Raw genomic sequence first — 118,998 nt, forward strand, 5'->3', positions numbered from 1 at the left:
GTCCTGTGGATCTATGGGGCAGAGTGGGGAACTACAGGGTGCTGTGGGTCTATGGGGCAGAGTGGAGGAGCTCTAGGGTGCTGTGGGTCAACACTGTGGGGCTATGGGCCAGAGTGGAAGAGGTATGAGTTACTGTGGGGCACTGGTGTGCATCTATGGGGGAGAGTGGAAGAGCTATGGGGTGCTGTGGGTCTATGGGGCAGAGTAGAGGAGCTATGAGGTGCTGTGAATCTATGGGGCAGAGTGGAAGAACTACAGGGTGTGGGTCAGTGTGTAGGTCACTCACCTGCAGGGGGTTCAGCCTCTTGTGGGGTGTTTCACCCCACAACAGCCCCATTGACCCCACACCCCTGTGACCCCCCACAACCGCCCCATAGACCCTTGTGACTCCCCCCATAGTGGGCAGTGGAGGCGTGGCCGGCTGGAGAGGGGGGCGTGGCCAGGGTGGAGCAGATGGGGGCGTGGCCCGGTGGGAGCAGATGGGGGGCGTGGCCCGGCGGGAGCAGATGGGGGGCGTGGCCAGGCTGCCTTCAGTGTTCTCTGAGCAGGAGCTGCAGTTGTAAAAAAAAAAAACCAAACAAACAAACAACAAAAAAAAGACGTTATTTGCTTCAAAATCCTGGGAAATAGCCCCAACCCCGCCCTGCTTAAATATTAACTAGGTGAGCAAATTGATTGCAAAAAAAAAATAGATCTTAAAAGCTTCTTGGAGCACAAATTATCCTAAAAACAGCCAAAAAATATCAAAAACCCACCCAAATATGGTCCCTCCCAGCTTTATATAATAGAATAAGATATATATTAATGTATTAGATATATTATATAGTAATTATATATTACTATATCAATACAGATATTAATATTAATGAATATTAACATATCATAAATGTTGTTATAATACATTATACATCACATTATTATATTATGTTATTATATATTAATTAATTAATAATAGTAATTGATGGTTAGTATATAATACAAGATACATTTTTATTATTCATCATATTATTATATAATTTATATTATATTGTTAATACACTAATATGTTAATTTTATAGATCTATATTTTTTAAATCCATATATTACCATATTAAATAATATAGTAATACTTAAATAATACAATTTAAAGAATTAAGCGGGTTTAGGGACGCGGCGACCAATCAGCGCCTTCCTCCCCTGGGAGACAGCCGCGCGGGGCTGAGCCAATGGGAGGCTTTCCCGCCAGACGGCACTGGCCAATCAGCGGGCGTCTCCTCACCCCGCTCAGGGTGAGGGGGGAGACAAAATGGCGGCGGGTTAAAAAAGCCGAGTTTGTTCCCGCTTAAATATTAATTTAGTAAATTATCGATAAATAGATTTTAAAAGCACCAGATCTGGGACCCCGAACTTTAGATATGTTCGGTAAAGTGAATTCAGCCCCCAAATCGCCTCAAAAAGCAACAAAATGCCCCTCCCGACTTTAAATACAATAAACATTTAAATTATTTCAACAATTAAGCGGCTTTAGGAGCCTCACAACCGCCCAAAAAGCTAAAAAAAACCCTAAAAACCTCAATTAAAAAAAAACCTCATAAAGCCCCGTTTAAATATAATAATTTAAATTAATAAGCAGTTAAAATAAAAAGCCGAATTTGGACTCGTAATCCTGGGAAACAGCCCCAAATCTCCCCCTGCGCTTTAAATATTAATCTATTGAATAAATTCGTTATCAGTAAATAGATTCTAAAAGCTTTAAAGCCCCAAATCTGCCCCTCGAGCTTTAGAAGCGTTAAATAAACCTTTAAAAAGCCGATTTAGACCCAAACAGCCCCAAAACGGCTCCTCGCAGCTTTAAATAATTAAAACAATTCAGCGGCTCCAGGAGCCTCGAACTGCCCGAACCCGGTGAAATAAAACCGCAAAAACCATTGAAGTGCAAGAGCCCAAATAAATCGGCTGGTTGGTAAAAACCCCAATTCGGCTCCAAACCCAGGAAACCCGAATCCCCGGGTTGAACTGCTCCATAAACCGGTTCAAATGAACAGTTTAAAAAGCTTTAAAGTCACAAATCAGCCCCAAAGTGGGATCCGCAACTTTAAATACGTTTAAAATGCGATTTCGACCCAAATGGCCCCTCCCGACTTTAAATACAATCATTTCGACATTAACTTTAATAAATCGAACAATTAAATTTTAGGAGCCTCAAACCCGCCCAAAATGTTCCAAATAAAACCTCAAATAAACTTTTTGAACATATTAAAAAAAATAACATTAAAAAAAAAACCCCTAATCTGGACTCAAACTCCTGGGAAAAAGCCCCAAACCTCCTCCCGAGCTTTAAACATTAATTCTCCTGATAAAATGACAATAAAGAGATTTTAAAGGTGCTTTTTAGCACAAATTGGCACCCAAAACCCCCCTAAAATATGTAAAAAAAACTTCTAGAAGCCGAACTAGACCCAAACCTCCCCGGACTCCCGAGAAAAGCCCCAAACCGGCTCCTCCCGCTTTGAACACAACGATTCGAACAGTTAAAGCGGCTGCGGGAGCCTCAGCCCCCCCCCCCCAACAGCCACAAACCCGCGGCTTTTAAACCCCCAGTTTCGATCAAAGCCCCAAATACACCCAAGCCCGCCGGGCACTCGTCACCCCGCCGAGCCCCAATTAACTCCCGCACGATAATTAACGCCCTGACCCGCACGTTAATCGGTTCCAGCCGCCGCTCCCGCTGCTCTCGGTCCCTCGGGTTCCGCGTGGGGGGGCGGATCAGCCGGTTCGGCAGCCCCGAGAAGCGCGCGCAGCCGCCGCCGCCACGTCCTTTATCACCTCGCTGTCCCGCCCGGTCCCGCCCTCCGCCCGCCCTCCGGCCAATGGACGAGACGCCCGCCTCAGCCGCGCTGGCCAATCAGCGCCTCGTTACTGTGGGAGAACGTCGGCGGGAAGACGGCGACCAATCAGCGCCTTTTTTACCTCAGAGGCACTAGCGAATCAGCGCCTGGCACGGGCTGGGCGAACCTCGGCGGGAAGGCAGTGACCAATCAGCGCCTTTCTCCCCTCAGCGATACGATCACCAATCAGCACTTTTCTCCCACCCCCTCGGAGAAGCCCGCGCGGGGATGAGCCAATGGGCGGCTTTCGCGCCGGGCGCCGGCAGCCAATCAGCGAGCGCCCCCTCCTACCTCACTATAAAATAGCGACGGCGAAAAGGAGGGGGGAGACAAGATGGCGGAAGAGGCAGAAAGCGGTGGCTCGTCCGGCGGCGGCGATTGAGGCGGGGGGGGGAGTCGGGGCTGGGCGGAAAAGCGGCAGCTCCTGAGACAGCAGCGGCAGCAGCAACGGCGATCGGGGGATGTGGGGGGGCGAAAAGCGGCGGCTCCTCCGGCCGCAGCAGCAACGGCGATCGGGGGATGTGGGGGGGGAAAAGCGGCGGCTCCTCCGGCCGCAGCAGCAACGGCGATCGGGGGATGTGGGGGGGGAAAAGCGGCGGCTCCTCCGGCCGCAGCGGCAACGGCGATCGGGGGATGTGGGGGGGAAAAGCGGCGGCTCCTCCTGCCGCAGCAGCAACGGCGATCGGGGGATGTGGGGGGGGAAAAGCGGCGGCTCCTCCGGCCGCAGCAGCAACGGCGATCGGGGGATGTGGGGGGGGCGAAAAGCGGCGGCTCCTCCGGCCGCAGCGGCAACGGCGATCGGGGGATGTGGGGGGGGAAAAGCGGCGGCTCCTCCGGCCGCAGCAGCAACGGCGATCGGGGGATGTGGGGGAGGAAAAGCGGCGGCTCCTCCGGCCGCAGCCAGGACGTGGCTTCACCGGCACCGGGGCCGCGCGCTGTGGGGCTGCGGGGCGGGTGTGTGGCCGGGGGCTCCGGCGGTCCCGCAGCGGCGGCCGCGGGGCGGGATGAGGCGGCTGTGGCGGTACCTGTGGGGCACTTGTGGGGCTGCTATAGGGGCTCTTCAGAGGCGTGTCTGGAGCACTTAGGGGCAGGTACAGGGCTGCTATAGCGGTACCTGTGGGGCTGCTATGGGGTTACTTATGGGGCACAGGATGGGGAGACAGCTGGGGGTGGCACCGCATGCAGGGGGTGGGGTCAGTGCGGAGGGGCGGGGACTATGAGAGGACGCGCCCACGGGGAGTCCCGCCTGGGGAAGGGGGTGGAGCCTCCGTGTGTCACGCCCTGTGGGAGGAGCCCGGGGGTGGAGCCTGTGCAGGCATCACCCCTTGGACAGCCCACTCGGGGGTGGGGTCAGCAGGGGATGTGCCCCCCAAGGGGGCGTGGCTTAGCAAGGGAGGAGCTTTGGAGGGGGTGGAGGCTTTACAGGACATGCTCTGAGGGGACGTGGCTTAGGGGAGGTGGTTGGGAGGAGTTGAGGGCGGGGCCTCAGAGTTGGGGGTGTGACCTCTCGAGGACACGCCCCTACAGGAGAAGCCCAGACTGGATATCACAGTGAAAAATTAAAATTAACTGTTGTTAATCAGATGTAGTTTGCTGTCTTTTTATTTTGACTCTACTTAGAGGCAATTCATACCTGTGATGTTTTCACACACCTCCCAAAAAAGCTGTGGTTAAATATAGACAGTCATGACTCACTGTTTTCTAATTTTATTTTGCATCTAAATCTTTTAATGTTATGTTGGGAATCATTACTACCTGGGAGGTTTTTTAATACCTCCATTTATAAACAGCCGGGGGCCATGTTGGGGTATTTTTAATTAAGGAAACTGCTGTTTCAACCCGCAAGTGAAAACAAACCACACGTACGAGGCTGGACACGGTCAAACAAACCCCGGCTGGTTCAGCAGCCGCTGCCAGCGCGTCCATTCACCGCCTGCCCAGCCCGACGGACCTGCTGGACACACGTGTCCTGGTGAACTTGTACCAGCGCTGCATTCTGGGGAGAAATACATCCTGTAAGAATCCTGCTCTAAAACACTGCAGATCAACAATAGTTGTAAGTCACAGAGACTCCTCGTTTTCTCTCTGACTCTCACAACAGTAATAAATAAATCCCAAAGGACAGAAAACACCAGGATAGGCTGGAAACAACAAAAAACCCCACATGGCAGAAACAGTACCAAGCACCGTAAGTAACACTTCAGCATCTCAAATGAAAATAAATGATAAAACCCTTCGGGAGAGGTCTAAAGAAAGACAAACGAGTCCACAGAGAGCAATACTAAAGCCCTCCTCCCGAGAGGACCATGTGGGGGACAGAGGCACTTGGAAGGGACGTGGTTTGACGAGGCCACTTGCCACACACATTGATTCTGGTGCCTGGAAGGACAATGGAGGGGACACAAGGGGACAGGGGGCACACGAACGGTACAGAGGGATGTGGGGAGCTGATGGGGGTGCCTGCGATGGCTCCAGGGCACGCTGCCCAAGGGAGAGGTGCTACAGCAACTGGAGGCCACGTGAAGGGCTCTGGGTCAGAAGAAAGGCAAACAGAGGCCTCCGGGCTGCAAAATACACAAACAGGTCCCCAGGCAACAAGAACACGGGGGGCGGCTACAAGGAAGGTAAATGGGGGCTCTCAGGTAACCAAAAGACAAGCTCAGCTGTCCTGAGAGGAGCAGGTGGAAATCAGAGGAGTTCTAAAGGGAGCAGAGGGGCAAACAGAGCGGTCTTGAGAGCGTACAAGAGGGAAAAATGAGGCCTCTGGGATGTACCAAAAGCAAATGGGGAAATTTTGAGGGGAAGAGAGAAAAAGAGGGGAATTTAATGAAGCAAAAGGTCAAACGGGCACCTTGATGCCACCAAAGAGCCTGCGGGCACGCAAAGGCAGGCGGGGCAATAACAGAGGAACTGGAAGGAAACGGGTTTCTGAGGGAACAAGGTGGCGAGTAAGCCTGTGAGAGGCCCAGAGGCAAATGGATGTGTCCTGAGGAGAGCAAATCAAAAGGTTCTTACCTCTGAGAAGTTCTCCTTGACTTTTGTTCCACCAGCAGCCGTCCTGTGGTCTCGGCACAGCCTGGGGATCCCTGACCTGCACCACCACAACCTTTAACAGGACATCCGGCAGTTCTAGAACCTGAATGACAAACAGCAACTATTTCTCCAGGACAGCTTTGATGTAGGATTGTTTTATTTTGTTTTCCCTGCAGAGCACAGGGAGAAATTTCTCCTCCGCACAGTACCACTAAACACCCCACCCATGATCCTTCAGGCATTTTGGGGCTGTAACCCCCCCATCCCTCACTGGCCTGCTCCTCCAGTACCATCAGCACACCCCCCAGTAACATCATCATCACCCCCCCAAAGCCCCCCTTTTTTCCTCTCCAAAAAAAGGTAGAAAAGGGAAATAGCCTCCACGAGCAGCTCCTTGCTCTCATAATGCCATTTACATATGTACATACTACAACTCCTCAAAACAGGGGGCAGTGCCCCAAACAGTCGCAGCCCCCATCCCACAGGCCGGCAGCTGCCCCATGGCACGGTGGGGAGGGAAGATGTTGCCACGTCTCCCGCTTGGGCTCTGCTCTCCCACATTCTGTTCCCCACCTGGGCTGCGGGATCTCCTGAGCATCAGGTGTTCATAGCTTCCCTATGAATAACAAAAATTCGAAATTAGAGTTCAGCATCTTAAGAAAATAGCGCAGAAAGAAGCAGAGGAATTAGTCAGAATAAGGGATCGCCCAGCGGCAGCGCTTGCTGGCCGTGCGCTGCAGTACCCGAGTTTCGCCACACGACGGCAGCACCGAGGCGCGCCGCGGCACCGCATTGGGGCGGCCGCCTGCAGTACCGCGCTTTGCCCACAGGACGGCAGCACTGAGACCCGGCGCGGCAGCCCCGGGCGAGCAGGCGGGCCGCGTTCCGCGGGAATCCCGCAAAAAAACCCAAACCAAACCAAAAAAAACCAACAGAGAGCCGCGGCAGAAAAGCGCCCCTGTCACAGGGACGGACGCAAGTCCCGAAAACGAACACCGCCGCCCGCCAGCCCGGTGCCGGAAGGCTAACGCGCCCCGCTTGCTCTGCTGGCCGACGGCACCCGGAGGCAGCGCCTCTGAGTCCCGACCCCAGCTGTCCCCGGCCCGCGGCAGCATGCAAGCACGCGATCGGCCCGCTCTGCACTTGAATTGCCATTCCCTCCGCCCATCGCCTCCCCGCCCGAAGCGCAAAGCCACGTGCCTATTGGGCGCGAGGTCTTGCGCTGTCTTTTTGTGCGTGCGTTTTCTTTTTCTTTCTCTTGTGCCACATTGTCCAGAAAGGGGAAGCCGAGCGCGTGGGTGCCACGGCTCCACAGGGCTCCTCTCCACGGGGAGGGCGCTCGGGCCGGGAAGGACCCTGAGCCTGGCGTGGGTGGACACACCCCATCGCACGTACAGACACAGAACCCGCCGGGCCTCGCCCTGAGCTTCCGCACTTCCGCCAAAGCGGCACCCCACTCGCCACGCCGCCGAGCCTGCAACCACACCTTAGCTCTGTTTTTAAACATCCCCTTGACAAAAGGGGGCTGCGCCGCTCCCGGAGAGACCGCAATACCAGGAACGGGCGCTGCACCGGAGACACGGCTCCAGGCCACAGACCTTTAGCCCACCTGCCCTAAGAGTCACACGCCTCTCACCAGCTTCGCGAGCTCGGCCTTGAGGGCAGGAGGGGGAAACCTAACTAAACACCTCCCCACCGCACTGGCCCATCCCGTTCCTCCTGTTCCAACGTCACGGTCACCCTCGCCACGCCCGCACTCACCTGCCGCCTATTTCGCCGCTCCGTTCCCCTCGCTCCCTTCCACCGTCCCGCCGCGCTCAGCGGGCACCGACACCCGGCGGGAGGTTCCCGCCTGTCACCTCATGCCCCTCTGCCGGCTCCGGGGACCTCACGAAGGACTGCCCTGCCCTGGACCGCCTCCCTCCAGATCCCCGGGAGCCGGCCGCAGCGAGAGCTCTGCAGCCTCCCGTCCCTCGCCCCGACGCCCGTCCCGTTCATTCCCGGTACCCCCCCGAGACACCATGGACACGCTTGCCAGGGAGCTAGCTATTCCAACTGGACTGAGTCGGCGCGCTCTCGTTGGCTGCTTTCCACCCCACCGCGCTGTCCTCCTATTGGATGCTCCTTCCCGCGCTCCGCCCCCACAAACCCGCACCTGTGCCGGACCTGACTGAGGACTGCTCCCATTTGGGCATGCGCAGTAGGACCATCACAAGCACCGCCCCTTCACCAACCTCATTGGCTGCCTACGCACGTCAATCGCCATTCTCTCCGCCTATCAGCGCTCCGCCCCTCAACCTTGCTCGCGCAAAAAAAAAAAAAAAACTGACTTGGAGCTCCTGAACATTAGGGAGCGGTGGGGAAACGAATGAAAGCAAAGACCAACAGCAGCGTGCCCATAAATTCACTGTGAACAAAGACAAGAGAAATGCTCAACCCCAAGGAGCGCCGGCCGGCAGGTTTCTCCCCCCTCTGCCCGGGACCGAGAAGACGCCGCCACCTCCTGCTGCCACCTCGCCCGTGCCCCCTCGCAGCGGGGCTGCCCCACGACAGCCGGGGGCCTCTTTTTTTTTCCCGGAGGCCGGTCCGACCGCTGCCCCCCCGCTTTCTGACGGCCACGGCCACGACCCCGCCCGCAGCGGCAGCGCCCCCCTCGGCCCCGCCCCGGCACGGGCACAGGGCGCCGCTTCCCAGCTGCAGTACCGGCCTGTGGCCACCAGACGGCAGCACCGAGCGCGGGCGCGCCGCCCCCCCCGCGCCGCCGCAGCGCGCCCGCTTCTTTTCAGACCCCCGGCCCTTCTTCTTGACCCGTGGGCAGCTTCAGCTGCCCTGGAACGCGCTTTCCCAGAGCCGCGGGGATGACAGACACACAGATAAAAAATAAAAGCCTGACATACCTAAAAATATTTTTTTCCTACGGATTTCTTCTAGCCTAATAAAATATATCGCCTTTCTCTGTGCCCTGTGTCTTGTTTGCAGCAATAATTTTGGCTGAGCAGCAGCCAGGCAGGGGTTGCTGCTCTGGATGCTTCACATCCTTCAGAAAAGGTTCTCAAACGATCCTGCACAACGATCTTCTGGAACAGGACAGCCCATGGCGGTGGGACAGGAGCACATGGGCCAGGGGCTCGTCCCGGGCTCGGGGCTGTTTCCGCAGTCGCTCTGTGAGTTGCTCCGTGAGCTGGAACCAACCTCCTGCTGACCCAGCCCGGCCCTTTGTCCCCGGCTTTCCCAGGTCAGCTCAGCGAGCTGGGTCACACAGACTGTTCTCTGGTGGCACCACCGGCTGGGTCACCTGTGTCTGAGATTGTGGGGACACCCCACGAGCTCCCCAGAAAACAGACATCACAGCACTGAGAAGGGGGCATGCAGGCTTTGGGTTTGGTTTGTTTGGGGTTTTTTTGCCTTTTTTGTTGTTTTTGTTCATTAGCTTCTTGTTGTTTGTTTGTTTTTAAGCTGTTACTCTATATAGCTCATCAATGGTGCTTATAGAGTACGGATAAATCTACCCTGCTTCCTCACAGGAGATGACAATCTTGCTCTACAAGTGATTGAATCTGCTATAGAAAAGTTCGACCACCCCCTGTATAGCAAAGGATAAAAGAAAGTATGGATTTTTGTTGCATCTAATCCATAATGCAAGTTTGAAAACTCAGTGGGAGATTCCTTACAATCCTGTTTAATCTCAAAAAGTTTTGGCGTGTTTATAGCTTCAGGCAGAGTGTGTCTGATCGCCGATAAAATGCACTGTCGATACCAGTTCAGCCTGTCCCACGATATAAGTAGGTCATATGATATATTTCTCCCAGGGACTCCTGACATCTTTCATTCATTTTTAATAAATCTGCTGAAGTGAAGCTATATGTGTTTTTCATTTTAGCGATCTACAGGGAATTCAAAGCAATAATAAGAACTTGCCGTATTATCAGAAACAGTTTATAAAAAGCAAACTGGTAACAATACGGGGCGGGGGGGAGTGGAAAAAACACCACCTGGTTTCATTTTTCCCATATCAATTTTTATGAAAAAAACACACACTAGAATGCAGTTATCAGCAAGGTATACAACTTCACATCTACACACAACGTAATTGCACATTTCTGACCATATTAACTACAAATAGGGCAGCTATAAAATATATCAGTTATACCTTCATTTACTTCTAGATATCTTCACTGAAATTATTTTGTTGCCTAAATTACCGTATAATGTGCACTTTATTAATATATTATACATTAAGTATACAAATATATTATGAAACAACAAATCTAGTACCGATACCTTCGTGAATTTGAAAGGAAGTTGGCCATTGGGTAATGCTGAACAATCAACACTCATCTGGATAAAAAATCCAGGAGCAGAGCTGAAACTTGTTTTCATTGGTAGGTTGTACTTTTCTGCAAGTTGTGTTATCATACCTACATACAACACATAAAGATTTGACCCAAATAACATACATCTATGTCCACACACACATACATGTTTGTGTTGTACAAAGATGCACACTGTTACTGAGATTTATAGGCATTGAATGTGTCAGGTAAGTAACATGACAAAAGGCTTTAGAGGTGGGTCTTCAGGGAATTATGTAAGAAAGATACTAATGCAACAAATCCGGTGGCATAAAGCTATTGGGAAAAAAAATCCAGTGGAGAATCAGATAAATTCATGTGTTCTTGAAAGACAGTTCATGCATTCAACCAACTCCCAGGTGGGCCTAACTATGGATAGGAAAGTTTGCTCAAGCACTTAGCGTCAGTGTCTAATTAGCAGAGTACCGACTGTAGACTGAGGACTCTCAGATTTCAACCAGTTCATGACTTTGAGCGATTTTCTTTCCCCACACTGTGGGTAACGCTTTACTTTGCAATCCCCTCCTTAAATCCATCTTGTTCCTGGCTGAGAAGATACCGTATGTGGGAAACTGTTGGATGGTAGAATAATTTGTCCTGTTAAATCACAGGGATTTTGAATACTGCAAAGATGATCATAGTGTGGGCATGGACTTTCTTCACCGCCTCATTCGAGATGGTAATAAATGAGGCTGGAGATCCTGGCTGGGAGCGGCTGCTGTTGTTACCGCTCCTGTCTGCTCCGCCAGGCGTTCGGGTACCGATGCCGCGGGTACCGCTGCTACGCTGAGCCAGCGGAGGTGCTCGGCGCCCAGCTGGAATATCTTGACACTGTTAAAAATAAAAGGTTATCAGATGGCTGCTCTTGTCTAGTTTGCAATTTCTTTAAATCCAGTAATGCTGAGGGGGTTTTGGGTTTCATAAAACTGTTTAAAGAAGAAAATTTTATTCATTACACAACTGCCTGCTCTCCTCACCTTGCATTTGGTTCAGGTAGCTGATGCAGAGCCATGCCCTGTAGCGGGACGAGTCCAGGCAGTCAGTGGTCAGAGAGACCAGCAGTCCCACCAGGGAGCCCAGCTGCCGGCAAGGGCGTCCTCTCTGCAGGACAGCAGCAGGACAAGGGTCACAGGCGCCCCAGCACCCACTCGCCTCGGCCACCTGTCCCGCTCCCTGAGCAGCAGCCGGGCAGAGGGGCCGGCAGGAGCTGCCCAGGAGCCCCCAGACCCAGCACCCAGCCGGGCAGGGCTCCCTCGCGGGGCCAGGAACGGCAGGGAGGGGACACCAGGGTGTGCGGGGGTCCCTACTCACCGTGAGCTCAGCTCGCTCCTTGCAGGCCCCCAGCACACGGGCACAAACCCGCAGGGCTCTCTCCCGCTCCCACGCTCTGTCGGAGCCCAGCCAGTGCTGCAGGACCTGGGGCAGGGTGCAGCTCTCTCACAACAGGGATCTTCCTCTCCTGGAGATCCCTCTCTCTCGTTCTCTGGCCCCTTCCGGGCACGGCCCCCAACCCCACCGAGCCCTGGCCCTGCAGCCTCCGCTGCCTCACTCTCTCCAGCCGACCCTGCCCCGGGCCAGGTGCTGCTTCCCTGCCAGCGTGTCCCTGCTCCAGCCTTCCCCAGGCTGCTGTCACCCAGCCCATGGCTGGCTCTCGGCTTTCCCTCCGGCAGCGACCACTCCTCTGCCCAGCCTGAGGCCGCAGTGGCTGGCACTGCTGTCCCCCAGCTCAGCCCCTGACTGGGCACACAGCCTCAGGGCGAGGGGCCACAGCCCTACGTTCCCGTAGGAAAGGGGTGTCCACCTGCTGTCACCCGCTAAATCCTTGATTCCCTGCCCCTGCGACACTTTCCCCATGGCTACTCACAAGGACCACATCATCAAAGCCAGCTGAGGTCTCCTCTGCCGCCAGGAGAGTCTCGATGAGGTGGCCCAGATCTTCAACACTTCTCCTGTGCAGAAGCTGGAAGCAGGAGAGGAGAGCTGAGGTTCTGCATCACGGGGGCTGCCAGGGCACATCGAGGGGATCCTGAACCAGGGTGGCAGGCACTGCCCCGTGGTACCTGCATGTTCAGAGCTGCCCGCACCGTCCTGCCCCTCTTCATCCCCTCCTCGGAAGGAAAGGACAGGACAGCCTGGCAGCACACGGCCAGCAGGTCGCGGTTCTCCTCCCTGCTCAGCGCTGGCCTCAGCTTGCTGGCCAGAGGAAAAAGGAAGAGAAAAGAGAAAGGGGAATTACCAGCCCTCTCCAGACTGGCTCAAACCACGACCGGGTTCTTCCTAATCGAGGGGTCCAAACCTAACACCCCCAACCCCTGCCAGCAAGCGCTGCCCTCAGCTCCAGCAGTACCTGCCTCCCCCCGGGCAGCAGCAAACCCCCACCCCAGCCGAAGGAACCCCTGGGGCTCAGGAGACACCCAACATGGGGAGCAGCCTCCCACTCCATGGCCCCAGCAGCTCAACACCACTGGGGCTGCCCTGGCCAGCTGGGACGGGGCACACGGGGAATCCTAGGAGCCGGAAAACAGCCCTCACCTCAACTCCTCCAGGGCCTGAAACACTCCGTACACCAGGGAGTCCCCAGGCTCCTCCTTGATCCAGTCCTGCAAGTCCCAGAGACAAAGGTGCAGAGTTGCCAGTGGGCATGGACACGGGACAGCCCTCCCGCCTCCCCCGGGACAGGCTCTGCTGCCAGGCCTGGGCAGACACTGCCCCGTCACCCCACGGGTCCCCAAAGGCACCGCAGGAGGGACCCTGCTCCACAGCCACCCTGCACCGCAGGGCCCTGCAGCTCAGGACACAGCTTCAGGAGCTCGCGTGAAGCCCAGAGACCATCACCTCTCTGGGGAAAGCGCAGCCCAAAGCTCTCCTGTGTGACTGTCCCTGCTGCAGGCACTCACCAGCAGGGTCTGTGTCACCTCCTGCTTCAAGGACAGCTCAAAGCTGCCAGCATCACCCACAGCCTGGATGGCAGAGCTGACCTCAGTGACACTCTGCACCAGGGTGAGCTTGAGCTGCATCTCCTGAGGGCAAAGAGAGCAAAGCAGCCCTTGAACTCTCTGCGGGGCTGAGAGGTGGAAGAGGAGTATGGGCAGGGGGACACACAGGGATTTGCATCTGGATGTTGAGGACAAATCCTTCCTTGGGGGATCTTTAGAAAGAGTTTGTCCATCTTGGTACACCCCAGCCCCAAGGGGCTGGAACGAGGGCACCCAGGCGTCCCTGTCCCTGCACGGGTCATGCTCCTACCCTCTGTGTGACTCTGGAGAGCCGCAGGATGGTGCCCATGATCTCTCTATCCATGCAGGCGAGTAGCTGCTCCCTGGGGGTGCGCAGAGCGGTGCCGCTGTACGTGCACATCAGAGCAGCACGAGTGGCCCAAGGTCTCTCTGTGCCCTGCGGCGGTTGTGCCTGTGACAACAGAGATGCCCCCAGACGTCAGCCCCAGTACTGCCCCGCACCCTCACCAGCTCCTTCCTCCCCTGGGCACCTCCCCACGCTGCTCCTCGAGCTGCGAGCTCCGGGGCTGGGAGCTGTTCCCGTCCTGCAGCTGGGGCTCTCGCACGGGATGGGGAGCAGGGAGCAGCCAGCATTGCACACACGGCTGGTGGATTTTCCGCTGTCCTTCCCAACACATCTCAGGGGCCCCAACGCTGGGACATCCCCTCTGAAACACAGGTCTTGGGCAGCTCTTACAAGAGGGCTGATATAAACACAGCTGCCACAGTTTGGCTACAGAAGGTGTAGAAGTGAAAATAAGGTCCAAAAAAGGAAAGCCAAAGAGCAAAACCCTGCATCCTTTACCTTCCAGCCCGTGGAAGTCTCATCAAACCCGTCTCTGGTGAAAGCAGTCACCGTGTCCAAGACCAGGTTGAAGTGGGTCTCAGCAACATGGGACACCACAGAAATCATCCCCTGCAACCACAGGGAAATGGGGAGCGGGCTCCAGCCCAGGCACTCAGCCATGATCAGTGACGATGGCCAAGCAGGATGTTGCAATAAGGGGGAAACAGCAGCGATGGGGACATCAAGGTCTGGAGCGGGGCCAGGACCAGCTCTCCCTCTGCCCCAGGAACAGGGGCAGGACATGAGCATCACCTCACCTGGGTCTCAGAGAGATCCACAGAGTCTGTGTCCTGGAGGAATCTCAGCACCTGCCCTTGGACATGGCTGAGGTCCCGACAACCTGCCAGCGCCCTCCCGAGAGCCTTGTAGAGGAAAAGCTGAAAGAGAAGAGGCTGAGCCTGAGATGCGGTCACAGCCCGACCTGTCAGGAGAGGGCTGGCCCCAGACGGACCCGACTCCCCCAGGAGCAGGCGAGAGCGGCCACGGTACCAGGCTGGGGCAGCACGGGGGGAAGCGCAGTTTTGGGGGTGAAGCAGTGAAAACTGCCTGCATGGGCAGAGCCCTGGTGTGGGGCAGGAGACAAACCTCCTCCCAGGAGCCAGGGGCAGAGCTGCCCAGCTGCCAGCTCAGCTGCTGGCTCAGGCCCACGGTCCAGGTCTCATCCTCAACGGGCTCCAGGGATGCTCGCAGGAACTGGGGGGAAGAGGAGAGGAAGTGAGTGTCCCCCTGCCCTTGGCCAGGGCCCTTCCCGCACCCATGTGTCTTGGGATGCTGCTGGGGGAGAGCTGCTGGAATGGCAGTGTCTCCTCCTGCCAAACCCAGCCCTCTTTTCACCAGCTTCCCACAACTCTGTCTGCTCCCTCTTCTACCCGTCTGTTTGTGACACCCCCCGAGGATGCTGTACCTTAAGCACATGCTGCTCCAACTCTGCAGAGTCCAGGGAGCTCTCGGCTCTTCCTAGAAAGCAAGAGGAAGCAAAAGCTCTTGCTGCCGTTCAAGATCACACCAAAGAAGGGCCCAGTGGTCTCCTCCGCCATCAGACCTCCCAAAAGTCCCAGGCCATCAGGCTGGAAAGGGCCCACAAGCACCTATGCCAAAGCCCTTGCAAGGCCACAGACACAGGAGGGAACCCAGGGGCGTTTGTCAGAGCCACTGAATTCATGCTGGGGAAGGATGCACTGACCAGGGCTGATCCCCACTGTGTGACTGCTGGGAAGCTGCATTTTCCTGCTCCTCCCTCCCCTCCAGCCTCTCCCCCCATCCACACTTTACCTGCCAGGTGCTGCGGCAGGAGGGGGAACTCGGTGGCCCACGCTGTCCCCAAGGCCCCACGGGTCCAGCCCTGCGGGGCCTGCAGCGGCTGCAAGGCGGTGACTGCGCGGCCGCTGCTGGTGTGAGGAGCCGCCAACAGCACCTGGGCGAGGGCAGGAGAGACAGGTCACTCCTGTCACCAGAGCCACCAGAGCCACCCCTGCCGGCCCCGAGACAGGACTGGGATCCCGGAGGGGCTCAGGCGGGCTCGGGAGTGCTGCCAGAAAAGCTCTTTCTTTCCCCAGGGCCCCACTACTCACCAGCAGTCGAGCCAGCAGCGCCTGGGGAGCCGGCAGCCGGGCTGCGGGGAGCAGGAAAGGCTGGGTGAGACGAAGAAGCCCCCGCCGTGCCCTGACCCTCGTACCTCCCGTGGCACACACAGGGCTGAGAGCAGCTGCACGGCCACAGTGCCGGCCCGCGGGCTCCCCGGGCTGCCCCGCATGGGATGAAGGCAGATCCAGCACGGCCAGGAAGGAGCCCCAGCTCCCCGGGAGCCAGAGCCTGACTCTGCCCTTTGCTTTTCCTGGGCTCCTGCTCAGGGTTTGTGGGGCACAGAGAGACACAGACTGGTCTGAGCCCCTTCTAAACCCAGCAGCACCCCCTGGGGCTCCTACCTTGCTCCTGCAAGTCCACAGCATCGGGCTCCTCCTCTTCCTCACATCCCGCTCTCTCCCGTCTCTCCAGCAGGGCTCGCAGGGAGCAGGACAGCGAGATCAGCACACCACTGTACTGGGCTGGAACGATGTGCTGCAGCAGCCTGGGCCACAGGAGCTGCAGAGAAGAACCGAGCAATGAAGCACATACGCATTTCCACTCAGCTCCGAGATGTAAAGGATGGTCTACATTTCCCTGAGCCTCGTGTGCTTCGTGAGCACACGTGAGGGGAGAGGTTCAGGGCATGAGGAAGAGCAATGAGAAACACTCTGAAGGAAAGAAGTGGCCATAGCAGCAGGCCAGAGAGCAACTTACTTGGGACATCCCTCTCTGAGAGACATCCAGCGAGCCCAGGATGTCCACGCACGGGGCTCGAAGAGCTCTGTGCTCCTGAGGCTGCCAGGCAAAAAGGCCTCCTGCCGCCTGTAAAACAGAGTTGGCAAAACCCCCGTTACTCTCAGCTCCCAATCGACCAGGCTCAGGCACGGCCCCAGCACTGCTGCTGCGCCAGCATCCTGGGAGCAGTGACCTCCCGAAGGAGAATCCAGAAGCCCTTTCCTTCGCCCTGCTCCCAAAACAGCCTCCTGGAGCCCTGGAGAAGAGTGGCACACACACATCTCCCAGACAGCCAGATGCTCCAGCCAGAGAGGGAAGATCCTTGGCAAGCCAGCAGCAGGCTGGGCCATCCCTGGCCTTCATCTCCTGGGTGCCCAGCTGGAAACACTCACTGAAGGGGCTGCCACACAGCCTGTCCCCTTGCCAGAAGGGATGTGGGCCCCCGGGCTGCTATGGGATGGGCAGGGCGTGCTTTGGAGAGCCAGAGCACGAGAACGCCACAGAAAGCTCCTCTAGCCAGGCCCACCTGTGTGCACGGGCTGCGTTGGGCTGATGGCCCATCAGCATTTCGGGATGGATGATGCCCTGTCCCCACAAGTCTGTCCCTCCCTTCCCAAGGCAGCTTTGCTGGAGGTGCGTGTGGGCACGGCTCAGCCCGTGGGGCGTGCAGGTAGTCCTGGGTGGCGTGTCCAGGTGCAAACCCACATCACCCAGACATCTCCACCACCATGGCACAGCCCTGTGGAGGCTGCTGCGATGGCCGTGCTGGCACCGATGGCCCTGCAGCGTGGAGCTCTCCATGGGCAAGGGTGCCTGCAGGAGCTCTCAGCACGGTCCAGGCACTGGCTGAAGCCCCGGTGTCCTGCTCTGCCCTTACCAGTCTGCCCGAGCTCCGGCTGTACTCGCTGAAGATGTGCCCCACCACATCCTGTGGCCAGCAGCTCTGGGAGCCGTAGCTGAGCAGTTCCCGGGTGAACTCCAGAACTGCCCTCTGCACCTGCCGGGGAGAGCATGGTTATCACCCTCCTGTTCCAAACCACAGGGAAGCCGCCTTCACCTGGGGACAGCCTTTGCGGCTCACGGGGAGATGACGAGGGCACGGCAGAAGCTTTTGCTGCTGCCATGGCCTGGCCAGGCTCTGCCCCAAGGGAAAGGGTTTCTCTGCCTTCCCTGGCAGCACTGTCCCTTCCCAAACCAGCTCACCTGGGCGCTGGGGTCGTTGCGCACCAGCTGCACGGCCACCACCACCTGGGGCAGCTTCTTCCTTGCTGCAGGAGCTGGAAGAGACACAGAGAGGTGTGCGTTGAGGCAGAGCCCTGACAGCACAAGGTTCCCTTGAAGCTTCCAAGCTTTACATACACTGGTGGGACAGAAAAGCAAGGCCTGACTCTGATTTCACAGGAGCCAGCGGTGTGCCCAGAGTGACTCTGTTTCTAGAGGCGCGGCTATTTTATGGGCACCAAAAGCTCTGGTAACACAGAGAATGAGAGAAACGGCACTGGTACGAGCATCTCCCACCCACCCGCACCCTGCAGCTCCTTTCGGGTGCAGCTGCACCACTTCCAGCCTGTTCCTGCGCTCAGCCCAGCAGCCCCAGCCCCTGCCGTGTGTCCCCGGCCCCAGCACCAACCGTCAGAGCGGGCCAGCTCTCCCAGCACGCTCAGGGTTGCCACACGCTGGGCCTCGCTCCTGTGTCTCAGCTGGGACCGCAGAACCGCCGCAGGGCAGGTTTGGGCTGCAGGGAAGAAATCGCGTCCTGCATTAGCAGGTGGCTGCCCCTGGCTGCCGAGGACAGGGACAGAGCTGCCACGGCACGGTGACATCGCCCCGTCCCCTCTCCTTACCCTGCAGCATCATGTGGCGGGATGGCTTTGCCTTACGGGCTGGGCCAGGCTCCTCAGTCACATCAGGGACCTGTGGGAACAAGGGTCATTTGAGAGAAATGTGCATCAGCCTTGAGAGGGATTGAAAAGAATTGGTGCTCTCTGCCTTCCCCCCCTCCCTTGTTCCTCCTGCAGCTTGGCTGAGAGGGAAATCGCTGTGGGAACCAGGCTGCCCCTCCAGCCCCTTCCAAGCACAGAATCACAGAATGTCCCGAGTTGGAAGGAACCCACAAGGATCTCGAGTCCACCTCCTGTCCCTGCACAGGACACCCCACAGGTCACACCGTGTGTCTGAGGACGTTGTCCAATCTCTTCTTGAACACTGTCAGGTTGGGGCCGTGACACCTCCCTGGGGAGCCTGTTCCAGTGTCCAGCACCCTCTGGGTGAAGAACCTTTTCCTCATGTCCAACTGATCCTCCCCAGCACATCTTCCTGCCATTCCCTGGGATCCCAGCATTGCTCTTCCTGCAGCCTTAAGGCACCTCCATGGCACCTGGCTCACCACCTGGCGTGCTGGTCTGCAGGTGGTCCTGGCAGAGGGACACCCTGCCCCGCGCCGCAGGCTCCCCTTACCTGGCGGTGCCCAGCGGGGCGGGTGGTGAGAGCGGAGCCCCGTGGGCTTGGGGTCTGACCTCCCTGCAGCATCTGCAGGACGTGGCCGAGGTTCTACAAGAGAACGGGGAGGTGTGAGGAAGAGGAGACTAAAGCCACCGCAATGCCGCAGGAAAAGGAGAAGCCCAGCACAGCTGGGATGAGGGGAGCCCCTGATGTCAGCTCCCAGGGACATCCCCAAACCCTCCTGCCCGGGGTCCTTGTTTGCCCCGCCTCAGAGCAGCACCAGAGGGTCTCTGGCCTCTGCACAGGACCATTGCTGACAACTCAGATTCACAGAATCAGAGAATCATTTTGGTTGGAAAAGCCCCTCAAGCTCATCAAGTCCAACGTTACCCCACCCCTGGCACTACCCCATGTCCCTGAGAACCTCATCTCCACGTCTGTTCAACCCCTCCAGGGATGGTGACTCCACCACTGTCCTGGGCAGCCTGTTCCAGTGCCCGACGGCCCTTTCCAGGAAGAAATGTCTCCTCCCAACACTTCCCACTCAGACCTTGTCCCTCACTGGACGGCACTGGACGTTACGGCAAAGCTCTGCCCACGCACAGTGCCCCAGGGAGGTGCCAGTGCCTCCCTTCCCAAGAAGATGAGCCCCAGGGACTCTTGGTTCCCCCTGTCCCCAACCCCCCCATCACGCTTTTCTTGCCCAAAGAGCCCAGGAAGCCTCAGGCCTCCTCTGCTCTCCCTGCTCCTTCTCTAAGGGCTTCCCAGGTCCCCTGGCACCCCACAGCTCCCCAGCACCGTGTGGCACTGGCAGAGACCCGCCGATCAGCCACGCCGGGCCCTGCGTGAGTCCTCACCTTGGTGACCCGGGACGTGTCCTGGACCCGCTGGTGCCGGCGCAGGAGCCGGAGGAGCTGCTCCCGGGCACGCTGGCAGTGCCGCTCCTCACACACAAGGACGCCAACCATGGCAGCCACCGCACGGAGGACAGCCCGATTATCCTGGGGAGGGAAGGGCGAGGCTCTGCTTGGGCGGCTGAAGCTCTGCCTGGTGCTCAGCACCCCCTGGACACCAGTCTGCCCTTCCCACTGGGAAGGGGCTCCCCTTCCCTTCTGCCCCGCGGGAAAGGGACTCACTCCAGAGCAGAGCCAGCGTTTCCCCAGGCTGGTAGCCCAGCCCTTCCTGCAGAAGGGCTGCAGGACTCGGCTGCTTCTCTCCAGGGAGCCCCCAGCCTCAGGCACAGTGCCAGCAGGCTCCCGGCTCGGGGGCTTTCCCCGCAGACCCCTTCCCTTCCCCACCTCCCTCTGCTCGACCCCACGGGGCACAGACGGACCCACTGACGCGGACACCCCTGCTGCGGCCCTTCTCACCTCTTCCTCCTTGCAGCCCAGCCAATTTACCACCGCGTGATGGAAGAGCGGGTAAATGTCTCCACAGAGCTGTGCTGCCCTGCTGCGAGGAAAGGGGCGTTGCTTGCGGCTGCACAAGTACATGGTGATGCCCTTGGACCATCGCTCCAGAACTGCACCAGGAGAAAGGACAAGGGAGCACGTGAGAGTCTGCAGCAAGGAAGGGTCCTTGCACCCTCGCCCAAGCCTGCTTTAAGTACAGCCCCAGGCTCAGCAGGGCCCAGTCCAGGACCAGATCTGGGTCCGAGGACAAGCTGTGCTCTGGAGGTGTCTGGATTCTAACACCCCGCTGTTTCCCTCCTCCCCACTGCACCTGTTCCTCCTCAGTGGCCCCTTGTCTTACCATTGGTTGCCACTGAGAAGAGCCTGGCTCCATCCTCGTGACACTCACCCTTTCTATATTTATAAACATTCATGAGGTCACCCCTCCGTCTCCTCCAAACTAAAGAGCCCCAGCTCCTCAGCCTTTCCTCATAAGGGAGATGCTCCACTCCCTTCAGCATCTTCCTTGCCCTGCGCTGGACTCTCTCCAGCAGTTCCCTGTCCTTCTGGAACTGAGGGGAGAAGAGAAGGAGTCTCCAGAGAAGGAGGCTCCACACGTGCTCTGGGCAGCCTGCTCCAGGCTCTGGCACCTCCCAGCAAAGAAGTTTCTCCTCATGTTCAGATGGACCCTCCTGTGTCTCAGTCTGTGCCCGTTGCCCCTCACCCTGGCGTTGGGCACCACTGAACAGTCTGGTCCATCCTCTGACACCCACCCTTCAGACATTTACCAGAATAAATAAGGTCCCCTCTCAGCCTTCTCCAGGCTGAACAGCCCCAGCTCTCTCAGCCTTTCCTCAGAAGAAAGATGCTCCAGACCCCTCAGCATCTTTGTAGCTCCTCTTTGTAAGGAACAGAAGCCACGGGAAGGGACCCGGGAGCTCCTGATGTGTCCTGCCCACAGAAACCTCCCAGGCTTCCCCCGCTCCTCTGCATACTCAGCAGTTTGGGATCCTAGGGTGGGCTGACACCCAGCACCTCTCCTCTAGGATCACATGGAGCCACCAAAGGCCACCCCAGCCCCTGCGCGGGCCCTGGCAGAGCTGACACTCACCCCCGCAGACAGCGCGCAGGGTCCGGCCGCTCCCCGCCCGGCTCAGCGTCCTGCACAGCGCCGGCAGCGTCGCTCCCGCGAAGGGGACACAGCGCGGGGCTGCCGAGAAGGGACAGAGGGAGCCAGAGGGTCAGTGACACACAGGGGACACCAGGGTCCATCTCTGGCAAGGCTGGAGCTGCTGGGCCGTGTGGGACATGCCAAAGGGTGCCAGGAGGGTGGCCTTCCCAAGGGGGACATGGGGAAGACCTGTGGGGAAATAGGGGGGACAGCAGGGGACAGAGACCCTGTGGGTTTGTCTCCAGTGGGTTCCTACTGTCCAAGCACCAGGACTGGGCTGCTGAGGCAGAGCTGCTGGCCGGTCCTGGCACCAAGCGAGGAGGCGCAGCAACTCCAGAGTTCCCCCCAGTTCAAGACAGGGCATTTAGGGAGCGGGGGGATCCCTTCTTCCTGTTATCACAGACCCCTGCCAAAAGCAGCAGGCCGAGGGTGCCGTACCGTAGCTGCTGGCCATCTTGCCCAAGGTGACGAGCACAACCTCATCAGGGACCTTCCCTGCCACCTTCAGGTGGCTCTGGAGCTCAGCCATGACGAAGTAGAAGTGGGAGCGGGCCAGAGCCACCAAGAAGTCACTGGCGGCCATCCTCACATCATCCATCACACCCTGAAAAAAGCGCCGCATAGAATTACACAATCATTTTGGTTGGAAAAGCCCCTCAAGGTCATTGAGTCCAACTGTTAACCCGCCCCTGGCACTGCCCCATGTCCCTGAGAACCTCATCTCCGTCTGTCCAACCCCTCCAGGGATGGTGACTCCAGCACTGCCCTGGGCAGCCTGTTCCAATGCCCCACAGCCCTTGGGGGAAGAAATTGTTCCCCAGATCCAACCTCAACCTCCCCTGGCGCAACTTGAGGCCGTTTCCTCTGCTCCTGGCGCTTGTTCCTGGGGAGCAGAGCCCGACCCCCCTGGCTCCAAGCTCCTTTCAGGCAGGTCAGAGATCAGAAGGTTTCCCCTCAGCTCCTGTTCTCCAGCTGAACCCCCAGCTCCCTCAGCCGCTCCCATCACACTTGTGCTCCAGCCCCTTCCCCAGCTCCGTTCCCTTCTCTCAATTCGCTCCAGCACCTCAAGGGCTGTCCTGCAGTGATGGGCCCAAAAGTGACCCCAGGATTTGAGGTAGAACACAGTATTCAAGAAGTAACCTTGAGCCTGACCCCAGCTCTTGCTCAGTTCGAAACAACCCCAAGTCCACTTCTCTGCACAGCTCTCTGTGTCCCCTCTTCAAATTCTCTGTCATGAGGAGTCCCCAGAGCTTCTCTCTGAGGACCTCCGCTGGGTCTGAATAACCGAGGAACATCTCTGTATTTCCCCAAAAATCAGGGGTGGAGGCAGGCTGCTTTGGTGACTCTGTGGGAGAACAGGCTCACCTGGGCTGCTCGCAAGTCACCCGAGGCCTCTGCTATGAGGCGGTTCACAACACCGCTGGGCAAGCAGCCATCCTGTCCCTGCAAGACACGCTCCAGCTCCCGGTACGTGTCCACCCGGCTGCCCTGGGGACAGACCACAAAGGGCAGTGATGGGACTCGCTTTGCTCTCGTTCCCAGGGAGCCACCAGAGAGACCCGCTGTCCTTCAAACCATCCGTGGGACACGGGCACGAGGTACGAGCTGCAGGTATCACGTCGGGAAGGCCACGGGGAATGGAAAGATCTTCTGCGGCAGCTCTGAGACAAGCAGGGAGCCAGAGAGGGACACAGACCCCACCAGGGGAAGAGGCCGTGGGGGTCACTCCTGAGGACGGGGAAGGTGGAGGTCAGAGGGGAGGTGCCAGGTGGCCAAGGTGAAGGCGTGGGCACCAGCCCCTGACCTGAGAGGGAGAAGCCACGAGCACCCTGCACCCAGTGCCGCCCCTCGCACAGGCAGGAGCCCCGGGCTGCTGGGACAGCTCCAAACCAAAGCTCGGCAGGGGCCTTGGGGACCTGGGGAAAGGCACTGGGGAGAAGCTGGGGCTGATGGCAGAGGCTCTGCCCTGCCCAGGAGAGAGCTGAGAGCTCCTGGGGACAGGAGGGAGGGAGCAGCGACATTAGTCCCGCCTGAGCAGTAGGATCAGCGCTTGGGGACGCAGCTTGCAGGGCAGAGATGCCGTCAGACAAGATCCCTCTCTGCCACGGCCCCGGGGAAGCCCGGGGCACGGAGGGGAGCCCTCGCCCCCCGCCTCACCTCACGGTCTTGCAGCTGTTTCAGCCGAGAAGTCCCGATGGCCACAAAGGTGTCAACAGCCTCAGGGACAGTCCCTGCCGCCCGGCCTCTGTCCTCAGGACTGGAGGCTCTGGACGGGGGACACACACATGGACAGAGAGCTGGAAGGAAAGAAGGAACTGGTATTGCTGGCTGCAGAGCTTCCAGCAGGGAGGGTGAAGGTCTCCCCAGCCTCCCCCAGCACCACCAGCCTGGGCTGGGCTGGACCACAGAGGGCAGGGACAGGACGGAGCCGGAGCCCTTGGGGAGGTGCCTGGCAGCAGGACGGGAGGGGAGGTGACAGGGACAGCACCTGGAGGGACAGACGCCCCAACCTCCCGCCAGCCCCTCACCTCGGAGCGCCCTCATACGCCTCATGGCTGCAGATCTCCCAGATCAACGCTCTCCTCTCACCAGGTTCTCCTCCCTCAAACACCACGAGGAACCAAGGCAACGCCAGCCCCAAGAGGAGGAGATAGAACCCAGGCATTGTGACCCCACCGCAGGGCACGGTGCCTGACCCAGGGCTGCGGTGGCACAGGGACACGTGCTGGCGACACACCGTGGGGCAGGGACCAGACACGACCAGACCAGGAGGAGTCTCTGGTAGGTCCCAGATGCAGGAGTTTTCTCCAAAAGAGAAAAATCATGTCAGGTGGCTTCACTGGAGGAGTCTGGGGCTTCCACCTGGCATCTCAGCTTCCTATAGGAAGTGAGGTGACTCTGCGAGACCCTGGGAGGAGTCTTGGGTGGATCCTGCAGGACAGAGTTTCCACTCAGAAAGAAAAATCACCTCGGGTAGATTCATTGGAAGAGTCTGAGGCTGCCACCGAGGATCTTCTGTCCCTAAAGCAGAGGTCAAAATACTCCAGGAGATGCCTGGGAGGAGTTTTGGGCTCTCCCCAGAGAAGTGAGCTTCTAGCATGAGAGACCTGGGGGGGTCCTGAGGGACCTGGGGGGTTCAGCCTGGAGAACAGGAGGCTGAGCTGGGACCTTCTCGCTCTCTGCAACTGCCCGAAAGGAGGTTGTAGCATGGAGGGTGTTGGTCTCATCTCCCAAGTAGCAAGTGACAGGACAAGAGGAAATGGCCTCAAGTTGCACCAGAGGAGGTTGAGATTGGATATTAGGAAAAAATTCTTCCTCGAAAGGGCTGTCGGGTATTGGAACAGGCTGCCCAGGGCAGTGGTGGAGTCACCTTCTTTCTACTAGGCCAGTCTTTCAGTGTACTCTGGTAGGGGATATTTTACTCTGAAAAGGAATTCTGTTCAAGAAATAGGATACATTTCCATATTAGCTGATTCTCCAAGTGTCCAGAAAATTCATCCACAGTTATAATTTTTTTTTTAACAAATTAAAATACTGTAACAAGTTACTCCTGGGGAGATACTCACTGGATAGAAGAAGGAAGTTTTTCACTATGAGAAGGATCAGTCCTTGGAATAATCTCCCCAAGGCAGTGGTGGGTTCCCCAATATCGGACACTTCTAAGATTCAGCTGGACAGGGTGCTGGGCCAGCTTGTCTAGACCGGGCTTTGCCAAGAAAGGCTGGACTAGATGATCCTTGTGCTCCCTTCCAACCCGCTATTCTATGATTCTAAACTTCAAATAGAAATCATGTCAAACAAAACTTGAGCTTTATGTAGTTACACTTGTGTATTCCATGTGCATGTGGAACGCAAGTACCAGATGTGAGAAAGATTTTTGCATGAGACTGCAGGGTCTAAGAACCACCACAGTTAGGTAAAAACTTCTGTAGAAGCCTGTTTCACCCTATGGCAGAACAATCCTATAGCTATGCAGCAAGGACATCCAAAAATAAATACAAATGCAAGTAAAATTACAATAGAGTATGTTCTTGGAGCAAGTGAAGATTCTCTAATCTGTTGGCAACATAATTTACACACACTAAACCAGAGACAGGTAACGTAAGTTACTGTCACCCTTCACACATCGCTATGGAGAGGCCACAGAGGCCTCTCAAAATCCACCTGCAGAGATCAGAGACAGGAAATACAAAAGGCAGCTGTATTTTTTTTAGTTACTACTTATACTAGATGGCATTGTTGAGATAATACAGGCATAAAAGAATTACAACCAAATTACACTCCTTGTGTGGTGAAATCAAATTTTTTCTATAGATTAAGATTCTTGCATCCAGGTGACATAAGGGTAGAAAAACTCCACTGAAAAAAATAATAAAACATAAAACTCCCAGAATATTCCCAAATGGCAAAAGCTGTCTTTTTCAGAATAACCAAAGCATCACATAGTCAAGGTCAAACTCACTACTCTGTCACTAAAAGTTTCAAAATTTCATGGATGCATCTGAAGAGAGCACGGTCTTCAGAGTATAGTTACTGCTGTCCTTGTAAAGCTGTGACGTAGATGAGCTGATACACCTGCATTACAGCTTCCCATGACCTCTCTCTGCATCTGATTATATTTGAGTTCCTCCCCAACTATCTGTCAGGTAACAGACAGTCCTCTAAAGTTATGCTGCTTTTAAAAACAAAAAACCCCACGTCTCCCAAGATTTTTATTTTAACACGAAATTCCAGCTATAAAATACATACGCATATACCAGCATATAGTCACACAAGACAACAGAGATCAAGGTGTTAGCACGATTTTAGCAACTGGACCAATAATTCTGATCTGAGACAAAAATCAATAAACCAATAAGTAACTCTGAATGTCGAATGTTACTTATTCTGTAGTAAAGATCACCTTACAAGCTTTCCTCAAAGACTTTCGCCTTTTCACAGCCCTCTGGTGGTTCATGCTTGAACTTGTAGCTGTCATTGGGTTTCGGTGAGCTAGCATATTTTGGCAAGGGAGAATTATTCCCATTCTCTGCAAGAAGAGAGCACCTCATTACTTCAGTGTGTCACACTATTAAAAAAAAACAATAGCTATCTTTGTATGTCCCCCAAATTGAAACACACATCGTTACCAATGTTATAAAATTAAGGAACGTTTTCAGTCACCTTGAAGTTTTCATTTGCAAATAGGCTTTCTTATCTCAATCACTTTCCTCCTTTCCATTTCTCCTCATATCATTTTTCACGCTTCTCTGCAATCTCTGTTAATTCCTGGCCGCTTTCTGTTTGTAATTGCAAACCTGAATCTATGGTCTGTGCCATCACCACCTAGCCAAAAGAAACAGATAGAAATCATATTCCTTAAAAACCAGAACAAGCTTATGTGGAATTATGAAATTCTCCCAGTGTATCTCAGAAGATTTCTAGTTAAAAAGAAAAATTAGAAAAAGACAGTTAAACTTTTATGGGTGCACGCATGAAATGCTGGAAGGTTGCCCATTTTGTCTGAAATCAAAAAAATACCTGACACAAGCAACAGGACTAACCTATTTTTGCTGTTCCACCTGTTGCTGTACACTCTTGATTCTTCACCTTGTTCAGAGTACTTGAAGAATCTATTATTTAAAACTAAAAACTTGTCTGGGAAGCATATTGCTCAGTCATATCCAGCTCCAATTACAGAGCACTACATATGTGTGCACACATAGTATTTGGAACAATTCAGAAAAAAAAGATCACTTACAAAGTAAAAAACATTCTACCATTTCTCCATGGATGTGGGAAACAAAGTCCCTACATGGTCATTCACATAGCAACGGGTTAAAGTTAAGCACTGTTAAACTTTTAGAGTTACACAGTACCTTTATCTCTGGAATCAGCAAGAAGATCATCTGTAGAACATGGACTTTCTTCACTGCCTTTGTTCGAGATGGTAAGAAATGAGGCTGGAGATCCTGGCTGGGAGCAGCTGCTGTTGTTACTGCTCCTGTTTGCTCCGCCAGGCGCTCGGGTACCAACGCCGCGGGTACCGCTGCTACGCTGAGCCAGTGGAGGTGCTCGGTGCCCAGCTGGAATATCTTGAGGCTGTTAAAAATAAAAGGGATCAGATGGCTGCTCTTGTCTTGTTAGCAATTTCTTTAAATCCAGTAATGCTGAGGGGTTTTTGGGGTTTCACAAAGCTGGTTGAAGTGGAAATTTTTATCCATTACACAAGATTCCAACATAAAATAAAAAAATAAGTCAGGTTTGGAAACTAAGGACAACAGTTTTCAGGATTTCACAGAATCACAGTATTGCTCGGGTTGGAAAGGACCCTCCTGAGCTCGGCTGGTCCAAGCCCCGGGTGCAGGCAGAGTCACCGCCGCAGCCTGTCCAGGGCTGTGTCAGGTTTTCAACATCTCCACAGACAGCGATTCCACAGCCTCTCTGGGCAACTTGCTCCAGCTTTGAGCAGCCTCACATAACTAAAAAAAAACAGATTAAAAAAGTTTTTTTCTTGTGTTTGGATTATTTTTAAATTTATGCCCATTTGTTCTTGCCCTGTCATGGGGCACCAAGAGTCCAGCTCCCTCCTGCTCACTCTGCACGTCAGATATTTACACGCACCGATAAGATCCCCCTGAGCCTTCTCTTCTCCAGGCTGAACAGTCCCAGCTCCCTCAGCTTCTCTTCATATGAAAGGTGTTCCAGGCCCTTAATCATCTTTGTGGCCTATATTTCTGATACTTCATTACTAAATTTACCTCTAAAAATACCTAACAATAAAATTACAGTTAAAAATTGGCAAATTGTGCTTCAGCTGGGATGGGGCAGTTCAGCATGGGCAAAGGGAAGAAAAAGTTCCTACAAAAAGTCTCAAAACGGACCTGTTGTCTTTTCCCCTGTTTTACTGAGATTTCGTATTTTATCAGAAGATAAAATACATCACAGTAATCACAGAGGAAAAGGTTCAGATTCAAGCTTTACCTCTTTCCTGCATTTTGCTTTCCAAGGGACATTTCAACTACCTTTATTAAAGAATTACTTAGACTTCAGCAAAGCCTTTGACACTGTATGCCCCGGCATTTTCCTGGAGCAGCTGCAGCTCATGGCCTGGATGGGTGTCGGGGGTTCAACCAGGCCGAGTGCCGGGTCCTGCACTTGGGCCACAACAACCCCGCGAACGCTGCAGGCTGGGGAAGAGCGGCTGGAAAGCGCCTCGCAGAAAAGGCCCTGGGGGTGTTGGTGCCAGCGGCTGAACATGAGCCAGCGTGTGCCCAGGCGGCCAAGAGGCCACAGGATCCTGGCCGGTACCAGCGCTGGTGTGGCCAGCGGGACCAGGGCCGTGACCGGCCTGTGCTGGGAACGGGGCAGCCAAACCCGAATCCTGGGGGCAGATCTGGGCCCCTCATGCCAAGAAAGGCCTTGAGGTGCTGGAGCGAGTTGAGAGAAGGGAACGGAGCTGGTGAGGGGCTGGAGAAGGAGGTTGAGGTTGGATCTGGGGAAGAATTTCTTCCCCAAAGGGCTGTGGGGCATTGGAACAGGCTGCCCAGGGCAGTGCTGGAGTCACCATCCCTGGAGGGGTTGGACAGACGGACATGAGGTTCTCAGGGACATGGATAGTGCCAGGGGTGGGTTAACGGTTGGACTTCATGATCCCGAGGGTCTCTTCCAAACAAAATGATTCTATAATTCTCCTGACAAGCTCCAGCTGCTTCCAACAGTCTGGGCTTTTGACAAAGTTCTAAACCAATTGCTGCAAAAAACTGAGTATTGGGATTAAACATCATAGTTGTACATTGTATAAATATTACTGAGTTTGTATGATTAATCAGTTAACAACTATTCTAAGGAGTGTAAGCTTCTGCTTTTGGCCCTGAACCAGCTCACTTAGTGTCCATTTCTGAGCCCAAACTCAGCTGCTGAGCCTGTTCTCCAGTCCCAAAAATGCAGGATTTGACCTTTATTTCTGAGCCTGAAGCCACACAAACTGTTTCTGAGCCCCAAAGCCAGCTGCATGAGTCTATTTTCAAGCCCAGGAACAGAAACTTCATCTCCTTTTCTGGCCCCTTTGCATCCCCATGTGCGATGCTGAGGGCTGGGGGAGCTCAGAAGAGATTCTGCACAACCAGAGCATGAAGTTGGACAGCGGGAAGTCAAAAACCTTTTTTTTTTCTTTTTGTCCTGGTCAGCAGATCTTTCTTACATTCTCATCCATGAAACAAATGGAAATATTAAGTAGCCAAAAGGTTACCAGAAAACCTATTTTTTAAGGTTAAAACATAGTTTTTGTATTGCCAAACAACTTATTTTTTTAAAATATTTACAATTACATAAACAGTCATAAAAGGTTTCTCTTCTTATCAAAATTGGTTTGGTCAAAGCTGATCCGTGTTAGCCACAACACAGTAAACCCCTGTGAAGGTCACACTACATGTTTATTTGCAAGCTGATAAAATATTAAGACTACAGTGACCCTGTGACACTAGAGGCAAAAAACTCCCTGCAATTAAGTGTTTATACAAGTCTTGTCAGTTACATAAACACCCTAATGCCACCGTTAAAGAAGGCAAAAGAGTACAGTGCATTCCCATCCATTACTTACCAGATTTTCTGCCAAGGGAATGAACTTACAGAAATGGAACATTTAAAAATTGACACATACAGGCCATGAACATAAAAAAACCACAGAAAATGTTTGGATTTCAAGTATTCATTGTGCACTCCTGTACACTATGAAGATTAAAAGGGGGCGAAGTTGCCTTTGCTAAATAAGTAGATGTTGTTTTTAGTCTGCCCTGAAGTATCGCTTTTAATATCGGAAAACAGCATGGACTACATGACAGATTTTCTCCCACCTTAACATCATTCAATAGCACATCCTGAGGAATAAGAGAAAATCCTTTATTTAAGGAATAACAAGTTTTACTGTAAAGGGAGACAGAGAAAGGACAGACTGACATTTAAAATCCTTCTGACACGGTCCAGGCGTGCAGCATTTCCCACTGTTCCTAGCTCACTTCTACAGACCACTTTTCTTTGAAATTCATATTCCAGAAAACTGTTTTATTGCCACTTTTTGCCTCATAATAAAAAAAGGTTTGTGGGTTTTTTGGCAGGTGACACTTTTTTGAGGTTACCTCTACAAGCACACTCACTCCTGTTTCACTGATTTCTCCTCCTCAACTGCATGATCACATAACGTGAACCAAAATACAGTGTGAAGTAACTGTCTTCATTTTGTATACAAGTCAAAAGTCAACATGAGGAAAAAAATGCTGTTCGACCTTTCCTTCCCAGTCTCTTCATGGGTTTATTTACCAATTCCATTACCAAGTCACTTGTTCTGTAGAGACTAAACAAAAAATGATAGAACTCAACCCACCATTTCCCAATTCAGGAGAAAGCCCATCCTAACAAGAAACGTGACAGTCACAGACATGCGGATGCTTCAAGGAACTTCTCGTGCTTTCGTAAGGCTTGACTCTCCACAAATCAACAGCAGAGCTTTCCAAAATTCCCATTTCGGACAGCGCTGCCCGCAGACCCCGAACTGATGGACCCCGCGGAGCACGCGGATTTTGACACACCGTGTTGTTGCTGCTCCTTACCTGCCCGGACAAGCTGTGATTACGGGTTTCTCAGCAGCATCTCTCAGGGTGTTAACGCCTCCACGAAGCGCCCGCTTTAACCTTACCCACCGAACACATCACCCTTGGCTTGAGCACAGACAAGTTCAACTACAGCATTCCTAACAGCAAGAACACTATGAGCAATTCTAGGGGCTGTAACTCCACTGCATTTAACATCTTTAAGTGCTCAGCAGATAACTAAAATCAGAGCTTCGTCAACTGGCTCTTTCTTTAATTAGTGCAATTTACATTACCCAGTGAATCAGCTGGTCTTAGCTGAGACCCAGAGGAGAAAAGCGGCTGAAGGAGAAGTAGAACAATTCACACCAGACATTTATCTATATTAGCTGTTAGTTTTCTTTCACAACTTTTACTTCGGGCCTTCTGGTTAAACAGGCTCACAGAGAGACCTGCAAGCCTAAATGCCATCTCAGGAAGCAGGCAAGAATTTACCAAACACAACATACAGACCTGATAAAGAGGTAAATCACAGCAGCTGGAGCACCTCTGAGTCTTATGGTGGATTTTTTTTGTATATCTGTTTGGTTTGTTGTTGGTTTTGTTTTAATTAGACTTGAATTCAATGAGTCTGGGGATGGAGACAAAGCACACAAGTTAGGGCTTTGCATTGCAGACACTCAGGCATAAATTCCAGAAATTATTCTTAAATAATAGATTTGCAAGGCACTGCGTAGAGCACCTTGAGCTGGGTGTCTCCTGCAGAGGGACCCTCTGCAGAAACATCTTGGACAGGTCTACCCCACAGCCCCAGCCCCTGCGCGTCCCTCGCGGCCAACTGCACAATTAGAATCCGGGCTCTCCCTGTTCTCAGGTGAATCTCCTCATTTTCGTCAGACAGGGCCATCAGTCAGTCCTGACCTGCAAGTTCCTATTTTGCACCTGCACCTGGAGAAAAAAAAGTTATTTGCAATAGCCAAAACATCCCTCTGTGTCTCGTCCCGTCAGACCTGTTCTGTTCCTTCTCTCAGCAGCTCCCCTCATCTGAAGACTCTGAGGCCTTTTTTCCTTAACAAAGCAGAAAGTTCCAGGATTCACAGCTCACAGCTGTGTTAGGCAAACTCACTCATGCTGAGCGAATGCTAGATAAGCAGCTTCTAACCAGGTTCTGTATGAAGCCGTATACTCAGTAACTTGATAAGCTAAGGCAGCCTATTCCCTAACACTCCGTTACTTATTCTGGCTTGTTGCAGCTTTGTTGGAAACTTGTATTTAAATCGTGTCTTTCAGCCAGACAATCGTAAGATGAACTGTAAGAGTAGCTTTTCTTTGCGGGCAGGAAAATACTACTGAAATATATAATTTTTTTTTCAGAATAAAATATTTTCCAAACATATTCCTTCATGAAACTATTGAAGGAAACAGATAAATTATTAGTATATAATTAGAATAGACCTGTAAGAAATGTGGATAATTATTGTGGCAAGTGCCATTGCCATTCCTAAATATTTATTTTCTAAGTGTCTCTATCAGGCCTGGCCTACTTTTTCCAGTTTTCCCTTCTTCTCTTTTGCCCCATTCATTTTGAGTCCTGTTTAAAACAAGTATATATAAAAGAAAATAAATAAAACAAGAAACCAGCCAAACAAACAAGCACACCTGGCCGAGCGTGCTGCAGCTGATGGACGGGATGTGGGAGGGTCGTACTCCACTCGTGTTGGAAAGTTAGGGGAACATTATCAGAATTTGAGATTAGATGATTTAACTAATAAATATTTGCCTCATTCCTGTTACTGGCTGGTGGTCCCCATGCTTGCTGCCTTTATTATATTTTTTTAAAAGACTCTCTAGTTTACTGGAACTGCCTGAAAAACTCACATGTAAAGGAATACGTTTGGCTTGGCAGTTGGCTTTAGTATGTTCGGGTTTTTTTGAAACATGTTGAACTATCTAGCTACTTTTGACATTTTTATCATCTTTCCCCCTTATCCCCCCATGAGATTACAGTGGGAAAAGGAGTCTCTTTGGTAAGAGTCTGAGGCGCTGCTGATCCCCAGCGCGGATGCCACAGCGCAGAGCGGTGCCCGGCTCTGCGCCGCGGGGACCAGCACGTCCCCGGGAGCGGAGCCGCGTCCGTCACACGCGCGAGGGCACAGAACCGCGTCTGACCGGGGCTCACCGAGAGCTGCAGGTGCAAAACACCAACCGAAGATCAGAACTTGGACTGACGGGACTGTGGGGGCAGAACTGTCCAAGACTGTTTCTGCTGGGGTTCCCTCTTCGGGAGGCAGCAGCTTGAGCTGCTCTACACTGTGCCTTGCAAATAAATTGTTTATTTTAGAAGAATTTCTGGAAGCCATGCCTGAGTCTCTGCTGCAGGAAACCCAGGGAAAAGGAGCTTCCCTAATGCCGAGCTGATCTCCCTCCCACACAAAGCTTCATCTCCATTTCTAGCTCTGGAATACCTCCTTTAAACCAAAGTAAAAGCTACTTCCGCATTTTTTCCTATTATGGCTGACAACAGTTTCTGCAAATCTTGTTATATTTTTTACCTTTGTAGCATCTATACAATTATTTCCACAGTCCAATTAAATTTGTTAAAAAAACCTCACAACCCTGTAGTCAGTTTTAAATTCTTGCAATTGGGCTTTCCTGTTATACGTTCCCCAAATGCCACTCAGAACAAAATACTGAAAACTAGAGATGCAGTCAATATCACTGTACTCTATAAATCACCAATTTCACTTTATTTACAGCTTTCCTCAGGCATGTTCAACAGTCTCCAGAATCAACACCTAATTGTAACCTATTAGTAACCAAAGCACAACTTTACCAGTAAAGGGGGAAGAGAAAAACAGCCAGAGTCTCTAGAAATCATGACAAGGCAACAACTAGAATAGGATTCATCATTAAATGGCAAGATTTTTTTAAAAAAAGTACACACTCGATGCTATTGTTCTTCAACATCTGTACTGCACCGTGTCCTGCCCAGCGCTGGGGCGCTGACAAGCCCGAGTCTTCGGGCAGGGAGGAACCCAGGCCTCTGGTACACTCACACCAACGCTCCTGCAGAAAGTGTCCCTACCCAGACAGGGATTAAAATGAAATCAGGTGCTTCGCTTAAAGTAGTAATGACCAAAAAAAAAAAAAATTAAATGCTTGAAGGGAATTTTTACTTAATGCCAGGTGCATCTGTGAGCTGTGCGAGAGACTCATCACTTCCCCCGAAGCTGCGGTTTATTTAACCTCTGCAGCCTGTCTCAATTCACGCCATTCCCTGCGCTGCCCCAGTTTCCCTCTGCCCAACCCGAGCTGCCAGCCCCGCTGTTCCCCTTTAAACACTCTCTAACCGCACAGCTGCTCTTTGCTCAGCAGCCTCACCCTCGCTGCGGCCCGTCTGCACCCCCGGAAGCCACGGTGTCTCCCGCAAACGCGCCCGGGGCCACGAGCTTCCGCTGCCGACCGCCTGCTCCCCGCACGCGCTCGAACCGCTGACTGCGCCCGGCAGCCAATCAGCGCTGAGCTCCCGCCCGTCCCGCCCGGCGGGCGGCGTAGCCGGCCAATGACAAACGGCGTAAGCGCGGCGGGGGCGGGGCCGTCCGCGGCGGGGACCAATGGGCGGGCGGCGCGCGGCGGGCGCCAGCCGAGGGGCGGGTTTGGAGGCGGCGGGAGGGGGCGCGGGGCGCAGGGCGCGGCGGGCGGGGACCGGGCGCTGCGGTGTCCCGTGGTGACGCGCCGTGTCTGTAGGGGCTGGGGGTCCCGGGGGGTTGGGGTCCCGTGGTGACGCTGTGTCCCCTCCCCGCCCCCAGGATGGCGCAGAAGGAGAACGCGGACCCCGGCATGTCCAGCCTGCCCGAGGTGACACCCCCTGCCCCGCGACGTTCCCTTGCCAGGGTGTCCCCCCCGGGGGCACTCGGGGTGACGCTGCCCTTTCTGGAGTGTCCCCGTCCCCGGGATGGGGGGTCTCGGAGTGCCCCAAACCCCTCCGGGGGGGCCGTCCTTGGGAGGGGGTCTCGGGGTGTCCCCTGGGCCCCATCCCTGGGGCACCCTCGGGGCAGGTCCCGTCCGCTCTGGGGCCGCGCTGACCCCTGGGGGTGGCGTCGTCCCAGGAGAGTGCGCTCAGGCACCCCCGGGCCCCTTTTGGGGGGTGTCCTGTCCCTGGGGAGGCTGCTGGGGTCCCCCACCCCCGCAGGCGTGTCTTGGGGTGACCCCGCCTCCCTGGCCGGGCCGCAGGTTCGCCGCGAGGAGCCGCCCACCCCGGAGCACCGGCCGGGTACGGGGAGGGAGGGTCCCGGGGGGCACAGCCCCATGGGGAGGAGTTGGGGCGCCCCGGACGCCTGGGTCCCTTCGTGGGGGCGCGGATGTTACTTGGGGGTCCCTGGATGCCTGTGTCCCCCGGAAAGGTCCTCGGGGGCCCCCAGGGTGTGTGGGGGGGGTTCCCGCAGCTGAGCCCTCCCCACCCAGGAGCCGAGCCCCTGCAGCCCATTGCCCTGCTGGCCTCTCCCCTGCCCCAGTGAGTGACGGTGGGGGCAGAGCTGGGGGGTCTGGGGGTAACAGGAACCCCTGGGGTGATGTGGGAAACTAGAGACCCTGGAGTGATGGGGAGGGGGTGCCAGGGACCCTGGGGAGGTCAAACCTCCAATCCTGGGGGCAGTTTGGGGCCCCTCACGCCAAGAAAGGCCTTGAGGTGCTGGAGCGAGTTGAGAGAAGGGAACGGAGCTGGGGAAGGGGCTGGAGCACAAGTGCGATGGGAGCGGCTGAGGGAGCTGGGGGTTCAGCTGGAGAACAGGAGCTGAGGGGAGACCTTCTGATCTCTGACCTGCCTGAAAGGAGCTTGGAGCCGGGGCGGGGGGGGGGGGGGGGGGGTCGGGCTCCGCTCCCCAGGAACAAGCGCCAGGAGCAGAGGAAACGGCCTCGAGTTGCGCCAGGGGAGGTTGAGGTTGGATCTGGGGACCAATTTCTTCCCCAAAGGGCTGTCGGGCGTTGGAACAGGCTGCCCAGGGCAGTGCTGGAGTCACCGTCCCTGGAGGAGCGTAAAAGGTGTTTAGACAAGTTCCTTAGGGACATGGTTTAGTGCTAGAGTTACGTTAGGTTATGGCTGGACTCGATGATCCTCAGGGTCTCTTCCAACCGAAATGATTCTATGATTCAAGATCTTCTAAACCGGCCACCAGCCTGCTTAGGGTCCCCCCAGCTTCCAACTTTCCTTACACTTAACAGGCACGTGCTTTGTTCCATCTTCCAGCAGCAAAAACACACACGGTCTCAGACCCAGAGCACAACCTCGGGATGCCCACGCACACTTTGTTGTTCTGATGAGGAGCCACGGGCATCCCCGCGAGTACGGCTGCACGCAGCAGAGCAGGCGTGGATTTAACCCCGAGCGAGAGGCCGGCTGCCCACGGGCAGAATGAACTCACCTCCGTGCTGCCCAGAGCTCCTGCTGGGGACAGCCCTGCCTGCACCGGCCGCTCCGCAGCTGTGCCGGGAGCACAGCCCGGTCCTCGGGGGCTGCCACGAACAGACACCCCAGCTCGTTGCAGCTCCTGCTCATTGCAGCCGCAGGTGATTTTGCTCTGGCCGATGCACACTCGAGGCAGCACACAGCCCCTCTCACTCCAGCTCCTGCTCACTGCAGTGCTGGCTGACTGAAGCTCCAGTTCCTTCAGCTCCTTCTCCTGACAAGCTCCAGCTGTTCCTACAGTTCCTACAAGGTTGTAAACCAATTGCTGTGAAAAGCCGAGTGTTAGGATTAAACACCATAGTTATACATTGTATAAATACTACTGAGTTTGTATGATCAGTTAACTATTCCAAGCTGTGTACAAAGACAAAAAATCTTTTAGGAACCTCTAGCCATCATGTGACAAGACTAGGCCTAACGTAGCAAGACTAGGCCTAATGTAACAGAAACCTAACAAAGAAACAACAGCTCTGCAGAGACTGGACTTGAGGCAAAGCGGGGTGTCCTTGGCTTGCAAGCTGGGAAAGTGGAATATTCCACTAAATGAAGAAAGAGCTACAAGACTCGCACTGAGTAGCAGCACAAAATGACAGTATGCTTGTTCAAGAAATCAGGTTAAGAAGCCGACACTGGGGCGAGAGGGGGGGGCACCAGGCTGTGAAGACAACGGGGACATTAGAGACCCCTGATGAACACTCTGGAATACCAAAGATGAACTTCCGGCAAGGGGCGGGTCTATGTAAATAATTTATGTTTAATGCATTATCTAATTAGTATAAACAGATGAATACGCAACAGGTATAGGTAATAAATGCCAAGAAGTGCAAATCATGCGCACACTCGATCAGAGGAACGATCCTCTGAGTGTCCAGCACCCTGCAATAAAAGCGCTGCCTCTTAACACTTTCAAAGCAGTGTTAAGGGATCTTTTTGCCAGCTTTTCAGTATCAGCACGTCGGCCTCCTGAACTCTGGCGTCGGACACCACCGGACCCCCACCTCTGGGAGGTCCATGCCCCTGCCCAGTCCCTGCTCTCCCCTGCAGCGCCCACTGCCCTCCCACCCCCTACAAAACCAGCCAAACCGGCTTTGGCTTTTGGCCCAAACCAGCTCCCCTAGTGCCCATTTCTGAGCCCAACCCCAGCTGCTGAGCCTGTTCTCCAGTCCCAAAAACGCAAGATTTGACCTCTATTCCTGAGCCTGAGGCCGCACAACTCCATCTGTTTCTGAGCCCCAAAATCCACTGCCTAAGACTGTTTGCAAGCCCCAGGAACAGAAATCTCCGTCTCCGTTTCTGGCCCCCAGCAGCTGCTTTCTGGCCCCTTGCACCCCCGCGTGCGATGCTGAGGGCTGGGGGGAGCTCAGCCCCGCCCCCAGCCCCGCACCCCCGGGCCCCACACGCAGTTTGGGGAGCGCTGGGAGCTGCGGAGCGCCCGGCCCCGTCCTGCGGGCAGCACCAGCACAGGCGGGGCAGCGCTTCTTCATTGCCGGGGATGGGACGAGGCCGCCCCTGCTCGCCCCGGCCGGACACGGGCTCGGCCCCAAACCCCCCGCGCCCGGGGCAGCGCTGTCCCGAGGCCGCTCCACCCCAGGGGTCGCTCGGCTCGGGGCTCGGCCGCGCCCGCAGCAGCCTGGAGCGCGGGGACCCACCGCACATCGCGGAGCCGGAGCTGCAGTTCCGCCCTTTGGCCGAACGGCAGCAGGGAAAACGGAACAACATAGAAACAAACACCGAGGAGGGACGGAAATGAAAACAATTGCAAAGCCCAAATTCCCGATGAGAACAACAGCGGCGGGACTGGGGTGCAGAGAATTGCGGGGGGAGACAACGGGCGGTTTGAGGGGTGCAGGCGGCGCCACAGGGGTCCGCAGGCAGAGCGGCTATGGGGGGGCGGTGCAGAATATGGGGGCTGGAGGGGAGAGAGGAGGGAGCGAGGACCCGAGAGCGGAGGGCAAAGGACGGGGGAGTGTCACGGGGGAAAGAACGCGCGCGGGGCACATTCGGAGAGAAACCGCTTGGGGAGGGAAGGAGACGCAGAGGGGGACGGGAGACGGACACGGACACGCGAGGGTGATGTGGAAATAACAAGGTGCACGGGCGGCCGCGGGCGGGGGTGATCCGCGCTGGAGGGTCCGCCCGAGACCACCCACAGCAGACGAGTCACCGGGACAGCCCGCAGCGGAGAACCCGCTCTGGAGACCCGGCCTACGCCAGGAAACCCGCACCGGATCAGCCCCGACAATGCCCCTCCGACGGGCCAAAGAACGCCAGACACACCACACGCTCCACTCCACGCACAACGCCCGCGAGCCCCGCACCCGGCGCCCCTTCGCTCTGTCTTCAACCACGAAAGGATCCCCACCGGGGTGGGGTGCACCGTTCCCGGAGGCACTGCAATACCGGGACGATGCGTGGAGCGGAGGGAGCAAGCTCCGGATCCAACTCCCAGGCCCAAAAATCCGTTTAATATAAAGTCCTCTCATCGAGGACGTATCAGATATTAAACTGATAAGAACAGATACTACACTTGATCTTAGCCAAAAGGCCGAGAAGCGATGCCCCACCCCCTCCGCCGCACCGCCCCATCCTCTTCCAGACCCTCCGACCTCGCGGTCACTCCCGCCGCGCCGCGCCGCACCCACGCCCGAGCGCCTTTCCCGCTCTACTCCCCTCACTCTCGCCCACGGTTCCACCGGGGTCCGCGGGCACCGACTCTCGCCGCGCCCGGAGACGCCCCGCGACGAGCCTCCCAGCGGCCCCTTCGGCCTCTCGGGTACGCGATTGGTGTATGCCCGCCTCTAATTTGCATTCTCCCCGCCCCTCGTCACGCCGGCCCTCGTCCCCGCGCGCCCCGCCCCTTGTTTCCTGTCCGCGATCTGATTGGCACGATCCGCATCCAGATTTGCATTCGCCCCGCCCACTCACCTCTCCGCCCACTCACCTCTCCGCCCACACCCCGAGCCGATTTGCGTACTCGGCGCGGCTTTTGCTTCTGTTCTATTTCTGCCCAACCTCTTCTATTGCTATTTCTCCTGTTTCTAGCTCTAGTTTTATTTTTCTCCGTATTTTTCTTTTTCTTTCCTATTTCTCTTTCCCGGCGGCCCGTTCGACCGCTGCTCTCCTGATTTCTACGTCCCGCCCTTAGTGCGGCGCGGCGCGCGGTCGCGGAGCCCAATGCGCACGCGCAGCTCTGCTGGCGCAGTGCTGCGATTTCGCCAGCAGGCGGCAGCAGTGAGCAGCCGGCGGGAATGCTTGGGTGCCTGTTTTCCCCAAAATTGTTCTTTTTAATTTTATTCCCCCACCCCTTCCCGCCCTCCCGCCGTTGCGGACCCAGATTCAGGGTGTCCGGGACGTTTTTGTGCCGTGGCGACGCCTCCCGCTCCGTGCCTGCGGCCCCACAGGGTAAACTCCCTACTTAGGGGAGCCGGCCCCAAATTGCGGTGGGAAAAGGGGGAAATGGAGAAGCGGGAGAGAGGCAGCTGTTGGAAGTGCTTTTATATCTTTATTTCTTCAGAAATATATCAAGCGCGATTGACTTTTTAAATCCTTTCTATACACAGGGGGCTTTGAGGCCAATTGTCTGAGGTTCAACCAGGCCGAGTTGCCGGGTCCTGCACTTGGGCCACAACAACCCCGCGAACGCTGCAGGCTGGGGAAGAGCGGCTGGAAAGCGCCTCGCAGAAAAGGCCCTGGGGGTGTTGGTGCCAGCGGCTGAACATGAGCCAGCGTGTGCCCAGGCGGCCAAGAGGCCACCAGCATCCTGGCTTGTATCAAGAATAGTGTGGCCAGCAGGACTAGAGAAGTGATTGTGCCGCTGTGCTGGGCACTGGGGAGGTCAAACCTCCAATCCTGGGGGCAGTTTGGGGCCCCTCACGCCAAGAAAGGCCTTGAGGTGCTGGAGCGAGTTGAGAGAAGGGAACGGAGCTGGGGAAGGGGCTGGAGCACAAGTGCGATGGGAGCGGCTGAGGGAGCTGGGGGTTCAGCTGGAGAACAGGAGCTGAGGGGAGACCTTCTGATCTCTGACCTGCCTGAAAGGAGCTTGGAGCCGGGGCGGGGGGGGGGGGGGGGGGGTCGGGCTCCGCTCCCCAGGAACAAGCGCCAGGAGCAGAGGAAACGGCCTCGAGTTGCGCCAGGGGAGGTTGAGGTTGGATCTGGGGACCAATTTCTTCCCCAAAGGGCTGTCGGGCGTTGGAACAGGCTGCCCAGGGCAGTGCTGGAGTCACCGTCCCTGGAGGAGCGTAAAAGGTGTTTAGACAAGTTCCTTAGGGACATGGTTTAGTGCTAGAGTTACGTTAGGTTATGGCTGGACTCGATGATCCTCAGGGTCTCTTCCAACCGAAATGATTCTATGATTCAAGACCTTCTAAACCGGCCACCAGCCTGCTTAGGGTCCCCCCAGCTTCCAACTTTCCTTACACTTAACAGGCACGTGCTTTGTTCCATCTTCCAGCAGCAAAAACACACACGGTCTCAGACCCAGAGCACAACCTCGGGATGCCCACGCACACTTTGTTGTTCTGATGAGGAGCCACGGGCATCCCCGCGAGTACGGCTGCACGCAGCAGAGCAGGCGTGGATTTAACCCCGAGCGAGAGGCCGGCTGCCCACGGGCAGAATGAACTCACCTCCGTGCTGCCCAGAGCTCCTGCTGGGGACAGCCCTGCCTGCACCGGCCGCTCCGCAGCTGTGCCGGGAGCACAGCCCGGTCCTCGGGGGCTGCCACGAACAGACACCCCAGCTCGTTGCAGCTCCTGCTCATTGCAGCCGCAGGTGATTTTGCTCTGGCCGATGCACACTCGAGGCAGCACACAGCCCCTCTCACTCCAGCTCCTGCTCACTGCAGTGCTGGCTGACTGAAGCTCCAGTTCCTTCAGCTCCTTCTCCTGACAAGCTCCAGCTGTTCCTACAGTTCCTACAAGGTTGTAAACCAATTGCTGTGAAAAGCCGAGTGTTAGGATTAAACACCATAGTTATACATTGTATAAATACTACTGAGTTTGTATGATCAGTTAACTATTCCAAGCTGTGTACAAAGACAAAAAATCTTTTAGGAACCTCTAGCCATCATGTGACAAGACTAGGCCTAACGTAGCAAGACTAGGCCTAATGTAACAGAAACCTAACAAAGAAACAACAGCTCTGCAGAGACTGGACTTGAGGCAAAGCGGGGTGTCCTTGGCTTGCAAGCTGGGAAAGTGGAATATTCCACTAAATGAAGAAAGAGCTACAAGACTCGCACTGAGTAGCAGCACAAAATGACAGTATGCTTGTTCAAGAAATCAGGTTAAGAAGCCGACACTGGGGCGAGAGGGGGGGGCACCAGGCTGTGAAGACAACGGGGACATTAGAGACCCCTGATGAACACTCTGGAATACCAAAGATGAACTTCCGGCAAGGGGCGGGTCTATGTAAATAATTTATGTTTAATGCATTATCTAATTAGTATAAACAGATGAATACGCAACAGGTATAGGTAATAAATGCCAAGAAGTGCAAATCATGCGCACACTCGATCAGAGGAACGATCCTCTGAGTGTCCAGCACCCTGCAATAAAAGCGCTGCCTCTTAACACTTTCAAAGCAGTGTTAAGGGATCTTTTTGCCAGCTTTTCAGTATCAGCACGTCGGCCTCCTGAACTCTGGCGTCGGACACCACCGGACCCCCACCTCTGGGAGGTCCATGCCCCTGCCCAGTCCCTGCTCTCCCCTGCAGCGCCCACTGCCCTCCCACCCCCTACAAAACCAGCCAAACCGGCTTTGGCTTTTGGCCCAAACCAGCTCCCCTAGTGCCCATTTCTGAGCCCAACCCCAGCTGCTGAGCCTGTTCTCCAGTCCCAAAAACGCAAGATTTGACCTCTATTCCTGAGCCTGAGGCCGCACAACTCCATCTGTTTCTGAGCCCCAAAATCCACTGCCTAAGACTGTTTGCAAGCCCCAGGAACAGAAATCTCCGTCTCCGTTTCTGGCCCCCAGCAGCTGCTTTCTGGCCCCTTGCACCCCCGCGTGCGATGCTGAGGGCTGGGGGGAGCTCAGCCCCGCCCCCAGCCCCGCACCCCCGGGCCCCACACGCAGTTTGGGGAGCGCTGGGAGCTGCGGAGCGCCCGGCCCCGTCCTGCGGGCAGCACCAGCACAGGCGGGGCAGCGCTTCTTCATTGCCGGGGATGGGACGAGGCCGCCCCTGCTCGCCCCGGCCGGACACGGGCTCGGCCCCAAACCCCCCGCGCCCGGGGCAGCGCTGTCCCGAGGCCGCTCCACCCCAGGGGTCGCTCGGCTCGGGGCTCGGCCGCGCCCGCAGCAGCCTGGAGCGCGGGGACCCACCGCACATCGCGGAGCCGGAGCTGCAGTTCCGCCCTTTGGCCGAACGGCAGCAGGGAAAACGGAACAACATAGAAACAAACACCGAGGAGGGACGGAAATGAAAACAATTGCAAAGCCCAAATTCCCGATGAGAACAACAGCGGCGGGACTGGGGTGCAGAGAATTGCGGGGGGAGACAACGGGCGGTTTGAGGGGTGCAGGCGGCGCCACAGGGGTCCGCAGGCAGAGCGGCTATGGGGGGGCGGTGCAGAATATGGGGGCTGGAGGGGAGAGAGGAGGGAGCGAGGACCCGAGAGCGGAGGGCAAAGGACGGGGGAGTGTCACGGGGGAAAGAACGCGCGCGGGGCACATTCGGAGAGAAACCGCTTGGGGAGGGAAGGAGACGCAGAGGGGGACGGGAGACGGACACGGACACGCGAGGGTGATGTGGAAATAACAAGGTGCACGGGCGGCCGCGGGCGGGGGTGATCCGCGCTGGAGGGTCCGCCCGGGACCACCCACAGCAGACGAGTCACCGGGACAGCCCGCAGCGGAGAACCCGCTCTGGAGACCCGGCCTACGCCAGGAAACCCGCACCGGATCAGCCCCGACAATGCCCCTCCGACGGGCCAAAGAACGCCAGACACACCACACGCTCCACTCCACGCACAACGCCCGCGAGCCCCGCACCCGGCGCCCCTTCGCTCTGTCTTCAACCACGAAAGGATCCCCACCGGGGTGGGGTGCACCGTTCCCGGAGGCACTGCAATACCGGGACGATGCGTGGAGCGGAGGGAGCAAGCTCCGGATCCAACTCCCAGGCCCAAAAATCCGTTTAATATAAAGTCCTCTCATCGAGGACGTATCAGATATTAAACTGATAAGAACAGATACTACACTTGATCTTAGCCAAAAGGCCGAGAAGCGATGCCCCACCCCCTCCGCCGCACCGCCCCATCCTCTTCCAGACCCTCCGACCTCGCGGTCACTCCCGCCGCGCCGCGCCGCACCCACGCCCGAGCGCCTTTCCCGCTCTACTCCCCTCACTCTCGCCCACGGTTCCACCGGGGTCCGCGGGCACCGACTCTCGCCGCGCCCGGAGACGCCCCGCGACGAGCCTCCCAGCGGCCCCTTCGGCCTCTCGGGTACGCGATTGGTGTATGCCCGCCTCTAATTTGCATTCTCCCCGCCCCTCGTCACGCCGGCCCTCGTCCCCGCGCGCCCCGCCCCTTGTTTCCTGTCCGCGATCTGATTGGCACGATCCGCATCCAGATTTGCATTCGCCCCGCCCACTCACCTCTCCGCCCACTCACCTCTCCGCCCACACCCCGAGCCGATTTGCGTACTCGGCGCGGCTTTTGCTTCTGTTCTATTTCTGCCCAACCTCTTCTATTGCTATTTCTCCTGTTTCTAGCTCTAGTTTTATTTTTCTCCGTATTTTTCTTTTTCTTTCCTATTTCTCTTTCCCGGCGGCCCGTTCGACCGCTGCTCTCCTGATTTCTACGTCCCGCCCTTAGTGCGGCGCGGCGCGCGGTCGCGGAGCCCAATGCGCACGCGCAGCTCTGCTGGCGCAGTGCTGCGATTTCGCCAGCAGGCGGCAGCAGTGAGCAGCCGGCGGGAATGCTTGGGTGCCTGTTTTCCCCAAAATTGTTCTTTTTAATTTTATTCCCCCACCCCTTCCCGCCCTCCCGCCGTTGCGGACCCAGATTCAGGGTGTCCGGGACGTTTTTGTGCCGTGGCGACGCCTCCCGCTCCGTGCCTGCGGCCCCACAGGGTAAACTCCCTACTTAGGGGAGCCGGCCCCAAATTGCGGTGGGAAAAGGGGGAAATGGAGAAGCGGGAGAGAGGCAGCTGTTGGAAGTGCTTTTATATCTTTATTTCTTCAGAAATATATCAAGCGCGATTGACTTTTTAAATCCTTTCTATACACAGGGGGCTTTGAGGCCAATTGTCTGAGGTTCAACCAGGCCGAGTTGCCGGGTCCTGCACTTGGGCCACAACAACCCCGCGAACGCTGCAGGCTGGGGAAGAGCGGCTGGAAAGCGCCTCGCAGAAAAGGCCCTGGGGGTGTTGGTGCCAGCGGCTGAACATGAGCCAGCGTGTGCCCAGGCGGCCAAGAGGCCACCAGCATCCTGGCTTGTATCAAGAATAGTGTGGCCAGCAGGACTAGAGAAGTGATTGTGCCGCTGTGCTGGGCACTGGGGAGGTCAAACCTCCAATCCTGGGGGCAGTTTGGGGCCCCTCACGCCAAGAAAGGCCTTGAGGTGCTGGAGCGAGTTGAGAGAAGGGAACGGAGCTGGGGAAGGGGCTGGAGCACAAGTGCGATGGGAGCGGCTGAGGGAGCTGGGGGTTCAGCTGGAGAACAGGAGCTGAGGGGAGACCTTCTGATCTCTGACCTGCCTGAAAGGAGCTTGGAGCCGGGGCGGGGTGGGGGGGGGGGGGTCGGGCTCCGCTCCCCAGGAACAAGCGCCAGGAGCAGAGGAAACGGCCTCGAGTTGCGCCAGGGGAGGTTGAGGTTGGATCTGGGGACCAATTTCTTCCCCAAAGGGCTGTCGGGCGTTGGAACAGGCTGCCCAGGGCAGTGCTGGAGTCACCGTCCCTGGAGGAGCGTAAAAGGTGTTTAGACAAGTTCCTTAGGGACATGGTTTAGTGCTAGAGTTACGTTAGGTTATGGCTGGACTCGATGATCCTCAGGGTCTCTTCCAACCGAAATGATTCTATGATTCAAGATCTTCTAAACCGGCCACCAGCCTGCTTAGGGTCCCCCCAGCTTCCAACTTTCCTTACACTTAACAGGCACGTGCTTTGTTCCATCTTCCAGCAGCAAAAACACACACGGTCTCAGACCCAGAGCACAACCTCGGGATGCCCACGCACACTTTGTTGTTCTGATGAGGAGCCACGGGCATCCCCGCGAGTACGGCTGCACGCAGCAGAGCAGGCGTGGATTTAACCCCGAGCGAGAGGCCGGCTGCCCACGGGCAGAATGAACTCACCTCCGTGCTGCCCAGAGCTCCTGCTGGGGACAGCCCTGCCTGCACCGGCCGCTCCGCAGCTGTGCCGGGAGCACAGCCCGGTCCTCGGGGGCTGCCACGAACAGACACCCCAGCTCGTTGCAGCTCCTGCTCATTGCAGCCGCAGGTGATTTTGCTCTGGCCGATGCACACTCGAGGCAGCACACAGCCCCTCTCACTCCAGCTCCTGCTCACTGCAGTGCTGGCTGACTGAAGCTCCAGTTCCTTCAGCTCCTTCTCCTGACAAGCTCCAGCTGTTCCTACAGTTCCTACAAGGTTGTAAACCAATTGCTGTGAAAAGCCGAGTGTTAGGATTAAACACCATAGTTATACATTGTATAAATACTACTGAGTTTGTATGATCAGTTAACTATTCCAAGCTGTGTACAAAGACAAAAAATCTTTTAGGAACCTCTAGCCATCATGTGACAAGACTAGGCCTAACGTAGCAAGACTAGGCCTAATGTAACAGAAACCTAACAAAGAAACAACAGCTCTGCAGAGACTGGACTTGAGGCAAAGCGGGGTGTCCTTGGCTTGCAAGCTGGGAAAGTGGAATATTCCACTAAATGAAGAAAGAGCTACAAGACTCGCACTGAGTAGCAGCACAAAATGACAGTATGCTTGTTCAAGAAATCAGGTTAAGAAGCCGACACTGGGGCGAGAGGGGGGGGCACCAGGCTGTGAAGACAACGGGGACATTAGAGACCCCTGATGAACACTCTGGAATACCAAAGATGAACTTCCGGCAAGGGGCGGGTCTATGTAAATAATTTATGTTTAATGCATTATCTAATTAGTATAAACAGATGAATACGCAACAGGTATAGGTAATAAATGCCAAGAAGTGCAAATCATGCGCACACTCGATCAGAGGAACGATCCTCTGAGTGTCCAGCACCCTGCAATAAAAGCGCTGCCTCTTAACACTTTCAAAGCAGTGTTAAGGGATCTTTTTGCCAGCTTTTCAGTATCAGCACGTCGGCCTCCTGAACTCTGGCGTCGGACACCACCGGACCCCCACCTCTGGGAGGTCCATGCCCCTGCCCAGTCCCTGCTCTCCCCTGCAGCGCCCACTGCCCTCCCACCCCCTACAAAACCAGCCAAACCGGCTTTGGCTTTTGGCCCAAACCAGCTCCCCTAGTGCCCATTTCTGAGCCCAACCCCAGCTGCTGAGCCTGTTCTCCAGTCCCAAAAACGCAAGATTTGACCTCTATTCCTGAGCCTGAGGCCGCACAACTCCATCTGTTTCTGAGCCCCAAAATCCACTGCCTAAGACTGTTTGCAAGCCCCAGGAACAGAAATCTCCGTCTCCGTTTCTGGCCCCCAGCAGCTGCTTTCTGGCCCCTTGCACCCCCGCGTGCGATGCTGAGGGCTGGGGGGAGCTCAGCCCCGCCCCCAGCCCCGCACCCCCGGGCCCCACACGCAGTTTGGGGAGCGCTGGGAGCTGCGGAGCGCCCGGCCCCGTCCTGCGGGCAGCACCAGCACAGGCGGGGCAGCGCTTCTTCATTGCCGGGGATGGGACGAGGCCGCCCCTGCTCGCCCCGGCCGGACACGGGCTCGGCCCCAAACCCCCCGCGCCCGGGGCAGCGCTGTCCCGAGGCCGCTCCACCCCAGGGGTCGCTCGGCTCGGGGCTCGGCCGCGCCCGCAGCAGCCTGGAGCGCGGGGACCCACCGCACATCGCGGAGCCGGAGCTGCAGTTCCGCCCTTTGGCCGAACGGCAGCAGGGAAAACGGAACAACATAGAAACAAACACCGAGGAGGGACGGAAATGAAAGCAATTGCAAAGCCCAAATTCCCGATGAGAACAACAGCGGCGGGACTGGGGTGCAGAGAATTGCGGGGGGAGACAACGGGCGGTTTGAGGGGTGCAGGCGGCGCCACAGGGGTCCGCAGGCAGAGCGGCTATGGGGGGGCGGTGCAGAATATGGGGGCTGGAGGGGAGAGAGGAGGGAGCGAGGACCCGAGAGCGGAGGGCAAAGGACGGGGGAGTGTCACGGGGGAAAGAACGCGCGCGGGGCACATTCGGAGAGAAACCGCTTGGGGAGGGAAGGAGACGCAGAGGGGGACGGGAGACGGACACGGACACGCGAGGGTGATGTGGAAATAACAAGGTGCACGGGCGGCCGCGGGCGGGGGTGATCCGCGCTGGAGGGTCCGCCCGGGACCACCCACAGCAGACGAGTCACCGGGACAGCCCGCAGCGGAGAACCCGCTCTGGAGACCCGGCCTACGCCAGGAAACCCGCACCGGATCAGCCCCGACAATGCCCCTCCGACGGGCCAAAGAACGCCAGACACACCACACGCTCCACTCCACGCACAACGCCCGCGAGCCCCGCACCCGGCGCCCCTTCGCTCTGTCTTCAACCACGAAAGGATCCCCACCGGGGTGGGGTGCACCGTTCCCGGAGGCACTGCAATACCGGGACGATGCGTGGAGCGGAGGGAGCAAGCTCCGGATCCAACTCCCAGGCCCAAAAATCCGTTTAATATAAAGTCCTCTCATCGAGGACGTATCAGATATTAAACTGATAAGAACAGATACTACACTTGATCTTAGCCAAAAGGCCGAGAAGCGATGCCCCACCCCCTCCGCCGCACCGCCCCATCCTCTTCCAGACCCTCCGACCTCGCGGTCACTCCCGCCGCGCCGCGCCGCACCCACGCCCGAGCGCCTTTCCCGCTCTACTCCCCTCACTCTCGCCCACGGTTCCACCGGGGTCCGCGGGCACCGACTCTCGCCGCGCCCGGAGACGCCCCGCGACGAGCCTCCCAGCGGCCCCTTCGGCCTCTCGGGTACGCGATTGGTGTATGCCCGCCTCTAATTTGCATTCTCCCCGCCCCTCGTCACGCCGGCCCTCGTCCCCGCGCGCCCCGCCCCTTGTTTCCTGTCCGCGATCTGATTGGCACGATCCGCATCCAGATTTGCATTCGCCCCGCCCACTCACCTCTCCGCCCACTCACCTCTCCGCCCACACCCCGAGCCGATTTGCGTACTCGGCGCGGCTTTTGCTTCTGTTCTATTTCTGCCCAACCTCTTCTATTGCTATTTCTCCTGTTTCTAGCTCTAGTTTTATTTTTCTCCGTATTTTTCTTTTTCTTTCCTATTTCTCTTTCCCGGCGGCCCGTTCGACCGCTGCTCTCCTGATTTCTACGTCCCGCCCTTAGTGCGGCGCGGCGCGCGGTCGCGGAGCCCAATGCGCACGCGCAGCTCTGCTGGCGCAGTGCTGCGATTTCGCCAGCAGGCGGCAGCAGTGAGCAGCCGGCGGGAATGCTTGGGTGCCTGTTTTCCCCAAAATTGTTCTTTTTAATTTTATTCCCCCACCCCTTCCCGCCCTCCCGCCGTTGCGGACCCAGATTCAGGGTGTCCGGGACGTTTTTGTGCCGTGGCGACGCCTCCCGCTCCGTGCCTGCGGCCCCACAGGGTAAACTCCCTACTTAGGGGAGCCGGCCCCAAATTGCGGTGGGAAAAGGGGGAAATGGAGAAGCGGGAGAGAGGCAGCTGTTGGAAGTGCTTTTATATCTTTATTTCTTCAGAAATATATCAAGCGCGATTGACTTTTTAAATCCTTTCTATACACAGGGGGCTTTGAGGCCAATTGTCTGAGGTTCAACCAGGCCGAGTTGCCGGGTCCTGCACTTGGGCCACAACAACCCCGCGAACGCTGCAGGCTGGGGAAGAGCGGCTGGAAAGCGCCTCGCAGAAAAGGCCCTGGGGGTGTTGGTGCCAGCGGCTGAACATGAGCCAGCGTGTGCCCAGGCGGCCAAGAGGCCACCAGCATCCTGGCTTGTATCAAGAATAGTGTGGCCAGCAGGACTAGAGAAGTGATTGTGCCGCTGTGCTGGGCACTGGGGAGGTCAAACCTCCAATCCTGGGGGCAGTTTGGGGCCCCTCACGCCAAGAAAGGCCTTGAGGTGCTGGAGCGAGTTGAGAGAAGGGAACGGAGCTGGGGAAGGGGCTGGAGCACAAGTGCGATGGGAGCGGCTGAGGGAGCTGGGGGTTCAGCTGGAGAACAGGAGCTGAGGGGAGACCTTCTGATCTCTGACCTGCCTGAAAGGAGCTTGGAGCCGGGGCGGGGGGGGGGGGGGGGGGGTCGGGCTCCGCTCCCCAGGAACAAGCGCCAGGAGCAGAGGAAACGGCCTCGAGTTGCGCCAGGGGAGGTTGAGGTTGGATCTGGGGACCAATTTCTTCCCCAAAGGGCTGTCGGGCGTTGGAACAGGCTGCCCAGGGCAGTGCTGGAGTCACCGTCCCTGGAGGAGCGTAAAAGGTGTTTAGACAAGTTCCTTAGGGACATGGTTTAGTGCTAGAGTTACGTTAGGTTATGGCTGGACTCGATGATCCTCAGGGTCTCTTCCAACCGAAATGATTCTATGATTCAAGACCTTCTAAACCGGCCACCAGCCTGCTTAGGGTCCCCCCAGCTTCCAACTTTCCTTACACTTAACAGGCACGTGCTTTGTTCCATCTTCCAGCAGCAAAAACACACACGGTCTCAGACCCAGAGCACAACCTCGGGATGCCCACGCACACTTTGTTGTTCTGATGAGGAGCCACGGGCATCCCCGCGAGTACGGCTGCACGCAGCAGAGCAGGCGTGGATTTAACCCCGAGCGAGAGGCCGGCTGCCCACGGGCAGAATGAACTCACCTCCGTGCTGCCCAGAGCTCCTGCTGGGGACAGCCCTGCCTGCACCGGCCGCTCCGCAGCTGTGCCGGGAGCACAGCCCGGTCCTCGGGGGCTGCCACGAACAGACACCCCAGCTCGTTGCAGCTCCTGCTCATTGCAGCCGCAGGTGATTTTGCTCTGGCCGATGCACACTCGAGGCAGCACACAGCCCCTCTCACTCCAGCTCCTGCTCACTGCAGTGCTGGCTGACTGAAGCTCCAGTTCCTTCAGCTCCTTCTCCTGACAAGCTCCAGCTGTTCCTACAGTTCCTACAAGGTTGTAAACCAATTGCTGTGAAAAGCCGAGTGTTAGGATTAAACACCATAGTTATACATTGTATAAATACTACTGAGTTTGTATGATCAGTTAACTATTCCAAGCTGTGTACAAAGACAAAAAATCTTTTAGGAACCTCTAGCCATCATGTGACAAGACTAGGCCTAACGTAGCAAGACTAGGCCTAATGTAACAGAAACCTAACAAAGAAACAACAGCTCTGCAGAGACTGGACTTGAGGCAAAGCGGGGTGTCCTTGGCTTGCAAGCTGGGAAAGTGGAATATTCCACTAAATGAAGAAAGAGCTACAAGACTCGCACTGAGTAGCAGCACAAAATGACAGTATGCTTGTTCAAGAAATCAGGTTAAGAAGCCGACACTGGGGCGAGAGGGGGGGGCACCAGGCTGTGAAGACAACGGGGACATTAGAGACCCCTGATGAACACTCTGGAATACCAAAGATGAACTTCCGGCAAGGGGCGGGTCTATGTAAATAATTTATGTTTAATGCATTATCTAATTAGTATAAACAGATGAATACGCAACAGGTATAGGTAATAAATGCCAAGAAGTGCAAATCATGCGCACACTCGATCAGAGGAACGATCCTCTGAGTGTCCAGCACCCTGCAATAAAAGCGCTGCCTCTTAACACTTTCAAAGCAGTGTTAAGGGATCTTTTTGCCAGCTTTTCAGTATCAGCACGTCGGCCTCCTGAACTCTGGCGTCGGACACCACCGGACCCCCACCTCTGGGAGGTCCATGCCCCTGCCCAGTCCCTGCTCTCCCCTGCAGCGCCCACTGCCCTCCCACCCCCTACAAAACCAGCCAAACCGGCTTTGGCTTTTGGCCCAAACCAGCTCCCCTAGTGCCCATTTCTGAGCCCAACCCCAGCTGCTGAGCCTGTTCTCCAGTCCCAAAAACGCAAGATTTGACCTCTATTCCTGAGCCTGAGGCCGCACAACTCCATCTGTTTCTGAGCCCCAAAATCCACTGCCTAAGACTGTTTGCAAGCCCCAGGAACAGAAATCTCCGTCTCCGTTTCTGGCCCCCAGCAGCTGCTTTCTGGCCCCTTGCACCCCCGCGTGCGATGCTGAGGGCTGGGGGGAGCTCAGCCCCGCCCCCAGCCCCGCACCCCCGGGCCCCACACGCAGTTTGGGGAGCGCTGGGAGCTGCGGAGCGCCCGGCCCCGTCCTGCGGGCAGCACCAGCACAGGCGGGGCAGCGCTTCTTCATTGCCGGGGATGGGACGAGGCCGCCCCTGCTCGCCCCGGCCGGACACGGGCTCGGCCCCAAACCCCCCGCGCCCGGGGCAGCGCTGTCCCGAGGCCGCTCCACCCCAGGGGTCGCTCGGCTCGGGGCTCGGCCGCGCCCGCAGCAGCCTGGAGCGCGGGGACCCACCGCACATCGCGGAGCCGGAGCTGCAGTTCCGCCCTTTGGCCGAACGGCAGCAGGGAAAACGGAACAACATAGAAACAAACACCGAGGAGGGACGGAAATGAAAGCAATTGCAAAGCCCAAATTCCCGATGAGAACAACAGCGGCGGGACTGGGGTGCAGAGAATTGCGGGGGGAGACAACGGGCGGTTTGAGGGGTGCAGGCGGCGCCACAGGGGTCCGCAGGCAGAGCGGCTATGGGGGGGCGGTGCAGAATATGGGGGCTGGAGGGGAGAGAGGAGGGAGCGAGGACCCGAGAGCGGAGGGCAAAGGACGGGGGAGTGTCACGGGGGAAAGAACGCGCGCGGGGCACATTCGGAGAGAAACCGCTTGGGGAGGGAAGGAGACGCAGAGGGGGACGGGAGACGGACACGGACACGCGAGGGTGATGTGGAAATAACAAGGTGCACGGGCGGCCGCGGGCGGGGGTGATCCGCGCTGGAGGGTCCGCCCGGGACCACCCACAGCAGACGAGTCACCGGGACAGCCCGCAGCGGAGAACCCGCTCTGGAGACCCGGCCTACGCCAGGAAACCCGCACCGGATCAGCCCCGACAATGCCCCTCCGACGGGCCAAAGAACGCCAGACACACCACACGCTCCACTCCACGCACAACGCCCGCGAGCCCCGCACCCGGCGCCCCTTCGCTCTGTCTTCAACCACGAAAGGATCCCCACCGGGGTGGGGTGCACCGTTCCCGGAGGCACTGCAATACCGGGACGATGCGTGGAGCGGAGGGAGCAAGCTCCGGATCCAACTCCCAGGCCCAAAAATCCGTTTAATATAAAGTCCTCTCATCGAGGACGTATCAGATATTAAACTGATAAGAACAGATACTACACTTGATCTTAGCCAAAAGGCCGAGAAGCGATGCCCCACCCCCTCCGCCGCACCGCCCCATCCTCTTCCAGACCCTCCGACCTCGCGGTCACTCCCGCCGCGCCGCGCCGCACCCACGCCCGAGCGCCTTTCCCGCTCTACTCCCCTCACTCTCGCCCACGGTTCCACCGGGGTCCGCGGGCACCGACTCTCGCCGCGCCCGGAGACGCCCCGCGACGAGCCTCCCAGCGGCCCCTTCGGCCTCTCGGGTACGCGATTGGTGTATGCCCGCCTCTAATTTGCATTCTCCCCGCCCCTCGTCACGCCGGCCCTCGTCCCCGCGCGCCCCGCCCCTTGTTTCCTGTCCGCGATCTGATTGGCACGATCCGCATCCAGATTTGCATTCGCCCCGCCCACTCACCTCTCCGCCCACTCACCTCTCCGCCCACACCCCGAGCCGATTTGCGTACTCGGCGCGGCTTTTGCTTCTGTTCTATTTCTGCCCAACCTCTTCTATTGCTATTTCTCCTGTTTCTAGCTCTAGTTTTATTTTTCTCCGTATTTTTCTTTTTCTTTCCTATTTCTCTTTCCCGGCGGCCCGTTCGACCGCTGCTCTCCTGATTTCTACGTCCCGCCCTTAGTGCGGCGCGGCGCGCGGTCGCGGAGCCCAATGCGCACGCGCAGCTCTGCTGGCGCAGTGCTGCGATTTCGCCAGCAGGCGGCAGCAGTGAGCAGCCGGCGGGAATGCTTGGGTGCCTGTTTTCCCCAAAATTGTTCTTTTTAATTTTATTCCCCCACCCCTTCCCGCCCTCCCGCCGTTGCGGACCCAGATTCAGGGTGTCCGGGACGTTTTTGTGCCGTGGCGACGCCTCCCGCTCCGTGCCTGCGGCCCCACAGGGTAAACTCCCTACTTAGGGGAGCCGGCCCCAAATTGCGGTGGGAAAAGGGGGAAATGGAGAAGCGGGAGAGAGGCAGCTGTTGGAAGTGCTTTTATATCTTTATTTCTTCAGAAATATATCAAGCGCGATTGACTTTTTAAATCCTTTCTATACACAGGGGGCTTTGAGGCCAATTGTCTGAGGTTCAACCAGGCCGAGTTGCCGGGTCCTGCACTTGGGCCACAACAACCCCGCGAACGCTGCAGGCTGGGGAAGAGCGGCTGGAAAGCGCCTCGCAGAAAAGGCCCTGGGGGTGTTGGTGCCAGCGGCTGAACATGAGCCAGCGTGTGCCCAGGCGGCCAAGAGGCCACCAGCATCCTGGCTTGTATCAAGAATAGTGTGGCCAGCAGGACTAGAGAAGTGATTGTGCCGCTGTGCTGGGCACTGGGGAGGTCAAACCTCCAATCCTGGGGGCAGTTTGGGGCCCCTCACGCCAAGAAAGGCCTTGAGGTGCTGGAGCGAGTTGAGAGAAGGGAACGGAGCTGGGGAAGGGGCTGGAGCACAAGTGCGATGGGAGCGGCTGAGGGAGCTGGGGGTTCAGCTGGAGAACAGGAGCTGAGGGGAGACCTTCTGATCTCTGACCTGCCTGAAAGGAGCTTGGAGCCGGGGCGGGGTGGGGGGGGGGGGGTCGGGCTCCGCTCCCCAGGAACAAGCGCCAGGAGCAGAGGAAACGGCCTCGAGTTGCGCCAGGGGAGGTTGAGGTTGGATCTGGGGACCAATTTCTTCCCCAAAGGGCTGTCGGGCGTTGGAACAGGCTGCCCAGGGCAGTGCTGGAGTCACCGTCCCTGGAGGAGCGTAAAAGGTGTTTAGACAAGTTCCTTAGGGACATGGTTTAGTGCTAGAGTTACGTTAGGTTATGGCTGGACTCGATGATCCTCAGGGTCTCTTCCAACCGAAATGATTCTATGATTCAAGATCTTCTAAACCGGCCACCAGCCTGCTTAGGGTCCCCCCAGCTTCCAACTTTCCTTACACTTAACAGGCACGTGCTTTGTTCCATCTTCCAGCAGCAAAAACACACACGGTCTCAGACCCAGAGCACAACCTCGGGATGCCCACGCACACTTTGTTGTTCTGATGAGGAGCCACGGGCATCCCCGCGAGTACGGCTGCACGCAGCAGAGCAGGCGTGGATTTAACCCCGAGCGAGAGGCCGGCTGCCCACGGGCAGAATGAACTCACCTCCGTGCTGCCCAGAGCTCCTGCTGGGGACAGCCCTGCCTGCACCGGCCGCTCCGCAGCTGTGCCGGGAGCACAGCCCGGTCCTCGGGGGCTGCCACGAACAGACACCCCAGCTCGTTGCAGCTCCTGCTCATTGCAGCCGCAGGTGATTTTGCTCTGGCCGATGCACACTCGAGGCAGCACACAGCCCCTCTCACTCCAGCTCCTGCTCACTGCAGTGCTGGCTGACTGAAGCTCCAGTTCCTTCAGCTCCTTCTCCTGACAAGCTCCAGCTGTTCCTACAGTTCCTACAAGGTTGTAAACCAATTGCTGTGAAAAGCCGAGTGTTAGGATTAAACACCATAGTTATACATTGTATAAATACTACTGAGTTTGTATGATCAGTTAACTATTCCAAGCTGTGTACAAAGACAAAAAATCTTTTAGGAACCTCTAGCCATCATGTGACAAGACTAGGCCTAACGTAGCAAGACTAGGCCTAATGTAACAGAAACCTAACAAAGAAACAACAGCTCTGCAGAGACTGGACTTGAGGCAAAGCGGGGTGTCCTTGGCTTGCAAGCTGGGAAAGTGGAATATTCCACTAAATGAAGAAAGAGCTACAAGACTCGCACTGAGTAGCAGCACAAAATGACAGTATGCTTGTTCAAGAAATCAGGTTAAGAAGCCGACACTGGGGCGAGAGGGGGGGGCACCAGGCTGTGAAGACAACGGGGACATTAGAGACCCCTGATGAACACTCTGGAATACCAAAGATGAACTTCCGGCAAGGGGCGGGTCTATGTAAATAATTTATGTTTAATGCATTATCTAATTAGTATAAACAGATGAATACGCAACAGGTATAGGTAATAAATGCCAAGAAGTGCAAATCATGCGCACACTCGATCAGAGGAACGATCCTCTGAGTGTCCAGCACCCTGCAATAAAAGCGCTGCCTCTTAACACTTTCAAAGCAGTGTTAAGGGATCTTTTTGCCAGCTTTTCAGTATCAGCACGTCGGCCTCCTGAACTCTGGCGTCGGACACCACCGGACCCCCACCTCTGGGAGGTCCATGCCCCTGCCCAGTCCCTGCTCTCCCCTGCAGCGCCCACTGCCCTCCCACCCCCTACAAAACCAGCCAAACCGGCTTTGGCTTTTGGCCCAAACCAGCTCCCCTAGTGCCCATTTCTGAGCCCAACCCCAGCTGCTGAGCCTGTTCTCCAGTCCCAAAAACGCAAGATTTGACCTCTATTCCTGAGCCTGAGGCCGCACAACTCCATCTGTTTCTGAGCCCCAAAATCCACTGCCTAAGACTGTTTGCAAGCCCCAGGAACAGAAATCTCCGTCTCCGTTTCTGGCCCCCAGCAGCTGCTTTCTGGCCCCTTGCACCCCCGCGTGCGATGCTGAGGGCTGGGGGGAGCTCAGCCCCGCCCCCAGCCCCGCACCCCCGGGCCCCACACGCAGTTTGGGGAGCGCTGGGAGCTGCGGAGCGCCCGGCCCCGTCCTGCGGGCAGCACCAGCACAGGCGGGGCAGCGCTTCTTCATTGCCGGGGATGGGACGAGGCCGCCCCTGCTCGCCCCGGCCGGACACGGGCTCGGCCCCAAACCCCCCGCGCCCGGGGCAGCGCTGTCCCGAGGCCGCTCCACCCCAGGGGTCGCTCGGCTCGGGGCTCGGCCGCGCCCGCAGCAGCCTGGAGCGCGGGGACCCACCGCACATCGCGGAGCCGGAGCTGCAGTTCCGCCCTTTGGCCGAACGGCAGCAGGGAAAACGGAACAACATAGAAACAAACACCGAGGAGGGACGGAAATGAAAACAATTGCAAAGCCCAAATTCCCGATGAGAACAACAGCGGCGGGACTGGGGTGCAGAGAATTGCGGGGGGAGACAACGGGCGGTTTGAGGGGTGCAGGCGGCGCCACAGGGGTCCGCAGGCAGAGCGGCTATGGGGGGGCGGTGCAGAATATGGGGGCTGGAGGGGAGAGAGGAGGGAGCGAGGACCCGAGAGCGGAGGGCAAAGGACGGGGGAGTGTCACGGGGGAAAGAACGCGCGCGGGGCACATTCGGAGAGAAACCGCTTGGGGAGGGAAGGAGACGCAGAGGGGGACGGGAGACGGACACGGACACGCGAGGGTGATGTGGAAATAACAAGGTGCACGGGCGGCCGCGGGCGGGGGTGATCCGCGCTGGAGGGTCCGCCCGGGACCACCCACAGCAGACGAGTCACCGGGACAGCCCGCAGCGGAGAACCCGCTCTGGAGACCCGGCCTACGCCAGGAAACCCGCACCGGATCAGCCCCGACAATGCCCCTCCGACGGGCCAAAGAACGCCAGACACACCACACGCTCCACTCCACGCACAACGCCCGCGAGCCCCGCACCCGGCGCCCCTTCGCTCTGTCTTCAACCACGAAAGGATCCCCACCGGGGTGGGGTGCACCGTTCCCGGAGGCACTGCAATACCGGGACGATGCGTGGAGCGGAGGGAGCAAGCTCCGGATCCAACTCCCAGGCCCAAAAATCCGTTTAATATAAAGTCCTCTCATCGAGGACGTATCAGATATTAAACTGATAAGAACAGATACTACACTTGATCTTAGCCAAAAGGCCGAGAAGCGATGCCCCACCCCCTCCGCCGCACCGCCCCATCCTCTTCCAGACCCTCCGACCTCGCGGTCACTCCCGCCGCGCCGCGCCGCACCCACGCCCGAGCGCCTTTCCCGCTCTACTCCCCTCACTCTCGCCCACGGTTCCACCGGGGTCCGCGGGCACCGACTCTCGCCGCGCCCGGAGACGCCCCGCGACGAGCCTCCCAGCGGCCCCTTCGGCCTCTCGGGTACGCGATTGGTGTATGCCCGCCTCTAATTTGCATTCTCCCCGCCCCTCGTCACGCCGGCCCTCGTCCCCGCGCGCCCCGCCCCTTGTTTCCTGTCCGCGATCTGATTGGCACGATCCGCATCCAGATTTGCATTCGCCCCGCCCACTCACCTCTCCGCCCACTCACCTCTCCGCCCACACCCCGAGCCGATTTGCGTACTCGGCGCGGCTTTTGCTTCTGTTCTATTTCTGCCCAACCTCTTCTATTGCTATTTCTCCTGTTTCTAGCTCTAGTTTTATTTTTCTCCGTATTTTTCTTTTTCTTTCCTATTTCTCTTTCCCGGCGGCCCGTTCGACCGCTGCTCTCCTGATTTCTACGTCCCGCCCTTAGTGCGGCGCGGCGCGCGGTCGCGGAGCCCAATGCGCACGCGCAGCTCTGCTGGCGCAGTGCTGCGATTTCGCCAGCAGGCGGCAGCAGTGAGCAGCCGGCGGGAATGCTTGGGTGCCTGTTTTCCCCAAAATTGTTCTTTTTAATTTTATTCCCCCACCCCTTCCCGCCCTCCCGCCGTTGCGGACCCAGATTCAGGGTGTCCGGGACGTTTTTGTGCCGTGGCGACGCCTCCCGCTCCGTGCCTGCGGCCCCACAGGGTAAACTCCCTACTTAGGGGAGCCGGCCCCAAATTGCGGTGGGAAAAGGGGGAAATGGAGAAGCGGGAGAGAGGCAGCTGTTGGAAGTGCTTTTATATCTTTATTTCTTCAGAAATATATCAAGCGCGATTGACTTTTTAAATCCTTTCTATACACAGGGGGCTTTGAGGCCAATTGTCTGAGGTTCAACCAGGCCGAGTTGCCGGGTCCTGCACTTGGGCCACAACAACCCCGCGAACGCTGCAGGCTGGGGAAGAGCGGCTGGAAAGCGCCTCGCAGAAAAGGCCCTGGGGGTGTTGGTGCCAGCGGCTGAACATGAGCCAGCGTGTGCCCAGGCGGCCAAGAGGCCACCAGCATCCTGGCTTGTATCAAGAATAGTGTGGCCAGCAGGACTAGAGAAGTGATTGTGCCGCTGTGCTGGGCACTGGGGAGGTCAAACCTCCAATCCTGGGGGCAGTTTGGGGCCCCTCACGCCAAGAAAGGCCTTGAGGTGCTGGAGCGAGTTGAGAGAAGGGAACGGAGCTGGGGAAGGGGCTGGAGCACAAGTGCGATGGGAGCGGCTGAGGGAGCTGGGGGTTCAGCTGGAGAACAGGAGCTGAGGGGAGACCTTCTGATCTCTGACCTGCCTGAAAGGAGCTTGGAGCCGGGGCGGGGTGGGGGGGGGGGGGTCGGGCTCCGCTCCCCAGGAACAAGCGCCAGGAGCAGAGGAAACGGCCTCGAGTTGCGCCAGGGGAGGTTGAGGTTGGATCTGGGGACCAATTTCTTCCCCAAAGGGCTGTCGGGCGTTGGAACAGGCTGCCCAGGGCAGTGCTGGAGTCACCGTCCCTGGAGGAGCGTAAAAGGTGTTTAGACAAGTTCCTTAGGGACATGGTTTAGTGCTAGAGTTACGTTAGGTTATGGCTGGACTCGATGATCCTCAGGGTCTCTTCCAACCGAAATGATTCTATGATTCAAGATCTTCTAAACCGGCCACCAGCCTGCTTAGGGTCCCCCCAGCTTCCAACTTTCCTTACACTTAACAGGCACGTGCTTTGTTCCATCTTCCAGCAGCAAAAACACACACGGTCTCAGACCCAGAGCACAACCTCGGGATGCCCACGCACACTTTGTTGTTCTGATGAGGAGCCACGGGCATCCCCGCGAGTACGGCTGCACGCAGCAGAGCAGGCGTGGATTTAACCCCGAGCGAGAGGCCGGCTGCCCACGGGCAGAATGAACTCACCTCCGTGCTGCCCAGAGCTCCTGCTGGGGACAGCCCTGCCTGCACCGGCCGCTCCGCAGCTGTGCCGGGAGCACAGCCCGGTCCTCGGGGGCTGCCACGAACAGACACCCCAGCTCGTTGCAGCTCCTGCTCATTGCAGCCGCAGGTGATTTTGCTCTGGCCGATGCACACTCGAGGCAGCACACAGCCCCTCTCACTCCAGCTCCTGCTCACTGCAGTGCTGGCTGACTGAAGCTCCAGTTCCTTCAGCTCCTTCTCCTGACAAGCTCCAGCTGTTCCTACAGTTCCTACAAGGTTGTAAACCAATTGCTGTGAAAAGCCGAGTGTTAGGATTAAACACCATAGTTATACATTGTATAAATACTACTGAGTTTGTATGATCAGTTAACTATTCCAAGCTGTGTACAAAGACAAAAAATCTTTTAGGAACCTCTAGCCATCATGTGACAAGACTAGGCCTAACGTAGCAAGACTAGGCCTAATGTAACAGAAACCTAACAAAGAAACAACAGCTCTGCAGAGACTGGACTTGAGGCAAAGCGGGGTGTCCTTGGCTTGCAAGCTGGGAAAGTGGAATATTCCACTAAATGAAGAAAGAGCTACAAGACTCGCACTGAGTAGCAGCACAAAATGACAGTATGCTTGTTCAAGAAATCAGGTTAAGAAGCCGACACTGGGGCGAGAGGGGGGGGCACCAGGCTGTGAAGACAACGGGGACATTAGAGACCCCTGATGAACACTCTGGAATACCAAAGATGAACTTCCGGCAAGGGGCGGGTCTATGTAAATAATTTATGTTTAATGCATTATCTAATTAGTATAAACAGATGAATACGCAACAGGTATAGGTAATAAATGCCAAGAAGTGCAAATCATGCGCACACTCGATCAGAGGAACGATCCTCTGAGTGTCCAGCACCCTGCAATAAAAGCGCTGCCTCTTAACACTTTCAAAGCAGTGTTAAGGGATCTTTTTGCCAGCTTTTCAGTATCAGCACGTCGGCCTCCTGAACTCTGGCGTCGGACACCACCGGACCCCCACCTCTGGGAGGTCCATGCCCCTGCCCAGTCCCTGCTCTCCCCTGCAGCGCCCACTGCCCTCCCACCCCCTACAAAACCAGCCAAACCGGCTTTGGCTTTTGGCCCAAACCAGCTCCCCTAGTGCCCATTTCTGAGCCCAACCCCAGCTGCTGAGCCTGTTCTCCAGTCCCAAAAACGCAAGATTTGACCTCTATTCCTGAGCCTGAGGCCGCACAACTCCATCTGTTTCTGAGCCCCAAAATCCACTGCCTAAGACTGTTTGCAAGCCCCAGGAACAGAAATCTCCGTCTCCGTTTCTGGCCCCCAGCAGCTGCTTTCTGGCCCCTTGCACCCCCGCGTGCGATGCTGAGGGCTGGGGGGAGCTCAGCCCCGCCCCCAGCCCCGCACCCCCGGGCCCCACACGCAGTTTGGGGAGCGCTGGGAGCTGCGGAGCGCCCGGCCCCGTCCTGCGGGCAGCACCAGCACAGGCGGGGCAGCGCTTCTTCATTGCCGGGGATGGGACGAGGCCGCCCCTGCTCGCCCCGGCCGGACACGGGCTCGGCCCCAAACCCCCCGCGCCCGGGGCAGCGCTGTCCCGAGGCCGCTCCACCCCAGGGGTCGCTCGGCTCGGGGCTCGGCCGCGCCCGCAGCAGCCTGGAGCGCGGGGACCCACCGCACATCGCGGAGCCGGAGCTGCAGTTCCGCCCTTTGGCCGAACGGCAGCAGGGAAAACGGAACAACATAGAAACAAACACCGAGGAGGGACGGAAATGAAAACAATTGCAAAGCCCAAATTCCCGATGAGAACAACAGCGGCGGGACTGGGGTGCAGAGAATTGCGGGGGGAGACAACGGGCGGTTTGAGGGGTGCAGGCGGCGCCACAGGGGTCCGCAGGCAGAGCGGCTATGGGGGGGCGGTGCAGAATATGGGGGCTGGAGGGGAGAGAGGAGGGAGCGAGGACCCGAGAGCGGAGGGCAAAGGACGGGGGAGTGTCACGGGGGAAAGAACGCGCGCGGGGCACATTCGGAGAGAAACCGCTTGGGGAGGGAAGGAGACGCAGAGGGGGACGGGAGACGGACACGGACACGCGAGGGTGATGTGGAAATAACAAGGTGCACGGGCGGCCGCGGGCGGGGGTGATCCGCGCTGGAGGGTCCGCCCGGGACCACCCACAGCAGACGAGTCACCGGGACAGCCCGCAGCGGAGAACCCGCTCTGGAGACCCGGCCTACGCCAGGAAACCCGCACCGGATCAGCCCCGACAATGCCCCTCCGACGGGCCAAAGAACGCCAGACACACCACACGCTCCACTCCACGCACAACGCCCGCGAGCCCCGCACCCGGCGCCCCTTCGCTCTGTCTTCAACCACGAAAGGATCCCCACCGGGGTGGGGTGCACCGTTCCCGGAGGCACTGCAATACCGGGACGATGCGTGGAGCGGAGGGAGCAAGCTCCGGATCCAACTCCCAGGCCCAAAAATCCGTTTAATATAAAGTCCTCTCATCGAGGACGTATCAGATATTAAACTGATAAGAACAGATACTACACTTGATCTTAGCCAAAAGGCCGAGAAGCGATGCCCCACCCCCTCCGCCGCACCGCCCCATCCTCTTCCAGACCCTCCGACCTCGCGGTCACTCCCGCCGCGCCGCGCCGCACCCACGCCCGAGCGCCTTTCCCGCTCTACTCCCCTCACTCTCGCCCACGGTTCCACCGGGGTCCGCGGGCACCGACTCTCGCCGCGCCCGGAGACGCCCCGCGACGAGCCTCCCAGCGGCCCCTTCGGCCTCTCGGGTACGCGATTGGTGTATGCCCGCCTCTAATTTGCATTCTCCCCGCCCCTCGTCACGCCGGCCCTCGTCCCCGCGCGCCCCGCCCCTTGTTTCCTGTCCGCGATCTGATTGGCACGATCCGCATCCAGATTTGCATTCGCCCCGCCCACTCACCTCTCCGCCCACTCACCTCTCCGCCCACACCCCGAGCCGATTTGCGTACTCGGCGCGGCTTTTGCTTCTGTTCTATTTCTGCCCAACCTCTTCTATTGCTATTTCTCCTGTTTCTAGCTCTAGTTTTATTTTTCTCCGTATTTTTCTTTTTCTTTCCTATTTCTCTTTCCCGGCGGCCCGTTCGACCGCTGCTCTCCTGATTTCTACGTCCCGCCCTTAGTGCGGCGCGGCGCGCGGTCGCGGAGCCCAATGCGCACGCGCAGCTCTGCTGGCGCAGTGCTGCGATTTCGCCAGCAGGCGGCAGCAGTGAGCAGCCGGCGGGAATGCTTGGGTGCCTGTTTTCCCCAAAATTGTTCTTTTTAATTTTATTCCCCCACCCCTTCCCGCCCTCCCGCCGTTGCGGACCCAGATTCAGGGTGTCCGGGACGTTTTTGTGCCGTGGCGACGCCTCCCGCTCCGTGCCTGCGGCCCCACAGGGTAAACTCCCTACTTAGGGGAGCCGGCCCCAAATTGCGGTGGGAAAAGGGGGAAATGGAGAAGCGGGAGAGAGGCAGCTGTTGGAAGTGCTTTTATATCTTTATTTCTTCAGAAATATATCAAGCGCGATTGACTTTTTAAATCCTTTCTATACACAGGGGGCTTTGAGGCCAATTGTCTGAGGTTCAACCAGGCCGAGTTGCCGGGTCCTGCACTTGGGCCACAACAACCCCGCGAACGCTGCAGGCTGGGGAAGAGCGGCTGGAAAGCGCCTCGCAGAAAAGGCCCTGGGGGTGTTGGTGCCAGCGGCTGAACATGAGCCAGCGTGTGCCCAGGCGGCCAAGAGGCCACCAGCATCCTGGCTTGTATCAAGAATAGTGTGGCCAGCAGGACTAGAGAAGTGATTGTGCCGCTGTGCTGGGCACTGGGGAGGTCAAACCTCCAATCCTGGGGGCAGTTTGGGGCCCCTCACGCCAAGAAAGGCCTTGAGGTGCTGGAGCGAGTTGAGAGAAGGGAACGGAGCTGGGGAAGGGGCTGGAGCACAAGTGCGATGGGAGCGGCTGAGGGAGCTGGGGGTTCAGCTGGAGAACAGGAGCTGAGGGGAGACCTTCTGATCTCTGACCTGCCTGAAAGGAGCTTGGAGCCGGGGCGGGGGGGGGGGGGGGGGGGGTCGGGCTCCGCTCCCCAGGAACAAGCGCCAGGAGCAGAGGAAACGGCCTCGAGTTGCGCCAGGGGAGGTTGAGGTTGGATCTGGGGACCAATTTCTTCCCCAAAGGGCTGTCGGGCGTTGGAACAGGCTGCCCAGGGCAGTGCTGGAGTCACCGTCCCTGGAGGAGCGTAAAAGGTGTTTAGACAAGTTCCTTAGGGACATGGTTTAGTGCTAGAGTTACGTTAGGTTATGGCTGGACTCGATGATCCTCAGGGTCTCTTCCAACCGAAATGATTCTATGATTCAAGACCTTCTAAACCGGCCACCAGCCTGCTTAGGGTCCCCCCAGCTTCCAACTTTCCTTACACTTAACAGGCACGTGCTTTGTTCCATCTTCCAGCAGCAAAAACACACACGGTCTCAGACCCAGAGCACAACCTCGGGATGCCCACGCACACTTTGTTGTTCTGATGAGGAGCCACGGGCATCCCCGCGAGTACGGCTGCACGCAGCAGAGCAGGCGTGGATTTAACCCCGAGCGAGAGGCCGGCTGCCCACGGGCAGAATGAACTCACCTCCGTGCTGCCCAGAGCTCCTGCTGGGGACAGCCCTGCCTGCACCGGCCGCTCCGCAGCTGTGCCGGGAGCACAGCCCGGTCCTCGGGGGCTGCCACGAACAGACACCCCAGCTCGTTGCAGCTCCTGCTCATTGCAGCCGCAGGTGATTTTGCTCTGGCCGATGCACACTCGAGGCAGCACACAGCCCCTCTCACTCCAGCTCCTGCTCACTGCAGTGCTGGCTGACTGAAGCTCCAGTTCCTTCAGCTCCTTCTCCTGACAAGCTCCAGCTGTTCCTACAGTTCCTACAAGGTTGTAAACCAATTGCTGTGAAAAGCCGAGTGTTAGGATTAAACACCATAGTTATACATTGTATAAATACTACTGAGTTTGTATGATCAGTTAACTATTCCAAGCTGTGTACAAAGACAAAAAATCTTTTAGGAACCTCTAGCCATCATGTGACAAGACTAGGCCTAACGTAGCAAGACTAGGCCTAATGTAACAGAAACCTAACAAAGAAACAACAGCTCTGCAGAGACTGGACTTGAGGCAAAGCGGGGTGTCCTTGGCTTGCAAGCTGGGAAAGTGGAATATTCCACTAAATGAAGAAAGAGCTACAAGACTCGCACTGAGTAGCAGCACAAAATGACAGTATGCTTGTTCAAGAAATCAGGTTAAGAAGCCGACACTGGGGCGAGAGGGGGGGGCACCAGGCTGTGAAGACAACGGGGACATTAGAGACCCCTGATGAACACTCTGGAATACCAAAGATGAACTTCCGGCAAGGGGCGGGTCTATGTAAATAATTTATGTTTAATGCATTATCTAATTAGTATAAACAGATGAATACGCAACAGGTATAGGTAATAAATGCCAAGAAGTGCAAATCATGCGCACACTCGATCAGAGGAACGATCCTCTGAGTGTCCAGCACCCTGCAATAAAAGCGCTGCCTCTTAACACTTTCAAAGCAGTGTTAAGGGATCTTTTTGCCAGCTTTTCAGTATCAGCACGTCGGCCTCCTGAACTCTGGCGTCGGACACCACCGGACCCCCACCTCTGGGAGGTCCATGCCCCTGCCCAGTCCCTGCTCTCCCCTGCAGCGCCCACTGCCCTCCCACCCCCTACAAAACCAGCCAAACCGGCTTTGGCTTTTGGCCCAAACCAGCTCCCCTAGTGCCCATTTCTGAGCCCAACCCCAGCTGCTGAGCCTGTTCTCCAGTCCCAAAAACGCAAGATTTGACCTCTATTCCTGAGCCTGAGGCCGCACAACTCCATCTGTTTCTGAGCCCCAAAATCCACTGCCTAAGACTGTTTGCAAGCCCCAGGAACAGAAATCTCCGTCTCCGTTTCTGGCCCCCAGCAGCTGCTTTCTGGCCCCTTGCACCCCCGCGTGCGATGCTGAGGGCTGGGGGGAGCTCAGCCCCGCCCCCAGCCCCGCACCCCCGGGCCCCACACGCAGTTTGGGGAGCGCTGGGAGCTGCGGAGCGCCCGGCCCCGTCCTGCGGGCAGCACCAGCACAGGCGGGGCAGCGCTTCTTCATTGCCGGGGATGGGACGAGGCCGCCCCTGCTCGCCCCGGCCGGACACGGGCTCGGCCCCAAACCCCCCGCGCCCGGGGCAGCGCTGTCCCGAGGCCGCTCCACCCCAGGGGTCGCTCGGCTCGGGGCTCGGCCGCGCCCGCAGCAGCCTGGAGCGCGGGGACCCACCGCACATCGCGGAGCCGGAGCTGCAGTTCCGCCCTTTGGCCGAACGGCAGCAGGGAAAACGGAACAACATAGAAACAAACACCGAGGAGGGACGGAAATGAAAACAATTGCAAAGCCCAAATTCCCGATGAGAACAACAGCGGCGGGACTGGGGTGCAGAGAATTGCGGGGGGAGACAACGGGCGGTTTGAGGGGTGCAGGCGGCGCCACAGGGGTCCGCAGGCAGAGCGGCTATGGGGGGGCGGTGCAGAATATGGGGGCTGGAGGGGAGAGAGGAGGGAGCGAGGACCCGAGAGCGGAGGGCAAAGGACGGGGGAGTGTCACGGGGGAAAGAACGCGCGCGGGGCACATTCGGAGAGAAACCGCTTGGGGAGGGAAGGAGACGCAGAGGGGGACGGGAGACGGACACGGACACGCGAGGGTGATGTGGAAATAACAAGGTGCACGGGCGGCCGCGGGCGGGGGTGATCCGCGCTGGAGGGTCCGCCCGGGACCACCCACAGCAGACGAGTCACCGGGACAGCCCGCAGCGGAGAACCCGCTCTGGAGACCCGGCCTACGCCAGGAAACCCGCACCGGATCAGCCCCGACAATGCCCCTCCGACGGGCCAAAGAACGCCAGACACACCACACGCTCCACTCCACGCACAACGCCCGCGAGCCCCGCACCCGGCGCCCCTTCGCTCTGTCTTCAACCACGAAAGGATCCCCACCGGGGTGGGGTGCACCGTTCCCGGAGGCACTGCAATACCGGGACGATGCGTGGAGCGGAGGGAGCAAGCTCCGGATCCAACTCCCAGGCCCAAAAATCCGTTTAATATAAAGTCCTCTCATCGAGGACGTATCAGATATTAAACTGATAAGAACAGATACTACACTTGATCTTAGCCAAAAGGCCGAGAAGCGATGCCCCACCCCCTCCGCCGCACCGCCCCATCCTCTTCCAGACCCTCCGACCTCGCGGTCACTCCCGCCGCGCCGCGCCGCACCCACGCCCGAGCGCCTTTCCCGCTCTACTCCCCTCACTCTCGCCCACGGTTCCACCGGGGTCCGCGGGCACCGACTCTCGCCGCGCCCGGAGACGCCCCGCGACGAGCCTCCCAGCGGCCCCTTCGGCCTCTCGGGTACGCGATTGGTGTATGCCTGCCTCTAATTTGCATTCTCCCCGCCCCTCGTCACGCCGGCCCTCGTCCCCGCGCGCCCCGCCCCTTGTTTCCTGTCCGCGATCTGATTGGCACGATCCGCATCCAGATTTGCATTCGCCCCGCCCACTCACCTCTCCGCCCACACCCCGAGCCGATTTGCGTACTCGGCGCGGCTTTTGCTTCTGTTCTATTTCTGCCCAACCTCTTCTATTGCTATTTCTCCTGTGTCTAGCTCTAGTTTTATTTTTCTCCGTATTTTTCTTTTTCTTTCCTATTTCTCTTTCCCGGCGGCCCGTTCGACCGCTGCTCTCCTGATTTCTACGTCCCGCCCTTAGTGCGGCGCGGCGCGCGGTCGCGGAGCCCAATGCGCACGCGCAGCTCTGCTGGCGCAGTGCTGCGATTTCGCCAGCAGGCGGCAGCAGTGAGCAGCCGGCGGGAATGCTTGGGTGCCTGTTTTCCCCAAAATTGTTCTTTTTAATTTTATTCCCCCACCCCTTCCCGCCCTCCCGCCGTTGCGGACCCAGATTCAGGGTGTCCGGGACGTTTTTGTGCCGTGGCGACGCCTCCCGCTCCGTGCCTGCGGCCCCACAGGGTAAACTCCCTACTTAGGGGAGCCGGCCCCAAATTGCGGTGGGAAAAGGGGGAAATGGAGAAGCGGGAGAGAGGCAGCTGTTGGAAGTGCTTTTATATCTTTATTTCTTCAGAAATATATCAAGCGCGATTGACTTTTTAAATCCTTTCTATACACAGGGGGCTTTGAGGCCAATTGTCTGAGGTTCAACCAGGCCGAGTTGCCGGGTCCTGCACTTGGGCCACAACAACCCCGCGAACGCTGCAGGCTGGGGAAGAGCGGCTGGAAAGCGCCTCGCAGAAAAGGCCCTGGGGGTGTTGGTGCCAGCGGCTGAACATGAGCCAGCGTGTGCCCAGGCGGCCAAGAGGCCACCAGCATCCTGGCTTGTATCAAGAATAGTGTGGCCAGCAGGACTAGAGAAGTGATTGTGCCGCTGTGCTGGGCACTGGGGAGGTCAAACCTCCAATCCTGGGGGCAGTTTGGGGCCCCTCACGCCAAGAAAGGCCTTGAGGTGCTGGAGCGAGTTGAGAGAAGGGAACGGAGCTGGGGAAGGGGCTGGAGCACAAGTGCGATGGGAGCGGCTGAGGGAGCTGGGGGTTCAGCTGGAGAACAGGAGCTGAGGGGAGACCTTCTGATCTCTGACCTGCCTGAAAGGAGCTTGGAGCCGGGGCGGGGGGGGGGGGGGGGGGGGTCGGGCTCCGCTCCCCAGGAACAAGCGCCAGGAGCAGAGGAAACGGCCTCGAGTTGCGCCAGGGGAGGTTGAGGTTGGATCTGGGGACCAATTTCTTCCCCAAAGGGCTGTCGGGCGTTGGAACAGGCTGCCCAGGGCAGTGCTGGAGTCACCGTCCCTGGAGGAGCGTAAAAGGTGTTTAGACAAGTTCCTTAGGGACATGGTTTAGTGCTAGAGTTACGTTAGGTTATGGCTGGACTCGATGATCCTCAGGGTCTCTTCCAACCGAAATGATTCTATGATTCAAGACCTTCTAAACCGGCCACCAGCCTGCTTAGGGTCCCCCCAGCTTCCAACTTTCCTTACACTTAACAGGCACGTGCTTTGTTCCATCTTCCAGCAGCAAAAACACACACGGTCTCAGACCCAGAGCACAACCTCGGGATGCCCACGCACACTTTGTTGTTCTGATGAGGAGCCACGGGCATCCCCGCGAGTACGGCTGCACGCAGCAGAGCAGGCGTGGATTTAACCCCGAGCGAGAGGCCGGCTGCCCACGGGCAGAATGAACTCACCTCCGTGCTGCCCAGAGCTCCTGCTGGGGACAGCCCTGCCTGCACCGGCCGCTCCGCAGCTGTGCCGGGAGCACAGCCCGGTCCTCGGGGGCTGCCACGAACAGACACCCCAGCTCGTTGCAGCTCCTGCTCATTGCAGCCGCAGGTGATTTTGCTCTGGCCGATGCACACTCGAGGCAGCACACAGCCCCTCTCACTCCAGCTCCTGCTCACTGCAGTGCTGGCTGACTGAAGCTCCAGTTCCTTCAGCTCCTTCTCCTGACAAGCTCCAGCTGTTCCTACAGTTCCTACAAGGTTGTAAACCAATTGCTGTGAAAAGCCGAGTGTTAGGATTAAACACCATAGTTATACATTGTATAAATACTACTGAGTTTGTATGATCAGTTAACTATTCCAAGCTGTGTACAAAGACAAAAAATCTTTTAGGAACCTCTAGCCATCATGTGACAAGACTAGGCCTAACGTAGCAAGACTAGGCCTAATGTAACAGAAACCTAACAAAGAAACAACAGCTCTGCAGAGACTGGACTTGAGGCAAAGCGGGGTGTCCTTGGCTTGCAAGCTGGGAAAGTGGAATATTCCACTAAATGAAGAAAGAGCTACAAGACTCGCACTGAGTAGCAGCACAAAATGACAGTATGCTTGTTCAAGAAATCAGGTTAAGAAGCCGACACTGGGGCGAGAGGGGGGGGCACCAGGCTGTGAAGACAACGGGGACATTAGAGACCCCTGATGAACACTCTGGAATACCAAAGATGAACTTCCGGCAAGGGGCGGGTCTATGTAAATAATTTATGTTTAATGCATTATCTAATTAGTATAAACAGATGAATACGCAACAGGTATAGGTAATAAATGCCAAGAAGTGCAAATCATGCGCACACTCGATCAGAGGAACGATCCTCTGAGTGTCCAGCACCCTGCAATAAAAGCGCTGCCTCTTAACACTTTCAAAGCAGTGTTAAGGGATCTTTTTGCCAGCTTTTCAGTATCAGCACGTCGGCCTCCTGAACTCTGGCGTCGGACACCACCGGACCCCCACCTCTGGGAGGTCCATGCCCCTGCCCAGTCCCTGCTCTCCCCTGCAGCGCCCACTGCCCTCCCACCCCCTACAAAACCAGCCAAACCGGCTTTGGCTTTTGGCCCAAACCAGCTCCCCTAGTGCCCATTTCTGAGCCCAACCCCAGCTGCTGAGCCTGTTCTCCAGTCCCAAAAACGCAAGATTTGACCTCTATTCCTGAGCCTGAGGCCGCACAACTCCATCTGTTTCTGAGCCCCAAAATCCACTGCCTAAGACTGTTTGCAAGCCCCAGGAACAGAAATCTCCGTCTCCGTTTCTGGCCCCCAGCAGCTGCTTTCTGGCCCCTTGCACCCCCGCGTGCGATGCTGAGGGCTGGGGGGAGCTCAGCCCCGCCCCCAGCCCCGCACCCCCGGGCCCCACACGCAGTTTGGGGAGCGCTGGGAGCTGCGGAGCGCCCGGCCCCGTCCTGCGGGCAGCACCAGCACAGGCGGGGCAGCGCTTCTTCATTGCCGGGGATGGGACGAGGCCGCCCCTGCTCGCCCCGGCCGGACACGGGCTCGGCCCCAAACCCCCCGCGCCCGGGGCAGCGCTGTCCCGAGGCCGCTCCACCCCAGGGGTCGCTCGGCTCGGGGCTCGGCCGCGCCCGCAGCAGCCTGGAGCGCGGGGACCCACCGCACATCGCGGAGCCGGAGCTGCAGTTCCGCCCTTTGGCCGAACGGCAGCAGGGAAAACGGAACAACATAGAAACAAACACCGAGGAGGGACGGAAATGAAAACAATTGCAAAGCCCAAATTCCCGATGAGAACAACAGCGGCGGGACTGGGGTGCAGAGAATTGCGGGGGGAGACAACGGGCGGTTTGAGGGGTGCAGGCGGCGCCACAGGGGTCCGCAGGCAGAGCGGCTATGGGGGGGCGGTGCAGAATATGGGGGCTGGAGGGGAGAGAGGAGGGAGCGAGGACCCGAGAGCGGAGGGCAAAGGACGGGGGAGTGTCACGGGGGAAAGAACGCGCGCGGGGCACATTCGGAGAGAAACCGCTTGGGGAGGGAAGGAGACGCAGAGGGGGACGGGAGACGGACACGGACACGCGAGGGTGATGTGGAAATAACAAGGTGCACGGGCGGCCGCGGGCGGGGGTGATCCGCGCTGGAGGGTCCGCCCGGGACCACCCACAGCAGACGAGTCACCGGGACAGCCCGCAGCGGAGAACCCGCTCTGGAGACCCGGCCTACGCCAGGAAACCCGCACCGGATCAGCCCCGACAATGCCCCTCCGACGGGCCAAAGAACGCCAGACACACCACACGCTCCACTCCACGCACAACGCCCGCGAGCCCCGCACCCGGCGCCCCTTCGCTCTGTCTTCAACCACGAAAGGATCCCCACCGGGGTGGGGTGCACCGTTCCCGGAGGCACTGCAATACCGGGACGATGCGTGGAGCGGAGGGAGCAAGCTCCGGATCCAACTCCCAGGCCCAAAAATCCGTTTAATATAAAGTCCTCTCATCGAGGACGTATCAGATATTAAACTGATAAGAACAGATACTACACTTGATCTTAGCCAAAAGGCCGAGAAGCGATGCCCCACCCCCTCCGCCGCACCGCCCCATCCTCTTCCAGACCCTCCGACCTCGCGGTCACTCCCGCCGCGCCGCGCCGCACCCACGCCCGAGCGCCTTTCCCGCTCTACTCCCCTCACTCTCGCCCACGGTTCCACCGGGGTCCGCGGGCACCGACTCTCGCCGCGCCCGGAGACGCCCCGCGACGAGCCTCCCAGCGGCCCCTTCGGCCTCTCGGGTACGCGATTGGTGTATGCCCGCCTCTAATTTGCATTCTCCCCGCCCCTCGTCACGCCGGCCCTCGTCCCCGCGCGCCCCGCCCCTTGTTTCCTGTCCGCGATCTGATTGGCACGATCCGCATCCAGATTTGCATTCGCCCCGCCCACTCACCTCTCCGCCCACACCCCGAGCCGATTTGCGTACTCGGCGCGGCTTTTGCTTCTGTTCTATTTCTGCCCAACCTCTTCTATTGCTATTTCTCCTGTGTCTAGCTCTAGTTTTATTTTTCTCCGTATTTTTCTTTTTCTTTCCTATTTCTCTTTCCCGGCGGCCCGTTCGACCGCTGCTCTCCTGATTTCTACGTCCCGCCCTTAGTGCGGCGCGGCGCGCGGTCGCGGAGCCCAATGCGCACGCGCAGCTCTGCTGGCGCAGTGCTGCGATTTCGCCAGCAGGCGGCAGCAGTGAGCAGCCGGCGGGAATGCTTGGGTGCCTGTTTTCCCCAAAATTGTTCTTTTTAATTTTATTCCCCCACCCCTTCCCGCCCTCCCGCCGTTGCGGACCCAGATTCAGGGTGTCCGGGACGTTTTTGTGCCGTGGCGACGCCTCCCGCTCCGTGCCTGCGGCCCCACAGGGTAAACTCCCTACTTAGGGGAGCCGGCCCCAAATTGCGGTGGGAAAAGGGGGAAATGGAGAAGCGGGAGAGAGGCAGCTGTTGGAAGTGCTTTTATATCTTTATTTCTTCAGAAATATATCAAGCGCGATTGACTTTTTAAATCCTTTCTATACACAGGGGGCTTTGAGGCCAATTGTCTGAGGTTCAACCAGGCCGAGTTGCCGGGTCCTGCACTTGGGCCACAACAACCCCGCGAACGCTGCAGGCTGGGGAAGAGCGGCTGGAAAGCGCCTCGCAGAAAAGGCCCTGGGGGTGTTGGTGCCAGCGGCTGAACATGAGCCAGCGTGTGCCCAGGCGGCCAAGAGGCCACCAGCATCCTGGCTTGTATCAAGAATAGTGTGGCCAGCAGGACTAGAGAAGTGATTGTGCCGCTGTGCTGGGCACTGGGGAGGTCAAACCTCCAATCCTGGGGGCAGTTTGGGGCCCCTCACGCCAAGAAAGGCCTTGAGGTGCTGGAGCGAGTTGAGAGAAGGGAACGGAGCTGGGGAAGGGGCTGGAGCACAAGTGCGATGGGAGCGGCTGAGGGAGCTGGGGGTTCAGCTGGAGAACAGGAGCTGAGGGGAGACCTTCTGATCTCTGACCTGCCTGAAAGGAGCTTGGAGCCGGGGCGGGGTGGGGGGGGGGGGGTCGGGCTCCGCTCCCCAGGAACAAGCGCCAGGAGCAGAGGAAACGGCCTCGAGTTGCGCCAGGGGAGGTTGAGGTTGGATCTGGGGACCAATTTCTTCCCCAAAGGGCTGTCGGGCGTTGGAACAGGCTGCCCAGGGCAGTGCTGGAGTCACCGTCCCTGGAGGAGCGTAAAAGGTGTTTAGACAAGTTCCTTAGGGACATGGTTTAGTGCTAGAGTTACGTTAGGTTATGGCTGGACTCGATGATCCTCAGGGTCTCTTCCAACCGAAATGATTCTATGATTCAAGATCTTCTAAACCGGCCACCAGCCTGCTTAGGGTCCCCCCAGCTTCCAACTTTCCTTACACTTAACAGGCACGTGCTTTGTTCCATCTTCCAGCAGCAAAAACACACACGGTCTCAGACCCAGAGCACAACCTCGGGATGCCCACGCACACTTTGTTGTTCTGATGAGGAGCCACGGGCATCCCCGCGAGTACGGCTGCACGCAGCAGAGCAGGCGTGGATTTAACCCCGAGCGAGAGGCCGGCTGCCCACGGGCAGAATGAACTCACCTCCGTGCTGCCCAGAGCTCCTGCTGGGGACAGCCCTGCCTGCACCGGCCGCTCCGCAGCTGTGCCGGGAGCACAGCCCGGTCCTCGGGGGCTGCCACGAACAGACACCCCAGCTCGTTGCAGCTCCTGCTCATTGCAGCCGCAGGTGATTTTGCTCTGGCCGATGCACACTCGAGGCAGCACACAGCCCCTCTCACTCCAGCTCCTGCTCACTGCAGTGCTGGCTGACTGAAGCTCCAGTTCCTTCAGCTCCTTCTCCTGACAAGCTCCAGCTGTTCCTACAGTTCCTACAAGGTTGTAAACCAATTGCTGTGAAAAGCCGAGTGTTAGGATTAAACACCATAGTTATACATTGTATAAATACTACTGAGTTTGTATGATCAGTTAACTATTCCAAGCTGTGTACAAAGACAAAAAATCTTTTAGGAACCTCTAGCCATCATGTGACAAGACTAGGCCTAACGTAGCAAGACTAGGCCTAATGTAACAGAAACCTAACAAAGAAACAACAGCTCTGCAGAGACTGGACTTGAGGCAAAGCGGGGTGTCCTTGGCTTGCAAGCTGGGAAAGTGGAATATTCCACTAAATGAAGAAAGAGCTACAAGACTCGCACTGAGTAGCAGCACAAAATGACAGTATGCTTGTTCAAGAAATCAGGTTAAGAAGCCGACACTGGGGCGAGAGGGGGGGGCACCAGGCTGTGAAGACAACGGGGACATTAGAGACCCCTGATGAACACTCTGGAATACCAAAGATGAACTTCCGGCAAGGGGCGGGTCTATGTAAATAATTTATGTTTAATGCATTATCTAATTAGTATAAACAGATGAATACGCAACAGGTATAGGTAATAAATGCCAAGAAGTGCAAATCATGCGCACACTCGATCAGAGGAACGATCCTCTGAGTGTCCAGCACCCTGCAATAAAAGCGCTGCCTCTTAACACTTTCAAAGCAGTGTTAAGGGATCTTTTTGCCAGCTTTTCAGTATCAGCACGTCGGCCTCCTGAACTCTGGCGTCGGACACCACCGGACCCCCACCTCTGGGAGGTCCATGCCCCTGCCCAGTCCCTGCTCTCCCCTGCAGCGCCCACTGCCCTCCCACCCCCTACAAAACCAGCCAAACCGGCTTTGGCTTTTGGCCCAAACCAGCTCCCCTAGTGCCCATTTCTGAGCCCAACCCCAGCTGCTGAGCCTGTTCTCCAGTCCCAAAAACGCAAGATTTGACCTCTATTCCTGAGCCTGAGGCCGCACAACTCCATCTGTTTCTGAGCCCCAAAATCCACTGCCTAAGACTGTTTGCAAGCCCCAGGAACAGAAATCTCCGTCTCCGTTTCTGGCCCCCAGCAGCTGCTTTCTGGCCCCTTGCACCCCCGCGTGCGATGCTGAGGGCTGGGGGGAGCTCAGCCCCGCCCCCAGCCCCGCACCCCCGGGCCCCACACGCAGTTTGGGGAGCGCTGGGAGCTGCGGAGCGCCCGGCCCCGTCCTGCGGGCAGCACCAGCACAGGCGGGGCAGCGCTTCTTCATTGCCGGGGATGGGACGAGGCCGCCCCTGCTCGCCCCGGCCGGACACGGGCTCGGCCCCAAACCCCCCGCGCCCGGGGCAGCGCTGTCCCGAGGCCGCTCCACCCCAGGGGTCGCTCGGCTCGGGGCTCGGCCGCGCCCGCAGCAGCCTGGAGCGCGGGGACCCACCGCACATCGCGGAGCCGGAGCTGCAGTTCCGCCCTTTGGCCGAACGGCAGCAGGGAAAACGGAACAACATAGAAACAAACACCGAGGAGGGACGGAAATGAAAGCAATTGCAAAGCCCAAATTCCCGATGAGAACAACAGCGGCGGGACTGGGGTGCAGAGAATTGCGGGGGGAGACAACGGGCGGTTTGAGGGGTGCAGGCGGCGCCACAGGGGTCCGCAGGCAGAGCGGCTATGGGGGGGCGGTGCAGAATATGGGGGCTGGAGGGGAGAGAGGAGGGAGCGAGGACCCGAGAGCGGAGGGCAAAGGACGGGGGAGTGTCACGGGGGAAAGAACGCGCGCGGGGCACATTCGGAGAGAAACCGCTTGGGGAGGGAAGGAGACGCAGAGGGGGACGGGAGACGGACACGGACACGCGAGGGTGATGTGGAAATAACAAGGTGCACGGGCGGCCGCGGGCGGGGGTGATCCGCGCTGGAGGGTCCGCCCGGGACCACCCACAGCAGACGAGTCACCGGGACAGCCCGCAGCGGAGAACCCGCTCTGGAGACCCGGCCTACGCCAGGAAACCCGCACCGGATCAGCCCCGACAATGCCCCTCCGACGGGCCAAAGAACGCCAGACACACCACACGCTCCACTCCACGCACAACGCCCGCGAGCCCCGCACCCGGCGCCCCTTCGCTCTGTCTTCAACCACGAAAGGATCCCCACCGGGGTGGGGTGCACCGTTCCCGGAGGCACTGCAATACCGGGACGATGCGTGGAGCGGAGGGAGCAAGCTCCGGATCCAACTCCCAGGCCCAAAAATCCGTTTAATATAAAGTCCTCTCATCGAGGACGTATCAGATATTAAACTGATAAGAACAGATACTACACTTGATCTTAGCCAAAAGGCCGAGAAGCGATGCCCCACCCCCTCCGCCGCACCGCCCCATCCTCTTCCAGACCCTCCGACCTCGCGGTCACTCCCGCCGCGCCGCGCCGCACCCACGCCCGAGCGCCTTTCCCGCTCTACTCCCCTCACTCTCGCCCACGGTTCCACCGGGGTCCGCGGGCACCGACTCTCGCCGCGCCCGGAGACGCCCCGCGACGAGCCTCCCAGCGGCCCCTTCGGCCTCTCGGGTACGCGATTGGTGTATGCCCGCCTCTAATTTGCATTCTCCCCGCCCCTCGTCACGCCGGCCCTCGTCCCCGCGCGCCCCGCCCCTTGTTTCCTGTCCGCGATCTGATTGGCACGATCCGCATCCAGATTTGCATTCGCCCCGCCCACTCACCTCTCCGCCCACTCACCTCTCCGCCCACACCCCGAGCCGATTTGCGTACTCGGCGCGGCTTTTGCTTCTGTTCTATTTCTGCCCAACCTCTTCTATTGCTATTTCTCCTGTTTCTAGCTCTAGTTTTATTTTTCTCCGTATTTTTCTTTTTCTTTCCTATTTCTCTTTCCCGGCGGCCCGTTCGACCGCTGCTCTCCTGATTTCTACGTCCCGCCCTTAGTGCGGCGCGGCGCGCGGTCGCGGAGCCCAATGCGCACGCGCAGCTCTGCTGGCGCAGTGCTGCGATTTCGCCAGCAGGCGGCAGCAGTGAGCAGCCGGCGGGAATGCTTGGGTGCCTGTTTTCCCCAAAATTGTTCTTTTTAATTTTATTCCCCCACCCCTTCCCGCCCTCCCGCCGTTGCGGACCCAGATTCAGGGTGTCCGGGACGTTTTTGTGCCGTGGCGACGCCTCCCGCTCCGTGCCTGCGGCCCCACAGGGTAAACTCCCTACTTAGGGGAGCCGGCCCCAAATTGCGGTGGGAAAAGGGGGAAATGGAGAAGCGGGAGAGAGGCAGCTGTTGGAAGTGCTTTTATATCTTTATTTCTTCAGAAATATATCAAGCGCGATTGACTTTTTAAATCCTTTCTATACACAGGGGGCTTTGAGGCCAATTGTCTGAGGTTCAACCAGGCCGAGTTGCCGGGTCCTGCACTTGGGCCACAACAACCCCGCGAACGCTGCAGGCTGGGGAAGAGCGGCTGGAAAGCGCCTCGCAGAAAAGGCCCTGGGGGTGTTGGTGCCAGCGGCTGAACATGAGCCAGCGTGTGCCCAGGCGGCCAAGAGGCCACCAGCATCCTGGCTTGTATCAAGAATAGTGTGGCCAGCAGGACTAGAGAAGTGATTGTGCCGCTGTGCTGGGCACTGGGGAGGTCAAACCTCCAATCCTGGGGGCAGTTTGGGGCCCCTCACGCCAAGAAAGGCCTTGAGGTGCTGGAGCGAGTTGAGAGAAGGGAACGGAGCTGGGGAAGGGGCTGGAGCACAAGTGCGATGGGAGCGGCTGAGGGAGCTGGGGGTTCAGCTGGAGAACAGGAGCTGAGGGGAGACCTTCTGATCTCTGACCTGCCTGAAAGGAGCTTGGAGCCGGGGCGGGGTGGGGGGGGGGGGGTCGGGCTCCGCTCCCCAGGAACAAGCGCCAGGAGCAGAGGAAACGGCCTCGAGTTGCGCCAGGGGAGGTTGAGGTTGGATCTGGGGACCAATTTCTTCCCCAAAGGGCTGTCGGGCGTTGGAACAGGCTGCCCAGGGCAGTGCTGGAGTCACCGTCCCTGGAGGAGCGTAAAAGGTGTTTAGACAAGTTCCTTAGGGACATGGTTTAGTGCTAGAGTTACGTTAGGTTATGGCTGGACTCGATGATCCTCAGGGTCTCTTCCAACCGAAATGATTCTATGATTCAAGATCTTCTAAACCGGCCACCAGCCTGCTTAGGGTCCCCCCAGCTTCCAACTTTCCTTACACTTAACAGGCACGTGCTTTGTTCCATCTTCCAGCAGCAAAAACACACACGGTCTCAGACCCAGAGCACAACCTCGGGATGCCCACGCACACTTTGTTGTTCTGATGAGGAGCCACGGGCATCCCCGCGAGTACGGCTGCACGCAGCAGAGCAGGCGTGGATTTAACCCCGAGCGAGAGGCCGGCTGCCCACGGGCAGAATGAACTCACCTCCGTGCTGCCCAGAGCTCCTGCTGGGGACAGCCCTGCCTGCACCGGCCGCTCCGCAGCTGTGCCGGGAGCACAGCCCGGTCCTCGGGGGCTGCCACGAACAGACACCCCAGCTCGTTGCAGCTCCTGCTCATTGCAGCCGCAGGTGATTTTGCTCTGGCCGATGCACACTCGAGGCAGCACACAGCCCCTCTCACTCCAGCTCCTGCTCACTGCAGTGCTGGCTGACTGAAGCTCCAGTTCCTTCAGCTCCTTCTCCTGACAAGCTCCAGCTGTTCCTACAGTTCCTACAAGGTTGTAAACCAATTGCTGTGAAAAGCCGAGTGTTAGGATTAAACACCATAGTTATACATTGTATAAATACTACTGAGTTTGTATGATCAGTTAACTATTCCAAGCTGTGTACAAAGACAAAAAATCTTTTAGGAACCTCTAGCCATCATGTGACAAGACTAGGCCTAACGTAGCAAGACTAGGCCTAATGTAACAGAAACCTAACAAAGAAACAACAGCTCTGCAGAGACTGGACTTGAGGCAAAGCGGGGTGTCCTTGGCTTGCAAGCTGGGAAAGTGGAATATTCCACTAAATGAAGAAAGAGCTACAAGACTCGCACTGAGTAGCAGCACAAAATGACAGTATGCTTGTTCAAGAAATCAGGTTAAGAAGCCGACACTGGGGCGAGAGGGGGGGGCACCAGGCTGTGAAGACAACGGGGACATTAGAGACCCCTGATGAACACTCTGGAATACCAAAGATGAACTTCCGGCAAGGGGCGGGTCTATGTAAATAATTTATGTTTAATGCATTATCTAATTAGTATAAACAGATGAATACGCAACAGGTATAGGTAATAAATGCCAAGAAGTGCAAATCATGCGCACACTCGATCAGAGGAACGATCCTCTGAGTGTCCAGCACCCTGCAATAAAAGCGCTGCCTCTTAACACTTTCAAAGCAGTGTTAAGGGATCTTTTTGCCAGCTTTTCAGTATCAGCACGTCGGCCTCCTGAACTCTGGCGTCGGACACCACCGGACCCCCACCTCTGGGAGGTCCATGCCCCTGCCCAGTCCCTGCTCTCCCCTGCAGCGCCCACTGCCCTCCCACCCCCTACAAAACCAGCCAAACCGGCTTTGGCTTTTGGCCCAAACCAGCTCCCCTAGTGCCCATTTCTGAGCCCAACCCCAGCTGCTGAGCCTGTTCTCCAGTCCCAAAAACGCAAGATTTGACCTCTATTCCTGAGCCTGAGGCCGCACAACTCCATCTGTTTCTGAGCCCCAAAATCCACTGCCTAAGACTGTTTGCAAGCCCCAGGAACAGAAATCTCCGTCTCCGTTTCTGGCCCCCAGCAGCTGCTTTCTGGCCCCTTGCACCCCCGCGTGCGATGCTGAGGGCTGGGGGGAGCTCAGCCCCGCCCCCAGCCCCGCACCCCCGGGCCCCACACGCAGTTTGGGGAGCGCTGGGAGCTGCGGAGCGCCCGGCCCCGTCCTGCGGGCAGCACCAGCACAGGCGGGGCAGCGCTTCTTCATTGCCGGGGATGGGACGAGGCCGCCCCTGCTCGCCCCGGCCGGACACGGGCTCGGCCCCAAACCCCCCGCGCCCGGGGCAGCGCTGTCCCGAGGCCGCTCCACCCCAGGGGTCGTTCGGCTCGGGGCTCGGCCGCGCCCGCAGCAGCCTGGAGCGCGGGGACCCACCGCACATCGCGGAGCCGGAGCTGCAGTTCCGCCCTTTGGCCGAACGGCAGCAGGGAAAACGGAACAACATAGAAACAAACACCGAGGAGGGACGGAAATGAAAGCAATTGCAAAGCCCAAATTCCCGATGAGAACAACAGCGGCGGGACTGGGGTGCAGAGAATTGCGGGGGGAGACAACGGGCGGTTTGAGGGGTGCAGGCGGCGCCACAGGGGTCCGCAGGCAGAGCGGCTATGGGGGGGCGGTGCAGAATATGGGGGCTGGAGGGGAGAGAGGAGGGAGCGAGGACCCGAGAGCGGAGGGCAAAGGACGGGGGAGTGTCACGGGGGAAAGAACGCGCGCGGGGCACATTCGGAGAGAAACCGCTTGGGGAGGGAAGGAGACGCAGAGGGGGACGGGAGACGGACACGGACACGCGAGGGTGATGTGGAAATAACAAGGTGCACGGGCGGCCGCGGGCGGGGGTGATCCGCGCTGGAGGGTCCGCCCGGGACCACCCACAGCAGACGAGTCACCGGGACAGCCCGCAGCGGAGAACCCGCTCTGGAGACCCGGCCTACGCCAGGAAACCCGCACCGGATCAGCCCCGACAATGCCCCTCCGACGGGCCAAAGAACGCCAGACACACCACACGCTCCACTCCACGCACAACGCCCGCGAGCCCCGCACCCGGCGCCCCTTCGCTCTGTCTTCAACCACGAAAGGATCCCCACCGGGGTGGGGTGCACCGTTCCCGGAGGCACTGCAATACCGGGACGATGCGTGGAGCGGAGGGAGCAAGCTCCGGATCCAACTCCCAGGCCCAAAAATCCGTTTAATATAAAGTCCTCTCATCGAGGACGTATCAGATATTAAACTGATAAGAACAGATACTACACTTGATCTTAGCCAAAAGGCCGAGAAGCGATGCCCCACCCCCTCCGCCGCACCGCCCCATCCTCTTCCAGACCCTCCGACCTCGCGGTCACTCCCGCCGCGCCGCGCCGCACCCACGCCCGAGCGCCTTTCCCGCTCTACTCCCCTCACTCTCGCCCACGGTTCCACCGGGGTCCGCGGGCACCGACTCTCGCCGCGCCCGGAGACGCCCCGCGACGAGCCTCCCAGCGGCCCCTTCGGCCTCTCGGGTACGCGATTGGTGTATGCCCGCCTCTAATTTGCATTCTCCCCGCCCCTCGTCACGCCGGCCCTCGTCCCCGCGCGCCCCGCCCCTTGTTTCCTGTCCGCGATCTGATTGGCACGATCCGCATCCAGATTTGCATTCGCCCCGCCCACTCACCTCTCCGCCCACTCACCTCTCCGCCCACACCCCGAGCCGATTTGCGTACTCGGCGCGGCTTTTGCTTCTGTTCTATTTCTGCCCAACCTCTTCTATTGCTATTTCTCCTGTTTCTAGCTCTAGTTTTATTTTTCTCCGTATTTTTCTTTTTCTTTCCTATTTCTCTTTCCCGGCGGCCCGTTCGACCGCTGCTCTCCTGATTTCTACGTCCCGCCCTTAGTGCGGCGCGGCGCGCGGTCGCGGAGCCCAATGCGCACGCGCAGCTCTGCTGGCGCAGTGCTGCGATTTCGCCAGCAGGCGGCAGCAGTGAGCAGCCGGCGGGAATGCTTGGGTGCCTGTTTTCCCCAAAATTGTTCTTTTTAATTTTATTCCCCCACCCCTTCCCGCCCTCCCGCCGTTGCGGACCCAGATTCAGGGTGTCCGGGACGTTTTTGTGCCGTGGCGACGCCTCCCGCTCCGTGCCTGCGGCCCCACAGGGTAAACTCCCTACTTAGGGGAGCCGGCCCCAAATTGCGGTGGGAAAAGGGGGAAATGGAGAAGCGGGAGAGAGGCAGCTGTTGGAAGTGCTTTTATATCTTTATTTCTTCAGAAATATATCAAGCGCGATTGACTTTTTAAATCCTTTCTATACACAGGGGGCTTTGAGGCCAATTGTCTGAGGTTCAACCAGGCCGAGTTGCCGGGTCCTGCACTTGGGCCACAACAACCCCGCGAACGCTGCAGGCTGGGGAAGAGCGGCTGGAAAGCGCCTCGCAGAAAAGGCCCTGGGGGTGTTGGTGCCAGCGGCTGAACATGAGCCAGCGTGTGCCCAGGCGGCCAAGAGGCCACCAGCATCCTGGCTTGTATCAAGAATAGTGTGGCCAGCAGGACTAGAGAAGTGATTGTGCCGCTGTGCTGGGCACTGGGGAGGTCAAACCTCCAATCCTGGGGGCAGTTTGGGGCCCCTCACGCCAAGAAAGGCCTTGAGGTGCTGGAGCGAGTTGAGAGAAGGGAACGGAGCTGGGGAAGGGGCTGGAGCACAAGTGCGATGGGAGCGGCTGAGGGAGCTGGGGGTTCAGCTGGAGAACAGGAGCTGAGGGGAGACCTTCTGATCTCTGACCTGCCTGAAAGGAGCTTGGAGCCGGGGCGGGGTGGGGGGGGGGGGGTCGGGCTCCGCTCCCCAGGAACAAGCGCCAGGAGCAGAGGAAACGGCCTCGAGTTGCGCCAGGGGAGGTTGAGGTTGGATCTGGGGACCAATTTCTTCCCCAAAGGGCTGTCGGGCGTTGGAACAGGCTGCCCAGGGCAGTGCTGGAGTCACCGTCCCTGGAGGAGCGTAAAAGGTGTTTAGACAAGTTCCTTAGGGACATGGTTTAGTGCTAGAGTTACGTTAGGTTATGGCTGGACTCGATGATCCTCAGGGTCTCTTCCAACCGAAATGATTCTATGATTCAAGATCTTCTAAACCGGCCACCAGCCTGCTTAGGGTCCCCCCAGCTTCCAACTTTCCTTACACTTAACAGGCACGTGCTTTGTTCCATCTTCCAGCAGCAAAAACACACACGGTCTCAGACCCAGAGCACAACCTCGGGATGCCCACGCACACTTTGTTGTTCTGATGAGGAGCCACGGGCATCCCCGCGAGTACGGCTGCACGCAGCAGAGCAGGCGTGGATTTAACCCCGAGCGAGAGGCCGGCTGCCCACGGGCAGAATGAACTCACCTCCGTGCTGCCCAGAGCTCCTGCTGGGGACAGCCCTGCCTGCACCGGCCGCTCCGCAGCTGTGCCGGGAGCACAGCCCGGTCCTCGGGGGCTGCCACGAACAGACACCCCAGCTCGTTGCAGCTCCTGCTCATTGCAGCCGCAGGTGATTTTGCTCTGGCCGATGCACACTCGAGGCAGCACACAGCCCCTCTCACTCCAGCTCCTGCTCACTGCAGTGCTGGCTGACTGAAGCTCCAGTTCCTTCAGCTCCTTCTCCTGACAAGCTCCAGCTGTTCCTACAGTTCCTACAAGGTTGTAAACCAATTGCTGTGAAAAGCCGAGTGTTAGGATTAAACACCATAGTTATACATTGTATAAATACTACTGAGTTTGTATGATCAGTTAACTATTCCAAGCTGTGTACAAAGACAAAAAATCTTTTAGGAACCTCTAGCCATCATGTGACAAGACTAGGCCTAACGTAGCAAGACTAGGCCTAATGTAACAGAAACCTAACAAAGAAACAACAGCTCTGCAGAGACTGGACTTGAGGCAAAGCGGGGTGTCCTTGGCTTGCAAGCTGGGAAAGTGGAATATTCCACTAAATGAAGAAAGAGCTACAAGACTCGCACTGAGTAGCAGCACAAAATGACAGTATGCTTGTTCAAGAAATCAGGTTAAGAAGCCGACACTGGGGCGAGAGGGGGGGGCACCAGGCTGTGAAGACAACGGGGACATTAGAGACCCCTGATGAACACTCTGGAATACCAAAGATGAACTTCCGGCAAGGGGCGGGTCTATGTAAATAATTTATGTTTAATGCATTATCTAATTAGTATAAACAGATGAATACGCAACAGGTATAGGTAATAAATGCCAAGAAGTGCAAATCATGCGCACACTCGATCAGAGGAACGATCCTCTGAGTGTCCAGCACCCTGCAATAAAAGCGCTGCCTCTTAACACTTTCAAAGCAGTGTTAAGGGATCTTTTTGCCAGCTTTTCAGTATCAGCACGTCGGCCTCCTGAACTCTGGCGTCGGACACCACCGGACCCCCACCTCTGGGAGGTCCATGCCCCTGCCCAGTCCCTGCTCTCCCCTGCAGCGCCCACTGCCCTCCCACCCCCTACAAAACCAGCCAAACCGGCTTTGGCTTTTGGCCCAAACCAGCTCCCCTAGTGCCCATTTCTGAGCCCAACCCCAGCTGCTGAGCCTGTTCTCCAGTCCCAAAAACGCAAGATTTGACCTCTATTCCTGAGCCTGAGGCCGCACAACTCCATCTGTTTCTGAGCCCCAAAATCCACTGCCTAAGACTGTTTGCAAGCCCCAGGAACAGAAATCTCCGTCTCCGTTTCTGGCCCCCAGCAGCTGCTTTCTGGCCCCTTGCACCCCCGCGTGCGATGCTGAGGGCTGGGGGGAGCTCAGCCCCGCCCCCAGCCCCGCACCCCCGGGCCCCACACGCAGTTTGGGGAGCGCTGGGAGCTGCGGAGCGCCCGGCCCCGTCCTGCGGGCAGCACCAGCACAGGCGGGGCAGCGCTTCTTCATTGCCGGGGATGGGACGAGGCCGCCCCTGCTCGCCCCGGCCGGACACGGGCTCGGCCCCAAACCCCCCGCGCCCGGGGCAGCGCTGTCCCGAGGCCGCTCCACCCCAGGGGTCGCTCGGCTCGGGGCTCGGCCGCGCCCGCAGCAGCCTGGAGCGCGGGGACCCACCGCACATCGCGGAGCCGGAGCTGCAGTTCCGCCCTTTGGCCGAACGGCAGCAGGGAAAACGGAACAACATAGAAACAAACACCGAGGAGGGACGGAAATGAAAACAATTGCAAAGCCCAAATTCCCGATGAGAACAACAGCGGCGGGACTGGGGTGCAGAGAATTGCGGGGGGAGACAACGGGCGGTTTGAGGGGTGCAGGCGGCGCCACAGGGGTCCGCAGGCAGAGCGGCTATGGGGGGGCGGTGCAGAATATGGGGGCTGGAGGGGAGAGAGGAGGGAGCGAGGACCCGAGAGCGGAGGGCAAAGGACGGGGGAGTGTCACGGGGGAAAGAACGCGCGCGGGGCACATTCGGAGAGAAACCGCTTGGGGAGGGAAGGAGACGCAGAGGGGGACGGGAGACGGACACGGACACGCGAGGGTGATGTGGAAATAACAAGGTGCACGGGCGGCCGCGGGCGGGGGTGATCCGCGCTGGAGGGTCCGCCCGGGACCACCCACAGCAGACGAGTCACCGGGACAGCCCGCAGCGGAGAACCCGCTCTGGAGACCCGGCCTACGCCAGGAAACCCGCACCGGATCAGCCCCGACAATGCCCCTCCGACGGGCCAAAGAACGCCAGACACACCACACGCTCCACTCCACGCACAACGCCCGCGAGCCCCGCACCCGGCGCCCCTTCGCTCTGTCTTCAACCACGAAAGGATCCCCACCGGGGTGGGGTGCACCGTTCCCGGAGGCACTGCAATACCGGGACGATGCGTGGAGCGGAGGGAGCAAGCTCCGGATCCAACTCCCAGGCCCAAAAATCCGTTTAATATAAAGTCCTCTCATCGAGGACGTATCAGATATTAAACTGATAAGAACAGATACTACACTTGATCTTAGCCAAAAGGCCGAGAAGCGATGCCCCACCCCCTCCGCCGCACCGCCCCATCCTCTTCCAGACCCTCCGACCTCGCGGTCACTCCCGCCGCGCCGCGCCGCACCCACGCCCGAGCGCCTTTCCCGCTCTACTCCCCTCACTCTCGCCCACGGTTCCACCGGGGTCCGCGGGCACCGACTCTCGCCGCGCCCGGAGACGCCCCGCGACGAGCCTCCCAGCGGCCCCTTCGGCCTCTCGGGTACGCGATTGGTGTATGCCCGCCTCTAATTTGCATTCTCCCCGCCCCTCGTCACGCCGGCCCTCGTCCCCGCGCGCCCCGCCCCTTGTTTCCTGTCCGCGATCTGATTGGCACGATCCGCATCCAGATTTGCATTCGCCCCGCCCACTCACCTCTCCGCCCACACCCCGAGCCGATTTGCGTACTCGGCGCGGCTTTTGCTTCTGTTCTATTTCTGCCCAACCTCTTCTATTGCTATTTCTCCTGTGTCTAGCTCTAGTTTTATTTTTCTCCGTATTTTTCTTTTTCTTTCCTATTTCTCTTTCCCGGCGGCCCGTTCGACCGCTGCTCTCCTGATTTCTACGTCCCGCCCTTAGTGCGGCGCGGCGCGCGGTCGCGGAGCCCAATGCGCACGCGCAGCTCTGCTGGCGCAGTGCTGCGATTTCGCCAGCAGGCGGCAGCAGTGAGCAGCCGGCGGGAATGCTTGGGTGCCTGTTTTCCCCAAAATTGTTCTTTTTAATTTTATTCCCCCACCCCTTCCCGCCCTCCCGCCGTTGCGGACCCAGATTCAGGGTGTCCGGGACGTTTTTGTGCCGTGGCGACGCCTCCCGCTCCGTGCCTGCGGCCCCACAGGGTAAACTCCCTACTTAGGGGAGCCGGCCCCAAATTGCGGTGGGAAAAGGGGGAAATGGAGAAGCGGGAGAGAGGCAGCTGTTGGAAGTGCTTTTATATCTTTATTTCTTCAGAAATATATCAAGCGCGATTGACTTTTTAAATCCTTTCTATACACAGGGGGCTTTGAGGCCAATTGTCTGAGGTTCAACCAGGCCGAGTTGCCGGGTCCTGCACTTGGGCCACAACAACCCCGCGAACGCTGCAGGCTGGGGAAGAGCGGCTGGAAAGCGCCTCGCAGAAAAGGCCCTGGGGGTGTTGGTGCCAGCGGCTGAACATGAGCCAGCGTGTGCCCAGGCGGCCAAGAGGCCACCAGCATCCTGGCTTGTATCAAGAATAGTGTGGCCAGCAGGACTAGAGAAGTGATTGTGCCGCTGTGCTGGGCACTGGGGAGGTCAAACCTCCAATCCTGGGGGCAGTTTGGGGCCCCTCACGCCAAGAAAGGCCTTGAGGTGCTGGAGCGAGTTGAGAGAAGGGAACGGAGCTGGGGAAGGGGCTGGAGCACAAGTGCGATGGGAGCGGCTGAGGGAGCTGGGGGTTCAGCTGGAGAACAGGAGCTGAGGGGAGACCTTCTGATCTCTGACCTGCCTGAAAGGAGCTTGGAGCCGGGGCGGGGTGGGGGGGGGGGGGTCGGGCTCCGCTCCCCAGGAACAAGCGCCAGGAGCAGAGGAAACGGCCTCGAGTTGCGCCAGGGGAGGTTGAGGTTGGATCTGGGGACCAATTTCTTCCCCAAAGGGCTGTCGGGCGTTGGAACAGGCTGCCCAGGGCAGTGCTGGAGTCACCGTCCCTGGAGGAGCGTAAAAGGTGTTTAGACAAGTTCCTTAGGGACATGGTTTAGTGCTAGAGTTACGTTAGGTTATGGCTGGACTCGATGATCCTCAGGGTCTCTTCCAACCGAAATGATTCTATGATTCAAGATCTTCTAAACCGGCCACCAGCCTGCTTAGGGTCCCCCCAGCTTCCAACTTTCCTTACACTTAACAGGCACGTGCTTTGTTCCATCTTCCAGCAGCAAAAACACACACGGTCTCAGACCCAGAGCACAACCTCGGGATGCCCACGCACACTTTGTTGTTCTGATGAGGAGCCACGGGCATCCCCGCGAGTACGGCTGCACGCAGCAGAGCAGGCGTGGATTTAACCCCGAGCGAGAGGCCGGCTGCCCACGGGCAGAATGAACTCACCTCCGTGCTGCCCAGAGCTCCTGCTGGGGACAGCCCTGCCTGCACCGGCCGCTCCGCAGCTGTGCCGGGAGCACAGCCCGGTCCTCGGGGGCTGCCACGAACAGACACCCCAGCTCGTTGCAGCTCCTGCTCATTGCAGCCGCAGGTGATTTTGCTCTGGCCGATGCACACTCGAGGCAGCACACAGCCCCTCTCACTCCAGCTCCTGCTCACTGCAGTGCTGGCTGACTGAAGCTCCAGTTCCTTCAGCTCCTTCTCCTGACAAGCTCCAGCTGTTCCTACAGTTCCTACAAGGTTGTAAACCAATTGCTGTGAAAAGCCGAGTGTTAGGATTAAACACCATAGTTATACATTGTATAAATACTACTGAGTTTGTATGATCAGTTAACTATTCCAAGCTGTGTACAAAGACAAAAAATCTTTTAGGAACCTCTAGCCATCATGTGACAAGACTAGGCCTAACGTAGCAAGACTAGGCCTAATGTAACAGAAACCTAACAAAGAAACAACAGCTCTGCAGAGACTGGACTTGAGGCAAAGCGGGGTGTCCTTGGCTTGCAAGCTGGGAAAGTGGAATATTCCACTAAATGAAGAAAGAGCTACAAGACTCGCACTGAGTAGCAGCACAAAATGACAGTATGCTTGTTCAAGAAATCAGGTTAAGAAGCCGACACTGGGGCGAGAGGGGGGGGCACCAGGCTGTGAAGACAACGGGGACATTAGAGACCCCTGATGAACACTCTGGAATACCAAAGATGAACTTCCGGCAAGGGGCGGGTCTATGTAAATAATTTATGTTTAATGCATTATCTAATTAGTATAAACAGATGAATACGCAACAGGTATAGGTAATAAATGCCAAGAAGTGCAAATCATGCGCACACTCGATCAGAGGAACGATCCTCTGAGTGTCCAGCACCCTGCAATAAAAGCGCTGCCTCTTAACACTTTCAAAGCAGTGTTAAGGGATCTTTTTGCCAGCTTTTCAGTATCAGCACGTCGGCCTCCTGAACTCTGGCGTCGGACACCACCGGACCCCCACCTCTGGGAGGTCCATGCCCCTGCCCAGTCCCTGCTCTCCCCTGCAGCGCCCACTGCCCTCCCACCCCCTACAAAACCAGCCAAACCGGCTTTGGCTTTTGGCCCAAACCAGCTCCCCTAGTGCCCATTTCTGAGCCCAACCCCAGCTGCTGAGCCTGTTCTCCAGTCCCAAAAACGCAAGATTTGACCTCTATTCCTGAGCCTGAGGCCGCACAACTCCATCTGTTTCTGAGCCCCAAAATCCACTGCCTAAGACTGTTTGCAAGCCCCAGGAACAGAAATCTCCGTCTCCGTTTCTGGCCCCCAGCAGCTGCTTTCTGGCCCCTTGCACCCCCGCGTGCGATGCTGAGGGCTGGGGGGAGCTCAGCCCCGCCCCCAGCCCCGCACCCCCGGGCCCCACACGCAGTTTGGGGAGCGCTGGGAGCTGCGGAGCGCCCGGCCCCGTCCTGCGGGCAGCACCAGCACAGGCGGGGCAGCGCTTCTTCATTGCCGGGGATGGGACGAGGCCGCCCCTGCTCGCCCCGGCCGGACACGGGCTCGGCCCCAAACCCCCCGCGCCCGGGGCAGCGCTGTCCCGAGGCCGCTCCACCCCAGGGGTCGTTCGGCTCGGGGCTCGGCCGCGCCCGCAGCAGCCTGGAGCGCGGGGACCCACCGCACATCGCGGAGCCGGAGCTGCAGTTCCGCCCTTTGGCCGAACGGCAGCAGGGAAAACGGAACAACATAGAAACAAACACCGAGGAGGGACGGAAATGAAAGCAATTGCAAAGCCCAAATTCCCGATGAGAACAACAGCGGCGGGACTGGGGTGCAGAGAATTGCGGGGGGAGACAACGGGCGGTTTGAGGGGTGCAGGCGGCGCCACAGGGGTCCGCAGGCAGAGCGGCTATGGGGGGGCGGTGCAGAATATGGGGGCTGGAGGGGAGAGAGGAGGGAGCGAGGACCCGAGAGCGGAGGGCAAAGGACGGGGGAGTGTCACGGGGGAAAGAACGCGCGCGGGGCACATTCGGAGAGAAACCGCTTGGGGAGGGAAGGAGACGCAGAGGGGGACGGGAGACGGACACGGACACGCGAGGGTGATGTGGAAATAACAAGGTGCACGGGCGGCCGCGGGCGGGGGTGATCCGCGCTGGAGGGTCCGCCCGGGACCACCCACAGCAGACGAGTCACCGGGACAGCCCGCAGCGGAGAACCCGCTCTGGAGACCCGGCCTACGCCAGGAAACCCGCACCGGATCAGCCCCGACAATGCCCCTCCGACGGGCCAAAGAACGCCAGACACACCACACGCTCCACTCCACGCACAACGCCCGCGAGCCCCGCACCCGGCGCCCCTTCGCTCTGTCTTCAACCACGAAAGGATCCCCACCGGGGTGGGGTGCACCGTTCCCGGAGGCACTGCAATACCGGGACGATGCGTGGAGCGGAGGGAGCAAGCTCCGGATCCAACTCCCAGGCCCAAAAATCCGTTTAATATAAAGTCCTCTCATCGAGGACGTATCAGATATTAAACTGATAAGAACAGATACTACACTTGATCTTAGCCAAAAGGCCGAGAAGCGATGCCCCACCCCCTCCGCCGCACCGCCCCATCCTCTTCCAGACCCTCCGACCTCGCGGTCACTCCCGCCGCGCCGCGCCGCACCCACGCCCGAGCGCCTTTCCCGCTCTACTCCCCTCACTCTCGCCCACGGTTCCACCGGGGTCCGCGGGCACCGACTCTCGCCGCGCCCGGAGACGCCCCGCGACGAGCCTCCCAGCGGCCCCTTCGGCCTCTCGGGTACGCGATTGGTGTATGCCCGCCTCTAATTTGCATTCTCCCCGCCCCTCGTCACGCCGGCCCTCGTCCCCGCGCGCCCCGCCCCTTGTTTCCTGTCCGCGATCTGATTGGCACGATCCGCATCCAGATTTGCATTCGCCCCGCCCACTCACCTCTCCGCCCACACCCCGAGCCGATTTGCGTACTCGGCGCGGCTTTTGCTTCTGTTCTATTTCTGCCCAACCTCTTCTATTGCTATTTCTCCTGTGTCTAGCTCTAGTTTTATTTTTCTCCGTATTTTTCTTTTTCTTTCCTATTTCTCTTTCCCGGCGGCCCGTTCGACCGCTGCTCTCCTGATTTCTACGTCCCGCCCTTAGTGCGGCGCGGCGCGCGGTCGCGGAGCCCAATGCGCACGCGCAGCTCTGCTGGCGCAGTGCTGCGATTTCGCCAGCAGGCGGCAGCAGTGAGCAGCCGGCGGGAATGCTTGGGTGCCTGTTTTCCCCAAAATTGTTCTTTTTAATTTTATTCCCCCACCCCTTCCCGCCCTCCCGCCGTTGCGGACCCAGATTCAGGGTGTCCGGGACGTTTTTGTGCCGTGGCGACGCCTCCCGCTCCGTGCCTGCGGCCCCACAGGGTAAACTCCCTACTTAGGGGAGCCGGCCCCAAATTGCGGTGGGAAAAGGGGGAAATGGAGAAGCGGGAGAGAGGCAGCTGTTGGAAGTGCTTTTATATCTTTATTTCTTCAGAAATATATCAAGCGCGATTGACTTTTTAAATCCTTTCTATACACAGGGGGCTTTGAGGCCAATTGTCTGAGGTTCAACCAGGCCGAGTTGCCGGGTCCTGCACTTGGGCCACAACAACCCCGCGAACGCTGCAGGCTGGGGAAGAGCGGCTGGAAAGCGCCTCGCAGAAAAGGCCCTGGGGGTGTTGGTGCCAGCGGCTGAACATGAGCCAGCGTGTGCCCAGGCGGCCAAGAGGCCACCAGCATCCTGGCTTGTATCAAGAATAGTGTGGCCAGCAGGACTAGAGAAGTGATTGTGCCGCTGTGCTGGGCACTGGGGAGGTCAAACCTCCAATCCTGGGGGCAGTTTGGGGCCCCTCACGCCAAGAAAGGCCTTGAGGTGCTGGAGCGAGTTGAGAGAAGGGAACGGAGCTGGGGAAGGGGCTGGAGCACAAGTGCGATGGGAGCGGCTGAGGGAGCTGGGGGTTCAGCTGGAGAACAGGAGCTGAGGGGAGACCACCTGATCTCTGACCTGCCTGAAAGGAGCTTGGAGCCGGGGCGGGGTGGGGGGGGGGGGTCGGGCTCCGCTCCCCAGGAACAAGCGCCAGGAGCAGAGGAAACGGCCTCGAGTTGCGCCAGGGGAGGTTGAGGTTGGATCTGGGGACCAATTTCTTCCCCAAAGGGCTGTCGGGCGTTGGAACAGGCTGCCCAGGGCAGTGCTGGAGTCACCGTCCCTGGAGGAGCGTAAAAGGTGTTTAGACAAGTTCCTTAGGGACATGGTTTAGTGCTAGAGTTACGTTAGGTTATGGCTGGACTCGATGATCCTCAGGGTCTCTTCCAACCGAAATGATTCTATGATTCAAGATCTTCTAAACCGGCCACCAGCCTGCTTAGGGTCCCCCCAGCTTCCAACTTTCCTTACACTTAACAGGCACGTGCTTTGTTCCATCTTCCAGCAGCAAAAACACACACGGTCTCAGACCCAGAGCACAACCTCGGGATGCCCACGCACACTTTGTTGTTCTGATGAGGAGCCACGGGCATCCCCGCGAGTACGGCTGCACGCAGCAGAGCAGGCGTGGATTTAACCCCGAGCGAGAGGCCGGCTGCCCACGGGCAGAATGAACTCACCTCCGTGCTGCCCAGAGCTCCTGCTGGGGACAGCCCTGCCTGCACCGGCCGCTCCGCAGCTGTGCCGGGAGCACAGCCCGGTCCTCGGGGGCTGCCACGAACAGACACCCCAGCTCGTTGCAGCTCCTGCTCATTGCAGCCGCAGGTGATTTTGCTCTGGCCGATGCACACTCGAGGCAGCACACAGCCCCTCTCACTCCAGCTCCTGCTCACTGCAGTGCTGGCTGACTGAAGCTCCAGTTCCTTCAGCTCCTTCTCCTGACAAGCTCCAGCTGTTCCTACAGTTCCTACAAGGTTGTAAACCAATTGCTGTGAAAAGCCGAGTGTTAGGATTAAACACCATAGTTATACATTGTATAAATACTACTGAGTTTGTATGATCAGTTAACTATTCCAAGCTGTGTACAAAGACAAAAAATCTTTTAGGAACCTCTAGCCATCATGTGACAAGACTAGGCCTAACGTAGCAAGACTAGGCCTAATGTAACAGAAACCTAACAAAGAAACAACAGCTCTGCAGAGACTGGACTTGAGGCAAAGCGGGGTGTCCTTGGCTTGCAAGCTGGGAAAGTGGAATATTCCACTAAATGAAGAAAGAGCTACAAGACTCGCACTGAGTAGCAGCACAAAATGACAGTATGCTTGTTCAAGAAATCAGGTTAAGAAGCCGACACTGGGGCGAGAGGGGGGGGCACCAGGCTGTGAAGACAACGGGGACATTAGAGACCCCTGATGAACACTCTGGAATACCAAAGATGAACTTCCGGCAAGGGGCGGGTCTATGTAAATAATTTATGTTTAATGCATTATCTAATTAGTATAAACAGATGAATACGCAACAGGTATAGGTAATAAATGCCAAGAAGTGCAAATCATGCGCACACTCGATCAGAGGAACGATCCTCTGAGTGTCCAGCACCCTGCAATAAAAGCGCTGCCTCTTAACACTTTCAAAGCAGTGTTAAGGGATCTTTTTGCCAGCTTTTCAGTATCAGCACGTCGGCCTCCTGAACTCTGGCGTCGGACACCACCGGACCCCCACCTCTGGGAGGTCCATGCCCCTGCCCAGTCCCTGCTCTCCCCTGCAGCGCCCACTGCCCTCCCACCCCCTACAAAACCAGCCAAACCGGCTTTGGCTTTTGGCCCAAACCAGCTCCCCTAGTGCCCATTTCTGAGCCCAACCCCAGCTGCTGAGCCTGTTCTCCAGTCCCAAAAACGCAAGATTTGACCTCTATTCCTGAGCCTGAGGCCGCACAACTCCATCTGTTTCTGAGCCCCAAAATCCACTGCCTAAGACTGTTTGCAAGCCCCAGGAACAGAAATCTCCGTCTCCGTTTCTGGCCCCCAGCAGCTGCTTTCTGGCCCCTTGCACCCCCGCGTGCGATGCTGAGGGCTGGGGGGAGCTCAGCCCCGCCCCCAGCCCCGCACCCCCGGGCCCCACACGCAGTTTGGGGAGCGCTGGGAGCTGCGGAGCGCCCGGCCCCGTCCTGCGGGCAGCACCAGCACAGGCGGGGCAGCGCTTCTTCATTGCCGGGGATGGGACGAGGCCGCCCCTGCTCGCCCCGGCCGGACACGGGCTCGGCCCCAAACCCCCCGCGCCCGGGGCAGCGCTGTCCCGAGGCCGCTCCACCCCAGGGGTCGCTCGGCTCGGGGCTCGGCCGCGCCCGCAGCAGCCTGGAGCGCGGGGACCCACCGCACATCGCGGAGCCGGAGCTGCAGTTCCGCCCTTTGGCCGAACGGCAGCAGGGAAAACGGAACAACATAGAAACAAACACCGAGGAGGGACGGAAATGAAAGCAATTGCAAAGCCCAAATTCCCGATGAGAACAACAGCGGCGGGACTGGGGTGCAGAGAATTGCGGGGGGAGACAACGGGCGGTTTGAGGGGTGCAGGCGGCGCCACAGGGGTCCGCAGGCAGAGCGGCTATGGGGGGGCGGTGCAGAATATGGGGGCTGGAGGGGAGAGAGGAGGGAGCGAGGACCCGAGAGCGGAGGGCAAAGGACGGGGGAGTGTCACGGGGGAAAGAACGCGCGCGGGGCACATTCGGAGAGAAACCGCTTGGGGAGGGAAGGAGACGCAGAGGGGGACGGGAGACGGACACGGACACGCGAGGGTGATGTGGAAATAACAAGGTGCACGGGCGGCCGCGGGCGGGGGTGATCCGCGCTGGAGGGTCCGCCCGGGACCACCCACAGCAGACGAGTCACCGGGACAGCCCGCAGCGGAGAACCCGCTCTGGAGACCCGGCCTACGCCAGGAAACCCGCACCGGATCAGCCCCGACAATGCCCCTCCGACGGGCCAAAGAACGCCAGACACACCACACGCTCCACTCCACGCACAACGCCCGCGAGCCCCGCACCCGGCGCCCCTTCGCTCTGTCTTCAACCACGAAAGGATCCCCACCGGGGTGGGGTGCACCGTTCCCGGAGGCACTGCAATACCGGGACGATGCGTGGAGCGGAGGGAGCAAGCTCCGGATCCAACTCCCAGGCCCAAAAATCCGTTTAATATAAAGTCCTCTCATCGAGGACGTATCAGATATTAAACTGATAAGAACAGATACTACACTTGATCTTAGCCAAAAGGCCGAGAAGCGATGCCCCACCCCCTCCGCCGCACCGCCCCATCCTCTTCCAGACCCTCCGACCTCGCGGTCACTCCCGCCGCGCCGCGCCGCACCCACGCCCGAGCGCCTTTCCCGCTCTACTCCCCTCACTCTCGCCCACGGTTCCACCGGGGTCCGCGGGCACCGACTCTCGCCGCGCCCGGAGACGCCCCGCGACGAGCCTCCCAGCGGCCCCTTCGGCCTCTCGGGTACGCGATTGGTGTATGCCCGCCTCTAATTTGCATTCTCCCCGCCCCTCGTCACGCCGGCCCTCGTCCCCGCGCGCCCCGCCCCTTGTTTCCTGTCCGCGATCTGATTGGCACGATCCGCATCCAGATTTGCATTCGCCCCGCCCACTCACCTCTCCGCCCACTCACCTCTCCGCCCACACCCCGAGCCGATTTGCGTACTCGGCGCGGCTTTTGCTTCTGTTCTATTTCTGCCCAACCTCTTCTATTGCTATTTCTCCTGTTTCTAGCTCTAGTTTTATTTTTCTCCGTATTTTTCTTTTTCTTTCCTATTTCTCTTTCCCGGCGGCCCGTTCGACCGCTGCTCTCCTGATTTCTACGTCCCGCCCTTAGTGCGGCGCGGCGCGCGGTCGCGGAGCCCAATGCGCACGCGCAGCTCTGCTGGCGCAGTGCTGCGATTTCGCCAGCAGGCGGCAGCAGTGAGCAGCCGGCGGGAATGCTTGGGTGCCTGTTTTCCCCAAAATTGTTCTTTTTAATTTTATTCCCCCACCCCTTCCCGCCCTCCCGCCGTTGCGGACCCAGATTCAGGGTGTCCGGGACGTTTTTGTGCCGTGGCGACGCCTCCCGCTCCGTGCCTGCGGCCCCACAGGGTAAACTCCCTACTTAGGGGAGCCGGCCCCAAATTGCGGTGGGAAAAGGGGGAAATGGAGAAGCGGGAGAGAGGCAGCTGTTGGAAGTGCTTTTATATCTTTATTTCTTCAGAAATATATCAAGCGCGATTGACTTTTTAAATCCTTTCTATACACAGGGGGCTTTGAGGCCAATTGTCTGAGGTTCAACCAGGCCGAGTTGCCGGGTCCTGCACTTGGGCCACAACAACCCCGCGAACGCTGCAGGCTGGGGAAGAGCGGCTGGAAAGCGCCTCGCAGAAAAGGCCCTGGGGGTGTTGGTGCCAGCGGCTGAACATGAGCCAGCGTGTGCCCAGGCGGCCAAGAGGCCACCAGCATCCTGGCTTGTATCAAGAATAGTGTGGCCAGCAGGACTAGAGAAGTGATTGTGCCGCTGTGCTGGGCACTGGGGAGGTCAAACCTCCAATCCTGGGGGCAGTTTGGGGCCCCTCACGCCAAGAAAGGCCTTGAGGTGCTGGAGCGAGTTGAGAGAAGGGAACGGAGCTGGGGAAGGGGCTGGAGCACAAGTGCGATGGGAGCGGCTGAGGGAGCTGGGGGTTCAGCTGGAGAACAGGAGCTGAGGGGAGACCTTCTGATCTCTGACCTGCCTGAAAGGAGCTTGGAGCCGGGGCGGGATGGGGGGGGGGGGGTCGGGCTCCGCTCCCCAGGAACAAGCGCCAGGAGCAGAGGAAACGGCCTCGAGTTGCGCCAGGGGAGGTTGAGGTTGGATCTGGGGACCAATTTCTTCCCCAAAGGGCTGTCGGGCGTTGGAACAGGCTGCCCAGGGCAGTGCTGGAGTCACCGTCCCTGGAGGAGCGTAAAAGGTGTTTAGACAAGTTCCTTAGGGACATGGTTTAGTGCTAGAGTTACGTTAGGTTATGGCTGGACTCGATGATCCTCAGGGTCTCTTCCAACCGAAATGATTCTATGATTCAAGATCTTCTAAACCGGCCACCAGCCTGCTTAGGGTCCCCCCAGCTTCCAACTTTCCTTACACTTAACAGGCACGTGCTTTGTTCCATCTTCCAGCAGCAAAAACACACACGGTCTCAGACCCAGAGCACAACCTCGGGATGCCCACGCACACTTTGTTGTTCTGATGAGGAGCCACGGGCATCCCCGCGAGTACGGCTGCACGCAGCAGAGCAGGCGTGGATTTAACCCCGAGCGAGAGGCCGGCTGCCCACGGGCAGAATGAACTCACCTCCGTGCTGCCCAGAGCTCCTGCTGGGGACAGCCCTGCCTGCACCGGCCGCTCCGCAGCTGTGCCGGGAGCACAGCCCGGTCCTCGGGGGCTGCCACGAACAGACACCCCAGCTCGTTGCAGCTCCTGCTCATTGCAGCCGCAGGTGATTTTGCTCTGGCCGATGCACACTCGAGGCAGCACACAGCCCCTCTCACTCCAGCTCCTGCTCACTGCAGTGCTGGCTGACTGAAGCTCCAGTTCCTTCAGCTCCTTCTCCTGACAAGCTCCAGCTGTTCCTACAGTTCCTACAAGGTTGTAAACCAATTGCTGTGAAAAGCCGAGTGTTAGGATTAAACACCATAGTTATACATTGTATAAATACTACTGAGTTTGTATGATCAGTTAACTATTCCAAGCTGTGTACAAAGACAAAAAATCTTTTAGGAACCTCTAGCCATCATGTGACAAGACTAGGCCTAACGTAGCAAGACTAGGCCTAATGTAACAGAAACCTAACAAAGAAACAACAGCTCTGCAGAGACTGGACTTGAGGCAAAGCGGGGTGTCCTTGGCTTGCAAGCTGGGAAAGTGGAATATTCCACTAAATGAAGAAAGAGCTACAAGACTCGCACTGAGTAGCAGCACAAAATGACAGTATGCTTGTTCAAGAAATCAGGTTAAGAAGCCGACACTGGGGCGAGAGGGGGGGGCACCAGGCTGTGAAGACAACGGGGACATTAGAGACCCCTGATGAACACTCTGGAATACCAAAGATGAACTTCCGGCAAGGGGCGGGTCTATGTAAATAATTTATGTTTAATGCATTATCTAATTAGTATAAACAGATGAATACGCAACAGGTATAGGTAATAAATGCCAAGAAGTGCAAATCATGCGCACACTCGATCAGAGGAACGATCCTCTGAGTGTCCAGCACCCTGCAATAAAAGCGCTGCCTCTTAACACTTTCAAAGCAGTGTTAAGGGATCTTTTTGCCAGCTTTTCAGTATCAGCACGTCGGCCTCCTGAACTCTGGCGTCGGACACCACCGGACCCCCACCTCTGGGAGGTCCATGCCCCTGCCCAGTCCCTGCTCTCCCCTGCAGCGCCCACTGCCCTCCCACCCCCTACAAAACCAGCCAAACCGGCTTTGGCTTTTGGCCCAAACCAGCTCCCCTAGTGCCCATTTCTGAGCCCAACCCCAGCTGCTGAGCCTGTTCTCCAGTCCCAAAAACGCAAGATTTGACCTCTATTCCTGAGCCTGAGGCCGCACAACTCCATCTGTTTCTGAGCCCCAAAATCCACTGCCTAAGACTGTTTGCAAGCCCCAGGAACAGAAATCTCCGTCTCCGTTTCTGGCCCCCAGCAGCTGCTTTCTGGCCCCTTGCACCCCCGCGTGCGATGCTGAGGGCTGGGGGGAGCTCAGCCCCGCCCCCAGCCCCGCACCCCCGGGCCCCACACGCAGTTTGGGGAGCGCTGGGAGCTGCGGAGCGCCCGGCCCCGTCCTGCGGGCAGCACCAGCACAGGCGGGGCAGCGCTTCTTCATTGCCGGGAATGGGACGAGGCCGCCCCTGCTCGCCCCGGCCGGACACGGGCTCGGCCCCAAACCCCCCGCGCCCGGGGCAGCGCTGTCCCGAGGCCGCTCCACCCCAGGGGTCGCTCGGCTCGGGGCTCGGCCGCGCCCGCAGCAGCCTGGAGCGCGGGGACCCACCGCACATCGCGGAGCCGGAGCTGCAGTTCCGCCCTTTGGCCGAACGGCAGCAGGGAAAACGGAACAACATAGAAACAAACACCGAGGAGGGACGGAAATGAAAACAATTGCAAAGCCCAAATTCCCGATGAGAACAACAGCGGCGGGACTGGGGTGCAGAGAATTGCGGGGGGAGACAACGGGCGGTTTGAGGGGTGCAGGCGGCGCCACAGGGGTCCGCAGGCAGAGCGGCTATGGGGGGGCGGTGCAGAATATGGGGGCTGGAGGGGAGAGAGGAGGGAGCGAGGACCCGAGAGCGGAGGGCAAAGGACGGGGGAGTGTCACGGGGGAAAGAACGCGCGCGGGGCACATTCGGAGAGAAACCGCTTGGGGAGGGAAGGAGACGCAGAGGGGGACGGGAGACGGACACGGACACGCGAGGGTGATGTGGAAATAACAAGGTGCACGGGCGGCCGCGGGCGGGGGTGATCCGCGCTGGAGGGTCCGCCCGGGACCACCCACAGCAGACGAGTCACCGGGACAGCCCGCAGCGGAGAACCCGCTCTGGAGACCCGGCCTACGCCAGGAAACCCGCACCGGATCAGCCCCGACAATGCCCCTCCGACGGGCCAAAGAACGCCAGACACACCACACGCTCCACTCCACGCACAACGCCCGCGAGCCCCGCACCCGGCGCCCCTTCGCTCTGTCTTCAACCACGAAAGGATCCCCACCGGGGTGGGGTGCACCGTTCCCGGAGGCACTGCAATACCGGGACGATGCGTGGAGCGGAGGGAGCAAGCTCCGGATCCAACTCCCAGGCCCAAAAATCCGTTTAATATAAAGTCCTCTCATCGAGGACGTATCAGATATTAAACTGATAAGAACAGATACTACACTTGATCTTAGCCAAAAGGCCGAGAAGCGATGCCCCACCCCCTCCGCCGCACCGCCCCATCCTCTTCCAGACCCTCCGACCTCGCGGTCACTCCCGCCGCGCCGCGCCGCACCCACGCCCGAGCGCCTTTCCCGCTCTACTCCCCTCACTCTCGCCCACGGTTCCACCGGGGTCCGCGGGCACCGACTCTCGCCGCGCCCGGAGACGCCCCGCGACGAGCCTCCCAGCGGCCCCTTCGGCCTCTCGGGTACGCGATTGGTGTATGCCCGCCTCTAATTTGCATTCTCCCCGCCCCTCGTCACGCCGGCCCTCGTCCCCGCGCGCCCCGCCCCTTGTTTCCTGTCCGCGATCTGATTGGCACGATCCGCATCCAGATTTGCATTCGCCCCGCCCACTCACCTCTCCGCCCACACCCCGAGCCGATTTGCGTACTCGGCGCGGCTTTTGCTTCTGTTCTATTTCTGCCCAACCTCTTCTATTGCTATTTCTCCTGTGTCTAGCTCTAGTTTTATTTTTCTCCGTATTTTTCTTTTTCTTTCCTATTTCTCTTTCCCGGCGGCCCGTTCGACCGCTGCTCTCCTGATTTCTACGTCCCGCCCTTAGTGCGGCGCGGCGCGCGGTCGCGGAGCCCAATGCGCACGCGCAGCTCTGCTGGCGCAGTGCTGCGATTTCGCCAGCAGGCGGCAGCAGTGAGCAGCCGGCGGGAATGCTTGGGTGCCTGTTTTCCCCAAAATTGTTCTTTTTAATTTTATTCCCCCACCCCTTCCCGCCCTCCCGCCGTTGCGGACCCAGATTCAGGGTGTCCGGGACGTTTTTGTGCCGTGGCGACGCCTCCCGCTCCGTGCCTGCGGCCCCACAGGGTAAACTCCCTACTTAGGGGAGCCGGCCCCAAATTGCGGTGGGAAAAGGGGGAAATGGAGAAGCGGGAGAGAGGCAGCTGTTGGAAGTGCTTTTATATCTTTATTTCTTCAGAAATATATCAAGCGCGATTGACTTTTTAAATCCTTTCTATACACAGGGGGCTTTGAGGCCAATTGTCTGAGGTTCAACCAGGCCGAGTTGCCGGGTCCTGCACTTGGGCCACAACAACCCCGCGAACGCTGCAGGCTGGGGAAGAGCGGCTGGAAAGCGCCTCGCAGAAAAGGCCCTGGGGGTGTTGGTGCCAGCGGCTGAACATGAGCCAGCGTGTGCCCAGGCGGCCAAGAGGCCACCAGCATCCTGGCTTGTATCAAGAATAGTGTGGCCAGCAGGACTAGAGAAGTGATTGTGCCGCTGTGCTGGGCACTGGGGAGGTCAAACCTCCAATCCTGGGGGCAGTTTGGGGCCCCTCACGCCAAGAAAGGCCTTGAGGTGCTGGAGCGAGTTGAGAGAAGGGAACGGAGCTGGGGAAGGGGCTGGAGCACAAGTGCGATGGGAGCGGCTGAGGGAGCTGGGGGTTCAGCTGGAGAACAGGAGCTGAGGGGAGACCTTCTGATCTCTGACCTGCCTGAAAGGAGCTTGGAGCCGGGGCGGGGTGGGGGGGGGGGGGTCGGGCTCCGCTCCCCAGGAACAAGCGCCAGGAGCAGAGGAAACGGCCTCGAGTTGCGCCAGGGGAGGTTGAGGTTGGATCTGGGGACCAATTTCTTCCCCAAAGGGCTGTCGGGCGTTGGAACAGGCTGCCCAGGGCAGTGCTGGAGTCACCGTCCCTGGAGGAGCGTAAAAGGTGTTTAGACAAGTTCCTTAGGGACATGGTTTAGTGCTAGAGTTACGTTAGGTTATGGCTGGACTCGATGATCCTCAGGGTCTCTTCCAACCGAAATGATTCTATGATTCAAGATCTTCTAAACCGGCCACCAGCCTGCTTAGGGTCCCCCCAGCTTCCAACTTTCCTTACACTTAACAGGCACGTGCTTTGTTCCATCTTCCAGCAGCAAAAACACACACGGTCTCAGACCCAGAGCACAACCTCGGGATGCCCACGCACACTTTGTTGTTCTGATGAGGAGCCACGGGCATCCCCGCGAGTACGGCTGCACGCAGCAGAGCAGGCGTGGATTTAACCCCGAGCGAGAGGCCGGCTGCCCACGGGCAGAATGAACTCACCTCCGTGCTGCCCAGAGCTCCTGCTGGGGACAGCCCTGCCTGCACCGGCCGCTCCGCAGCTGTGCCGGGAGCACAGCCCGGTCCTCGGGGGCTGCCACGAACAGACACCCCAGCTCGTTGCAGCTCCTGCTCATTGCAGCCGCAGGTGATTTTGCTCTGGCCGATGCACACTCGAGGCAGCACACAGCCCCTCTCACTCCAGCTCCTGCTCACTGCAGTGCTGGCTGACTGAAGCTCCAGTTCCTTCAGCTCCTTCTCCTGACAAGCTCCAGCTGTTCCTACAGTTCCTACAAGGTTGTAAACCAATTGCTGTGAAAAGCCGAGTGTTAGGATTAAACACCATAGTTATACATTGTATAAATACTACTGAGTTTGTATGATCAGTTAACTATTCCAAGCTGTGTACAAAGACAAAAAATCTTTTAGGAACCTCTAGCCATCATGTGACAAGACTAGGCCTAACGTAGCAAGACTAGGCCTAATGTAACAGAAACCTAACAAAGAAACAACAGCTCTGCAGAGACTGGACTTGAGGCAAAGCGGGGTGTCCTTGGCTTGCAAGCTGGGAAAGTGGAATATTCCACTAAATGAAGAAAGAGCTACAAGACTCGCACTGAGTAGCAGCACAAAATGACAGTATGCTTGTTCAAGAAATCAGGTTAAGAAGCCGACACTGGGGCGAGAGGGGGGGGCACCAGGCTGTGAAGACAACGGGGACATTAGAGACCCCTGATGAACACTCTGGAATACCAAAGATGAACTTCCGGCAAGGGGCGGGTCTATGTAAATAATTTATGTTTAATGCATTATCTAATTAGTATAAACAGATGAATACGCAACAGGTATAGGTAATAAATGCCAAGAAGTGCAAATCATGCGCACACTCGATCAGAGGAACGATCCTCTGAGTGTCCAGCACCCTGCAATAAAAGCGCTGCCTCTTAACACTTTCAAAGCAGTGTTAAGGGATCTTTTTGCCAGCTTTTCAGTATCAGCACGTCGGCCTCCTGAACTCTGGCGTCGGACACCACCGGACCCCCACCTCTGGGAGGTCCATGCCCCTGCCCAGTCCCTGCTCTCCCCTGCAGCGCCCACTGCCCTCCCACCCCCTACAAAACCAGCCAAACCGGCTTTGGCTTTTGGCCCAAACCAGCTCCCCTAGTGCCCATTTCTGAGCCCAACCCCAGCTGCTGAGCCTGTTCTCCAGTCCCAAAAACGCAAGATTTGACCTCTATTCCTGAGCCTGAGGCCGCACAACTCCATCTGTTTCTGAGCCCCAAAATCCACTGCCTAAGACTGTTTGCAAGCCCCAGGAACAGAAATCTCCGTCTCCGTTTCTGGCCCCCAGCAGCTGCTTTCTGGCCCCTTGCACCCCCGCGTGCGATGCTGAGGGCTGGGGGGAGCTCAGCCCCGCCCCCAGCCCCGCACCCCCGGGCCCCACACGCAGTTTGGGGAGCGCTGGGAGCTGCGGAGCGCCCGGCCCCGTCCTGCGGGCAGCACCAGCACAGGCGGGGCAGCGCTTCTTCATTGCCGGGGATGGGACGAGGCCGCCCCTGCTCGCCCCGGCCGGACACGGGCTCGGCCCCAAACCCCCCGCGCCCGGGGCAGCGCTGTCCCGAGGCCGCTCCACCCCAGGGGTCGCTCGGCTCGGGGCTCGGCCGCGCCCGCAGCAGCCTGGAGCGCGGGGACCCACCGCACATCGCGGAGCCGGAGCTGCAGTTCCGCCCTTTGGCCGAACGGCAGCAGGGAAAACGGAACAACATAGAAACAAACACCGAGGAGGGACGGAAATGAAAACAATTGCAAAGCCCAAATTCCCGATGAGAACAACAGCGGCGGGACTGGGGTGCAGAGAATTGCGGGGGGAGACAACGGGCGGTTTGAGGGGTGCAGGCGGCGCCACAGGGGTCCGCAGGCAGAGCGGCTATGGGGGGGCGGTGCAGAATATGGGGGCTGGAGGGGAGAGAGGAGGGAGCGAGGACCCGAGAGCGGAGGGCAAAGGACGGGGGAGTGTCACGGGGGAAAGAACGCGCGCGGGGCACATTCGGAGAGAAACCGCTTGGGGAGGGAAGGAGACGCAGAGGGGGACGGGAGACGGACACGGACACGCGAGGGTGATGTGGAAATAACAAGGTGCACGGGCGGCCGCGGGCGGGGGTGATCCGCGCTGGAGGGTCCGCCCGAGACCACCCACAGCAGACGAGTCACCGGGACAGCCCGCAGCGGAGAACCCGCTCTGGAGACCCGGCCTACGCCAGGAAACCCGCACCGGATCAGCCCCGACAATGCCCCTCCGACGGGCCAAAGAACGCCAGACACACCACACGCTCCACTCCACGCACAACGCCCGCGAGCCCCGCACCCGGCGCCCCTTCGCTCTGTCTTCAACCACGAAAGGATCCCCACCGGGGTGGGGTGCACCGTTCCCGGAGGCACTGCAATACCGGGACGATGCGTGGAGCGGAGGGAGCAAGCTCCGGATCCAACTCCCAGGCCCAAAAATCCGTTTAATATAAAGTCCTCTCATCGAGGACGTATCAGATATTAAACTGATAAGAACAGATACTACACTTGATCTTAGCCAAAAGGCCGAGAAGCGATGCCCCACCCCCTCCGCCGCACCGCCCCATCCTCTTCCAGACCCTCCGACCTCGCGGTCACTCCCGCCGCGCCGCGCCGCACCCACGCCCGAGCGCCTTTCCCGCTCTACTCCCCTCACTCTCGCCCACGGTTCCACCGGGGTCCGCGGGCACCGACTCTCGCCGCGCCCGGAGACGCCCCGCGACGAGCCTCCCAGCGGCCCCTTCGGCCTCTCGGGTACGCGATTGGTGTATGCCCGCCTCTAATTTGCATTCTCCCCGCCCCTCGTCACGCCGGCCCTCGTCCCCGCGCGCCCCGCCCCTTGTTTCCTGTCCGCGATCTGATTGGCACGATCCGCATCCAGATTTGCATTCGCCCCGCCCACTCACCTCTCCGCCCACTCACCTCTCCGCCCACACCCCGAGCCGATTTGCGTACTCGGCGCGGCTTTTGCTTCTGTTCTATTTCTGCCCAACCTCTTCTATTGCTATTTCTCCTGTTTCTAGCTCTAGTTTTATTTTTCTCCGTATTTTTCTTTTTCTTTCCTATTTCTCTTTCCCGGCGGCCCGTTCGACCGCTGCTCTCCTGATTTCTACGTCCCGCCCTTAGTGCGGCGCGGCGCGCGGTCGCGGAGCCCAATGCGCACGCGCAGCTCTGCTGGCGCAGTGCTGCGATTTCGCCAGCAGGCGGCAGCAGTGAGCAGCCGGCGGGAATGCTTGGGTGCCTGTTTTCCCCAAAATTGTTCTTTTTAATTTTATTCCCCCACCCCTTCCCGCCCTCCCGCCGTTGCGGACCCAGATTCAGGGTGTCCGGGACGTTTTTGTGCCGTGGCGACGCCTCCCGCTCCGTGCCTGCGGCCCCACAGGGTAAACTCCCTACTTAGGGGAGCCGGCCCCAAATTGCGGTGGGAAAAGGGGGAAATGGAGAAGCGGGAGAGAGGCAGCTGTTGGAAGTGCTTTTATATCTTTATTTCTTCAGAAATATATCAAGCGCGATTGACTTTTTAAATCCTTTCTATACACAGGGGGCTTTGAGGCCAATTGTCTGAGGTTCAACCAGGCCGAGTTGCCGGGTCCTGCACTTGGGCCACAACAACCCCGCGAACGCTGCAGGCTGGGGAAGAGCGGCTGGAAAGCGCCTCGCAGAAAAGGCCCTGGGGGTGTTGGTGCCAGCGGCTGAACATGAGCCAGCGTGTGCCCAGGCGGCCAAGAGGCCACCAGCATCCTGGCTTGTATCAAGAATAGTGTGGCCAGCAGGACTAGAGAAGTGATTGTGCCGCTGTGCTGGGCACTGGGGAGGTCAAACCTCCAATCCTGGGGGCAGTTTGGGGCCCCTCACGCCAAGAAAGGCCTTGAGGTGCTGGAGCGAGTTGAGAGAAGGGAACGGAGCTGGGGAAGGGGCTGGAGCACAAGTGCGATGGGAGCGGCTGAGGGAGCTGGGGGTTCAGCTGGAGAACAGGAGCTGAGGGGAGACCTTCTGATCTCTGACCTGCCTGAAAGGAGCTTGGAGCCGGGGCGGGGTGGGGGGGGGGGGGTTGGGCTCCGCTCCCCAGGAACAAGCGCCAGGAGCAGAGGAAACGGCCTCGAGTTGCGCCAGGGGAGGTTGAGGTTGGATCTGGGGACCAATTTCTTCCCCAAAGGGCTGTCGGGCGTTGGAACAGGCTGCCCAGGGCAGTGCTGGAGTCACCGTCCCTGGAGGAGCGTAAAAGGTGTTTAGACAAGTTCCTTAGGGACATGGTTTAGTGCTAGAGTTACGTTAGGTTATGGCTGGACTCGATGATCCTCAGGGTCTCTTCCAACCGAAATGATTCTATGATTCAAGATCTTCTAAACCGGCCACCAGCCTGCTTAGGGTCCCCCCAGCTTCCAACTTTCCTTACACTTAACAGGCACGTGCTTTGTTCCATCTTCCAGCAGCAAAAACACACACGGTCTCAGACCCAGAGCACAACCTCGGGATGCCCACGCACACTTTGTTGTTCTGATGAGGAGCCACGGGCATCCCCGCGAGTACGGCTGCACGCAGCAGAGCAGGCGTGGATTTAACCCCGAGCGAGAGGCCGGCTGCCCACGGGCAGAATGAACTCACCTCCGTGCTGCCCAGAGCTCCTGCTGGGGACAGCCCTGCCTGCACCGGCCGCTCCGCAGCTGTGCCGGGAGCACAGCCCGGTCCTCGGGGGCTGCCACGAACAGACACCCCAGCTCGTTGCAGCTCCTGCTCATTGCAGCCGCAGGTGATTTTGCTCTGGCCGATGCACACTCGAGGCAGCACACAGCCCCTCTCACTCCAGCTCCTGCTCACTGCAGTGCTGGCTGACTGAAGCTCCAGTTCCTTCAGCTCCTTCTCCTGACAAGCTCCAGCTGTTCCTACAGTTCCTACAAGGTTGTAAACCAATTGCTGTGAAAAGCCGAGTGTTAGGATTAAACACCATAGTTATACATTGTATAAATACTACTGAGTTTGTATGATCAGTTAACTATTCCAAGCTGTGTACAAAGACAAAAAATCTTTTAGGAACCTCTAGCCATCATGTGACAAGACTAGGCCTAACGTAGCAAGACTAGGCCTAATGTAACAGAAACCTAACAAAGAAACAACAGCTCTGCAGAGACTGGACTTGAGGCAAAGCGGGGTGTCCTTGGCTTGCAAGCTGGGAAAGTGGAATATTCCACTAAATGAAGAAAGAGCTACAAGACTCGCACTGAGTAGCAGCACAAAATGACAGTATGCTTGTTCAAGAAATCAGGTTAAGAAGCCGACACTGGGGCGAGAGGGGGGGGCACCAGGCTGTGAAGACAACGGGGACATTAGAGACCCCTGATGAACACTCTGGAATACCAAAGATGAACTTCCGGCAAGGGGCGGGTCTATGTAAATAATTTATGTTTAATGCATTATCTAATTAGTATAAACAGATGAATACGCAACAGGTATAGGTAATAAATGCCAAGAAGTGCAAATCATGCGCACACTCGATCAGAGGAACGATCCTCTGAGTGTCCAGCACCCTGCAATAAAAGCGCTGCCTCTTAACACTTTCAAAGCAGTGTTAAGGGATCTTTTTGCCAGCTTTTCAGTATCAGCACGTCGGCCTCCTGAACTCTGGCGTCGGACACCACCGGACCCCCACCTCTGGGAGGTCCATGCCCCTGCCCAGTCCCTGCTCTCCCCTGCAGCGCCCACTGCCCTCCCACCCCCTACAAAACCAGCCAAACCGGCTTTGGCTTTTGGCCCAAACCAGCTCCCCTAGTGCCCATTTCTGAGCCCAACCCCAGCTGCTGAGCCTGTTCTCCAGTCCCAAAAACGCAAGATTTGACCTCTATTCCTGAGCCTGAGGCCGCACAACTCCAGCTGTTTCTGAGCCCCAAAATCCACTGCCTAAGACTGTTTGCAAGCCCCAGGAACAGAAATCTCCGTCTCCGTTTCTGGCCCCCAGCAGCTGCTTTCTGGCCCCTTGCACCCCCGCGTGCGATGCTGAGGGCTGGGGGGAGCTCAGCCCCGCCCCCAGCCCCGCACCCCCGGGCCCCACACGCAGTTTGGGGAGCGCTGGGAGCTGCGGAGCGCCCGGCCCCGTCCTGCGGGCAGCACCAGCACAGGCGGGGCAGCGCTTCTTCATTGCCGGGGATGGGACGAGGCCGCCCCTGCTCGCCCCGGCCGGACACGGGCTCGGCCCCAAACCCCCCGCGCCCGGGGCAGCGCTGTCCCGAGGCCGCTCCACCCCAGGGGTCGCTCGGCTCGGGGCTCGGCCGCGCCCGCAGCAGCCTGGAGCGCGGGGACCCACCGCACATCGCGGAGCCGGAGCTGCAGTTCCGCCCTTTGGCCGAACGGCAGCAGGGAAAACGGAACAACATAGAAACAAACACCGAGGAGGGACGGAAATGAAAGCAATTGCAAAGCCCAAATTCCCGATGAGAACAACAGCGGCGGGACTGGGGTGCAGAGAATTGCGGGGGGAGACAACGGGCGGTTTGAGGGGTGCAGGCGGCGCCACAGGGGTCCGCAGGCAGAGCGGCTATGGGGGGGCGGTGCAGAATATGGGGGCTGGAGGGGAGAGAGGAGGGAGCGAGGACCCGAGAGCGGAGGGCAAAGGACGGGGGAGTGTCACGGGGGAAAGAACGCGCGCGGGGCACATTCGGAGAGAAACCGCTTGGGGAGGGAAGGAGACGCAGAGGGGGACGGGAGACGGACACGGACACGCGAGGGTGATGTGGAAATAACAAGGTGCACGGGCGGCCGCGGGCGGGGGTGATCCGCGCTGGAGGGTCCGCCCGGGACCACCCACAGCAGACGAGTCACCGGGACAGCCCGCAGCGGAGAACCCGCTCTGGAGACCCGGCCTACGCCAGGAAACCCGCACCGGATCAGCCCCGACAATGCCCCTCCGACGGGCCAAAGAACGCCAGACACACCACACGCTCCACTCCACGCACAACGCCCGCGAGCCCCGCACCCGGCGCCCCTTCGCTCTGTCTTCAACCACGAAAGGATCCCCACCGGGGTGGGGTGCACCGTTCCCGGAGGCACTGCAATACCGGGACGATGCGTGGAGCGGAGGGAGCAAGCTCCGGATCCGACTCCCAGGCCCAAAAATCCGTTTAATATAAAGTCCTCTCATCGAGGACGTATCAGATATTAAACTGATAAGAACAGATACTACACTTGATCTTAGCCAAAAGGCCGAGAAGCGATGCCCCACCCCCTCCGCCGCACCGCCCCATCCTCTTCCAGACCCTCCGACCTCGCGGTCACTCCCGCCGCGCCGCGCCGCACCCACGCCCGAGCGCCTTTCCCGCTCTACTCCCCTCACTCTCGCCCACGGTTCCACCGGGGTCCGCGGGCACCGACTCTCGCCGCGCCCGGAGACGCCCCGCGACGAGCCTCCCAGCGGCCCCTTCGGCCTCTCGGGTACGCGATTGGTGTATGCCCGCCTCTAATTTGCATTCTCCCCGCCCCTCGTCACGCCGGCCCTCGTCCCCGCGCGCCCCGCCCCTTGTTTCCTGTCCGCGATCTGATTGGCACGATCCGCATCCAGATTTGCATTCGCCCCGCCCACTCACCTCTCCGCCCACTCACCTCTCCGCCCACACCCCGAGCCGATTTGCGTACTCGGCGCGGCTTTTGCTTCTGTTCTATTTCTGCCCAACCTCTTCTATTGCTATTTCTCCTGTGTCTAGCTCTAGTTTTATTTTTCTCCGTATTTTTCTTTTTCTTTCCTATTTCTCTTTCCCGGCGGCCCGTTCGACCGCTGCTCTCCTGATTTCTACGTCCCGCCCTTAGTGCGGCGCGGCGCGCGGTCGCGGAGCCCAATGCGCACGCGCAGCTCTGCTGGCGCAGTGCTGCGATTTCGCCAGCAGGCGGCAGCAGTGAGCAGCCGGCGGGAATGCTTGGGTGCCTGTTTTCCCCAAAATTGTTCTTTTTAATTTTATTCCCCCACCCCTTCCCGCCCTCCCGCCGTTGCGGACCCAGATTCAGGGTGTCCGGGACGTTTTTGTGCCGTGGCGACGCCTCCCGCTCCGTGCCTGCGGCCCCACAGGGTAAACTCCCTACTTAGGGGAGCCGGCCCCAAATTGCGGTGGGAAAAGGGGGAAATGGAGAAGCGGGAGAGAGGCAGCTGTTGGAAGTGCTTTTATATCTTTATTTCTTCAGAAATATATCAAGCGCGATTGACTTTTTAAATCCTTTCTATACACAGGGGGCTTTGAGGCCAATTGTCTGAGGTTCAACCAGGCCGAGTTGCCGGGTCCTGCACTTGGGCCACAACAACCCCGCGAACGCTGCAGGCTGGGGAAGAGCGGCTGGAAAGCGCCTCGCAGAAAAGGCCCTGGGGGTGTTGGTGCCAGCGGCTGAACATGAGCCAGCGTGTGCCCAGGCGGCCAAGAGGCCACCAGCATCCTGGCTTGTATCAAGAATAGTGTGGCCAGCAGGACTAGAGAAGTGATTGTGCCGCTGTGCTGGGCACTGGGGAGGTCAAACCTCCAATCCTGGGGGCAGTTTGGGGCCCCTCACGCCAAGAAAGGCCTTGAGGTGCTGGAGCGAGTTGAGAGAAGGGAACGGAGCTGGGGAAGGGGCTGGAGCACAAGTGCGATGGGAGCGGCTGAGGGAGCTGGGGGTTCAGCTGGAGAACAGGAGCTGAGGGGAGACCTTCTGATCTCTGACCTGCCTGAAAGGAGCTTGGAGCCGGGGCGGGGGGGGGGGGGGGGGTCGGGCTCCGCTCCCCAGGAACAAGCGCCAGGAGCAGAGGAAACGGCCTCAAGTTGCGCCAGGGGAGGTTGAGGTTGGATCTGGGGACCAATTTCTTCCCCAAAGGGCTGTCGGGCGTTGGAACAGGCTGCCCAGGGCAGTGCTGGAGTCACCGTCCCTGGAGGAGCGTAAAAGGTGTTTAGACAAGTTCCTTAGGGACATGGTTTAGTGCTAGAGTTACGTTAGGTTATGGCTGGACTCGATGATCCTCAGGGTCTCTTCCAACCGAAATGATTCTATGATTCAAGATCTTCTAAACCGGCCACCAGCCTGCTTAGGGTCCCCCCAGCTTCCAACTTTCCTTACACTTAACAGGCACGTGCTTTGTTCCATCTTCCAGCAGCAAAAACACACACGGTCTCAGACCCAGAGCACAACCTCGGGATGCCCACGCACACTTTGTTGTTCTGATGAGGAGCCACGGGCATCCCCGCGAGTACGGCTGCACGCAGCAGAGCAGGCGTGGATTTAACCCCGAGCGAGAGGCCGGCTGCCCACGGGCAGAATGAACTCACCTCCGTGCTGCCCAGAGCTCCTGCTGGGGACAGCCCTGCCTGCACCGGCCGCTCCGCAGCTGTGCCGGGAGCACAGCCCGGTCCTCGGGGGCTGCCACGAACAGACACCCCAGCTCGTTGCAGCTCCTGCTCATTGCAGCCGCAGGTGATTTTGCTCTGGCCGATGCACACTCGAGGCAGCACACAGCCCCTCTCACTCCAGCTCCTGCTCACTGCAGTGCTGGCTGACTGAAGCTCCAGTTCCTTCAGCTCCTTCTCCTGACAAGCTCCAGCTGTTCCTACAGTTCCTACAAGGTTGTAAACCAATTGCTGTGAAAAGCCGAGTGTTAGGATTAAACACCATAGTTATACATTGTATAAATACTACTGAGTTTGTATGATCAGTTAACTATTCCAAGCTGTGTACAAAGACAAAAAATCTTTTAGGAACCTCTAGCCATCATGTGACAAGACTAGGCCTAACGTAGCAAGACTAGGCCTAATGTAACAGAAACCTAACAAAGAAACAACAGCTCTGCAGAGACTGGACTTGAGGCAAAGCGGGGTGTCCTTGGCTTGCAAGCTGGGAAAGTGGAATATTCCACTAAATGAAGAAAGAGCTACAAGACTCGCACTGAGTAGCAGCACAAAATGACAGTATGCTTGTTCAAGAAATCAGGTTAAGAAGCCGACACTGGGGCGAGAGGGGGGGGCACCAGGCTGTGAAGACAACGGGGACATTAGAGACCCCTGATGAACACTCTGGAATACCAAAGATGAACTTCCGGCAAGGGGCGGGTCTATGTAAATAATTTATGTTTAATGCATTATCTAATTAGTATAAACAGATGAATACGCAACAGGTATAGGTAATAAATGCCAAGAAGTGCAAATCATGCGCACACTCGATCAGAGGAACGATCCTCTGAGTGTCCAGCACCCTGCAATAAAAGCGCTGCCTCTTAACACTTTCAAAGCAGTGTTAAGGGATCTTTTTGCCAGCTTTTCAGTATCAGCACGTCGGCCTCCTGAACTCTGGCGTCGGACACCACCGGACCCCCACCTCTGGGAGGTCCATGCCCCTGCCCAGTCCCTGCTCTCCCCTGCAGCGCCCACTGCCCTCCCACCCCCTACAAAACCAGCCAAACCGGCTTTGGCTTTTGGCCCAAACCAGCTCCCCTAGTGCCCATTTCTGAGCCCAACCCCAGCTGCTGAGCCTGTTCTCCAGTCCCAAAAACGCAAGATTTGACCTCTATTCCTGAGCCTGAGGCCGCACAACTCCATCTGTTTCTGAGCCCCAAAATCCACTGCCTAAGACTGTTTGCAAGCCCCAGGAACAGAAATCTCCGTCTCCGTTTCTGGCCCCCAGCAGCTGCTTTCTGGCCCCTTGCACCCCCGCGTGCGATGCTGAGGGCTGGGGGGAGCTCAGCCCCGCCCCCAGCCCCGCACCCCCGGGCCCCACACGCAGTTTGGGGAGCGCTGGGAGCTGCGGAGCGCCCGGCCCCGTCCTGCGGGCAGCACCAGCACAGGCGGGGCAGCGCTTCTTCATTGCCGGGGATGGGACGAGGCCGCCCCTGCTCGCCCCGGCCGGACACGGGCTCGGCCCCAAACCCCCCGCGCCCGGGGCAGCGCTGTCCCGAGGCCGCTCCACCCCAGGGGTCGCTCGGCTCGGGGCTCGGCCGCGCCCGCAGCAGCCTGGAGCGCGGGGACCCACCGCACATCGCGGAGCCGGAGCTGCAGTTCCGCCCTTTGGCCGAACGGCAGCAGGGAAAACGGAACAACATAGAAACAAACACCGAGGAGGGACGGAAATGAAAGCAATTGCAAAGCCCAAATTCCCGATGAGAACAACAGCGGCGGGACTGGGGTGCAGAGAATTGCGGGGGGAGACAACGGGCGGTTTGAGGGGTGCAGGCGGCGCCACAGGGGTCCGCAGGCAGAGCGGCTATGGGGGGGCGGTGCAGAATATGGGGGCTGGAGGGGAGAGAGGAGGGAGCGAGGACCCGAGAGCGGAGGGCAAAGGACGGGGGAGTGTCACGGGGGAAAGAACGCGCGCGGGGCACATTCGGAGAGAAACCGCTTGGGGAGGGAAGGAGACGCAGAGGGGGACGGGAGACGGACACGGACACGCGAGGGTGATGTGGAAATAACAAGGTGCACGGGCGGCCGCGGGCGGGGGTGATCCGCGCTGGAGGGTCCGCCCGGGACCACCCACAGCAGACGAGTCACCGGGACAGCCCGCAGCGGAGAACCCGCTCTGGAGACCCGGCCTACGCCAGGAAACCCGCACCGGATCAGCCCCGACAATGCCCCTCCGACGGGCCAAAGAACGCCAGACACACCACACGCTCCACTCCACGCACAACGCCCGCGAGCCCCGCACCCGGCGCCCCTTCGCTCTGTCTTCAACCACGAAAGGATCCCCACCGGGGTGGGGTGCACCGTTCCCGGAGGCACTGCAATACCGGGACGATGCGTGGAGCGGAGGGAGCAAGCTCCGGATCCAACTCCCAGGCCCAAAAATCCGTTTAATATAAAGTCCTCTCATCGAGGACGTATCAGATATTAAACTGATAAGAACAGATACTACACTTGATCTTAGCCAAAAGGCCGAGAAGCGATGCCCCACCCCCTCCGCCGCACCGCCCCATCCTCTTCCAGACCCTCCGACCTCGCGGTCACTCCCGCCGCGCCGCGCCGCACCCACGCCCGAGCGCCTTTCCCGCTCTACTCCCCTCACTCTCGCCCACGGTTCCACCGGGGTCCGCGGGCACCGACTCTCGCCGCGCCCGGAGACGCCCCGCGACGAGCCTCCCAGCGGCCCCTTCGGCCTCTCGGGTACGCGATTGGTGTATGCCCGCCTCTAATTTGCATTCTCCCCGCCCCTCGTCACGCCGGCCCTCGTCCCCGCGCGCCCCGCCCCTTGTTTCCTGTCCGCGATCTGATTGGCACGATCCGCATCCAGATTTGCATTCGCCCCGCCCACTCACCTCTCCGCCCACACCCCGAGCCGATTTGCGTACTCGGCGCGGCTTTTGCTTCTGTTCTATTTCTGCCCAACCTCTTCTATTGCTATTTCTCCTGTGTCTAGCTCTAGTTTTATTTTTCTCCGTATTTTTCTTTTTCTTTCCTATTTCTCTTTCCCGGCGGCCCGTTCGACCGCTGCTCTCCTGATTTCTACGTCCCGCCCTTAGTGCGGCGCGGCGCGCGGTCGCGGAGCCCAATGCGCACGCGCAGCTCTGCTGGCGCAGTGCTGCGATTTCGCCAGCAGGCGGCAGCAGTGAGCAGCCGGCGGGAATGCTTGGGTGCCTGTTTTCCCCAAAATTGTTCTTTTTAATTTTATTCCCCCACCCCTTCCCGCCCTCCCGCCGTTGCGGACCCAGATTCAGGGTGTCCGGGACGTTTTTGTGCCGTGGCGACGCCTCCCGCTCCGTGCCTGCGGCCCCACAGGGTAAACTCCCTACTTAGGGGAGCCGGCCCCAAATTGCGGTGGGAAAAGGGGGAAATGGAGAAGCGGGAGAGAGGCAGCTGTTGGAAGTGCTTTTATATCTTTATTTCTTCAGAAATATATCAAGCGCGATTGACTTTTTAAATCCTTTCTATACACAGGGGGCTTTGAGGCCAATTGTCTGAGGTTCAACCAGGCCGAGTTGCCGGGTCCTGCACTTGGGCCACAACAACCCCGCGAACGCTGCAGGCTGGGGAAGAGCGGCTGGAAAGCGCCTCGCAGAAAAGGCCCTGGGGGTGTTGGTGCCAGCGGCTGAACATGAGCCAGCGTGTGCCCAGGCGGCCAAGAGGCCACCAGCATCCTGGCTTGTATCAAGAATAGTGTGGCCAGCAGGACTAGAGAAGTGATTGTGCCGCTGTGCTGGGCACTGGGGAGGTCAAACCTCCAATCCTGGGGGCAGTTTGGGGCCCCTCACGCCAAGAAAGGCCTTGAGGTGCTGGAGCGAGTTGAGAGAAGGGAACGGAGCTGGGGAAGGGGCTGGAGCACAAGTGCGATGGGAGCGGCTGAGGGAGCTGGGGGTTCAGCTGGAGAACAGGAGCTGAGGGGAGACCTTCTGATCTCTGACCTGCCTGAAAGGAGCTTGGAGCCGGGGCGGGGTGGGGGGGGGGGGGTTGGGCTCCGCTCCCCAGGAACAAGCGCCAGGAGCAGAGGAAACGGCCTCGAGTTGCGCCAGGGGAGGTTGAGGTTGGATCTGGGGACCAATTTCTTCCCCAAAGGGCTGTCGGGCGTTGGAACAGGCTGCCCAGGGCAGTGCTGGAGTCACCGTCCCTGGAGGAGCGTAAAAGGTGTTTAGACAAGTTCCTTAGGGACATGGTTTAGTGCTAGAGTTACGTTAGGTTATGGCTGGACTCGATGATCCTCAGGGTCTCTTCCAACCGAAATGATTCTATGATTCAAGATCTTCTAAACCGGCCACCAGCCTGCTTAGGGTCCCCCCAGCTTCCAACTTTCCTTACACTTAACAGGCACGTGCTTTGTTCCATCTTCCAGCAGCAAAAACACACACGGTCTCAGACCCAGAGCACAACCTCGGGATGCCCACGCACACTTTGTTGTTCTGATGAGGAGCCACGGGCATCCCCGCGAGTACGGCTGCACGCAGCAGAGCAGGCGTGGATTTAACCCCGAGCGAGAGGCCGGCTGCCCACGGGCAGAATGAACTCACCTCCGTGCTGCCCAGAGCTCCTGCTGGGGACAGCCCTGCCTGCACCGGCCGCTCCGCAGCTGTGCCGGGAGCACAGCCCGGTCCTCGGGGGCTGCCACGAACAGACACCCCAGCTCGTTGCAGCTCCTGCTCATTGCAGCCGCAGGTGATTTTGCTCTGGCCGATGCACACTCGAGGCAGCACACAGCCCCTCTCACTCCAGCTCCTGCTCACTGCAGTGCTGGCTGACTGAAGCTCCAGTTCCTTCAGCTCCTTCTCCTGACAAGCTCCAGCTGTTCCTACAGTTCCTACAAGGTTGTAAACCAATTGCTGTGAAAAGCCGAGTGTTAGGATTAAACACCATAGTTATACATTGTATAAATACTACTGAGTTTGTATGATCAGTTAACTATTCCAAGCTGTGTACAAAGACAAAAAATCTTTTAGGAACCTCTAGCCATCATGTGACAAGACTAGGCCTAACGTAGCAAGACTAGGCCTAATGTAACAGAAACCTAACAAAGAAACAACAGCTCTGCAGAGACTGGACTTGAGGCAAAGCGGGGTGTCCTTGGCTTGCAAGCTGGGAAAGTGGAATATTCCACTAAATGAAGAAAGAGCTACAAGACTCGCACTGAGTAGCAGCACAAAATGACAGTATGCTTGTTCAAGAAATCAGGTTAAGAAGCCGACACTGGGGCGAGAGGGGGGGGCACCAGGCTGTGAAGACAACGGGGACATTAGAGACCCCTGATGAACACTCTGGAATACCAAAGATGAACTTCCGGCAAGGGGCGGGTCTATGTAAATAATTTATGTTTAATGCATTATCTAATTAGTATAAACAGATGAATACGCAACAGGTATAGGTAATAAATGCCAAGAAGTGCAAATCATGCGCACACTCGATCAGAGGAACGATCCTCTGAGTGTCCAGCACCCTGCAATAAAAGCGCTGCCTCTTAACACTTTCAAAGCAGTGTTAAGGGATCTTTTTGCCAGCTTTTCAGTATCAGCACGTCGGCCTCCTGAACTCTGGCGTCGGACACCACCGGACCCCCACCTCTGGGAGGTCCATGCCCCTGCCCAGTCCCTGCTCTCCCCTGCAGCGCCCACTGCCCTCCCACCCCCTACAAAACCAGCCAAACCGGCTTTGGCTTTTGGCCCAAACCAGCTCCCCTAGTGCCCATTTCTGAGCCCAACCCCAGCTGCTGAGCCTGTTCTCCAGTCCCAAAAACGCAAGATTTGACCTCTATTCCTGAGCCTGAGGCCGCACAACTCCAGCTGTTTCTGAGCCCCAAAATCCACTGCCTAAGACTGTTTGCAAGCCCCAGGAACAGAAATCTCCGTCTCCGTTTCTGGCCCCCAGCAGCTGCTTTCTGGCCCCTTGCACCCCCGCGTGCGATGCTGAGGGCTGGGGGGAGCTCAGCCCCGCCCCCAGCCCCGCACCCCCGGGCCCCACACGCAGTTTGGGGAGCGCTGGGAGCTGCGGAGCGCCCGGCCCCGTCCTGCGGGCAGCACCAGCACAGGCGGGGCAGCGCTTCTTCATTGCCGGGGATGGGACGAGGCCGCCCCTGCTCGCCCCGGCCGGACACGGGCTCGGCCCCAAACCCCCCGCGCCCGGGGCAGCGCTGTCCCGAGGCCGCTCCACCCCAGGGGTCGCTCGGCTCGGGGCTCGGCCGCGCCCGCAGCAGCCTGGAGCGCGGGGACCCACCGCACATCGCGGAGCCGGAGCTGCAGTTCCGCCCTTTGGCCGAACGGCAGCAGGGAAAACGGAACAACATAGAAACAAACACCGAGGAGGGACGGAAATGAAAACAATTGCAAAGCCCAAATTCCCGATGAGAACAACAGCGGCGGGACTGGGGTGCAGAGAATTGCGGGGGGAGACAACGGGCGGTTTGAGGGGTGCAGGCGGCGCCACAGGGGTCCGCAGGCAGAGCGGCTATGGGGGGGCGGTGCAGAATATGGGGGCTGGAGGGGAGAGAGGAGGGAGCGAGGACCCGAGAGCGGAGGGCAAAGGACGGGGGAGTGTCACGGGGGAAAGAACGCGCGCGGGGCACATTCGGAGAGAAACCGCTTGGGGAGGGAAGGAGACGCAGAGGGGGACGGGAGACGGACACGGACACGCGAGGGTGATGTGGAAATAACAAGGTGCACGGGCGGCCGCGGGCGGGGGTGATCCGCGCTGGAGGGTCCGCCCGGGACCACCCACAGCAGACGAGTCACCGGGACAGCCCGCAGCGGAGAACCCGCTCTGGAGACCCGGCCTACGCCAGGAAACCCGCACCGGATCAGCCCCGACAATGCCCCTCCGACGGGCCAAAGAACGCCAGACACACCACACGCTCCACTCCACGCACAACGCCCGCGAGCCCCGCACCCGGCGCCCCTTCGCTCTGTCTTCAACCACGAAAGGATCCCCACCGGGGTGGGGTGCACCGTTCCCGGAGGCACTGCAATACCGGGACGATGCGTGGAGCGGAGGGAGCAAGCTCCGGATCCGACTCCCAGGCCCAAAAATCCGTTTAATATAAAGTCCTCTCATCGAGGACGTATCAGATATTAAACTGATAAGAACAGATACTACACTTGATCTTAGCCAAAAGGCCGAGAAGCGATGCCCCACCCCCTCCGCCGCACCGCCCCATCCTCTTCCAGACCCTCCGACCTCGCGGTCACTCCCGCCGCGCCGCGCCGCACCCACGCCCGAGCGCCTTTCCCGCTCTACTCCCCTCACTCTCGCCCACGGTTCCACCGGGGTCCGCGGGCACCGACTCTCGCCGCGCCCGGAGACGCCCCGCGACGAGCCTCCCAGCGGCCCCTTCGGCCTCTCGGGTACGCGATTGGTGTATGCCCGCCTCTAATTTGCATTCTCCCCGCCCCTCGTCACGCCGGCCCTCGTCCCCGCGCGCCCCGCCCCTTGTTTCCTGTCCGCGATCTGATTGGCACGATCCGCATCCAGATTTGCATTCGCCCCGCCCACTCACCTCTCCGCCCACTCACCTCTCCGCCCACACCCCGAGCCGATTTGCGTACTCGGCGCGGCTTTTGCTTCTGTTCTATTTCTGCCCAACCTCTTCTATTGCTATTTCTCCTGTTTCTAGCTCTAGTTTTATTTTTCTCCGTATTTTTCTTTTTCTTTCCTATTTCTCTTTCCCGGCGGCCCGTTCGACCGCTGCTCTCCTGATTTCTACGTCCCGCCCTTAGTGCGGCGCGGCGCGCGGTCGCGGAGCCCAATGCGCACGCGCAGCTCTGCTGGCGCAGTGCTGCGATTTCGCCAGCAGGCGGCAGCAGTGAGCAGCCGGCGGGAATGCTTGGGTGCCTGTTTTCCCCAAAATTGTTCTTTTTAATTTTATTCCCCCACCC

The 118,998-nt window shown here is 58.3% G+C and overlaps 1 protein-coding gene, 1 long non-coding RNA gene and 18 other non-coding genes across 27 annotated transcripts; all 20 read right to left on the minus strand.

Annotated features, from left to right (window-relative positions):
• Positions 1-4,663: 4,663 nt before the first annotated feature.
• On the minus strand, positions 4,664-6,507 carry LOC136002532 (uncharacterized). 2 transcript variants are annotated; one of them, XR_010607918.1, is made up of 3 exons: positions 6,329-6,507; positions 5,883-6,003; positions 4,664-4,863 (listed from the first exon to the last, which is right to left on the minus strand). It is a non-coding gene; the product is annotated as an uncharacterized LOC136002532 (long non-coding RNA). The 2 variants fall into 2 exon arrangements; XR_010607921.1 differs by lacking the exon at positions 4,664-4,863 and adding an exon at positions 5,473-5,535.
• A 3,367-nt stretch (positions 6,508-9,874) lies between these two features.
• LOC136000409 (maestro heat-like repeat-containing protein family member 2B) lies at positions 9,875-39,683 on the minus strand. 7 transcript variants are annotated; one of them, XM_065654234.1, is made up of 30 exons: positions 39,372-39,682; positions 27,259-27,481; positions 26,564-26,725; positions 26,309-26,429; positions 24,967-25,170; positions 21,839-22,004; positions 21,341-21,439; positions 20,209-20,360; positions 19,696-19,839; positions 18,854-18,946; positions 18,241-18,310; positions 18,027-18,131; positions 17,600-17,673; positions 17,274-17,393; positions 16,376-16,483; positions 16,021-16,177; positions 15,667-15,707; positions 15,368-15,509; positions 15,000-15,052; positions 14,681-14,788; positions 14,353-14,472; positions 14,054-14,164; positions 13,499-13,660; positions 13,150-13,272; positions 12,785-12,852; positions 12,313-12,445; positions 12,117-12,212; positions 11,564-11,668; positions 11,230-11,353; positions 9,875-11,083 (listed from the first exon to the last, which is right to left on the minus strand). In XM_065654234.1, exons 6-30 carry the CDS (start codon positions 21,996-21,998, stop codon positions 11,034-11,036), a joined length of 2,718 nt encoding a protein of 905 aa, XP_065510306.1. In that variant the 5' UTR covers positions 21,999-22,004; positions 24,967-25,170; positions 26,309-26,429; positions 26,564-26,725; positions 27,259-27,481; positions 39,372-39,682; the 3' UTR covers positions 9,875-11,033. The 7 variants fall into 7 exon arrangements, with proteins under 7 accessions (XP_065510306.1, XP_065510297.1, XP_065510287.1 ...); XM_065654225.1 differs by lacking the exon at positions 24,967-25,170 and having other exon boundaries at positions 26,304-26,429; XM_065654215.1 differs by lacking the exons at positions 24,967-25,170; positions 26,564-26,725 and having other exon boundaries at positions 26,304-26,429; positions 39,372-39,683.
• Positions 38,797-38,987, minus strand: LOC135984633 (U2 spliceosomal RNA). Its single transcript, XR_010605678.1, has one exon. It is a non-coding gene; the product is annotated as a U2 spliceosomal RNA (small nuclear RNA).
• Positions 39,684-43,465: 3,782 nt separating the features above from the next.
• Positions 43,466-43,656, minus strand: LOC135984644 (U2 spliceosomal RNA). Its single transcript, XR_010605689.1, has one exon. It is a non-coding gene; the product is annotated as a U2 spliceosomal RNA (small nuclear RNA).
• A 4,477-nt stretch (positions 43,657-48,133) lies between these two features.
• On the minus strand, positions 48,134-48,324 carry LOC135984655 (U2 spliceosomal RNA). Its single transcript, XR_010605700.1, has one exon. It is a non-coding gene; the product is annotated as a U2 spliceosomal RNA (small nuclear RNA).
• A 4,478-nt stretch (positions 48,325-52,802) lies between these two features.
• LOC135984612 (U2 spliceosomal RNA) lies at positions 52,803-52,993 on the minus strand. The gene has a single exon (XR_010605659.1). It is a non-coding gene; the product is annotated as a U2 spliceosomal RNA (small nuclear RNA).
• A 4,477-nt stretch (positions 52,994-57,470) lies between these two features.
• Positions 57,471-57,661, minus strand: LOC135984613 (U2 spliceosomal RNA). The gene has a single exon (XR_010605660.1). It is a non-coding gene; the product is annotated as a U2 spliceosomal RNA (small nuclear RNA).
• Positions 57,662-62,138: 4,477 nt separating this feature from the next.
• On the minus strand, positions 62,139-62,329 carry LOC135984614 (U2 spliceosomal RNA). The gene has a single exon (XR_010605661.1). It is a non-coding gene; the product is annotated as a U2 spliceosomal RNA (small nuclear RNA).
• Positions 62,330-66,808: 4,479 nt separating this feature from the next.
• Positions 66,809-66,999, minus strand: LOC135984615 (U2 spliceosomal RNA). The gene has a single exon (XR_010605662.1). It is a non-coding gene; the product is annotated as a U2 spliceosomal RNA (small nuclear RNA).
• Positions 67,000-71,462: 4,463 nt separating this feature from the next.
• On the minus strand, positions 71,463-71,653 carry LOC135984616 (U2 spliceosomal RNA). The gene has a single exon (XR_010605663.1). It is a non-coding gene; the product is annotated as a U2 spliceosomal RNA (small nuclear RNA).
• Positions 71,654-76,114: 4,461 nt separating this feature from the next.
• LOC135984617 (U2 spliceosomal RNA) lies at positions 76,115-76,305 on the minus strand. Its single transcript, XR_010605664.1, has one exon. It is a non-coding gene; the product is annotated as a U2 spliceosomal RNA (small nuclear RNA).
• A 4,477-nt stretch (positions 76,306-80,782) lies between these two features.
• Positions 80,783-80,973, minus strand: LOC135984618 (U2 spliceosomal RNA). Its single transcript, XR_010605665.1, has one exon. It is a non-coding gene; the product is annotated as a U2 spliceosomal RNA (small nuclear RNA).
• Positions 80,974-85,450: 4,477 nt separating this feature from the next.
• LOC135984619 (U2 spliceosomal RNA) lies at positions 85,451-85,641 on the minus strand. Its single transcript, XR_010605666.1, has one exon. It is a non-coding gene; the product is annotated as a U2 spliceosomal RNA (small nuclear RNA).
• A 4,461-nt stretch (positions 85,642-90,102) lies between these two features.
• LOC135984620 (U2 spliceosomal RNA) lies at positions 90,103-90,293 on the minus strand. Its single transcript, XR_010605667.1, has one exon. It is a non-coding gene; the product is annotated as a U2 spliceosomal RNA (small nuclear RNA).
• Positions 90,294-94,753: 4,460 nt separating this feature from the next.
• Positions 94,754-94,944, minus strand: LOC135984621 (U2 spliceosomal RNA). The gene has a single exon (XR_010605668.1). It is a non-coding gene; the product is annotated as a U2 spliceosomal RNA (small nuclear RNA).
• A 4,477-nt stretch (positions 94,945-99,421) lies between these two features.
• LOC135984622 (U2 spliceosomal RNA) lies at positions 99,422-99,612 on the minus strand. The gene has a single exon (XR_010605669.1). It is a non-coding gene; the product is annotated as a U2 spliceosomal RNA (small nuclear RNA).
• Positions 99,613-104,073: 4,461 nt separating this feature from the next.
• On the minus strand, positions 104,074-104,264 carry LOC135984623 (U2 spliceosomal RNA). Its single transcript, XR_010605670.1, has one exon. It is a non-coding gene; the product is annotated as a U2 spliceosomal RNA (small nuclear RNA).
• Positions 104,265-108,741: 4,477 nt separating this feature from the next.
• On the minus strand, positions 108,742-108,932 carry LOC135984627 (U2 spliceosomal RNA). The gene has a single exon (XR_010605673.1). It is a non-coding gene; the product is annotated as a U2 spliceosomal RNA (small nuclear RNA).
• Positions 108,933-113,408: 4,476 nt separating this feature from the next.
• LOC135984625 (U2 spliceosomal RNA) lies at positions 113,409-113,599 on the minus strand. The gene has a single exon (XR_010605671.1). It is a non-coding gene; the product is annotated as a U2 spliceosomal RNA (small nuclear RNA).
• A 4,461-nt stretch (positions 113,600-118,060) lies between these two features.
• On the minus strand, positions 118,061-118,251 carry LOC135984628 (U2 spliceosomal RNA). The gene has a single exon (XR_010605674.1). It is a non-coding gene; the product is annotated as a U2 spliceosomal RNA (small nuclear RNA).
• Between the last annotated feature and the right edge of the window lie 747 nt (positions 118,252-118,998).

Source organism: Caloenas nicobarica, chromosome 1, assembly GCF_036013445.1.
Source record: "Caloenas nicobarica isolate bCalNic1 chromosome 1, bCalNic1.hap1, whole genome shotgun sequence".
NCBI classification, from domain to species: Eukaryota; Metazoa; Chordata; class Aves; order Columbiformes; family Columbidae; genus Caloenas; species Caloenas nicobarica.

What these genes read in the sequence shown, in the direction of transcription:
- LOC136000409 (XM_065654192.1), bottom strand. Translation starts at nt 23,953, where the DNA reads ATGAGGCGTATGAGGGCGCTCCGAG. An exon ending in CTCAGAGAGGGATGTCCCAA is followed by an intron (nt 16,178 to 16,375) that starts GTAAGTTGCTCT and finishes TCTTCTCTGCAG; the next exon opens with CTCCTGTGGCCCAGGCTGCT. An exon ending in GCTTTGATGATGTGGTCCTT is followed by an intron (nt 11,669 to 12,116) that starts GTGAGTAGCCAT and finishes ACCCTGCCCCAG; the next exon opens with GTCCTGCAGCACTGGCTGGG.